The sequence below is a fragment of the Carassius gibelio genome, chromosome A22 (assembly GCF_023724105.1).
Source record: "Carassius gibelio isolate Cgi1373 ecotype wild population from Czech Republic chromosome A22, carGib1.2-hapl.c, whole genome shotgun sequence".
Classification (NCBI taxonomy): Eukaryota; Metazoa; Chordata; class Actinopteri; order Cypriniformes; family Cyprinidae; genus Carassius; species Carassius gibelio.
In genome coordinates, this window is record NC_068392.1 from 6,800,622 (window position 1) to 6,944,243 (window position 143,622).

The 143,622-nt window shown below is 36.0% G+C and overlaps 10 protein-coding genes and 1 long non-coding RNA gene across 22 annotated transcripts in view; 3 read left to right on the top strand and 8 right to left on the bottom strand.

Annotated features, from left to right (window-relative positions):
* The first annotated feature begins 6,218 nt into the window (after positions 1–6,218).
* LOC127943269 (cobalamin trafficking protein CblD-like) lies at positions 6,219–10,757 on the top strand. 2 transcript variants are annotated; one of them, XM_052539600.1, is made up of 8 exons: positions 6,219–6,310; positions 6,931–6,969; positions 7,062–7,206; positions 8,244–8,461; positions 8,539–8,647; positions 8,724–8,845; positions 9,787–9,873; positions 9,987–10,757. In XM_052539600.1, the coding sequence occupies exons 2-8, from the start codon at positions 6,961–6,963 to the stop codon at positions 10,200–10,202; spliced, it is 906 nt and encodes a 301-aa protein (XP_052395560.1). In that variant the 5' UTR covers positions 6,219–6,310; positions 6,931–6,960; the 3' UTR covers positions 10,203–10,757. The 2 variants fall into 2 exon arrangements, with proteins under 2 accessions (XP_052395560.1, XP_052395561.1); XM_052539601.1 differs by having other exon boundaries at positions 6,308–6,577.
* cep70 (centrosomal protein 70) lies at positions 10,265–18,840 on the bottom strand. Of its 2 annotated transcripts, none has more exons than XM_052539597.1 (18): positions 18,698–18,840; positions 18,215–18,237; positions 17,705–17,804; positions 17,207–17,330; positions 15,888–16,068; positions 15,638–15,813; positions 14,837–14,896; positions 14,651–14,762; positions 14,490–14,578; positions 14,331–14,408; positions 14,150–14,252; positions 13,889–13,987; positions 13,492–13,650; positions 12,156–12,305; positions 11,910–12,078; positions 11,712–11,826; positions 10,614–10,693; positions 10,265–10,443 (listed from the first exon to the last, which is right to left on the bottom strand). In XM_052539597.1, the coding sequence occupies exons 2-18, from the start codon at positions 18,224–18,226 to the stop codon at positions 10,391–10,393; spliced, it is 1,860 nt and encodes a 619-aa protein (XP_052395557.1). In that variant the 5' UTR covers positions 18,227–18,237; positions 18,698–18,840; the 3' UTR covers positions 10,265–10,390. The 2 variants fall into 2 exon arrangements, with proteins under 2 accessions (XP_052395557.1, XP_052395558.1); XM_052539598.1 differs by having other exon boundaries at positions 17,705–17,801; positions 18,698–18,828.
* Positions 18,841–21,370: 2,530 nt separating this feature from the next.
* LOC127942587 (double-stranded RNA-specific editase 1-like) lies at positions 21,371–51,681 on the bottom strand. Of its 2 annotated transcripts, XM_052538408.1 has the most exons (12): positions 51,417–51,681; positions 51,197–51,301; positions 31,955–31,981; positions 30,516–30,584; positions 28,610–29,547; positions 27,659–27,773; positions 27,413–27,581; positions 25,689–25,840; positions 25,415–25,583; positions 24,206–24,387; positions 23,943–24,121; positions 21,371–23,829 (listed from the first exon to the last, which is right to left on the bottom strand). In XM_052538408.1, the coding sequence occupies exons 3-12, from the start codon at positions 31,962–31,964 to the stop codon at positions 23,653–23,655; spliced, it is 2,160 nt and encodes a 719-aa protein (XP_052394368.1). In that variant the 5' UTR covers positions 31,965–31,981; positions 51,197–51,301; positions 51,417–51,681; the 3' UTR covers positions 21,371–23,652. The 2 variants fall into 2 exon arrangements, with proteins under 2 accessions (XP_052394368.1, XP_052394369.1); XM_052538409.1 differs by lacking the exons at positions 51,197–51,301; positions 51,417–51,681 and adding an exon at positions 41,260–41,478.
* Positions 51,682–53,776: 2,095 nt separating this feature from the next.
* Positions 53,777–67,569, bottom strand: LOC127942592 (1-phosphatidylinositol 4,5-bisphosphate phosphodiesterase delta-4-like). Of its 3 annotated transcripts, none has more exons than XM_052538415.1 (16): positions 67,269–67,569; positions 65,924–65,977; positions 65,525–65,683; positions 64,005–64,233; positions 63,512–63,641; positions 63,128–63,260; positions 62,674–62,875; positions 62,435–62,579; positions 59,861–60,013; positions 59,097–59,261; positions 57,426–57,582; positions 57,214–57,330; positions 55,829–56,007; positions 55,617–55,749; positions 55,205–55,354; positions 53,777–55,122 (listed from the first exon to the last, which is right to left on the bottom strand). In XM_052538415.1, exons 2-16 carry the CDS (start codon positions 65,961–65,963, stop codon positions 55,031–55,033), a joined length of 2,184 nt encoding a protein of 727 aa, XP_052394375.1. In that variant the 5' UTR covers positions 65,964–65,977; positions 67,269–67,569; the 3' UTR covers positions 53,777–55,030. The 3 variants fall into 3 exon arrangements, with proteins under 3 accessions (XP_052394375.1, XP_052394374.1, XP_052394376.1); XM_052538414.1 differs by having other exon boundaries at positions 63,128–63,359; positions 67,269–67,568; XM_052538416.1 differs by lacking the exons at positions 65,525–65,683; positions 65,924–65,977; positions 67,269–67,569 and adding an exon at positions 64,475–64,735 and having other exon boundaries at positions 63,128–63,359.
* Positions 67,570–69,966: 2,397 nt separating this feature from the next.
* On the bottom strand, positions 69,967–73,343 carry LOC127942725 (CCR4-NOT transcription complex subunit 9). Of its 2 annotated transcripts, none has more exons than XM_052538648.1 (8): positions 73,161–73,343; positions 72,285–72,440; positions 71,377–71,492; positions 71,170–71,279; positions 70,979–71,088; positions 70,789–70,887; positions 70,577–70,668; positions 69,967–70,485 (listed from the first exon to the last, which is right to left on the bottom strand). In XM_052538648.1, exons 1-8 carry the CDS (start codon positions 73,176–73,178, stop codon positions 70,317–70,319), a joined length of 870 nt encoding a protein of 289 aa, XP_052394608.1. In that variant the 5' UTR covers positions 73,179–73,343; the 3' UTR covers positions 69,967–70,316. The 2 variants fall into 2 exon arrangements, with proteins under 2 accessions (XP_052394608.1, XP_052394607.1); XM_052538647.1 differs by having other exon boundaries at positions 72,285–72,467.
* Positions 73,344–77,152: 3,809 nt separating this feature from the next.
* LOC127942723 (growth/differentiation factor 8) lies at positions 77,153–82,388 on the top strand. Its single transcript, XM_052538645.1, has 3 exons — positions 77,153–78,637; positions 80,075–80,445; positions 81,247–82,388. Exons 1-3 carry the CDS (start codon positions 78,268–78,270, stop codon positions 81,613–81,615), a joined length of 1,110 nt encoding a protein of 369 aa, XP_052394605.1. The 5' UTR covers positions 77,153–78,267; the 3' UTR covers positions 81,616–82,388.
* Positions 82,389–82,480: 92 nt separating this feature from the next.
* LOC127942730 (uncharacterized) lies at positions 82,481–83,721 on the bottom strand. Its single transcript, XR_008149382.1, has 3 exons — positions 83,531–83,721; positions 83,029–83,302; positions 82,481–82,932 (listed from the first exon to the last, which is right to left on the bottom strand). It is a non-coding gene; the product is annotated as an uncharacterized LOC127942730 (long non-coding RNA).
* Positions 83,722–83,871: 150 nt separating this feature from the next.
* Positions 83,872–96,685, top strand: LOC127942720 (signal transducer and activator of transcription 1-alpha/beta). Its single transcript, XM_052538637.1, has 25 exons — positions 83,872–84,042; positions 85,145–85,290; positions 86,527–86,677; positions 86,820–86,915; positions 87,183–87,272; positions 87,363–87,441; positions 88,076–88,167; positions 88,262–88,413; positions 89,512–89,670; positions 89,753–89,845; positions 89,938–89,997; positions 90,219–90,242; positions 90,531–90,618; positions 90,711–90,752; positions 91,441–91,524; positions 91,604–91,702; positions 92,471–92,606; positions 92,699–92,754; positions 92,866–92,957; positions 93,904–94,043; positions 94,169–94,357; positions 94,441–94,516; positions 95,217–95,286; positions 95,375–95,401; positions 95,489–96,685. Exons 2-25 carry the CDS (start codon positions 85,163–85,165, stop codon positions 95,510–95,512), a joined length of 2,247 nt encoding a protein of 748 aa, XP_052394597.1. The 5' UTR covers positions 83,872–84,042; positions 85,145–85,162; the 3' UTR covers positions 95,513–96,685.
* A 200-nt stretch (positions 96,686–96,885) lies between these two features.
* LOC127942721 (glutaminase kidney isoform, mitochondrial) lies at positions 96,886–115,275 on the bottom strand. 4 transcript variants are annotated; one of them, XM_052538639.1, is made up of 18 exons: positions 114,991–115,275; positions 109,826–109,916; positions 109,577–109,695; positions 108,857–108,986; positions 108,687–108,766; positions 108,428–108,591; positions 107,502–107,560; positions 106,148–106,180; positions 105,999–106,057; positions 105,666–105,732; positions 105,527–105,577; positions 104,251–104,427; positions 104,012–104,143; positions 103,832–103,924; positions 101,376–101,437; positions 101,164–101,240; positions 100,943–101,006; positions 96,886–99,677 (listed from the first exon to the last, which is right to left on the bottom strand). In XM_052538639.1, exons 1-18 carry the CDS (start codon positions 115,149–115,151, stop codon positions 99,524–99,526), a joined length of 1,773 nt encoding a protein of 590 aa, XP_052394599.1. In that variant the 5' UTR covers positions 115,152–115,275; the 3' UTR covers positions 96,886–99,523. The 4 variants fall into 4 exon arrangements, with proteins under 4 accessions (XP_052394599.1, XP_052394598.1, XP_052394602.1 ...); XM_052538638.1 differs by having other exon boundaries at positions 109,826–109,922; XM_052538640.1 differs by lacking the exons at positions 96,886–99,677; positions 100,943–101,006; positions 101,164–101,240; positions 101,376–101,437 and adding an exon at positions 101,651–103,175 and having other exon boundaries at positions 109,826–109,922.
* A 4,668-nt stretch (positions 115,276–119,943) lies between these two features.
* On the bottom strand, positions 119,944–130,491 carry nab1a (NGFI-A binding protein 1a (EGR1 binding protein 1)). Of its 2 annotated transcripts, none has more exons than XM_052538643.1 (8): positions 130,205–130,491; positions 127,881–128,656; positions 127,414–127,547; positions 126,944–126,995; positions 124,874–124,993; positions 123,767–123,926; positions 123,533–123,676; positions 119,944–120,737 (listed from the first exon to the last, which is right to left on the bottom strand). In XM_052538643.1, exons 1-8 carry the CDS (start codon positions 130,305–130,307, stop codon positions 120,664–120,666), a joined length of 1,563 nt encoding a protein of 520 aa, XP_052394603.1. In that variant the 5' UTR covers positions 130,308–130,491; the 3' UTR covers positions 119,944–120,663. The 2 variants fall into 2 exon arrangements, with proteins under 2 accessions (XP_052394603.1, XP_052394604.1); XM_052538644.1 differs by lacking the exon at positions 130,205–130,491 and adding an exon at positions 130,019–130,190.
* Positions 130,492–139,429: 8,938 nt separating this feature from the next.
* Positions 139,430–143,622, bottom strand: part of mfsd6a (major facilitator superfamily domain containing 6a) — an 8,197-nt gene continuing 4,004 nt past the window's right edge. The window contains exons 4-8 of one of the 2 annotated variants that reach the window (XM_052538634.1): positions 142,361–142,458; positions 141,614–141,775; positions 141,428–141,526; positions 140,503–140,780; positions 139,430–139,808 (exon numbers count right to left, since the gene is read on the bottom strand). In XM_052538634.1, coding sequence (XP_052394594.1) covers positions 139,620–139,808; positions 140,503–140,780; positions 141,428–141,526; positions 141,614–141,775; positions 142,361–142,458 — 826 coding nt within the window. In that variant the 3' untranslated portion in view covers positions 139,430–139,619. Of the gene's footprint in view, positions 139,809–140,502; positions 140,783–141,427; positions 141,527–141,613; positions 141,776–142,360; positions 142,459–143,622 lie in introns of those variants that run through there. The other variant, XM_052538635.1, reaches the window with a different exon arrangement.

A 143,622-nucleotide genomic window follows, 5' to 3' on the forward strand; every position in this document is an offset into this window, starting at 1 on the left:
GTAGTTGTAAAGTTTAGGTATGGGGTACGATTGAGGGATGTAGAAAATGGTCATGCAGAATTAGGCATGAATTTGTGCTTTATAAGTATTAATAAACAGCTAATATGCTAGTAATAGTAATGCTATTAAGTAACTAGTTAATAGCGCTAATGGGTCACTAAACAATAGTGTTACCAAAATAGTTAAAACAGACCATTTTTTTGTTTGTTTGACTTCTAAACACAATTTACAAAATACAAACCAACATTATTGGAACAAATATTTGACATTTTGTTTGCAAATGGACTATTCAAACAAAAAATGTTCAAATGAAACTTTTGTGTATCATAGTGACGTGTCAGTCGAAGTAAAACCTGACCGTGGGTTAATTTGTGCCAAAAATGTGTAGCGTTCCTAGATGTGATGTAGAAGCATTTGTGAGTCCATGATACTTTATTTCTGTTGCTCTTGTTCTGGCTAACCTTGTAAATGTCCATCGGTGGAAAACCATTTATTCTCTGCAGTCTCTCTCTGTGCTGGTGTGACATAAAGTGACAGAAAGCTTTAGTGTGACAATGATTTCAGCTTTACAAAATGTCACAGTTCTGCTCTCTTTCCCTCAACACACCTCTACGTGTGTGTGTGTGTGTGTGTTTGTGGAAAATGAGGGCAGAGATCTGGCTTGTGGCAATCCTGCCACACACACACAAACCTGTTCTGTGATTAGAGCAGAAAGCAGGCAACTGCAGTATAATGCATTGTATAAATTGCATGAGTTGCATAAATTTGAATTTTGGTTTCTATTCCAATTTTATTTTCTCTTTCTAAATGAGTTTTACTTTACACGCTTTCAGAATAAGGGTAGTAAATCAGACATAATTATATGCAAACTATTTCCTTTCAAAGTTCCCTCGCTGTATTCAAATTAAATACATGAGGGCAGAGAAGGGTCTTCTGTGTACCGGCCGAACTGACAACCCCTGGAGCTGCTACGCGGCGCTCTGCACAAATTAAACTGACAGCAAGTTTTTCCACAGAAACTATAAAGTCCTGACAAGCATAGAATTGTGTTATGTGCAGTTAGGCTGTTTCTACTGAGAAATAACACTCTTATATGTTTTCAGTGGTGTTTAATCCTATTAAAATGATGTGACACCGCTTCTATATCTACAACATGAAATGAGAACGTACTGTAGTTTTATTCCTGAATTAACCACTGCTTCTTATTGAATAAAAAAATGGTAGTGTGACCAGTATAGTCCGATTTTGAATGAAAACATCTTTAGAGCTAGTTTTTAAATCAAAAATATACAGTGCGACATGTCTAGTACGGATCCTGAATGAAATGATTCTTATGAGATGACTAGTTTTAGCGAATCAGATCATTCGAATGCAGCCAGTATAGTTAGATTCCCGAACAAATCCCTCTTTATGAACCCGTTCTTTTTAGTGATTTCAAAAGATGCAGCACAGTTAGTCCAATTCTTAAAAAATCCATCTCTTGATCCTGTTTTGTGAATCAGAAATATACAGCACAAAAGCGGTATAGTCTGGATCGCGAATGAACTGACTCTTATGGGTTTGGTGAATCATGAACTGGTTCTTTTTAGTGGTGCTGCAGAGTCTGACTCCCAAACCCATAACTCTTATGATTCAATTCTTTTTAATTAATCAAACACATTTAGCATGACCAGTGTAATTAAATTTTGAACGAAACATTCTTTCGTAAAATCAAAAATAAACAGTATGACCAGTTTAGACCAGATCCCGACCGAATCACTCTTAGGAGTCGTCTTTTTAGTGAATCGCATAGTGCGACCAGTGAATTTTGATTCACTTTTATGAACCAGTTCTTTTTAGGAAATCAAAACAGAAATCTGTTTCTGAATGAATCACTCTTAGTGAATCGAAACAGACTTTCTGTAAAGTTATATTTTTTGGCTTTCAAGGCTTAAATTTGTTCTCACTGGTTGTCCATGGTACATTCTGTAATTAAACATGCACATTATGAATTTTGTCATGTGTTTGTATAAATAAGTACTATTTGAATAAAAAAAGCGAACTACAATAAATCATTAAAAAGTATGTAAATATGTTTATTTAAGAAACATAAGTGTTCCATGCATGCTTTTGGCAGAATAACTCGAGTTAAATCCCAAAATGTTGAATTTTAAGCCAATATGTCATCCGATAATTTATTGATATGAAAGAAGAATGTCAAACTTGAACTCCAAGAACTGAGGGTATTCTAGTGGCACAGCTTGAACAGATGGCTGCATATTTCAGTCCAGAGGTGACCAACGTAAACTTTCATCGGCTGCGAACCTTCAGCCAGCTCTACGCACATCACACAAACACCTGCTAAATCTCCCCGAGAGCGCAAGAGTTTCTTGTCAAGGGTTAAACCAGTCTGGGTGTGGAAAGAGAGTGTGGAATGTGGCTCTTTCTCTTTTCAGCCTTTCATCAGTGAAGCACATGTTGCTGAGGGGAAAGATTACAGTAAAGACTCGTTTCCTGTCAGTCAGCTTTGGTTCAAAGACCCGCTGCGGTTACACTTTTATTTGCATAGGGCGAAGAGGAATTACAATTGCGCCATTTACCTGTAATGACATGGAAAGTTCGTTTTTCAGCTTTGCGAAACCAGCATCAGGCTTGTCCCGGAAGTTCTCCAGCAGCTCTGCGGCGCTTGGGAGTTTTACGGGCGACAGATGCAGTCGGTTCCCTCAGTGAGCGACTGTCGCGCTCCTCCGAGGGCTGCAAAATCAAATCAGGCGAGTTAATGAGGCTTCAACAGCCCCTCGCCATCTTTCCTGAGAGAAGAAGAGAGGGAGGACGAGAACTGAAACGGCCCGGGAAAAGTGCTGATTCTTGGCACTGGGGCGCTCTGAGTTTGATAGGGCAGGAATAAAAGGCCCAGTTTCTGACTCATACGTTTCTGCTACGGACCAGAAAAATGAGAAACTATTAGAGTGACCTCAATACATGCTCCAGTCTGGAAATTGACAAGCCAAATGCCCATTTTATTACTGTAATGTGACTTATTTATTTATTTATTTTTGCATAAAACTGGATAATGGTTGTGGAGAATGTGGGCATTTTAATGTTATCAAACTATAGTTTGGAAATGGACAAACTAAATACCCATTTGACTACTGTCATATGACATTTTTGCATAAAACATGATAATAGTGGTGGAGAATGCAGGAATTTTAATGTTATCCATCAAACATTGATTTGATTTCGATTACATGGCCATTACAAAATGAGAATGGACAAAGAAGGAGGAAATCTACTCTTTTTTTTCTGCACAAATGCACTCAGAAGCAGCTAAATCCATTATTTGTTTTACATACTGTGTGTCCTAAAGCTTAAAATTGTCCTTCGGACTCCAGTTTCCAGAGTGATGAGGAGGAAGATATAATCATATACAGTTTAATATCTGCTGCAGACAAATGCCAAGTGATTAAGATTCTGAACACGATTCAGATTTGAACTAGCGCCGCTCCCATGTCGCATTTTCTGAGACTCGAGCACAGCAGGCGACGGCTCTAAATTAGGATTCTTCCACACGCTCCTGTTTATATCGCTCAGATTTTTTGGCTCTGAAATATCTGGCCTTGGTATATCTTCTGTAATCATTTGTTACTGTTGTTTTTTGTTGAAAAATAATAATTTGCTGATGGATAATAGAAGTTGGCATTCCAGATTCATTTTGGTGAATCAGTTTGCTCCTTTTAATGAATGATTCATTGCATCATTGAGCTCAGAAGTATTCCTTGAAGTCTCTGCTTTGCATTCTAAGTCATCTTGCTTGCAACCACCTAGAAACTCTTAGCAACTACAAAGCAACACACTGAAAGAAACGCTCAGAATGCCTTAAAAACCACAACGCAACATGCCTAAAACCACCCAAAACACCACATAGTAACATAAGATTTTGATAATGTAGTCAACGATACGATATAATAAAGATTCATATGAACCAATGCAATACGATAAAATACGATACAATGAAAAGAAATGATGCCATGCAGTTCAACATGGTACAGATAGTTCGCTTTTATTTCTCTGGTTCATGTAATTATTTGGTGGAAGACGCAGCTCTATAAAATATGAAATATTTATAAAATATTAAATATCGGTCACTTTCTAAATAATAAAAGTATAGTGCATCTACTAATAATTATGTATAAATAATTTTATTTATTTTTTTACCAATGCAAATATGTTAGAAACAATGCATCGGGAAAGAAATGGCAACTCGCATATCCTATGCGCACTTTTTTAAATCGATGCATCGCATCGTTAACCTTTATGCCGATTCACCGATGCAAATCTTACCATCCCTAATACATATATGTCATTTATTTCTAGAAATCTAGATTTCGGATTGTTTATCATTTCTTTACGCCCCAACTAAAGTTCATAACAGCATTCAGTTTGGCTGGATCGATAAAAAGCTCTTCAAAGCATCTTGTTTGCGAATTTTAAATATTACGTTCTCAAGATAAACACTTCTATTAATCTGTGAGCTCGTCCAAAGTTTCTAGCAAATGTAAATTAATTAAGTCTAGAAAGGATACAGCTACGGTCGGATTGCCCTACTGGGCATGCGCAGATCCATATTGCATCATTTTATACTCATGCTGAACAACAATTAGTTACTGTGTTTGCATTATTGTAAGGTTAGGTTTAGGGTTGGGGTAGGTGTAGACTTTAATAAAACCACAGATAGCATTTTTCATTTATTGTTATTTTCCGGCTATCCCTTCTAGCCACATAAGTAAGTAAAACCTAGTTCACGCTACACGACTTTAAACGCTGAGTGATGATAATGCTGCAGGATGCGGCTCCCGTGTGACCCACACATGGCAAAGACCTGCTGACCTGTTCGTCCCTGCGCCCACATGCCAGATGGCGGCTGGCTGCTAGTGATGCAGATGCATGAGTGAATATCTGTGAGTCTTTAGAGAAAGAGAGAGAGAGAGAGAGAGAGCGCCTCTGGCACAAACCTCACTCACTCTATTTCAGGTCTGTTGTGAGGACACGTCAGTCTTCAGGGAGATGCGCTGGGCCTTCAAACACATTCGCCCTGTCTAACCTTCCTGTGCAGCGACATTGACCTCATCTGACAGATTCCTGCTCTTTTAGTACCCTGCCACTACTTTTTCTTTCTCTCTTGATCTGTTGTTGTTTCCTGCTGTTTTTGTCTGCAATTGCTCAGTGCCATTAAAATTTTAAAACATTTATGTTATTGTTTTTAGCACAGTTCACTGAATATTCTCTAAGGACCCTTTTCATGAGACTGTGATGACGCATTTAATGGTCATCAGCATCATAAATCCTCAAAATGGTGCACATTTATAACACTATTCTTGGTGTTATATATCATTTGCATTAAACCACAAAAAAGAAAAAAAAAACTGCTAATGCAAGGGTGTTTCTAATGCAGCGTCTATAGGAAGGATGGTCAATTTGACATGGTTCTCTCTTCTGACTGCCGTTATCTGTCTCTCTCAATTGTGTTTCCTTTTATTGAATGTTATGAAAACACTATAAAGTTTTAATTTTGATATTTGAGCAAATGGGAATGCAAAAAAATATATTTCTGGTTCTCTCCCATTCACTGCTCTTCAAGTTAACCCAACTATGACGATACGACTTCCGCTGCTGAGAAACCCGAAAGATAAGTGGCACAGCTGCAGAGTACCGTGCGTTTGCGTTTGCTGACACCTAGCGGATGCTACCTGTCAACGCGTGCGTGATTGTGACGCAATCGACCAATGCGATTTCAAAACAACCGCCGAAGGCTGACAGAGGAAATTATTAACGGATTATGACATTTTATAATGATGATAATAACAATAGTATGTGTAATAATTATAATATATTTTCAATGTACTGAATATAAAATTATGACAATGGAACTATAAATAAAAATAATTTATTGTACTTTCTGTCATTGGACTACCACTATGTGTATATGTGTGTGTGTGTGTGTGTGATAACATCTATTATTTGTATAATTTTATGTTATTAATTAAATATGCATTTAATGGTAATACATATTACACAACTAACATTTAATATGTTATTATGTAAATATGCATTTAAAGTTTATATATATATTTATGATGTTATAATACCGTTATCATTTAAAATAGGACCCTTTTTTCTTTCTTTTTTCCTAATCCTTTTTATTATTATTATTATTTATTTTTAGTTTTTGTGATGTTTCGCGGCTTTTGTGCTCTACAGGGCTCCGTCATGACGTCATGACGTCCGGCGTGCGGACGTGATTAGAGTCTCGTGCCGAGTGCCGACAAACAGGGTAAGTCGAGAACACGCTGTCCTTTACCTTAAAAACATTTTTAAATAACGACAAACGACGACTAAAGCCGTGTCATGTATGTCTATATGACCAGAAGAGTGTGTCGATCACAGTTTGACGCACAAGTCTCGTTTTAATAGTTCTTAAATCGTGTTTGAAGGGAAAGCGAGTGGATCATGACAGTGAAGTGTTTGTTTTGGTTTGAGGCGCTTACAAGCTGATTTATGTTGTGAAGAAAAACATAGTCAACCTCAACTACAATCTTTCGTACGCGTATAACGTTACATGTCTATACAGATTTTGACATTTATCGTGTCGTTAGTTTTATTTTTTGTCAATTTCAGAAGAGTGTCATTTAAAAAAAACAAATCAAGTTTTATACAGTTTAACATAGAAAAGCTGGCTCAAATAATATGTCTACTATGAGAACCTTAGTTTATTTAACAAATCTACGTTTCTTTTAACGTATATATTTATTTTTATATATATTACAATCTATATTACAATTATTGCACTTGTTGATTAGTATTATTGTGGTCATCATTATGATTGTCCTTTAAATAAAAAGGTTTAGTTCTTAAAACGCATGTTTGATCTGTTTGTTTGTTTGTTTGTTTCAGGTTACAGTGAAGTGGAGCTTTGCACACATTATGGCGAGTGTAAGTGTCTCGCTGACAGCTTCTGGAGTTCTTCGTGTGTGTGTGTGTGTGGGTGTGTTGTAATGCTGTGTGTGTGTGTTTTATTAATGCAGGTGCTGTGCAGGAGGGTCCGACAGGTGAGTCAGTCGTCTGTGGTTCACACACTGGCTCAGAGGATCGTGGCTGTCAGAGGTTTTTCAGCCGCAGGCTCGTCTGGATCAGATGAGCCGTATATAGCTGTACCATCTCAATATTCAGGTGTGTAATGTAGGTAATGTTTATCATGAATGTTTCAGTTACATGATTTTTCATTTTACATGATTTTAAAGGGTCCAATTTTATATATATATATATATATAAGTCATCATTTGAAGTAGATCAAAACCTTTCATCAAAGTTGTCCTAAAACTAAAATGTATTCTTGTCTAAGGACAACTTTGATGAACTTTTTTGATTCACTTCAAATGTTGACGTTATATATGTGTGAATATATATATATATATATATATATATATATTAGGGGTGGCATGGTTCGCTGAAAAAAACAAACGTACCGTTCGGTTCACCACACACAGTATGTGCTGGGACCGCGGTTCAACTTAAATCCAAAGCATCTGTAATGTGGTTTAGCAGTTAATATACGTTTCTGTTGAGGGATGCGCATTCTGGATTCCCAGACATTATAACAATAGCGATGAGAAAAAAAAACCCTGGACAAACCATTCACTCTTGATCAATGTGAATGACTTTTACTGGAATATGAGCTGTCATTTATTCTGTCATCATCCGGGTGCTGAAAGCGCGCAGTGAGAAGATTTGTGCATGCGCTCATCCGAAGCGTGCAAACCCGCGCCTCAGAACGTGCTCAAATATAAGCTCTCTCTGAAGTATTGTGTTTAAATAGACAAATTCAGACAAAAATTATGTCAAAATGCCGTTTTGGTAAGTATCCTACAGCAGACATAGCCGGCTGAACGCAGGCCACTGTATCAGTGCATTCTCTTAAAGTGACAGTCTTTATATTAATAGAAACCGCAACAACAAAGAAATCACTCACTGCTCTTGATTAAAAAGCTTTTATAACTTTAATAAAGAATTATCTTTACTTTATATAGTCCAATATGCAATGCTGTTTTACATTTGATTACTTTAATTTCTGTACCTTAAAACTTATGCTAGACCTGCCAAAAAAAAAAAAAAACAACGACTGAAAATCACTGTTTATTGTTTGTAATTATCAGAATATTTTTCCAACGTTGGGTTGAAATGAAAGTTGATGTAATGGTGTGTAACAGGTCCTAGAACAGTGTGGCCAGATGAAACCATGGGTCCGTTTGGGCCTCAAGATCAGCGGTTCCAGCTGCCAGGCAATGTTGGTTTCGACTGTCACCTGAAGGGTACCGTGTTACAGATGAAAGGGCCGGTCCACAGGACAGTCCCGGACGTTTTAACCTCCCCATCCGGCACAGAGAGACACGAGTTCATCCTCGCTCAGTTTGTTAATGAGTATCAGGTAAAAATCTGTTTGGAAATCATTCGATTCTTCAGTTGTGTTGTTTGTTCCTGCTCTGAGGTGTTCTGTTTGTTCAGGGTAAAGAAGCGTCTCTGACGGCGCAGAGAGTCAGTAAAGCTGAACACTATTTCAGTCAGTCAGATGTGGAGTGTACAATGCATTCCTGCCCAGAGCTGCTGAAGAAAGGTACTGCATCTCACAGAACATGTCAAACATCTTCAAGGTTACAGGTAATGAGCTAATCGTTGTTGTGTGTTTCCAGAGCTAGAGCTGTTTTTCCCAGTGCTCCCTGCGAGTCCCATGACTGTCGTCAACGTAACACAGAAGCAGCGAAAGATGGACACAGAGGATCAGAACAAAGATCAGCAGGAGCTACTAGATAATGTGAGTCTGACTGAAAACTTCAATGACGCAGCATTATTCATTATATATACATTGCACTATTATAAATGATGTACTTTTATATAATTTTCAGTTATGACATTAATGCATTTTGTTAATTGTAAAATCATCATTCATTTCATAGATTTTTATATGCATTATAAATTATAATACTGTAAATATAAAGTATATATATAGTAGATAAATTTGATATTTTTTGCATTTACATTTCATTTTAGATTTTTTTTAAAGCAGACTTCAATTGATCGCAATTGCTATATTACAATCACCAATATAATAAAATATACACTATTATATTAGTAATATTAATGTATATTAATTGCCTTGCTACATTTTATGAAATATTTAATAAAATTTACATTTATAAAGTATATATACATTTTAATATGTATATTGCATTGTTAATCATTTTATTTTATATTTATTTTATATTTTTATGCTGATTTTAATTGACTTACAGTTTAATTTATTTACAGTTAAAATCAATGAAAATAAGACAAATATATGAATGCATTACAGCAATGAGATATTATTTAAATACTTGACTGTCCTGAATATACTGAATAAAAAGAACACGTTGATATGAAATAGTCATTAAGATTTTGCTCTCCAAGGCTGGATTCGTTAACAATACCATAAAACAGTAATATTGTGAAAGATGACCATGATTTGAATATATTTTGAAACATAACATTTCTGTGATCAAAGCTGAATTTTCAGCATCATTCCTCCAGTCTTCAGAAATCCTTCTAGTGTTCAGATCTCCTGCTCAAGAAACATTTCTGATTAATGTTGAAATCAGTTGTGCTGCTTGATATTTTTGGGGTTGAAACTAAGATACATGTTTTGTCTTTCCTGTCACTTTGTCAATTCAATGCACTATTAATTTAATAAATAAGTGTTATTTAAATGTCTGATTGCAGTTTGTCAGTGGTGCTAAAGAAATCTGCTTCATGTTGTGGAGAGGAGGATACTGGGCCGATTTCATCAGTCCACTGTCAGGAAAAGCTGTAAGTACCTTTATCTGTCCAAACAGATGCTCACGGCTCAAAGATTCATGTACATTTGTCTACAAGTGACTTAGAATATTTACAACTTCTGAAAAACCTGTTTTCTGTTGCAGTTTTTTGGTGATCAGACACCGGACTCTATTCTACAGCAAGACGTTGAGCGTCACGCTGGCTTTCACATCGAGGACCGGGCGTCATGTACGATCATACGGCACGTCTTAACAGGGACGTCCACGTGTGTCCTAACGCTGATCACTAACGCACCTTCCAACAGTCTGATCATGGAGAAACTTCAGGGACACGCCAGCACTTCAGAGGACAAAGACTGATGGACGTTATCTGCCAACAAACTGTCTCTTATATAACAGAGCTTTGAATACAAAACTGTTGGTTGGAGTTTTGGAGAAAACACAGTAGAAATGCACATTTATTTATCAAATATGAACACTTAGAATAAAGTAAACTCAGTAAAACATTTAAATTCAGGTGTGAAACCACATGGTGCTTTACAAAAACATCAGCCTTTGAGAGAACGTATTGCTGGTAGAACGTCATCTAGAGTCGGGACGTCTGAAAGAGAGGAAACAACTCAACTAGTGCCACAATACAACAGTACTGTTTTAGGACATTAAGTCATCTGTGCTTCATGATTTTAGTTCATGCATTAGTATTCTAGCGCACTTTTCAGTTCAGTTTGACTGACTCTTGTCTTGTTGAATGTGAATAAAGTTTGTTCTCACCCAGAGTTCGCAGGAGTTCCAGGATGAACGAGTGAAAAACTGGAAAGAATTCCTCATGTTCCTTCAGCTTTACAATGATACTGTGAAATACAAACAGCACTAGTCTGTTCACTTACATTAAATCAGCATCAGTCTCCAGATGAACGACGGAGCCTTTTTGTGTCAGTTGGTTTGAAAGCCCACTTCTTCAAACTGATATTAACACTTATCTCTTAAGAAATTGAGAAAATGTTAATACTTTTTTTTTTTTTTTTTTAACTATACACTTTAAAAGTAGATTCAATTAGGATAAATGTACTTAATGAACAAAACTTGTGAATGTTAATTTATACATTTAAATTGTATAAAAAGTAACTAAGAATAGCAATTGCTTTAAAAAAAAAAAAGCTTTAGGTAGGATTGACTAACAGCAATATTGATACTAGTACTAGATATCAAAAAATAACGAACAAAACTTCTGCATGTCATTTTGTACCTACATTTAACATTTCAAATTATGAAATCATGTATAAATTTATGATGAAAGAATATGATTTAACATCAACATCAGTAAATGCTGTAAAAAAATTGTTCATTGTTAGTTCATGATACCTATGGCATTAACTAATAATAACGTATTTCGTATTATCTTCTGATGGTTGCTATAATTCTTTCATTAGGTTCAATATTTCATGTAATGTATCAGGTGTCAAAATATCAAAAAAACTTAAAATGTCTACATATTTAAACATACTTTAAAATATGAATAATGGTAATACATGAAGAATACATTAATTGCATACAATAAATATAAAATTAAACCAATTCCTAAAGCATTAACAAACTGCAGAGTTTGTAAGTTAAAAAAAAAACTTATCTAACAGAATAAAAAAAAAAAAAAACGTATTAAAAAATTTGCTTTGATATGTTTGCCTACTTGTGATTTGACCTTTAACGAAAATCAAGGAACTGTGGATGTTATTAAATTCTTGAAATATTAACAAACATTTAAAAACAATTACTGCATTAACTGATGTTTACAATTTAAAACTTCTTATAAAATGTTATAGTACCATTTTACAGACATTAGAGCACAAAGACTTCAAGAGATGGACGAACCTGTCAATGTCACTGCTTTCCAGAAGGCTGCAGAGCTCGTGACCTGCGGCGTTTCCTGTCTGCGACACGATTGCGCCGACCTTGTTGACGACCTCGCTAGGTGGCGCTTTATCATCTAGATATAACATCATCAAATCAGAGAGGAAGAGGAAGGCTGCGTGTCATACAGGTGTGCTTCATAATCCTCGATCTCAATACCCAAATCTAGAACGTCTCGGAGATTCCTCATGGCGTTGCTCATCTCGCCCAGCTTAGTGTAGACCTCGTTCATGCGAGGATAGATTCCTGTCAGCGATGGGGCGTCGAAGAGTTTCTGGAAGTGGGCGACCATGGACTCCAGGGTGTGTCTGGTGGGGCTCCGCAGAACCTGAGGAACATCGTGAGCATCTTCAGATGATGGATTACTGAGAACACTAAGGGAAACGGTGCTTTCAGGAGAAGTACCTTGTCATCTGATGCCGTCTCATCGAGTAGCGTGTCGACGATAAGCATCAAGTCTTCCACCCGCACGGGATCCGAAGGAGCGGGGATGCTGACCTCTGGCTGCCATGGCAACAACCTCTTCTCCAGTCGGATGAGGGCACGATGAAGATCCTTGTGAACCAAACAAATCACATTCAAACCCTTTGAGTTACGGTGCAGTCACATTTGGGGAATTTCTGTGTGAGCTTTGCTTCATACATCATCACACTATTGACAGTATACATTGTACCCTTTTGTTTAATTGTTTACATTTTGGCAAAATTTTGTGGTCGAAACTGACAACCGCAATCGCAATTTAAATACAATACAATACAAAACGAGTAGAATTTTTTTTTTAAGTGAACATTCTGGTAGCCTGGACTTCTATTGAAATAACTGAATTTTATTAGCAAAAAAGGTTTGCAGATAGCACAAATATGGCTAAATTGCGAATTTTTTAGGGCAAAAATCAATCATTTTAACAGGATTGGTGCAACAGGGAACTTCGCTTGAAAGTGAAATATTTCACCACAGGTTCAACCATTTACGATCTCACAGATTCCAAATTAGATCACTATATTTTGTCTAGAACAATTCACAGAAATTTTAATTAAACATAAGATGTGTTCACATTTACCACTGTTCTGTGAATTGTTGTTGGTTAAACAACCATTTCAGTGAGGATCTATGCATTTAGGAACTTTGCTTGTCGGTGAAAGATTTCCCAATGCAGATTTTGCAACGGGTTCAACTGTTCCCTATTAAACTGACTGAATTGTAAATGTGACCGCACCTTTAGTTAAATTCATTGCCCAATGATTAACCCAGTGTTACCAACTTACTTCAACTGTTCCAGATTGCATACGTTCTCATTGAAATGACTGAGCTTCACCCATGAAAATTCGTAAAACGTAAAATATGACCACATCTTAAGATGAATTAAAACATCAGCAAAATCTTGTTCATCAATATCACAGAAATATATAAAGTAGGGTTACTTCCAAACCAAACAGATTTCTGCTGGTCGATGCGCCGAATCCACATAACCAATTTGAACCAGTTCTTGAATTTCATATAGATTCCTATTGAAATGACTAGAATTTCACCCATAAACAAATTACCGAAGTTTTAAATGTCCAAACTTCAGCAAAACTTTGATTGCAAAAAAGGTCCATTGTCTATTGTTGATAGTGTAGCGATGTATGAAGCACTTCTCATACAGAAGTCACCTTCAAGCTAATCGGCCTCAACTTAAACCTGTTGAGAAATCTACAAAATCCTATTTCCAAAATTTCCATTGCCCAAAGATTTGACGCACTGCTAGAGAGGTCAGTTGTCGGCTCCAAACCTCCAGGGTGGGAACAATCAGCTCAAACTCCGCCTCCCTGCTGAGCTCTAGGTTGGTTTGCGCACGCTGCCTCAACAAACCCAACGGAGCCCTGGGATTGGTCAGGACAGCGGTGATGTCATGTAGGATCTGCAGAGAAAATCACATTTATTGTGATGATGTCAGAAAGGCACTGGCTACATTCCGAATGGAACGCTCATTACATCAAGTTCAATCTGCACAGTTTATAGTCAGAAGGTCAAACTTTTAATGCAAATTTTACAGTATATGGAATGCTTTGGGAAACGGTTTTATCTTATATTCTATTTCTATAATAGTATGCTAAAAAAAAAAATTGTATGCTATCCTGAACTGTGATAAATCTCACCTTTTCCAGCTTGAAGGCAGATTCGGGTTGTTTACACTGAACTTTCACTGCAGAAATGAGATGACTGACATCGTGCACATTGAGTTCCTGACAAACATCCTGAAAAACATCAGACCACACACCAACCTCTACAATCAGATTTTCTTTTGTTAACTGAGATACTATTATAGCTTTTATTAATATCTTGAATCGAACAAAACCTAACTACAATAACACTGATTTAAAGCAGGTTTGCGGATGCAATCATGCATCTTCACGTACCATAAGGAGTCTCTTGCAGGTAGAAGCATCCAGGTACTGGATGCTGGTGTTATTCGTGTTGAGCATCTCTGCCGAATCCTGCGATTTGAGTGCTTGAGATGGTCTGTTTAAACAAGGGATTCATCATTAGCTTGATCCGAACTGAATTAGAGGAACTGTGTTCACTCATTGCAGATCTTACTTGATGTTGCTCTGCTGGATGATTCGATCCAAGCGTCTCAGCTGCTGTTTGCAGGTCTTCAGTTCTTTAATGGTGGGTCTAAAGTGTGTAACATTAAAAACATAGTCACAAACAAACAAAAAAAACTAATATTAAAGGCTCCAAAAATCCGCTATCAACCTGGACTCCAGATCTTCTTTTAAGCGCTGGATTTCAGTCCTGAGTTCTTCTCGCTGTGCTTTGGTCTCCTTCAGCTGCTCCTGGTATGACTAGAGCCAAACAGAATCACGTTTACATGTCCAGATCGAGAACAGAAATCAAACATCTGTCACTGAAGATACCTTCAGAAGGGCCTTGTAGTTGGAAGACGCGTCGGTGGTGTCTTTTTCCACTGAGGATCTGATCTTCTGGGAGTTTGAGGAGTCCTTCTCTCCTGAGTTGCTTTTATATATTCTACAGAAGAGGTGAGACTGATGTGAGAGGAATTTCCATTAATATATACAAATTTTAATCATTCATACACTTACTTCAGTTCACTCCGTAGCTGTTGCATTTGGGACTCGTACATGTCAATGAGGTCCAAAATCCTTCAGAGAAGCAAAAACAGCATCAGCTTTCACAAGCACAGTGAAAAAAATGATCTCTTCAGTTGTTTCCAATTACTGGATGACATTTTAAAAATAATTATATAAATGTATACATATTTATAAATAATTAATTTTTTAACATGTAGAAAAATTCTACAGTCAAAAAATACAAGGTTCTCATAAATAAAATATTTGCTTATAAAATATTTAAAAGCTATTTAAAATTATGAAAATTCTAATTTAATACATATAAAAATAATTACAGATAATAATAAATATAATAAAAGTGACATTTTGAATTAAATTCTAATAAAAATAATAATAATAATAATAATAATAATAATAATAATAAAAATAGTAATAAAACAAATTAGGGGCTTAGGGAAGTTTTTCTATAAAAGTATAGAAATGTGGTCCTCAAAAAAAGTGATTTTTAATCATTTATAAATGATTTTGTATTAATCGCCCAAGACAAAGTTACCTTTGACTAATGTCTCATAGTTGTAGTTAATTAGTAAAAGAAATTCAGATTTGAATTAAATAATAAATTGAAAAATAAAATGGAAGTGAATCCAAATCCAAAGATATAATAAATTAAAATAATAATATTCAACAGAACATCTCCTGTAACTTTCTATAAATTACTTTTAATCATTTCCATGACTCAACATGCGGTTAAACTAATAAAACAGCATGTGTAGGAAGCAGTGATTATAACTGATGATCCTCTCCGTCACTCACTGCTGGTCGCTGGTGGAGTTGAGTCGGGCTGATCCGCGGTGGATCTGTTGGAAGGCCAGGTTCTGTCGGGCCACACGTCTCTCCTCCTCCCTCACGGCGTACTGGAGCTTCTTCTGCAGCTGAGACACCTGCTCTTTCTCCTGAGACAGCTTCTGCTCCAGAGACTGACAGCGCTTCTGCAAACACACCACCAATATTACAGCTACAGATAACTAAAGCAAATCATGTCGTGCATTTAATTCCTGAATACCTCCGCATCTCTCTTGTCCTGCTGCAGTTGTTGGAAATGGCTGTGCTGTTGGGCCGCTTTACCGATGTACGAGTCCTCGAGGTCTTGAACTCTGACCTTCACCCCATCCAGGACGCCCTCCAGCTCGGCAGCCCTCTGAGACTGACGGGCGGCTCGCGTCTGATGCCGCTGCGCTTCCTCTCTGAAAATGAGACGGGCATCTTTGCTGTATGCGAGTTTGTGCACTTCTTATTTCATGGGATTAGCCGTGCTGCGGAATGAGCCGGGAACATGTCTGTCCTGTCATTATGTTACATTACAGCAGATGGGCTGCACACAAGGGGTTTGCATTATTGAGTGTCCTGACAGAAGCAATATGTCCAGGAGGGAGAAACCCCAAGTGCTAAACTATTTAAATATTAAAGAGTCGTTTGAATATCTACGCTGAAATGGAAATAAAGAGATACACATTCCAGCCCAAAATGCAATGTATTTTGCACAAAGAAAACAAAGTCTACTTTTGAGACCGTTGGGATTTATTTTATTTTGACGTTATTTTCATGACACCCAATCGCATTGTCCTCTGATATTCTCATTACCGCAGAACATAAACACAGTAATATAATAACACAAATATAAAAAATATAAAAACACTTCGTTGGTTCATCATTTTTCAAAGAAACAATCTACATAATTTAAAGTCAGTACCACATATTTAATGATGCATTAAAGCATTACAGTTTTTTTGCTTATTTATTTTTGCATTACGGTAATGAAAATGTACATAAAAAAATAATCTCACAGTGCAAACATTTGCAATGGCTCCAAAATATTCTTTTTATAAATTTAATATTTATTTAATTAGATTTTGGGGTGAAATGTGACCAGAACTTAATAAACAAAAATGAATTTTAGTACAACCACAATGTATAAATCTTGATAAATTGTATAGCATGTATATTTTCATTTAACTTTTTAAAATATTATTCATTATTCATTATTTTAGAGTTATGATCAATAAACCAATTTTTTTGCCTGAATGCACTGTAAGTCACTTTGAATAAAAGTTTTTTTTTTTTTTTTACATATTCAGCCAACAATAATGAAAATTAGACCTTTAATTTGTCATGAACACAATTTCACAATAATAATAATTTATTTTCTTTATGCAATATATCATTTTTTATTTTTAGATTTTTTTGAAAGAGGTATGACCCACTTTTAAACCTTGTGAAACCTGGTTTTGTCATAAACCCAAGATATGAACATAATAAAGACCTCAGCAGCATTAGAGGTGTATTAAAGCATATTAGTTATGAATCGATGAAAGCTAGACTCACTTTAGTTGGCTGTTGGACTGAATGAGCTCTTGAATAAGACCTTGTCTCCTTTCAGAATCGGACAGCATAGTCTTCAACATCAGCCGTACATCAGACGCAGCCTTGCGCTCCAACAGAACCAACTCTACAGACAGCAAACAACATCAGTGTAAATACACCAACACAGGAATACTGGTCAACACTGAACACCAAAAAGCATTATTACTTAACCAGAAAGATGGCTATGATATACATAGATATTTGAAACTGATAATTAAAAGCATAAATAAAAGTTCCCCAAATTAACTAAAATATAATATAATAATTACCATAAATACAAATAAAAAAAACATTAAAAAAGTATAATAAATATGGAAAGTGGTTTACAAATCATTTTAAAAATATTTGGTAGACTATAATATAAAAATAAGGTCGTCAAGAAACATTAAGTCTGACCGATGACTTCCAGTTGCTTGAAATTGCGCTTTCATTTATTTGAAAATATCAGTGATGCATTACCTGCGAGGTTCTTGTTCTCTGTTGGATCTGCAAAGGTGACCGGTTTGAACCCATGATGCTGCAGCAACCTGTTAACAGCGTCCCACTCTCTCTGCTCCTGCTGCAAGAGCATGCAACACGTTACAATCACATGCATTAATACCTGCAATCTCATCTCTAAACCAATGCATGCGGAAACATCAGAAATAACTGTTAAAATATCCATTTTTCAACCTGAAACTGATTGTAGGTCCACAAAAACACGTATGTTTTGTCTCTGGACTGCAGTGCAGCAGTCAAAGCTCTTTTTTGCATCTTTATCTAATCCAATTACACATAAACTATGAGCTAGAACACTAATTTAAGCATTTTATCAGGTCTCTGTCCTTTCCTCTGGCCAGATCAGCTCTGTAAACCCCCTCTATCCATCCACAACAGGTGGAGGGAACAGACATAGATCAGATTACTATCCCTCCTATCTGAAAGAACAATAAGAAACACTTCCACTTGATGGAAACAGAGACGGCTCACCTGCTCCATCATGATCTGAGAGCCTGTAAGAAAACAGATGCATGTAAATACTGTATAATTCCATGTAATCCATTTAACATGCATTTAAAGACATGTATTGATTAAAGTCACATGCAGTTGCCAGGTTAGTCAATTTGTATATCGACTAGATATGATATTTAAAGGTTAATTGAGAATACCATGGTATTAGCATGCTATATGTGAACTAAAACCTATGAGAGTAACGTTACCATGTTTAAATGAACAAAGACTTCCACCATGCTACCATACTACGGTACTCTGGGAAGTTTAATAAGGCACTACTGCTCTAAAAAAGAAAAATGGTAATTAAAATGTTAATTTGTTAAAAAGAAACATGGTATTTTCCATAGTAACGTTACACACAAAATATAAGGAGTAACACTGCGAACAAACAGTGACTACAAACGCGTTTTGAATTGAATTTACTTAAAAGGTTTCAACCAATTGTAAGTTATACCATACCTTAAAGAACCGATGACTAGCGTTAATTAATTACGATCCTATAAAACCGTCAACATTTTATAAAACGACAAACTGGAGTCTGTTTATTGTTTCAAATAACAGCGGAAACTGACACGGATGAAACGCTTCCCGGAATTAGACCAATAGGAAGACAGAGTTACCAAGCCACGCCCATTACGTAGTTGCGCCTTAAGACTGACGTTTCCCTCTTTCTTTTCTCTTTGCTTTTTTTTTTTTTTTTTTTTTTTGTGTGTGGTGCTACTTAGTGGCCACTAGATGGCTACAGAGACTGAGCTTGTGAATATGGACAACTTAGAAATAAAAAAAGGTATTGTATATTATGTAAAAACATTGTTAAAAAAAAAAAAAAAAAAACTCAAAGGTTCCGAAATTTTTTTGTTGTTGTAATTTTCACATATGTAAAGTAAAAAATAATACATTTTATTTTGTTACTTGTTTTCATTTGTAAGGGTTGGCATTAAAGCCGAACATTTTGCATATTACATAAATTAATAAAAATTAAATTAATGCGTCATTAACGATGAAGTCCAGGAATTGCACAGCTAGTCAGCTACTTGTACTGCACGACGACAATGGGCGGGAAACGTGAGTAAAACACTGTTTCTGAATAAAAAGTTTGATTATACGCTTAATAAAAGAGTATCAAATTAAAATATCGCAAAACCAGAGGCAAACATTGGCTTGCCACTGAAAATAACCACACTATCTTCAACAGTGCCAAAGCTATTACAATTATAACTGTAAAGTAAAATAATAATGAATTAATATCAGGTCTCCTTCAAACTGTGAATGTAAAAACTGTTGTTATGTCCTACTTTAACTACTATTTTTGTATTATTACTTTAGAATATTTACATATACATGTCTATGTAAATGATTCTAATTCTTTTTTTGCGAGGAGTATTTCTTGTTGACATCTTGGTGAAACTGTAACGTCCCTCATGTTAGATTCCACATTCTCAGAAGCACGTTTCTTCATTGCAGGTAAGGTCACATTTTCAGCACCAGATCAGGTGAAAGGTTCACTGTTGATGCTCTGTTGTATATATAATTATAATGTTTACTTGAGGTAAAAGGAACAAAAATTATGAGATGTCCATCCAAAATGTAAACTTGTGCTTTCTCAGAGATTTTGGTACTCGAGTCAATTTTCTTTGAGGTAAAATGCTTTCATCCAAAAGCCCCTGACATGTTTTTTTTTTTCCACACTTCAAATCATCTTATCTCGCTTTGGCAATTTGAAGCAACTGAAAAAACCGCCATGTCGTGCTCACACACAATGCCTTGAAATTACACTTAACAAAAACAGCTTAAGTGGAGTGAGACGCACATCTTTGACTCCAATGACAAGGGCAGAAAGAGCGCCGCTTTTTTCTTTTTTCACACTTAACCTCCTGAAAGGCAATTTGGAGATAAAGGTTGAAGCTGGAAGCCTTGAAAGGCATCTAATCCTGCCTCACCTTGAGTCTGATCGAACTCTGAAAATCATCCATAAATCTCAAATCTCTCGTTTCATCCCTAAACCGATAATACATCCACGCGGTTTGCACAACGGAGGGCAGATTTCTTTTCTCACACTGGAAGATCTCTGGAGATAAACATGGTGCTGAGAGTTGGTAAAAGTTTTTTTTTAGTTTTGATGGCAGATAAGGTTACTTTATTTAGTTTTTTCAGGTTTCTGTGAAGCGCAGAGATGAGGCAAATCCATATCCATGCCTGGATTATCTTCCTCTCCCTCACCTTGCACAGGTGTGGAGAGCTGATATGGCCCAAACCCACATGCTCCCGCTGCACCATGGGAAGAAGTGGGACAGATGTGAATGGTAAGCCACAGGTTTGCACTGATTATCAGAAACCATCTGGTCTGACCACTATTGGATGTGGCATATCAGCATCTTGATATGCCACACCTGTGAGGTGGATAGATTATCTCGGCAAAGGAGAAGTGCTCACTAACACAGATTTAGACAGATTTCTGAACGATATTTGAGAGAAATGGCTTTTTGTGTATAAAGAAAAAGTCTTAGATCTTTGATTTCAGCTCATGAAAAATGGGGGCAAAAACAAGGGGGTTGTATTTATAATTTTGTTCAGTGTATATGTCACCCTGGAGCACAAAACCAGTCTTAAGTCGCTGGGGTATATTCTTAGCAATAGCCAAAAAAACATTGTATGTGTCAAAATTATCGATTTTTCTTTTATACCAAAAAGCATTCGGATATTGAGTAAAAATCATGTTCCATGAAGATATTTTGTAAATTTCCTACCCCTAAATATATAAAAATCTTGTAATGTAGAAATTTCAATTTTGAAAAAAAATTCAGGGGCAAATATGGGAAAATATTCCTTTGCAAAACTACCTTTGCAATGAAATGACTTGCATACACTTAGTTAGGATAATTTGACTTTCATGAAATCAAGTTGATTCAGTCATATGAAACAATAATGGAGACACCACCCTACAAATGTCTGCTGGAATATTTAATGCCCCCAAAAGACACCAATAAATATACCTATAATTATAGCTACCTTTCCTATCAAGTTCCTATCACATTCAGAGGTGAACAGAATCTGCAAAACGACACAAACTGGACAAATAATCGAAGTTTAAAAGTTGATCAAACAATTTTATTATGCGATCCTACCATTTTAATGTTCATTACATTTTAGTACTACAGTACTGCTTGAAATGTTTAGGAAATTACCGTTATTGAAACTTCACGAAATTATTTCCAAATAATTCTGCCAAATGCATAAATGTAAATGTAATACAAATATTTGTTCAAATCCAGGGTTCATGACTGAGGCCAGAAACTCCAGAATTTTTTGCTTTTAAAAGTTCTTGCAGTCTTCAGCGAAACAAGGGGCTTCAGCCCTCAAACGGATAAATGGTAATGTAAAAAGAGAAAAAGAGGAGAAACACTCTAGAATGGGAATTAAAGGAGGCACGTATAAAAGCACTTTAGCTGAAAGTGCCATTGTTCAAAGACCAATCCGGCACAACGAGCTCAGATAAACATAATTTCCCTCTAGTCACTGCGATTATCACACTGCTAATCGCTTCATTTAGCATGTCGCTATTGCAGGTAAACAAAAGATCATAATTTAGTGGAATTTGAATTCCAGAAACGAATCCACTCTTTTGTTCTTAAGAACGCACAGAATACTGATCATGTGTTATTAATCCCTCACCAAGTCTATCAAATTGTTTGGGTATTTAAAAAAAACGTTCAAGCTCTCAAAAGTCAGTGCAATTGCACAAAATACAGTTTTTTGGAAATTAAGTATGACTTTCAGGATTATAAGAGAAAATTATGCAATTATTATTATTGGGGAATGTTAGAAAACATGAACCAAAAGTTTGACAGACCAAATTCAAAGAGAACAGTATACACAAAAATGTGATCATTTTATTTTCTTACAGTACAGTTCCCTTTATACTTTTCTTCTTATGTGAATACTCATGCAGCTTTCGAGTCTTTGCTTAGACGCAGCACTTAAAGCAACTTCTTGAACCAGTTCAAAACTAATCCAAGCGGGACTCGGACAACAAAGAGCATCCTGAACGGCAGAACACATTGGGAACATCATGGGAATTTTCCAGGACAAGCTCTAGGTTGAGTTCTAGAGTTTGCCATGATTCTAGAGCTCCTGCTGAGCTACGTCAAACTAAATAATAACGGCCTGGTCCTAAATGTTGCTCTCAGTCACTTTGGTGACATAATGCAGCATAGACTGTTGAGTTGAAACCCACTGTGAAGTTCACATTAGTGCTTCGACATTAGTGCACTACGGCTACAAAGCACCCTTCTAAATTGTAAAGTGAACACACTACGGTCCTGTGTACTTCATGGATGACATGCAAAGAGGAACACAAATGCACATAAAACAGCCATTTGAGGCAAGAACAAAGTAATCAGTGTAAAATCTAAAGCAATTTTCTGGAATCTGTAACATTGTAAATTAGTGTGTACATAATTACAATGACTGAAAAATCACAGATGATCAAACTTTTGAGTTTTTCGTTTTTTACGAAACAAATCTTCCCCAATTGCCACCTGATTAACTTCGATTTCTGATGATACAATGCAGTCTTTATTGTTTTCAATAAAATGGCATCACATTCTTAATATCAAACAAGAACTTGTGGTTTTAGACAAAAACATGTACATAAAAAATACATTTATAACTATTAAAAAACAAGCAAGCAAAAAACACTGGGTTTTCACTTTACCCAAAGCCTGTTGGGTAATTTTGTTGGATTATTTTTAGCTTATTTAATTTAATTTTGTTTTTAGCAATTACTGCTGTTGGCCTGTATTTGTAACTATTGGAGTTAATAGAAATCGGCTTATTATTTAAACAGCTAATTATGTCCCATCAATGGGAGGCTTGTTTATAGCACTTCATTTTCTATATACCATGGTCTGTCTGAATACTCAGGTAGCTGTGCAGTATCCCTCACTTATCACAGCTTGACTGTTATTTAAGCACCTTAAGTTAGCTAAATGTAAAAATAAAATGCATTTGAAGTTATGTAATGTATATTAGGGTGTTTAAAAAGGTGGCTAAAAGCACAGTACCACCACTGGTACTAGAAGTACCTACTATCGGTATCAGATGTTTTTCTTATATAACAGATATGTCTATCAGTACATTTTGGTAAAATGAAGCCAGAACCGTGAAAGTCACCTGGTTTGGTTTAGTGCAAGGTATTGTCCACCTTTTACCTAGCACCAAGTTTTCAGCATTTTTTTTTAACCAAGCCATTTTTGAAGTGAACACAACCGTTTTCAACAGATAAAAGAAACCATGCAATTCTTAGTAATAACGGAGGCAAAAATATAACAACTGTAGAGGTTAGATTAAAACCTTGCATTCCATGCTGATGTACAAAAGATCTCTTGCAGACAATCCTTTTCTCTCTGTTTATCTTAAGAGGTAAGGGAAAACTGGTCTTGTTCGATGGGTTTTTCAACCCATGCTCCAAGTCCCGCTCTGTAGAAAGCTTCGAAGAGAGTCTGTTTGGCATTGTGATATTCCACTGCTGCTTGTTTTGCGTCGTGGTAGGAGCCTTGCCGGGATCCTTGGATCCGTAGAGTTTCACTGAGCTGAGAGAGGTAAAGGGATAAGTTACCATATTTATATAAAAAAAAAAAAAAAAAAACCTGGATAGTTATTATTTTTCCATAAACCATCATCCAGCTTTACAGAAATGCTTCACCTTGGCATGTAGACCGACCCAGCGACTATAAAGGGCGCGTTTACAGAGATGAGACGGTCTTCCGAGATCATCTTTTCCTGTGGTGGCATTAATGATCTCCAAACCCTGATCTCCGACTGTCCAGTTGATGCTGAAGTTTGGTGCTTTCCCAGGTTGCCTTGCTTCTGTGTTACTAATACCTGCAGAGGAGGGATGTAACAGACATGGCTGGGCAAAGAGCTGAGAAAACTCATCCAATCAGTAATTCATTTGAGTTGTTTTACCACTAAGAAGAGGTCTGTTGAGGGCAAATGGTTTGGGCAAATCATCCATGTCTGCAATGCGCTGGTACACGGCTCTGGAAAGATGGTCTGCGTGGTACAGACTTCCCAAAATTAAACTGGAGAAATAGATGGGTTCTGTAAAGTGACTCAGAAGAGACCCCTGCACTCCGATCATGTTCCATCTACAGGGGGAATAAGAAAACCACAGATGTTTGAGAAGTACAGGTGTGCACAGAAGGAAACAAAGTCATTGGTTGCATGAGGAAAAAGGAGTCGGAGTTTTTTTTCCAAAGATGATGCATGAGATCTGAGCTCACAAAAAGCCTCAGCTCACAGTTGGATGATAATGATTGCATTTAACTGGAGTGGGTTTCTTGGCATCCATGTGGGTGTGCTTGTTGCAGCAGGCTTCCCTCAGCGGGAAGGCTGTTTTTTAGAGACCATAATCAGAGCCCTAATCAGGGACCCAATGCCCCTGCTCTAGGGAGCCCTCTGCTCTGGAGAGAGCTGAAGTGATTGGGGTTTCAGAGCCAGGGAGGCAGCCAATCAGCTTCTTTCTGCTTGCTGATGGATGCAGGCGGCGGAATGCTAATGGGAGGGACTCGTTGAAGGTAGTGGGGGTGGGTGGAAGTTGAGCATTAGCAAAAAAGTAAGATGGTCATCTAATTAAAAATATAATAATAATAATCAAAAATTAAATTATACTGTCAAAGTTCAGAAAAGTATTAAAAGACATCATCAGAATAGTCAATCCTTCATCAGTTGTTCAACCATAATACTATGAAGTAACAAGAATACTTTTTGTAAGCGAATAAAACAAAAATTACGACTTTATTCAACGATTTGTCTCCTCTGTGTCTTCCCACATCACCGTAGTGCCATTTTGGAGAATCTGAGCTGTATGCATGCAACTTACGCTCTTCTGTGTCAGCCGCGCCACAAGGATACGTTTTCTGCATGTATTTACGCTTTGATTTGAAAGAAAACAGCGCACCCTTGTGGCACGGCTGACACAGCTCATATTCTCCAAAATAGTGCTACAGTGAGGTGGAAAGAGCCTTCCAGTTTTAATCCAAAATATCTTAAACTGTGTTACGAAGACTAACATAGCTTTTATGGGTTTGGAACGACATGGGGTAAGTGATTAATGACAACATTTTTATTTTGGGGTGGAGTAACCCTTTAAGTCCTCCACTGACAGCATCATACCTGGCAATCTTGTCACTACACGACATGGTTAGCAGTCGTTCTCCCTGCAACACTCCATCCCAGGTCTGAATGGTGTTACTCGTACGAACTGGTATTGTCCCTTCTCCAGACTCAATCTTGGTTCGCAGTTGTCCGCGGGCTTTGCGGTTCGGATGTCGGTCACCCTGGTCTAAAAAGAGTGTGCTAGAATTTAGGTAAATACTTTGTAAAAAAAGATCCTTATTTTATTGTGGCATACAACAACAAAATGAGCGAATCCATCCATCCATCATACCCTCGACTCCAGCCTCGTGAGGGGAAAAGATCCGGGCATCTCCGCAGGGCGATGTGCTGATGTACAGATGGAACTGAATATCGTCTTTTAGCTGGTAGCCATGTTCACTACACCATCTGAATATGGATTTCTCATGTTCCTCAGTGCTGTCGCTAAAGAGAAAACACACACACTTGTGAGATCTGTGATGTCAACTGAGAAAATTAGGAGGGCTTTGAAATGTCTATAATGTAAAACAGGCCCTTGGCCTGACACCCTTCTCATCAAATCTGTCATTTATTATTTCACAGTGAAGAAAGGTCATTACTAATTGATTACACAGGCATATCCATGTCCAAATCAATTCACATCAAATTGGCATCTGAGAAATTGAATATAATATGAATAGTTTGTCAATGATTATAAAATAAAGGACGATTAGACAGTATTGCTACCACCCAAACAATAATACATATTTTTATAATTACTATTATTTATTAATATATAATTATTATTAAATAACATTAAAGGTGCTATAGAATGCATTGATACAATATTTAAAATTGTCCCTAGATTGTGTATGATACATTTGATTTCAAAATAAGCCACAGATAATATTTTATAGTTTCTTGAAATTGGCACTTTTAGGGTAATAGCCAAAACTCTCCGTTTATGTGTATGTCCCCTTTAAATGAAAATAAGCTGGTTTTCCAGCCTCCCTTTTTTTTTTTTTGGCTACTTTAACACTATTTCCGCAGGTTGCTTTTCATGTCCATGGGTTGAATCAACCCCAGTCATGTGAAATTTACCAGGGAACCATCCTCAAAACGCGATAGGACTAGTCTTGAGTAGCAATTGGGAGGTTTTTTTTGCGAAAACCTGGCAACCCTGCTCCCTTCTTAGACGAGTGCGGAGCTACAAGAGCTCATGCTCGCGGGCATACCACCGGTATTACGGTTTAACTGCTGGTGACCGTTTTACTGATCTCACACATTGCTTACAAATGCAAATTTTTAACTACCACATTCCTATATACGATCATTTTGATAGCACATTTAGGCAGCATCAGTAAAAACAGGCAGAGACAATGGTAGCTTTTGCAACATTAGCCTTACAGAGAGCAAAGAAGCGCTTTTAGAAAACAAAATGTTTGATGCTTACTTTTGAGTCTGGACGTCTGTGCACGAGCATCAGTATCGATCCCTTTCAGAAGCAATCTTTGCACAACTTCATCGCTGAACTGACTCTTGTTTGCACAAAGTATAGGACTTTTCTGTTTTTTTTTTGTTTTTTTTCTGCGACAGTTCCTTTGAAAATGAAATTTAACCACTGTGTCCTCTGTGGTGGAGACACCTATGTTCGTTGGTGCATCCCGACACACGACACTTTTAATGTCTTTTGCGATGGCGCTGACATCTCTCCAGCAGCTACAGCAAGAGAACAGTAATGGCGGACTGCTGCTTCTCACTCAGGGCTGTTTATATGCTAACAGGGCAGAGAGTGTCACAAAAGGGCGGGATTTTCACAGACTATGTCGTCACAGTCTGGAACTGCTCATGTGGAGAGACTGTTTATGATTTTTTTGGGGATTAAAAAACAACGAGTGAGTGGATTTTTACCATTATAGGCTGGTTGTTTTCACACACGTCGGCCACACAACTTTGTTCAAACACCTTATAAAAGTGATTTTAGCATTCTATGACACCTTTAAACTGACAGTCGTAACATGATACAATGTGTTTCACCTGAGGAAGTATTCCAGCTGACTGTACAGGTATCTGATGAGGCAGCGACGTGCGATGATCTCAGCGTGGCAGTCGTTAAGGGCCAGTCCTCGATCACTCATGTACTCCCCATTTATACACTTGGTTCCCGTGCTGACGCATATTACCTGAGCATCCTTCACATCCGTACCTGATAAAACGGTCAGCGTGATTTAGCCAAATAGCACCTAATTCAGTGTCCCAGTCAAAAGGATGCATTGTGCTCACCAGTTGTCATGACAACACCCGCAAGGACTTTCCGCCGTGCATGTGGAGACGTGAAGTTATCCGTCAGCTCACTGAACTTTTCCACAACTAAACGGGAAACAGCATCCGCGAGGACCTGAGGAACCCACAACCATAACTGTACAAACAACTGTACACTGCTAGCAATGGTGCTAGCATGTCACTTAGTTAATCAGCAACGATGGAACTGTTACAACAGAATAAATTCCAAGGATGCATTAAATTTATGCTTTTAAAGACAGAACATGCATCTATTTGAAAATAGCTGACAGAATGGCAAATGCAAGACATTAACTGACACAGACCTTTTAGTGAAAGATCTGTTTAGACAGAATGGTAAGAGCGATGTGATTTCCTGTTTGAGAAGTGCTTCTGTTTCTGATTTTAATTAAGATTCTCTTTATTATCTTTGGTTGTTATGAAGAGGGAATGGGAGGGATTATTAACAGGATCAACTAATGTGTAAATAATGCCATGTACACTGGCGCACCAATTAAAGGTTTAATGCTCGAGTTCATTTGAAATCCAACTGAAACGTTTGTGTAATTAAAATTGTTCAATGAAGACTGGCAGGAGCTTAATAAAAGACAAACGATAGCGAAGCAGAGCTACTGAAGCATAGCATTTAATCGCATTTAAATTGCTTTTTCAATATCAAGCTTGATCAAATGCGAGACAGAGTTCCTATGTATGTGGCCATATAGAAACTGAATTCATTGATGACAGTTATGTTCATCGTAGCCTAAACTTAGTCCACTATATGATGCCATTTTGACCAAACAATGACCACTTAGACAGTTAACACCTAGTGTTAGCATGGGGGGAATACTATGAATGTAGGAAAAACACAACAAGATATTTTTATATATACAAATGTGATTATTTCATAAGAGAGACAGGCAAGTGCAGTATGTCAATGGCCACAGTTCTCACCTGAGGCAGGTGTAGCTGAAGTCCCTCTCTGGGGATTGGCTGTCGGGACGGTGTCTGGTCCAGTTGCATGTTAAAAAGCCCTGACAGAGCCGCTTGGGCCGCCCTCGCTTTCGCCAGCTTTTTATTCCGTCCGGAGCCTTGGAACATCTGACTATCTACGGTAACTGCCATTGTAAAGTTCTTGGCATGGCTTTCACCGCTCTCAGCCACAAACTCATACTTCAGACCTGGCCGAAGCTCATTCAGGATCATGACAGCGTTTTTGCCACTGCCTGTAGGGGGCGTTGTGAGTGCAGGGGGTAGTTGGAGGGGAGGATATGACCCGTTGTTGTTTTTCAGCACCACGGGCAAATCAAATCCGTTTAGGGAGCAAAGAGACCCATTGCTGCCAAGACTCAGGTAGAAGGGGTCTTCAGGTGGAGCGGGTGTCTCAAATCCATTAAATAGCATGTCTGGGAAATCTGCTTGATCTGAGGTGAAGTCTGTGTTAACAGTCAGCGTGCGGCCCATCGCGAGGTGAGCTTCGGATGCATTTGGAAACTGAACGAAAGAGCGTAGTGCTTTTTCGGCTGCATCCAATTTGGCTTTTTTCTTCGTTGGGCCTGAGCCCTCAAATAACTGTCCATTAACCTCGATGGTCATAATGAACACAGGTGCGTGTACCGGCCCCGTCTGAGACAGAAGTTTGTACTGCAGTCCCGGTTTGATTTCGTTCAGTTGCATGAGAGCATTTTTCGGCAAGACTGGCCCTTGCGGTTTCCTGCGCTTCTTGGGCCGGAATCTGGAATGTCCGTGACCTTTGTTGCCCTCCTCCAATGGGCGCTTCCTGCTCAATCCCCGAGCATTCCCATTGGCTAAGTGAGGCCCCACCCCCAGCACTTCTTTGGAGGAGAGGTTGTCCAGGTTGCGGTTTTCTTTAACGTCCATGCTACACGAACCTGGGATGTCCAGAGAGAGTAACTTACAATGCCTTCCATGCAGGACCTTGTAAATGTAAAATTTAGGGATTCTTTCATCTCACTTTGTAGCTGGATTGAAATGATAGCATCCTAAAAGCAGGTTTAGTCGGAAACATTTTACATTATGATACTGTAATATTAATATGGTTTAAAAATATTAATATTGCTTTCATAATATTTTTTTTAGCTATGACACTTAGATTGACAGCAAATTGCCTTGTTAACATAAAAGAACAAATTGAATACCAAACTTTCAGTTTTTACATTATTTAGATTTAAAAAAATTAATTGTAAATACCTACATTTTCCTGGGAATCCAGATTCTTTCCCCCAAATATATATTTTTTGACTGTATTATTAAATAAAGAATGTGTGATTTTGACCCTTACTAAAGAACAACTGCAAACTACCAACGCAAAGAACATCATATCAACCAGTTGCCAAAGTTGATGGAAATGATTGTAAATTCTCATTTATAACATCCTGCAGTAAAAGCTTGACAAGTTACTCCATTTGGTGCTCAGGAAATATAAGTTGAAAGAGAGAGAGCAGACATACAGAAACAACTGATGAAGAAAATCAAACTCAGATGTCGGTTTGGGACAATCTTGTCAATAGGGTCTACAGACATAATAGAGTGATATTATAAAATCTTGTTCAGTTGCACAACAGCATTGTAGCCAAAACTGGCTCTTGTGTTTTCCTGTGATTCTTGGGCATCATTGAAGGCCTTGGTTGACTTCCACTAGAGACCTGTCCTATTCCTTTTGGGTCGCCAAGGGCTTCCTTCATAGTTCTGTCTAGGTTGTGGTTTTCATCTATGTCAAATTAAGCTCTTTTTTTTGGTCACTTTTCAGTAATGCATAAATTAGAACATATATTTTGTTATCCACATGTGCATTTCCAAAGAGATGGAGGTAGATATGGAAAAACGACAGAACACTCACTCATGCGTTTCTCTTCATCCACGTCCAGATTGCAGAGCTTCTGCTGCCCCCTGGGCCGCCCACCGGCTCCTAATGTAGAGAAACCAAGACCATTTAAAATTCATCTCCAATCATCATTTCTGCTTACTGAAGTCATCTGTTTCCACTTACACCCTCCGTCTGCTTCCTTAATGAGGCTAATTATCCAGCTTTAATGATGGGAGACATCTAATGTGCAGGTGCAATTATTGCCCAATTAAATGCTAATATTCCCCAATGAATCAGTGAAAGAGACAGGCAGAGCACACTATGAGAAAACAGTCACTTTTAGCACTCGAGCCTAAGCTTGAGTGTGAACAGAAAACAGTTTAGAGGAATTAAACATCTGTTGGTGAGGAACAGTTCTGTTTATTGGATCTAATACTTGAACATACTTAAAAACTGAGGTCATACCAATTAGAAACAGCATCAAAAAGGAAAGCTGATTAGCAGATGGGATTTAACAATCACTTTTTGCTCAAAAATCAAGAGAACATTCATTCTCAGGCTTTACCACACCTCTGTAGCAACATTCACAAAATATTTTGAAACCAATATTGGCAGAAACAAAATAACTGAATCCAACGGCCGGGAAATATGGAAGCGTCTATACAGATATAAGCTTGAATGAGGATATGACCGTCAAGATTTTGATAAGAGAGTCTGTGATAAAAAAGCCTGAGAAGCTTGATAAATCACGAAAGCTGAATGGTGGGTGATGTTGGCTAATTTATCAATCAAAAGTCAAATTGGATTCGGACTGTATAAAATAATCATTAAACTTGCCTGTGACTCTATAACTGAACTTTTGGCTTAAATTTCTTAAAGAAAAACAAAACATTAACAGAGTGTTTAAGATATCAGCTGTCAGCTCAAGGCATTTTCTAGTTGAAATGGCATCACAGATACTGTAAGCACGTTGGGAACTGCATTTGGTGCTTTAAAACAGCACGGGACGGTGCATTAAATGCCACTGTTGTTCAGCACCATGGAGAGCTGTGAGCTAAAAAAGATGAATTCAGGACCATGGAGAGCAGACGGCTTCGAATGCACAGCAGTAGAGGTACGATCATGAGACGAAGCCTGAACGTGAGCAAACATTGGTCTGTTTTAAGATCCTGATCTGTTCAACATGGGCTCAACCAATGGTGTGAGTTTGGGGCATGGCATCTGTCTGACTGAATAATATAACAGGCAATGACAGTGTTCAGAAAAGTGACACAGAAGTTTCTACTCAAAGAAATCATTTCCACCTGAAATCAACACTGCAAGACTTAAAAGAGCACTTTTATGCTTCTTTAAACAATAAAATGCATACAAATTAACTTTGAAAGCACATCAAAAGGATTTACGTTTGCAAAGATCTTTTTAAAACACATGAAAATTCAACTAACTATATTTTTAACAGAAATTTTGCCTACCTTCATTCATTGTGGTGCTGATGATCCCTGTGGAGGAAAAACCAAAACATGTAGTTACTAAATAATTTACTAGACTTAAAAAAAAAAAAAAAAAAAGGTCTTTCCTGAAATATTGGTTAGGCACCAAACAATAAATAGTTCTGCTTTTAAATGTGAGCTTAGCTTTGCAAATGTGTCATGGTCTCTATGAACTCTTAGCACACAATGCTGACAGCCGGTCACAGGCTTTAGCATCAGAGCTGAAAATAAAGCTCAAAATAAAGCAAATAAAGCTGTAACATTTTTATGACAGCATTTGTTTAGTGTTGACTCCATAGGGACTCTGCGGGCAGCAGCAAGGCTGTGTGTCAATACGTAAAGCCAATCAAGTGATTTCACTATTTAACACATGAGCTGAGACACACACACCAACAGTGATAGAGAGAGCTAGAAAAATGGAGTCAGACATACTAAGACAGAAGAAAGTTGCATTTTTTCCCATCCAGTTTATATTGAGTCAAAAATTCAGCTGAAAAAAAAAAAAAAAAGAACAGAAATTTGTTACTCATTTACAAAAATTTTTTTTTTTTTTTTTTTGTCAAAGGGATCCAATGTTATGTTGTTTTGGACGCCACTGATTTCCATTATATTGACCAAAACAGTTAAACATTGTTTAAAATATCTTCTCTTGTGTTCTGCAGAAGTCAGTCAGTCATGCAGGTTTGGAACGACTCGAGGGTGAGTAAACAACATGACTTTTAATGTTTGTTTGAACTAGAAGTAAACTTCTAAAAATGTGAAAAGCCCCCATTATTCCTAACAGATGAATCAGCAAGCACAGGCGAGATCAGGATAGATAACACACTTTATCAGCAAAGCTCCAGGCCAGACCACATGCCACAGAGAAAGAGTGAGAGCGAGTGAAAGTGAGAGGAGGACACGGCTGGTCAAACCTGAACCGCTTGAGCTAAAGCTGAATTTATTTCCCCCTCCAGTAGATTAAACTCACAGTCCACCCCCAGGACTTCACTCCATTACACTTGGTCTGGAGGAAATTGGTTTTTTATCTCCATGTTTGAGCATGAGAGACGATGGCACAGGGTGTAGAAACGTTTAAGTAACCAGGTTTATCTAATTTGCTGTGCCCCATTTCTGTTCAAAATTCAATAGGCATCCATAAGAAAATAAGTCGGCATTTGTGTGTGTATGTGTGTGTGTGTGTGTGTGTGTGTGTGTGTGTGTGTGTGTGTTTTCACCCAGCTGATGCAAGAAAGTTTGTAATCCTTGCTTGAGGATTATTTCCCACTGCAGTCTTATTCCTAGACAGCAGTAAACTGAGAAAATAATAATAATAATAATAATAATAAAATTGATCTGCGTAAAAAGAAGAAGAAGAAGAATGTACTTCTTATTTTAAACAATTTTAAATAATTAAATTAATAATAACAACCTTTATCATATTTTTTATTTATCATTATTATATAAATATATACTAGATGCAATTTACAAATATATTAATAAATATACATGGGTCAATTTCTTTAAATAAATACCATTAAATTGATTCATTCAATTCGCCTTTAGAATTTGAAAATATCAAGAACAACAACAAAAATGATTACTGAAATATGAAATTCCCATAATCTTTCATAAATAGGCTCTGTTTTCTAAACATTTCTCCATTCTTTCTCCCTCACAATAATAAAGAGATAAATAATAAATATGAATGAAGTATTATTATTATTATTATTAACCAATAAAATATTAATAAATTCTCTCTCTCTCTCTCTCTCTATATATATATAGTTTTTATAATCACATTTATTATTATTATTTTTATTTACACTTCTTACAACTCTCTTCACTGCTTTAAAAAAAAATGTATCAACTGGAAAGCTGCTAAAGCTACTAAAACAACTGCTTATCAAGACCTCCATCCAGCAATTTAAGAGACTGTTGGCTCCAAATGAACAGCGTCCATCAGAGCATCATGATTCTGCAGAAGGGAATTAAAAGGTTATCTGTTCACTAAAGAAATGAATGATACAATCTTTTATCTGATCAATAACACAGGTGCTCATCTGTGACTGGCGGCGGCGCTGGACTGGATTAGTGAGAGATCAGCCGCGTCAGCTTCACACATGAGGAGCTGTCTGACCTGAACCTGCTCTCTGCTGCCTTCAGCACCGACACCACAATCTCAGAGAGAGAGAGAAACAGCACGAGCTTTTAAAAATAACGCTTGAGAGCTACAGCACAGCAGGCAGAAATAAGGCAACGACTAGTATGTAGGAGGACAGCAACAACAGCTATCTGAACTACAAACACCTTTCATCCAATAGATTTCCCATTTTCCGTTCCATTAGATAACTTTAAAATAGCTTTTTCATTAACTGTTTATATATAGGAAAAGTGACTTTTCAATGACTAAGGCTGAATTGAATTAATTTAATAAATTTAAATGCAATGATTTCATGCCAGTTGGAGCCAAGTTTGACTTTTATTTGCACTGATGGCGAAAAAGTGTCAGAAATAATGCTAGCAAACACGTACAGACAGAAATCGAGCATGCTCAACTCTAAATATTATGTCTGCTGTGCAATAACTTTATTAACAAAAGAAAAACTAAATGTAAGATTATAAAATGTATATAAAATTACTGTTCCAGCCTTTCAAATTTACAAAACATTTCCACGTTTTCCAAGATCGTAAACATTGTTTAACTATATCTTGGCATTAAAAAGCAATGCAAATGATATTAATACTAACACTAATTTGTGCAAACATGAAATCTACTCAAAATACAACAATCTGTCAATATTTTTGTAGATTCCAGTTTTATGTAGTCCAAACAATCAAACAAACATAGGAAAAGCAAGTGTCAAACAAAAGGCAAACGTTTACATAAACATTTGCAAATAACACGTTTATGATGAAAGGCTTTACCTTTGCGCTCGGATCGTTTTTTGCGTCTTCTCTTGTACCTCCTGTGAACGAGGCAGTAATACGCTCCCATGCTTTGAGAGCAGCTCTGACTCTGTGCCATGCCACCGTACACTAACCACAAACACGATCTCTCTCTGAAGTCAACTTCAACAGGAGGGAGGGAACGAGAGGGAACGAGACTAGTCACGCCCTCGTGTTCCTGTCATTTCAGACGTCTGTCCATTTACCTTTCAGTTATCAACACACAACTGAAGACTAATAACTGTTGTTTGCCAGTTCTTATTGTTAATAGTCACCCCTTTTTTAAATTATTCTATTAAGATAAAAAAAACATAAAAATAAATATGAAAACAAACTAAACAATTACATTAAAGTTATATATATATATATATATATATATATATATATATATATACACATACATATATATACATATATATATATATATATATATACATATATATATATATATATATATATATATATATATATATATATATATATATATATACACATATATATATATATATATATATATATATATATATATACATATATATATATACATATATATATACATATATATATATATATATATATATATATATATATATATATATATAATTTAGAACAGCATTTAACTTAGTATAAACATGCAACTGATGCAATGTTTATGTCACCTTTTTATTAATTTAATCAAATTTAATTTGCATTATAAATCTTGTTAAAATAAGATTAAAATGACAATTTTATTAAATTATTTTAAATTCAATAAATTTTTTAGAACAACATTTACCTTACAGCATCAACATTCAACTGGAGACTATTTTTATTTTTAATTTATTAAATTTAAAGAAAATGTAATTTAATTATATATATATTTATATATATAAAATTGCATTATTAATTAAAAAATATAATTAAATAAAAATGCATACTCTTTTATTCATTCTAAAATTATAAATTTAATAAAAAAAATTACAACAGAATTTAGTATATTTTTGTGAAAACAAAATGTAAATAATGAAGATGTTTTATTCCTTGCATATTAATTTCATTAACAAAATTTGATTCTAAAACCAATACAGATTTATTCAATACTTTTTCATTACATAAAATGCATTTAAATTAAATACATTTTTGTTAAATTAAAATGCATGTAAATATTTTGTGAATTGATTTAAAATAATTATAATTAAACACTTCTTTTTTGTTGCATTTATTAATTTTATTGTTAAAATTTCAAGTTTTAAAGTAAACACTTCAAAAACTCCATCCACAGGTAGATTCTGAAGGTGAGGTGAAAGAACCTAAAGGCTGTGTTTAGTAAAGCTCTGCCTCTCTCTGGTGGACATCCAGTATAGTGACACCAAATAATATCACTCATACAACTCCAACAAATGGAGAGTTAGCAGAGCAGCAGATCACTACATATTCACAAACGAAGCTTGCTATATACATCAAACCCGCCTGTGTGTTTAGCTTCCTTTTCTTAACAAGCCTCACAGTGTGCTTTGAGACCTGTAACAAAAGAACAGCGATATCAGCGATTTCATATTTCAACAATCACATCAATCCGCTGTTAAATATCAAGACATCTTCACTGTAAATGACAGATCTTATGAAGGACCAAACCTGCAATTAATCCATAAATGCCACGGTTGCAACCAGTCATCTTTAAGATATTCCCTCTGACTCTAAAACAACTCCTGCTGTGATAGGAGCCCACATGTGTGCACACAAATCCAAGTCCAGACACGAGTCAAGTACTCATACTCTACAGGAAACCCTGTCTGCTGAACTGAGCTGAATTTCCTTCTTATGTTCAAACACTGGTAAAAGCTAAAGGATTGAGTGAGTTTTAGCAGTTAATAAGCAGCTTACTGGTCTCTGATCCAACAGACAAAATTAAATTATAGCTAAATAATAATAATAATAATAATAATAATAATAATACCAAATTAAATAAATGAATTTAAATTAAAATATAAAAACAGTACAAGAATTCAAATTAAAACAAATAAATTAAAAAGTATTAGAAACATGGTAATATAAATTTAAAATAAAATGTAAAAAAATACACAAAAATAGATTTAAATGAAACCATGTGAATAAAAGCTAAACGTTTAATAAACAACAACCAGTGTCTTATTAAACAATTAAATAAAATTCAATGTAATTAAAAAATAAACTAAAACATTTATAAAGTGAACAGTGATGGAAATAATAATAATAATAATAATAATAATACAAATTAAAAATAAAAATGTTTAAAATAAATAAACTATTTTTTTTATATTTACGTTAAACTGAACAAAATAAACAGCTGCACTCATATGAAGAAAAAAAAACAAATACTAGCTCATATGAAAGAGATTTGACTAATTAGAGTTTCCGTTTGATTTTTGAACTCATGGACCCCCATTTCATGTTTTTTCAGACTTTGCAATTTAATATAGTGACTGAATATTACATATATTGATATTAAACCACCATTTAAACAGAATGAAACTGTAACTCTCTCACACACACACACACACACACAAACTGTTGTATTGCAGGCATGGCCCTGTTGAAATATTTAAAAGCATTACAACAGACCCTTTACATTTTCTCAATACGCCAGCATCCCTTTGTTAATTCATTAAACATCTGCGCTCATAAGACTAGACCTTCATTCACATATGAACCATTGACTCAATTTGCAGACATTTCGCCTTTTTAGTGCTTGTGTCCGACCCCTGCGAAGACTCAAATACATAGACATTGCCTATGATTCAATATGTTTTCAAAGAATATGAGGTTATTAACTATTCCCATACATTCACGACAACAAAACAAAACACTGAAATGACTCCCGGTGCAAAGCCCACAAGAGGAAACGTTCCCAGCATCCTGTCATTTACAACTCAAATCTTCTTTTACAAAGCTTTTAGGAATCTGCTCGGGTTGTGTTCTGTGTAACATGCACAAATAAAGCAGTTCGACTCGATTTAACTGCGCAAAAAAAACACAATTAAAACACACACATCTAATTATACAAAAGTTGTTTTTGTTTCCAAATTAAAATTTAACATCAAAACGCACGTCAAATCACAGGGTTGAAGGGAAAAAATATTATTAGAAAATGTTATATTAGTAGTTGAATCTAAGCACACTGTGACTTTTTTTTTTATATATACACGTTTATTGCTTTAGTTTTTAAGAAAAATACAAATTCAAAAAAAGATTTAAATGAAAAGTATTAAAAACAGATGAAAAAACTCCTATCTCTTTGAATGGGGAAACATCAAATTCTCTAAAACTGTTCACTAAGTTTGCGATTTAAATTTCATATTTGAAATCACCAAAGAACTCTGACAACAACTGTGTCATAAATGCTCTTACTCTTGTTCAAATAGCGTTATTAAAAGCGTATTTCTCAAGCTAGATCAGTCGGTGAGCATGCACAGTCCTAAGAGCAACCGGACGCTTCTTCAGTGACACGATGACTTTACCCATTAGCCATTGGCTCTTTTATTCAGAAGGCGGGGCTTCCTGCGATTGAGCGCCCATATTTAGAGTTGCATTTTTCCCCATTCAAAACTAGAGGATTGACACGTCATAAATAAACAGACGCTCACAGAACCAGACCTTGAAAGATGCATTTGCAGTTTTCCTTCAGTCTTAAAGTCCCAGATCGTAGATCAAACTAGACAGTCAACTCTTCTGTAATCCGTCTTTCCTCAACTCTCAGCTCTCAAACCCTCACTCATCTGCTGTACAGATGGTGTCGCCTGACAGAAGATCATCAAAGCCACAGATTAAATCTTTTCCCGCTCTTGTAAAGCGCTCAATAAAGGTCAATGCTTCAGTGGAAACAGTTTGTCATGCGTGAACAATAAAACCACAGCTACTAGAAATCAACCCACAGATTAGAGAAAACTTGTCGGATTACTTGTACAGCTACTATAACGCCGCGGCATTAGCATTTGCATTGAAATCTACCACATTATGTTGGAACACCTCCAGACTAACACTTTTAGTGTTTTTGAGTGAAAATATAAACTACAGCAGTATAACATTCAAACTCCTTACAGAGACTGCCTCTCACACAACCCATGATTCATGACCTGATGATTCAGCTGTGTTTGCTAACAGCTCAAGAAACTAAACAAATCAAAGCCAAAAAACAGAGAGAAAACATAAATTCACATCATCATGTAGAGAAAAGCCACTTCAGCACGAAAGGTCCACCTGCTGGAACGCTGTGTTTTAGATTGATATTCTTCTGGTTGATTAATTAGCTTCAGTTTATAATGGTTTGGCTGGTTAACATGCTCTGTTTAATTAGAAGCTGGAACTACACCATGGTGTGCACCTTTTTCCTACAAAATACTGACAGCATTCACTAAATAGTACAGTATACTTCCAGAGTGCACTGCGTGGTGCAGTGCATCCCACAATGCAATGCGTTTAAACAATTTTCAACGCGATAAACAACCACAAGCACCAGCCAATGATTTTTAAAGGAACAGTTGACCTAAAAATAAAAAAACAACTCTCCGACCATTCAAGTTTGTGTTCAGTGTCTTCGTGGGAACAAATCTGGAGAAATTTACTGGAGAAGTGTGTCACTCATTCAAGAATGGATCCTCTGAAGTGAATGGGTGCCGTCAGAATGAGAGTCCAAACGGCTGATAAAAGCGTCACAATAATCCACAACAGTCCAGTCCATCATCTAATGTCTTGTGAAGTGAAAAGCTGTGTTTATAAGAAACAAATCCATCCTTCAGATGTTTTTTAATCATCCAACCGCTGCTTCTGTCTCGAACAGCAATATTATGGATCGAGTCTATATCCATTATAGTGCATTATATTGTCTCGTCTGAATCAGGAGCGGAATATGCACAGATCCAACATTGTTTACAAGTGAAAATAGTCCAAAACTGTTTAAAACAAATGGTATGGATACCATCGCGCTCCTAATCTCTACTGAACCTGTGGTTGTTTTACGCAAGGTGATATTACAGTGACTTAAGTGCAATATGTGATATGAAAATAATGAATTCTAGTATATTCCCATCCTATTCCCGATATAGTAAGATCATCTAACCTAAGACTCTGAAATGCAATTTCTGTTAAAGAGCTCTTCTAAAAGATCATGGTTTGGCAAACTGCCAGATCTCTATGTGCTAAGAAGACTTCAAAACCAACAAGGAACTGATGGAGATCTTGTTATAAGCACTAAACTTTGAAAGGAACCCAGTCTAAAATATTCATAAAACTTTCAACTGTTCTGATCTGTGTATTCTGTTCGACTTTTCACTGTGCATGATGTTTCTTCTTTCAGTTGAATCAAACCAGGCTCAATTCCACATCTTTGCACACTTCATTTCATTGCAGAATTCATACTCGCCCGGGCAAGTGGCTTCGATTGTTCTTCCTTAAACAAACTATGATTGGAATCCAAACAAAAAGGAACAAAGCATCAGCATAGAACAGTGACAGAGACTTGGTTCAAAGAATATTTGTATTGATCAAAACATGCGTCCTTCAATTAATGTGGATTAATGTGTCCCTATATTATATACAAGTATATATTCTGTTACACATAATATTATAATAAGTCTTTTATTTATTTGAAATGTAGGTAATTTTATATTTGTAAATAAATAAATATATGTAATTTAAAAATACTTTTAAAAATAACACAGCATATAAATTTTTCTTTATAATTTAATACTCATAATAAATAACACAATAAATTATATATATATATATATATATATATATATATATATATATATATATATATATATATATATATATATGTATATATATATATATAATAAAATGACAAATAAAAATTTATAAAATCAAAAAACTTACCAAACAACATAGACAACAAAAAATTTGGGGGGATGTAAATTAATAGCATTATGTAATATGTTTATTATTATTGTTAATATTATTATGTTCTATTTAAAATAGCCTACACTACACCATCATTTAAAACATCGATATGTATGATCAGATAAATATATGTATAATAATAATAATAATAATTGTCCATAATCAAACAAAAGCAGTTGGGACAGAGGCTCCTTTACTTGACAGTCCAAAAACTCATCTGTGCATTTGGTTGCAACTTAGGTCAGTTTGCCTGGTTAGTAGTTTGAGTAACACACAACATAATCCACTTCATCTGCATATGAGCATAAATCATATCTGAAGCTCGTGGACCACTGGATGCTGAACTGTAGATAACGGACCACTGATGGACACTCATCCTTTGATTTGATACAGGGATCTTAGAGTATTGGTAAAACACACGATAATATTAATTAAAAGCATTGCATATATGAATTTGTCCGTGATTAAATCTGAATATTACTCACTGTGTGATGCTGGGTTGATATCCAGGGGTGAGATGAATCCTGATGAACAAAAAGCGTCCAAAATGAACAACACGAAATCAAAGGGTGAATGCCAAAGGAAAGATAAATGCTGAACAGAATCTGTTTATTAGGAGTGTGTGTGCAGCTTTTCTCGAAACCCGTTGAATTAACGCACGAGGAGCATCACTACGTTTCACACCGTGAGTCTTTTAATTATACGCATTTGCATCTGCGAGTGCAGTGATGTGACGCAGTACTAAGCGATGCGGATACCCGATTGGCCAGAGGGTGGGCGGGCGCTTTATTCTCTGTCGTTTGATTGGCGCATAAGAGCGTGACGGGCCGAGTTCTAGCGCTGATTGGTCAGAGAGACGGAGATACGGTTTCAATTATACAGAGGTATAAACTACTACCTGAACATCAGAAAAAAAATACTGTTTACATTACAAATTTGTAAGATTATATATGTATAAAGTGCGATATATTTTACTTTCACAACACATCATAATTATATTTAAACCATTATGGATATTTTAGAGTCTATCATAGTCAAAACAGACAAATAGCATCTGTCTCTCTTCCTGTAATGACTATTCATGATTCCGTTCTGTTACAGTATGCACTCAAAAATGTTACAGTTTTCACATTTCCATCGTGACACATATATTTTAATGCAAAACTGGAATGTAAAAAAGAAAAAAAATAGTATTGCATACTTAAAAATACTATTGGATACTTAAAAATGGTGTCTGACAAAATTATCGTCTAAAAGAGATGCTCAACCATCGTTAGATTATTTTTCACTTCAATGAATTAATGCACGAAAAAAAATCTATGTTTATAGATAAATATTTTTATTTATATATCAATAATTCCTAAAGTTGAGATTCACTAATACAATGCATTCATCAAAATGCATGTACCTTTATATATTATTTAACAGAAATATTATTAATTAGATGCGGAATTAATTCAATTGCAAACAATTCAGACACACTGTACTGAAGTCAAAATATAGATTCCAGGAATATTATTTCACTTTTGACACTGATTGCAAATGTGTCTACAGTTATTGCCGAGCAGATATTAAGATGGAAATGTTGGTTTTCTTTTAACTTCTTGTTAAAAGAAAACATTTCACCTTCTACTGTAGTATCTTTCCCCATAAAAAATGGATTTAGGATGAAGCAACAAACACACGCCAAGAGGAATCTATTGTAGGTGAGGAACATCTAATATCTACACCCACATTCCTCACGCACAAACGTGACATGTTACATATGCTTCTGCTATCCCATAATGCGGAGTTTATATGCAACTGAGCATTTGATGGGCTTGAGAAGAGGATCCAGTTTAGCCGAAATGCGAATCAACAGAAAGTCCTCTTCAAAATCAGGCAGCCAAGAGCCCAGTCAGGTTAATGACAGGGTTCAGGCTCCCATTTCCCTTTTATCTCTGAAATATATCTCTGCCCTTTCCTTCATTATGCAACGAGTTTCCATGGAAATACAGAGGCACATGCTAAATGTCTGATATATCAGATCTCGCTTTAATTAGAGGCTTGTGAATATCTGTGATATTCAGTGAACGAATGCAGCAGGCAGAGTCAATCTATAGTGAGAAAAGCATCATTTGGATCTTGGTTTTTGACCATTTTATCATTATAACGCAAGCTTTTCTTAGTATGTGCTGGTAATAGAGACATATGCATTGTCATTTTTCACTGGATTTATTTTTATCTTACCAAGAGCAAACACACACATTAAATATCTGGTATCGTGATCATTAAAGCAATTCGATTTGCATGAACTCATTTACTAAATTACACAGAGAAACTGTGTTTCCTTTATAGTGCTAATGTGGTGTCAGATATAACAAGTTATGCACAGCTCAGGATTCCTCTTCGTTTTCATATTTTATTATGAAGTATAAAAGTGGTTTGACTGTATTTGCTTCTTTTGATGTACCAGCATATAATAAAATACAGTTCTTCAGTCTACCAACAGGGCGGCGCTGCAGAGTGGCGATTAACTCTGTTCCTCTTCCTGTTTGAGTCGTTTTCGCCATAGACATATAAATACTATTAATAGGCATTTATATGTCTATGGTTTTCGCAGGTGTTTACCACTCGCAGCTTAAAGGTCGGTGTTGAAGGCGGGATTTTTCATGGCTTCGCTGAAGGGAGATGCTTCAGTCTCGCTGGAACCAGACAAAAATAATGATTCGTTTGACATTGGACTTTCTTAAAATATCAATGCACAGCAGAAATGTTATGTCACAAAACCAAAAGAGCGGGAATAAGCAGACCTGCTAAACTGACCATTGAAAGTAAATATTTAAAAGTTATTATATTTTATATTTATTATATATTTAATTAGTACAAAGAAAATTAGGGATATTTGTAAGACATTGAAGATTTTTGCTATGAAAATTCGGGAAAATCACATACATGGGAATTATATGATGGTTATTTAAATTATTTCATTTAAATTGTGTAAAATAAAAATCGTTATTTTTAACGTTATTCGTTAGTAGTTTTAATTTTAGTTCCCATTAACAAAGAAATGCACTGGACATTCTAGTTATTCTTTTGAAGAGGGCTTTAGTTTTGGTTTAAATGCAGGTGTTTTGGTTCATTTGGGTTTTGTTTTGTCTGCGGAGCATGAACTTCATGCACCTGTCAAAATAATGCAGCGGCAGCCAATCAGTTAAGGACATGGCTGTGAACACAAATGTTGCAGGTTCAGTTCCCAAAAGAAATGAGTCAGGAACTGCACTGCTGAGATCACCAATTTATTTATATATTTTAATTTAATTAAAAAAACACATAGGCCCTTTAAAAATGACATGAAACGGCATTAGCAATATGTTTAAATTATGTGAAAGAATATAGAACAGGAAACAAAACAAAAGCAATGTTCTGACATAAAAAGACACTATTTTTAATCTAAAGTGAATATTGCTGCATGTGTCATGTACAGCTCTCATGTGAGTAGATTACAGTAGGATGTCTGTTTTACTACATGCAACTTCCTGTTCCCGGATAGTGACGTCTTATCAGCGTGAGCATATTGTGTGTATTTAATGATTGTACTGACCTCTGGGGATCAGATCAAGTGTGACGAGGAATCTATACAGTATGTGCCTATATGTGCATGTATCAGCATAATTTCCATCTGACAGATGTCATTTACAGACCACTGAGGTCAAACCACGAATAAGCCTCTTTTATATGTGACGCACAAGATTTATGCGTTTAATTTTCATAAAAAGGAAAACTTAAAATTGTTATATTAAAAAAATATTTTATAAAATGCACTTTCTGAGCACTTCATAATAATCATTAAATATTATAATATTCCAATTGTAAGTAAAATTGATCATTTATAATAACACCATTAAAAAATGTAAATTAATGTGCATTGAAAAAAAAAACTGTCAAGATGTATGTGCCTCTCTTTCAGAAAATGCACATTGGATGCTTCATAAAAAAAAGACTACATTTTTATTAATCATTTAATATCGTTATAACAGTGTAACTCTTAATATAATTAATAATGATAACAAAAACAATAATTGTTTAAAATAATTAAATTATTGGGCATTGAAATAATAAATATATCACAAGACGTACATGATTCACTTTCAGAAAGCGCACATTGGAAGCATTTTAATAATTATTATTAACGATTTCATTTTATGATAACATTCTAATTGTTAGTATAAATGAATAATAATTACCATTAATATAAATATTTCAAATACAGGAGCACTGAAAAAATAGACAATGTCAAGATTTATGTGCTCTGGTTAGTGTAATTCATAGTAATTACTATTAATTAATAATAATAATAATAATAATTGAATTACTGTGCAAATCACCACAAAAACAACATAAACTTCCTAAACTCAATTTCGCTTGGCACTCTGAAATAATCTGCGTTGTGCAACATAGGCCTACGCTAAAAACCGTTTTATCCCAAAAAAATAAAAATGTAGTCTTTAGAGGACACTGTTGTATCTCACACGTCAATTTCACAATTCCTTCAAAAAGAACACAAAAAAGTAGAAATTATATTTTGCACGAAGAAAATAAAGCACATTTTAAACCAGTTATTATTTTAAATAAACCATTACTATTTTTTGCAACGTTACATTGTTTTGGATTTAATGTTATTTTCCATTGTTCCAAATGGTGTTGATTTTATAGTAAATTACACAGTGGAGATCAAAATTAGAAAACAGTTAGTAAGACAATTGAATGAGAATACAAAAAAAAACAGACTTCAGAAGACTACAGAGAACGGTTCGGACTGCTGAAAGGATTATTGCCGCTTCCCTGTCTACCCTCCAAAAACTGTATACATCCAGAGTGAGGAAAAGGGCTCAGAAAATAACTCTGGATCCCTTACATCCAAGCCATCTCCTTTTTTAACTTTTGCCATCTGGTCTGCGTTACAGAGCACTGAAAACCAGGACAGTCAGGCACAAGAACAGTTTCTTTCCCCAGACAATCCTGACCACTTTATACTTATTTATCACCTTAAAGGTGCTGTAGGGAACTTTTGTAAAAAAATATTTTTTATATATTTATTAAACCTGTCATTATGTCCTGACAGTAGAATATGAGACAGATAATCTGTGAAAAAAATCAAGCTCCTCTGGCTCCTCCCAGTGGTCCTATTGCCATTTGCAGAAAGTCATCCGCTCCCGGTAAGAAACAACCAATCAGAGCTGCGGTCCGTAACTTTGTTTGTGTTCAAAATGTAGAAAAATATATATAATAAGTGAGTACACCATGAATCCATTTTCCAAACCGTGTTTTTAGCTTGTCCTGAATCATTAGGGTGCACCTATAATAAGTGTTTATATTCTGACTATTTTAGATTGCTTTGGGGATACCGCGGCGGAGTAACCCAGTACCGTTGTGATTCTTCATAGACATAAACAGAGAGAAGTAGTTCCGGCTACGATGTTCTTCCGCAAGACGCAAGCAGCTCTGTTTATTATCCGCTAGAGCGTCAAAAGATTGCTCTTGTTGTTGTCTCTGTGTACTAAAACAAATTCCTTGTATGTGCAAAAATATATGGCAACAAAGCTCTTTCTGACTTCTGACTAATGCCAAAGATTGTTTCCCAGGTGTGAAAAATGAACCAATGCAATCCAATTGTAAAAAAAAAAAAAAAAAACTGGCCTGTGTGTGTGTGTGTGTGTGTGTAAGAGAAACAGCATCTCAAATTACCATCATCTTCCTGTGATGGAAAGCTGAACCTGGATGCAGGAGTCTCAGGAGAATAACAAGAGAGTTAGGAATTAGTCCTGAACGATTGCGTGTCATGAACACATCAAAACAAGTTTTAACAGCGTTATAAACACACAGACGTCTATGTGTTTTCGATCTGTATATGGTTATGACTCGGCTGTGGACAAACTACTTGTGTAACAGGGTTGAATGGACTGATCTTTACCTCCTGCTACGCCACAGAAACATCTCAGGTGTCTTGGGCATCACAGCTTTGCTTCAAATATGATGAATTAGAATCTTACACTTGAATTACAATAAAAAACAAATTCAAAGACGATCACAATCTGCAACCGGAAAGCAAAGCTTACAAATGGAGAAAAAAATCCAAACTTTAGTTTATATTATTTCCATTCATCATCGGTTTGCCAATTTCCAGACCCTTCCTGATCCACAACCAGTTTTCCACACACTTAAAGGAACACTCCACCGTTTTTTGAAATAGGGCTTATTCACATTATTTCCTACATTTAGATAGGTGGGCAAATGCATTTTTGTGTCAGTGCATGCATTGTTTTAGTTTGACTGGGTCGGCGTTAGCTTAGCTTAGCACAATGAATGGAATCCTTTGTTGCCAGCTAGCATGGCCTGAGTAAAAGTGATCAAAAAAATAAAAAAACCCACCTAATTACTTCTTGTGGACTGCGTATTCACAACGAGTACAAATAGCGATCCAGATTAACACTAGGCGATTTCCTAGGCAGATATTGACTTGGGACTATATTATGGGGAAGCACAGGCGAAGCACTGCTACTTCGGCGCAGAGATATCACGCAACACATGAAATCCCACGATTTCCGTCAACATACCGGCGTGAATAGTAGCGGCCTGCCTGGCTATTTTCCTTACAGTACACGAATGACGATGAACATGGCTGGTTTTGAGAGAGACGAAGAGGGTGACTTCTCAGACAGTCAAGAACCAGAACCATACCTATTTGAACCAGAGTTTACAGAAGACGAGCTGCGTGCTTTGGAAATAGAACGACAGTAGGAGACTGCGGTCAAGCCAGCCGCACTTCAGAAAAACACCGTCAAGCCAGCCGCGAGTGAAATTTATATGCGCGTGTATTAGTTGCGATCGCTCAACAGCCTGAGGACGTGAGGATGAGAGCCAACATGAACTGGTGGTGTGAATGTGGGGGAATATGCCAATCTATGCCGACGGAAATAGAGTGTCTTTGCTGTAGAGAGTGGGACATGTTTTTGCCATTGATGACCAGGCTCAACACGTCAGATCAAGATTAGCGTGCCCGAAGTTGTGTCACATCTACAGAGGATTTCACGGCGCTGATCCATTCTGCAGTAACGTTACTCGATTTTTTTTTTCCGGTGTGACAAAGTGAACTGGAAAAAACGCCCCACGCCGAATGGACCAAATGGACAGCTGTCCACAGAGTAAGTGTTTAATCATGACGCATGTATAGATCGACCCATATTATACCTGTATTCACATAGAGTTGATGTTTTCATGTGTTGCGTGATATCTCTGCGCCGAAGTAGCAGTGCTTTCTTCTGTGCTTCCCCATAATATAGTACCAAGTCAATATCTGCCTAGGAAATCGCCTAGTGTTAATCTGGATCGCTATTTGTACTCGTTGTGAATACGCAGGCCACAAGAAGTAATTAGGTGGGTTTTTTTTTTTTTTTTGATCACTTTTACTCAGGCCATGCTAGCTGGCAACAAAGGATTCCATTCATTGTGCTAAGCTAAGCTAACGCCGACCCAGTCAAACTAAAACAATGCATGCACTGACACAAAAATGCATTTGCCCACCTATCTAAATGTAGGAAATAATGTGAATAAGCCCTATTTCAAAAAACGGTGGAGTGTTCCTTTAACCATCCAAAGCCATCACCAAACTGCTCTCAGATCAGAAACAACTCCATCAGCGAGTCGATCCAACCATCAGCCACCACAGAAATAACAACAGTGGGGTTTTCCTGCTGTATCTCCTTGATAGAGATCCAGCACTCATGACACTGGAAACACAAAAAAATCCATCATTCCCAGCACATCCATCATGTTCAGAGAGCTGGCTGAAACAGACACCGCCGATTAGGATTGGACAGCCCTGCCCTTTCCTGCCCCTTCTCACTTCCCCATCCCTCCAGCGTGTGAAGAGAGGTTGCCAAGCATCTGGGGAGCTGAGCTGGAGGTGAACCTCCGAGGTCACACAGAGACACGGATACCACCAATTAAAGAGGCGAAAGATCCCGCTCTGTCAAAGCAGTGCCACAGGAACATCGATTCTCAACCACAACCTCGCAACTGAGGCACATTTAACTAGATTCTTGAACTGTATCAATGACGCATAATCTAATATATCAAATTAATATTCAAATGAATTTTTTATATAAAAAAACATTTCATTTTAATTGTCTGTACTATGTGTATGTAATGTACAAAAACAAAAAAACAAATGTCTAATAAATATAGACCAGCATTTAATTTTTGACATTTTTAAACATTAGTAAACTATTTGTTTATTCGTTAAATGTACAAAAGCCATAAATAAAACAATTAAAAAAACAAATATCATGCTGACTGAAGCTTGTTCAGGCAAATCAAGGATATTAAATAATTTAATTTAATAAAAATAAAATGTATAATAAAAAATACATTTTTTAACTGTTATTTTAATGTATATATGTGTGTGTGAATGTGATTAATTTATAAATTAATATTAATTGAAACAAAAATGTAATGTATATTTTTATAAATTTTTTCATATTACAACAATTTTATATTTTTTCAAATTAAAAATACAATTTAATTTATTAAATTACTATATATGTGTGTGTGTGTGTGTGTGTAAAATGTTATATATTAGATTATCTTCTGATTGATTGTATATGAATCATTTTCAAACAAGTAATGGATATTATTAAAATAAAATATAGATTAATTGATAAACTAAGGAAATCCCAAAATAAGAACTGAATTTGTATATTATGATCTTAATAAAGAGTAAAATAAGCTATTTCAATATTACATTAAAAATATTTATATAAAATATTTTAAAAATATAAAAATATGACTCATACACTTAGGATACATAAAATGCTAGCTATGAATGTGTAGAAAATGTAAATGACTTTCTAAAGAAAAAAAGTAAAAAAATTGCTTCTACTTTACCTAAAAAAATAAAATAAAAAAAAATCTGCAGAACCAAAATCATCAGAACTCAAGAAAAACCCATGCAACAAAACGTTTGCATACTAAGTACAGTAAGTGTACACTGTATGTTTACTCTGCAGAAATATCAAGACTAGAATAGTAGCCAGGCATAACTTCCAGCTTTCCTAGTTGTCCTCTATCCTGCAGTTCTCCTCAAGAGGAACACAGATTGGTCGCTCAGCGGTCACATCAGTCAGTGCATTGATGCAGCAGCGCTGTGATGTTCACGCATGAGTTATTAATACTGCAGACAGCCAGGAATAGAACAGCCCTCCTTACACAACCTCAACACTCACACACAGCTGACATCTACAGAGAGAGGGTCTGTTAACGTCAAAAACACTCACTTTCATCTCGTCACATTATATGTTCATTAATCTGCAATTCTGCCACTTGCTTAGTTCCAGGGTTCAATACATGTTACAGATGTTTCATAAACATAACTTCCGACATAGACATTCGATTTTATAAGACTTCAAAAACATGCTACAGACTGCCACCTTGTGGTCACAAACCTTGCTCATTTTTGGCAACAAGATTATGCGTTTAAATATGAATAATATTTTTTATAATAACACATATATTATAACAGTTAAATTAACATTAAATGATAGCAGCCTATAAATAGAGTATGTATTAACATTAAATACTTGTAAGATTGAGTTGAAATACATATTTAAAAACAAACTGGTGCAAAAATGAAAAATAAAAAATAAATCACCACAATGAAAACATTATAATAGAAAGTAAAATGAATACTACCTGATTATGACCAATAAAAAAAAAAAAACATTCTTTTTCCTTTTGCATTTTAACTTCTTTGTTTTACATTTTTGAGTATGTATTAAGATGAAACACTTGCATAATTAAAAGCAAATCTGTGCAAAATATAAACTTCAATAGCATTATCAAAGTAAAAGAAGCTTTACATTCATCAACAGATTTTCATTAAAATGTAAATATGAATGTTTTAATTGTACTTTTATGATTATACAATATATTACAACAATAATCTACTTTTTATTAATAATACTTTATTACAAGCAAACCTGTGCAAAAATATGAAAGTATAGTAAAATTAAAACAAATACTATATGATTATGACCTATAAATAAAATAATAAACATTCTTCTTCACTTTGCACAACTTTTTTCAAGATGATAAAAATATGATGAATAAATATTGCGCAATTACAAGGCTTTATAATAGTAAAAATATTATTAAATCATAATTTACATTAAAAAAAACTAACGTTTTAAATAAACATTAGTATAATTTTCTGATTTAAATGTAAACAAATTAACATTTTTTGAATTATAATACAATTTAATAATTTTTAACTTGTTTTTGCATGTGTAACAACATGCAATACTTTTAATATCCAGTTGAAATATCTAGATATTTAAAAGAAAATCTTTGAGGAATGAAAAAGGAGAGAGAAAAAAACCCCATCACCTTTCTGTTCTGCATACTGGATGGTTCATCAACCTTCAGCGTTTGAACTAAAGTCTCAGGAGAGATTTTAGTTCCAGCAAAAACTCCAGTGGGAAAACTGAACGCCTGCAGGGAAAACACATGAAGCTGAATGAAGAATGATCTCATTTAGAGCAAGTAATCCGAGGAGAAATGACACTGGTAATGCCACATGAATAACAATCCAAACAAACGTCTATACCTTTGAATTATTGTTTATACTGCTGTCAGAGGTGTTGAGTTTGGTCTCTTTTGAATCTGTTTTAATGAGCTGATTGAGCTTGATCTGTATCTTCTCCAGATTTCCCAGCATGGGTTTGTTTGGGGCTCATTTTCTAGCTTTACAGCGCCGTGGTGGAGCTTCTGTCGGGCCCGTTTAATTTATATTGATAAGATCTTTGTATTTACCGCGCGTGCATTCAGAATAAGTCCCGCACGTGTTAAAATTGACCATTTGTTTGGTGTTGCAGCTAATATTGTCCGAGTGGAAATGAAACGCAAGATGAGTTAACGTTAGGAAAAAAAAAAACTCGTTTACATAAATAAAAAATGTTACATTTTACAGTCAACTGTATACCTTAAATAAACTAAAAAATTGTTACATGAAAACAAAACAGATAAAAAAAAAAACGTGACTTTTATTCGAACGTGATAACTTTCCAATAAATGTACGTTTTCCTGCTGTTAAAGTACACGCATTGACTTTTAAATGTACATTATAGACTTCAGCTTGTTAGCAGTTGGGGTCAACCAACCTGACTAGCAAAGAAGCAACTCAAAACCCTCCTAAACCAGCAAAACAGACCAACCTGTCAATCTTTAGGCCTTTTTACAACACTGAGGTAAAGGTTTTGGAATAAAAAGGCTAGTGTTATATATTTTGTCCAGCTGATTACTAACAATATCTCTAATGTTTTCAACTACTTGTAAATCATGAGAAAAATCCCATTCTTAAGAGTGACACGGGGCACTGCCAATAACGTTAGTTACACTGTTACCACCTTTACTGACGTAGAAACCACATGACAACAGTAGCTTCGTGACAAACTTCAACTAGAAAGAGATGCCAATCTCGCTTGTGTTTTACTCGACAGGTGAGTTGTTTTGATTCGTATCTTTACAGAAAACGTATGCTATTATAACGATCAACAAGATTAGTATTATGGGGCATACATGCCAAACGTGGGGCATCGCGTCTCTAGACCCATGCGAGGATGGGTCTGATCCATCGTCTGATCGTGTCCTTGCATTGACTTTGTATGTAATCTACTCGCGCACATCGCTGAACTCACGTTAAATCCATGATTTATCTTTCCATCTGATTGTTGGCCGTCAGCGGTTGGGTAGAAGACAACAAATCCCATCATTCCACGCTCCTTCTTAAGCCCCTTTCCCACTGCCATTCCGGCAAATACACAGGTAAAGTGTTCCTACAATTGTTCCCGGGTCGCTAGATTTTGCACTTTCACACTGCCAGTGATGACCCGGTATATGTGCGTGCTTTCACGTACAACCCTTGAAGATCCCGTAACGACACGTGACATCAGCGCGTGACGTGTAATGTATGAGTCCAAAACGATAGGCACATTATATTTCACCGAAGCAAGCAAATGATCTCCGTGTCAGCGCGGAAAGTGAGGAACTAACGGATCTCTGCTTCATTACAGTTTGCACATATGTTTTCGTCGCAAACTTTGATCTTCCTTCAAACCAGCCGGTAAAAGAGTCGCACTATAACACGCGTCATCACTTCGACACGGAATTAGATCTGGCTTTTGTTCACACAGCACTCGTCCCGGGTTGAACCCGGCAATGTTACTAGGTCCCCGACCCGGGTTCAATTCGGTAATCGATCCCGGGACGTGGTTGCTTTCACACAGAAGGCGGGTCCGACGTGCAGTGTGAAAGGGGCTTTAGTGTCACCAAACTACGCGATTGTTATTGTTTTGATTGTGCGCCCTCTAGTGGCAGGTCCTACAACCTGTACCTTTAAGGCTGCTCTGTCCCTGCTCAGAATTTTGTGTAAGAACATAATGCTGCATAAAAACCAAACCAAACTAAATTAACACCCACCTCAGCTCCTAAAAGTAAACATAGTTGTTTTTAATGTGTAAACCTCTGTGCAGCTTTGAAAAGTCTGTATAAAGACCGTAAATGCCACTTCAGAAGCGCCTCTTTGCCACCTTTTGCAGAGTAAATTTCATTATACATTAAATTTTCACTGCAAAGGTGGCACAGAAGCACTTCTGAAGTGGCATTTAGAGTCTTTACAAAGTTTAATGGTGCTCAAAGGAAGCATAAATTCATTAATAATTCATTTACACAAAAATTACAGCTGTATAATTTGATAACAGGACATTGGTCAGAGCATAATTTAGTCTCTTTAACATGTGGTATTGTGTCTTTGTATTGAATCTTGAGCTTAACTCAGGCCTTTATTTTAAAGATGTTATTAATCATTTTTAGTCACCTCATTCTAAACAAGTTGTTTTTGTCATTTATAAATTGGTATAAACTGGAACCTGTGTTGACAACAGAAACGGAAAGTCCTTTCAAAATTATCTTTATTCTTTGATGAATATGGCAAATAAATAAATATATACATACGTATATACACGAGCAAAATCGACAGATAGTTACTGAACAATATTACAAAAACAGTATACAGATCCAAAGCTTAGAAATACAAAAATATAACACTATTGGTCCAGCAGCATACATTTGATTTAATAAATTACTTGACGTGATTCAGAATAGTCAAGGTTAAGTTCTCATCTACATTCAAGAGTATAAGGTATGTATTTGGAAATGTATACGATGGTTTACTGTATCCAGGTAGGTGGAGGTTGGAACAGAGGTGGTTATTTTCATTGCCCTCCTTCTGCATCTCTCTGTAACTGAGTCTGGCCCCTGAGGTACTTCGGGGCCAAAGTAAGATTGTAATTGAGCCCTTGAGCTCATTATATCTGTACTTCATTCCAAAGTAGCAGTTAACACGTACACCACTGTAAGTACTACTGAAATGGAGTGGTACGATTAAGAAAGTAAAACTAGTTCTATTGAAATATTTATAAAATACATAAAGCAAGATGTAAAGATTTGCCATGCATGGTAAAAATAACATTGGGTGAATCTCATGAAATATCCAGGTCACACTGCAAAAAAGATTTTTGGCTTATTTTTCAGCACAGATATCAAAACATTCTTAAATCGAGATGCATTAAATCTGTAAGTCACCCCCCCCCCTTGTTTTAAGCAAAATCTCACCCAATTTTGGTATTTTTTTTATTTATTTTTTTGAAAACTTTTGAAATATTTTAAGTTATTTTTCTTCACAATGAATATTCTTCATAATTTAAGAATATTTAGATGTTTGTCCAGAAGAAAACAAAACTTATTTTTTGTGCAGTGCATATTTCCGCCTGAAATCTGTATTTTAGTCCTAAAAAACAAAATAGCACTCATTCCTTATGCAAATCTAATTTTCTATTTTTTCATTTGAGTTTAAGGTTAAAATACAACCCTCGGACATGTATATCACTGAAGTTATATTTAGATATAGATCCCTACAATCACACAAATCTTAATAACAGTAAATAAAGTAAATTATTTGGCGTACAAATTTACTAAATCTATAGCAACTCAACGTTACCTTAAAAATGTGAAATGTTACTTTATAATACATTTTTACTGTATTTATTAAAATGTCGGCTTTCTGCTAACAAATGTTGACTGGGAAGACTTTGAAGAAATTGTTGCAGCTTTTAGTTTGTTTTGTGCACATGTCAGTGTAAGACAACTTTTAATTCCGTCACTTTACGTTAGTTTAGTTATCCGGACGTGAACAAAAAGCGAGGAAGGAGGTATGCTGGTGCCGTCCTTAGACAGGAGATGAATGTGACGATATCCTATGAGGAAGAACAAAACGTGCTTCGTTTTAACATCAGCTCCCCAGAGGATAAATGTTTGATTGGTGGAATGGAGACGTACCTGGTTGCATACAGAGGAAAGGGAGAGTGAACTGTCCCACAAAGTCGTTCTTTGATGTTTTATCATAGTCCTCCACGACAAACCGCACCAGCGCCAACTCAGGGACATGAATTGTGAACTGAAGCATATCGTGCCATACTGGGTTAAAACCTGCAGAGACAAATAGGTAGCTGATATTAATTGCACTTGGAATATAATGGAATATTTGTACTTTTACACATGTATTCGTTTCAGGATTATTTAAGTTGATTGCTCAATAGCTATTCATTCACCGTGAACCTTAGAGAATGTCCAAAACGATTAGTTTAAAAACAAGTTTGTTTAGTCTTTTGAACGCAACTAGATCTCTAGATGAACCGCGTCTAGGCTTTCTCAGTCTAGACACATCTCCGTCCTATACGTTTAAACTGACCGTTGTTGTCGATGTATCTGGTTTCCTGCTTGGCCTGGTCCAGTGGTACGCCGTGAATTTCCACCCGAACGAGGGGATCGATAATTGAGCCCTCCTTGATGTTTACCTTGGGAAGCTGTTGGCCACTGATTATCTGAAAAGAACACAGTATATGTAGGTTCAGCATATACATGTTATAACACCAGCACTCACAAAGAAATTCAGGATTGTACCTGTACGGACAGGCTAAGTGGATTGTAACCGTCTCGGTTTTGAGGGTTCTCTGGGTCAAACCGCTCGTCAGTGTTGCGCATGAATGTTGGTTTCAGTATGTAGCCACAATGTCCGTTTTGACTAAATAAGCCATCGTTTAGATCCATCTCAACCCCTGCGGTCTGAAAGTTCAGAGCAACTGAGAAGAGAAGAGAATCTCTATTGGAAAAATTTCCCTTTTTTTTAAATGGATAAAGAATGATAATTTAGGCTTTTACATTAGTGATGTTTTGGCCAGTTAACTAGTAATGTTCATCAACTTTGAATAGTTTATATTAAACCATCTTATGATTGGTTGGTTGGTTTTAGATGGTCTCCCAGCTTGGTCACGCTGGTGGTGTTCAGCTGTTGTAGTTCGACCAGCTTGAAAGTGCCCAAAATTGCTCTAAAAACCAACAAATCCAACTATCCAAACCAGACAGATGGCTAACTAAAACATGGACACCACTTGATTAACCCTTAACTGTCACTCACATTTTTGAACATAGACTTTATAGTGCACGACCCAAACTTAAATTTTTAAAATTCATGAATGAAAACATTTTGTAACATGATATTGATGTACCATTTTTTATGGTAATGCAATGTCTGATTTTAAAATGGGTTTTAAAGGAAGAATTTTGAGATTTTAAGTTTTCAGTCGATATATAATTTCTGATGATTTCTAAAATGTAGAGTTTTGAGGGTGCACTCTTGTCATAAATTAATCTATTACTTTTCCTACATCATTTTTAACAAAAACATTGGTAAAATATATATTCGGGAGTCTTAGACCTTTCCAACGATATATAGTTTGTCAAGATTAGATTAGATTTAATTGTAATATAGTGAGGTAAATGTAGGTGTCCCGTATACGGGACAGGGTGACAGTTAAAGGTAGGTTGGTTAAAGTTGTTTTTTTTAACAAGCTAGTAATACTAATTTCTACTACAATAACAAGTTGGGCAATAAATCATATCTGTCTTAATCCCAACTATCTATCGCTAGTTATGCAATGTTCATCAACAGAATATTTTCAAAATTCCATTACAGTCCTTATTTATCTAAAGGGGTAAGTCCACCCAAAAATAAAATTAGGCTGTGTTTTATTCACTCCCGGAGCATTCTAGGTGTATATGACTTTCTTTTTCCAAACGAATCCAAGTCGGAGTTATATCAAAAATTGTCTTTGATCTTTCAAGCTCTATCATTGTAGTCAGCAGGTGCTACATTCCTTCAGTACAAAAAGGAAGTGATATAAAAAGCACCCTTTTACTAGCCTAATTTTAATTTTTGGGTGTACGAACCCTTTAACTAAACCAGAATCAGAGGTTTTCACAATTTTTTTATTCTCAGGTAGGCTCACCAATTTGGCACCCTGCATTCCACATGTCCTGTGGGTTGAAGTTGGATGAGTCCGTTCTCAAACCACTGGGGTAAACCCGGCTCAGCTGGCGAGTGTTATGGAGAACAAACTCTGATCCTGTAGTACCGAGACAAAGACTGTAAGATAATACAATTCTCTAAAAATAATAATTTATGAGCTGTTATAAGCAGTCAGACTCATGTTTCCTTTACCTGCCTCCCTAATGTGTTTCCGGGCCTTAGACTCGGTGAAGGAGGAGATCTCGTAAAACTTTGAGTGAATTTGTGAATGTTTAAAGCTGCTAAAGTGGACACTCTTGCAGTAAACCACACAGTCCGACAGCTCTTTAGATAGACGCTGCTTGGATTTCTAGACAGTACAAAAACAGTCATTGACAGGTTAGAAAAACAAGAAACCTTCCTAAGGTGGATTGCTGGTTTTTCACAAGCCAGGGTGGTCTCTTTTGATTATTTTAGAGGGGTTGTGGGCATTTGTCAGCTGGTCAGGTCTAGATTGTATGATGTGTTTTTGCTGTAAGCATTTAGTTATGCTACCTAAACCATTGAACCCAGGACTACTTAGACAATGTCATGACAGACGACCCTTGGATAATGAGGCCACGTATCCACCTGGCTTCATCTTACACTACCATCTGTTGGGTTCATCCTTGCCAACCTGCTGTGCCAACTTAACATGATATTCAAACTTAGATCTGGACTGGAACTGAAAGTTGGTTCAAAGCCAGCAAGGGTTAGTCCTTTAACACTGTCCCATTGACGGACTAGACCTGTATTACTGGCACTGTAAATCAATTGAGAAAAATATGTCAACTAAATGACTATTTAGTAATTGGCCTAAAAAAAGTCATCCAACAAAAAAAGAGTCCAAAGAACAGTGCTTGTGTGCAAATTAAAAGCTAAACATCCCATGCCAAATTTTTTCCAGTTGAGGAGTCAACAAGATGACTGTATCTCCGATTGGAGAAACCAAGAGAGGTGATCCCTGACTGCAGCTAACCAGAGTTCAAAGAATCAAGTGTCACATGGTAACAACAGTGCCAGCAAATGCACATGGCCACCTATCAGATGGCAGAAGACCACAAAAGACATGCAGTTTCTGTCTTATCTCTTTCTGACTTTCTCTCTTGCTTTTTCTTGTTTGCTTGTCTACTTCTTTCCAAGATTGCTCTAGTGTCATCTCTTCCAATTTATATTAGTGCTTTGTGCAATCCGCCCATTTTCAGAGCAACTGAGCATATCTCTTCTGGCAGAATATTTTGCTAACTTGAAGATGAGACAAGCTGGTCTACATTAGTTCTTATGGTCCAGAACAGACATTTTGGCACAAAGTAGCACTCCTGTTCACAAGTGGAAGTTTCCAGGGACGATCAAACTGAAGGAGGGTGTTCAACATATTAAGTAATGAGATTTGAATCTTGTGGTTGAAATCATGGTAGACTGTAACTCTTACTTGAGGACACAGCACCGTAGAGCTCTGATGAAGACCTGATAGACTCCCAATGAGATAAGACTGCCATTGAAGTAGCCAAAGAAATTGTATCCTAGATATGCTCCGTTACCATTAACATTATTTCATTGTTAACAACTAATTAGCCATTTAGCGGACACTTTTACCAAGAGTGCTTTACAACGTAATAGTAACGGGAATGGGGGAGGGGCTTCAAAGTAAGCTGTGTGAATGGCTCTTCTTCAAGGGTACAACAGTAGTAGTTTGTAGATGTACATTTGCTGGGTTTCAAACTCTTTACTGACTTGGCTACGCCACTGCATGGTTTAAGTGCAAGGTTGTGGAATTCATCTTAATCCTCGTTTTATAAATTACTGTCTCCATAATTAGAAAATCTATCGAATGAATCATTGTACCTTGAGTCTATGCCGTACGCTGTCATTGCGATGATGGTCATCGTCAATTTCAGCAGTCTCCTCTTCGTCGCTCACCTCTCCCATCGAAGGGTCCACTACCCCATTCATGCTATTCTCTAATCCACCCATCTTCTTTCCTTTCAACAGAATCTTCCCTTTCAGATCCTGCACACACGCACACAAACAGAGTAGATACAGTTTCATCAGCAACCATCAAAAATTTCATATAGTAACAGACTTTAACAGTGAAAACATGGATACACAATTAGGTGTGCATACCAGAAAACACCTTTACTGGTGTTTGGCCAATTAGGAATGTATAGAGAATATTCTTTAGAAGAAATCAATTAATTTGCATCTAAATCAGCAAGATTTCCTTAGTCAATTAGCTTCACTTGGAAGACCATGATGTTCAGTTAAGTTTTGCTATTTGCTAACGGCTACGATGGTCTGTGGGGTTGGGGGGACAATATTATTGTTTGCTTTAATAATTCAGCATGGCTGGATCAGATGGACATAGATCATATGGCTGCCACCCCAGGTGAACAGCCGGAGAAAGCGAATGTATCCTGGACAGGTCACCACACTCTGAACTCTGATACAAACGTTTGCTCATAGGGTGGAGACTTCAAGATCTTTGCTGTGAACTCTTCAAGATGTTGAGGACATTTAAGTGCTAGACGCTTACTGCTCATTAAGCAGCAATTAGGTGGGTTTGTTAAGTGAAAGTACTTGTTTAACTGACCGCATACATCCGTGCTTACCTCAGGAGATGGGAGGACGTTGGGAATCTTTCCATCTAAAGGGCTTTTCAGCAGCTTGTCTCCCAGGATCTGGGTGAGGTGTTGGGCCATGACTTTCTGCTGTTCTACACTGCAGTGGTTTTCAATGGACAAGATGACAGGGTACTGCGATGCCTGCGGAGGGGAGAGTGTGTGTGTGTGTGTGTGTGTGTGTGTAAATAAGTGATGGAGTGAAATGGAACACTCAACACAGAACAGCGGCTAACACACTGGCAGGCAGGGGTCGACTGGTCCAGATCACGTTACACACAAACAAGGGCATGGTGCCCTGGCTCAGAGTGAACCTGGCCCCAGTCTGCCACACACACACAAAAAAATGCAAGCGAGTACAGTACTCCAAACCAGTTTATAAAGATCAAAGATGAACAAAGAAAACAAGAGGGTAATAAAAATCTGTATGGGTATAGTATATCAAACATGGTATTTCTAACAACTGTATAGTAATAGAATCAGATCATAATTCTATATATATTTTGAAACATACAGTATTGTTCAAAATAATAGCAGTACAATGTGACTAACCAGAATAATCAAGGTTTTTCGTATATTTTTTTATTGCTACGTGGCAAACAAGTTACCAGTAGGTTCAGTAGATTCTCAGAAAACAAATGAGACCCAGCATTCATGATATGCACGCTCTTAAGGCTGTGCAATTGGGCAATTAGTTGAATTAGTTGAAAGGGGTGTGTTCAAAAAAATAGCAGTGTGGCATTCAATCACTGAGGTCATCAATTTTGTGAAGAAACAGGTGTGAATCAGGTGGCCCCTATTTAAGGATGAAGCCAACACTTGTTGAACATGCATTTGAAAGCTGAGGAAAATGGGTCGTTCAAGACATTGTTCAGAAGAACAGCGTACTTTGATTAAAAAGTTGATTAGAGAGGGGAAAACCTATAAAGAGGTGCAAAAAATGATAGGCTGTTCAGCTAAAATGATCTCCAATGCCTTAAAATGGAGAGCAAAACCAGAGAGACGTGGAAGAAAACGGAAGACAACCATCAAAATGGATAGAAGAATAACCAGAATGGCAAAGGCTCAGCCAATGATCACCTCCAGGATGATCAAAGACAGTCTGGAGTTACCTGTAAGTACTGTGACAGTTAGAAGACGTCTGTGTGAAGCTAATCTATTTTCAAGAATCCCCCGCAAAGTCCCTCTGTTAAAAAAAAGGCATGTGCAGAAGAGGTTACAATTTGCCAAAGAACACATCAACTGGCCTAAAGAGAAATGGAGGAACATTTTGTGGACTGATGAGAGTAAAATTGTTCTTTTTGGGTCAAAGGGCCACAGGCAGTTTGTGAGACGACCCCCAAACTCTGAATTCAAGCCACAGTACACAGTGAAGACAGTGAAGCATGGAGGTGCAAGCATCATGATATGGGCATGTTTCTCCTACTATGGTGTTGGGCCTATTTATCGCATACCAGGGATCATGGATCAGTTTGCATATGTTAAAATACTTGAAGAGGTCATGTTCCCCTATGCTGAAGAGGACATGCCCTTGAAATGGTTGTTTCAACAAGACAATGACCCAAAACACACTAGTAAACGGGCAAAGTCTTGGTTCCAAACCAACAAAACTAATGTTATGGAGTGGCCAGCCCAATCTCCAGACCTTAATCCAATTGAGAACTTGTGGGGTGATATCAAAAATGCTGTTTCTGAAGCAAAACCAAGAAATGTGAATGAATTGTGGAATGTTGTTAAAGAATCATGGAGTGGAATAACAGCTGAGAGGTGCCACAAGTTGGTTGACTCCATGCCACACAGATGTCAAGCAGTTTTAAAAAACTGTGGTCATACAACTAAATATTAGTTTAGTGATTCACAGGATTGCTAAATCCCAGAAAAAAAAAAATGTTTGTACAAAATAGTTTTGAGTTTGTACAGTCAAAGGTAGACACTGCTATTTTTTTGAACACACCCCTTTCAACTAATTGCCCAATTGCACAGCCTTAAGAGCGTGCATATCATGAATGCTGGGTCTTGTTTGTTTTCTGAGAATCTACTGAACCTACTGGTAACTTGTTTGCCACGTAGCAATAAAAAATATACTAAAAACCTTGATTATTCTGGTTAGTCACATTGTACTGCTATTATTTTGAACAATACTGTACCATGCATGTACCATGGTATTTACATGGTTTTTACAAAAAAAATGAATAAAAATCATAGTAACAGTCCAAAAACTATGGTATTACTATGGCGTTCTATGAAGTACCTGATTATCATCGGGTGCCTTCACTATACCGTTGTACAGTATTTTTGATTTAGTGTTTCAAAATGGTACCATGCTAATAAATTATGTTGAACACTAACATGATGCTAATGCCATGAGATTCCTTGACTTACCTTAAAGAACCACATAAACACCATAGTATTTGAATACGGACTCATTCATTACAATGCCATATTAAGTACTGTAGTATTATCCTCTGATAACACCAATATACAATGGCACCGTTACAGAATATTCTTGTAATAAACATGCAGTTGTACGAGTGAATGAAAACAAAGACATAGTTTGTGACATACTTTAAATGCATAGTTGCCCAGCACATTGACAACATCCTTGAAGAAGATCTTGGAGGTAAACGTGTGTCCATGGTAGACGATTGGTTCTCCATTTGGTCCATCCCAGCAGTCCACTTCGACACATCGACAGCCACGTTTCAGTGCTCTAAAACGCACATACAAGTTCATATTTATTAATGTAAAGAAGAACTGAATCTTTAAGAATTGAACATGTGGAATAGGTTTTTGAAAACGTGTACCGTATATAGCCTTCCACACTGCTGTGTCCTCTGATTTGGTCCTCCAGAAGGTACGTGTTATGAGAAGATGATATGAAGTAATGACAGAGAGGCTGAGTCATGTCCTGGTAGAGATCCACCATGGTAGGGTTGAAAATGGAGCCCTCTGATGAGCTCAGGTACATCAGGAAACCATCAAACGTCATTGCTTGCAACATTTTTGCTATAGGAACATACGAGGAACAAATTAAAGCATTTGAAGATGTGCAAAGATGTCAAGACCACAAAATGCAGCATTAGGACACCTGGAACTAGAAGGTAATGAGTTTGAGAAGTTTGAAAGCCAAATGACCAAGGATTATCTAAACAGATCAATGGCAAGTGGAAAGTAAAATACAAATAACTTGAGCTTCAAAGAAACCCAAGTAAGAAAAGTACAACTCTGTTAGCTATGCTTCATCACAAAATTAGTTACCTGTGTCTGAAGGTTCATAGTGTTCAATGAGCTTTAGTGCATACTGCTGAACGCCGTCCTTGTGTAGCTGCTCCTCTTGTAGGAAATCTTTCAGATCTTGGAGCGTTAGCTTCTGCCCATCAGCCGAATATTCCTGAAACACTCGCAGGACATCCTCACGCTGAGTCAACATCTTATAGAACAGCACAAACTCATCATCCTCAAGAGTTCCTGATTGAGACTTGTCTGCCATCTGAAGAAAATGCACCAATGCAAGAACTAGCTGTAAATGGATCACCAAATAATAAAGTGTCTAGTGTCAAAACTGTCATTGAACTGAAGCTACATCAAGCTACAAAGTGGTATAGCAATGTAACTGTAGGTTGGCCGTGAATGCGTGGTTACCGTAAAGAGACGAAGAGCATGATGCTCATTCATGTCCACATTCATCATCTTTAACAGATTGCGGACCTCCTTAAAGTTCATCTGCCCATCTCTGTTTTTGTCTGCCTTTTTAAACCAATCACAGATCCATCTGGAAACCGCATTTAAGGGAAAACAGAAGTGCTTGACATGATTTACCAAAGTAGGGTTACTGGGGGTTATGTTTAAGACCTGGAAGTTAAGTGCTCAAACTTGGGGCTTGGATATCAATCCAAGTATAGTTAGAGATAGGGTTAAAACTTTGAAAAACAAGAAAGTCCCAGGAACATGTCCATCTTCCATAACTCATGTTGCACTACATTGAGTGAAACCAGGTCAATGGATCAGATGTGCTGCATCCCAGTGTATTTAAGTGTCCTTTAATGCCTTTTAGCCTGCATGAAACCTTGTGCGTGTAAGATTGGCAGAAAGTGGAATGATAGACGGGCAGATAAAGAGTGATAGTAAAGGATACTGGTCTAGTTTCTCTCTCTGCCCCATGTTCTCCAGGTTATCGATGAGTTTGCGTATCCCTTTAATCCACGATTGTGCTTCCCCTGCTGATTCGGCCACTAGGTCCAAGTTGCCTCTTCGACCACGGAACACAAGGGTGAAGCAGCGGTCAGGCGGGAACTCATCAGCAATGCTGAGCAGAACCTCAGATTGGTGCCCTTCCCGCACAGCTTCCACATCACCCACAGAAACTATATACAAAGATAGACAAACATTTAACTAGCTATCCCCTAAACCCTAAGTGTTGTAGACACCAATATTGTAGACCAATATTTGGACTATCAATGCCCAGACCCCTACAAATGCAAAGTTTTTGGAGTCTCAAGAGATCTCGAAGATTCCTGCTTCGACTTTGACCCCAACCTAAACCTTACATCCAATCTACAGAAGGGGTGCCCAATCCTGCCCCTGGTCGACCATAATTTAACACACCTAAACTTGCTAATCAAGGCCTTCAGGAATACTAGAAAGTCACTGGCAGGTGACCTTGATCAAGGTTGGAGCTAAACTGAGGGAAAATGGACCTTGAATGCCAGAGTTGAGAACCCCTGCCCTAAACCCTAAGAGCTTGAAACAAGACCAATATTTGGCCCATCAAGGCCCAGACCCATACAAAATGCAACATTGTTTGTGGTCTCAAGAGATTTCAGTACCAAAATAAAACGAGATTAAGGCTACAACTTTGACCCCAACCTAAACCCTTCATCCAGTTTAGAGCAGGGGTGCCCAATCCTGCTCCTGTTGGACCATAATTTAACAGACCAAAAACAGACTAATCAAGGTCTTCAGGAATACTGGTAAATTACTGGCAGGTGAGTTTGATCATGGATGGTCGGAGCTAAACTCTGCAGGAAAGTTGACCTCGAGGGCTAGGGTTGAGAATCCCTGCACTAAACCCTAAGAGTTGGAGTCAAGACCAGACCTCTACAAATGCAACCTTTATGTGGTCTCAAGAGATCTCAATACCAAAATAAAACAAGACTGTAAATTGCAATCGCTACGCACTTCCAGGCAGGTGTGTTGGAGCAGTAGCTAAACTCTGGAGGATGTTGGCCTGACCTAGAGGTTCTGAAAATACTTTATATGAAGCTGCTATATAACTGCCAAGGGTAATGGTGCAGTTGTTCCTGGCCGGTTATAGGTTCAATCACAGGAAGAGTTAATCCATGAACTATCACTATTGTTAACTTAAATAAGACACTTATAAAACTCAGGTTTCTCTTATTACAACAGAGTCTAATCCTTCTCCTGGAGGGTTATCTTCTAGCAGAGTTTTGCCCCATTTAAACACCTGAACCAGCTAATGAAGGTCTTCAGGATCACTACAAAAAATAATAGGTAGTGTTGCAGCTAAACTCTTCAAGCCCTCCAGGAGAAGGACTGGAGACCCCCTGGTGAATGGAATTGTTCTTGCAGTACAGCATGTAGCTTTGGATGAATGGCTAATAATTACAGATTGTTGCTCTTGTTAGTGCTACTTACAGGTGGAGTGTGCGTTTCCTGCTTTCTTGCTCTTGTACCAGATAGTCATGCAGTCTTCTTGTAGTCGGAAATAACGCTGTTTTTTCCACGTGCGAGACTTGATTTTTCTCATCACTGTGCCAACAAACATAGACTTCAGGTCGTCGTCAGCCTGGATACCTGAGGAGCAAGACAGTACAGGAGACAAAGAGGGCGAAGAGGGCTCAGACAACAGGGAGTGCACCTGACCCAGATTCTCAGCACATCATCTAAACACAAAATATTAAAAACACCCCCTGCCTCTTATAACCAGATAATGAATGTATAGATATATATGAGATAAGTTTTGGCATACATTTTATGAATACTTGTAAATTGGTGTTGCTAGCACTCCTTTTTTCCCCATAAATGTAAACTTACGTAGGCTCCTTTCAGTAGAAGCCATCTGTCGTTCTGTCATTTTTTAGGTGTCTCCTGTTTAAGGATAAACAGAGAGAATAAATGAATGAGTCACACTGACAAGAGTGAACAAACGAATATTAAAAGACATAATACATTAAATAGCATATGTTTAAGATTTACCATACAATAACAGTAACGTCTGCAACTGTTAAAGACATGCATTAAAAATTGTATATCTGAGGCATCCCCTAATATAAAAAGCTAGATTTTATATGTAACAGCATAATTGTATTAATGCAACAAGCCATCAACCATAATTTAAAACGATAAACGCCACACAAACAATGTAAAATATTCAGATAAATGTATTTTTAAGAAACTGAACAGTGTTAGTAATAATATTAAAAAAATAAAAATTAAGTCTTGATTTCAGTCTGTTCCTACATTAATGCAACTGACAACAAAATATATATGCACACCCTCAAATAAGTTTTTCAGATGGTATAAATGGCTGTGGTCAAAAGCCAAAAGCCCCTGGATGTCCGGCTTTAATACAGGGATCAGCACTAGAGCTGTGGACTCAGACTCTTCAATGAGTTATTTGTAAAAGCATCTCACACTCACCATCAAATACTGCACAGCTATGCAAAATCAAACAAAAAGTCACACAAAGTTGCCATGAGGATTCAGGTTTCACATAAGGCCAGTTTGCTTTAAACATGGAGTTACACAACGAGTTATTAACAAAAACTGCCTGAACTCCTAATACTCCAGATTCCTTCAACTGATATGTTGTTAGCTGCTGTTACAACTAATGACTAAAACTCTTATAATACCAATGATGATACGAATGAGCTACACCAAATGACAACAGTGTCAACAATAGCAGTATGTTCACTATATTATATAAAAAAATTCAATTGCAAAATAATTTAGTTTTAAATGTGATTTTTTTTTTCATTTTAATATTTTTATTAAATTTAAATTAAAAAATTACAATTATGCATTTAGCAGACTTACAGGGCATTCAGGCTATCAATTTTTACCTATCATGTGTTCCCGGGGAATCGAACCCACAACCTTGCACTAGCTTGTTTGCTAACGCAACGCTCTACCAGTTGAGCTACAGTCAGGAACACTAAATTAGATAAATAATTTATTAAATTAGATTAATAATAAAAATATCAATAATTAAACTATAAAAGATAAATAAATATGTATCAATTATGTAAGTATTAAAAACAACAATTTAACCAACTGCATAAAGATAAAACAAGCAACAGGTGTGAACAGGTGTAATGTGTCTGTAAATAAACTTTCATAGTCAGAGAACAATAATATTTAATATTGAAGGAGGACTTACCCTCTGTAGGCTCATTGCTGGATATGTATTTGAGCTTCGAAGAGTTGCTAGCGTAACTCAGGAGAAGCCGGTGTAATGTGGCCCCCACTGCAAAAGAGCCGGACCGACTGTCCACATCTCGCCACAACACACCTCCCTCTGACGCACAACCACACACTCACAGATCCACAGCAACACACGGGACACGATGTTCACGAGCGCCCCTTGTCCTCAAGATACGCTTTCTATATCCCCTCTCTGTCTTTGGGAGTCAAAACATCTCTTTCCCTCAGGCTGCTTTGTCTTGCATCTCTGTCCCTCTGTACAGATAAAACGAGGGTATGTCAGTTTTGAAGTGGAAACACGATCCGGCGCATTGCGTAACTGGAGTGTTGCATTCCTGCGTGACAACTAAAGCTTTAATTGTTACCGAATAAACATTCACATTCAGATAAATGCAGTTCCTGTTTACTGATTGGCTGTGTTATCAAAGCTTTTTGCATATTGCATTATGCCAAACAGAGTGTTTTTTGCTATTTTCTAAAATCATAATGTGTTTGCTAAGGAGTCAAAAAGCCACTCTGTTGTCATTCTGAGTGGTGTTGCATGTTTCTGTGTTTGCCAGCTGTCAAAAGAGTGTGAAGAGGAGCCTAACTCAGGAGAAGCGTGTTCTGGGTGGATATCAAAACAGCCACAATGCTAGGATGTTGCTATGCAGCTCCTAAAGTGTTCAGTGTGTCGCTAGGTGAATATTTACCTGGCCAAGATAAAAGTAAACGTTCTGGGTAGATATGGACCTGAATCAAAACAGCCACAGTGCTAGCCTCTTGCTATGGCTAATAAGGCATTATAAATTGTTTTTAGCATGTTGCTATTTGGTTGCTAATATAAAAAGTATAAATCCCTAAGCATGAGCAACAGAAATGGCATGCTAGCATTAGCAAACACCAGCAAAAATTAATTCAAATGACTGATTAGCCATGTCAGTCAACACTGTTAGCATTTTACATTGCACTCTTACAGTACAAAAGAGTTCCTTTAAAAATGATGAAGGAGCATAATTTCACCTTTATAGGCTATACATGATCAAAGGAACTGAATGTTCATAAAATATAACGTCTTCATGGCATTTTTTTCATTGACAGACATATATTGAACACTGTCGTCCGCCTCCAGTCTGGCCCTGAAACACGTGTCAGGGAGTTTAATGGATGTTTGTGGAGCACAGCTCAAGAGCCTATTGTCTACGCTTGGCCTGCTTCACTGGGGCCCTTTAGCGGAGACCCCAGATGATTGGATCAGGTTACTGAAGTAGGCATTCATCATTTAGAAACCCTGTTAAACTGCGTTCAGGCGGATACAGGGAATAAGAGGAAGTGGAATTTTTTGGTCAAATTTTGAACATCTTGTATTTGAAAAATCAACCCGTCCGAAGCGTGCTTGTGCCTGTCAAGTGGTCCTGGGGGTCGATTTTGATTGTACCTGGCTTCATCTCTTATTAGGAATTCTTCTTCTCTGTCCCTTCCTCGTGTTTCGGTTCATGAATAAAACACAGCCAAGCTCGATGTCTGAGCTCAGCTTACACACGCAGCGCTGGCGTCTTTAGAAGGGGGTCCCTGCCTACCCGCTATATCATCGAGACAACCCCTGGAGTGCTTCCAGACTCCTATAAGCACACACACACACACACACACACACACAGAGAGAGAAACACTTTCCATGGCAGACTTCACCTCAATGAAACTCTCACCGTGTTTAACAACGTATCAGATCGTTCATTACACAAAAGTGATTAGCAACTAAACTCAACTGACCATTCGGTTGATATGATGCTTGTAATCGGGACTAGAACAACTATTCTGGATCTCAGACTAGATTTCCCCATTTAAGGAAAATGGGACATGAAAGTTTTGCCACGTAGATATGCAAAAACTGTACACCTAACAGTCATTTTATAATACAAATTCTAGAAGTACTGTTAGCCACCGAGTCACCAGATTTCTCTGCATTCAAAATAAATAATTTCTAATTTGAAAACATGTGGAAAACAATTGTTTTATTTTATTATTTCCTCTGCTCCAGAGCTGTTTTTTTGCAGTACTACTACTGGTCAGCAGGTGGCAAGTATCAAGGATCAAGCTATGCATAAACTTTACTTAAAATAAAGGGAAGAAACAATGTTTTAAAACTCTAAATATTTTAAAATGCTTTTTCGTCCAATATATTTAATTCATCGAGTGCCATATAGCTGGCTCCGAAATAACAATATTTTTATATATAATAAAATTAAGATTTAAAAACAATACATTTTTAAATATATATATATATATATATATATATATATATATGCACAGCTAAAAATCAGTGTGTAATATTAATTACATAATATTAAAATAATGGTTATATTTCACACTATGAATGTAGTTTAATAACTGGATATTATATTTTGACACTTTATTTATCATTGTATTATATATACTGTAATATATTATACAATGATATAATCATTTTATAAAATTGCATACTTTTTTTTTTACACTAAATGTTATTTTTGTTTTGGTATATGCAAGTACAATATACTGAACAAAATGTTATTTATATATATATATATAAAATATGTCTATTATGGTCTTAAACTGTAATTTTAAATTAGCCTGAAATTAATTTCGGAGTCAAATAACCTACTTCCTGACCAGAAAAGCAGCACAGAAGACGGCAATTTCACGTGACATTAACAAATGGCATGACACTGTTTATTTAACAGCATTCAAAATTACACATTTTTGTGATGAAATACACAGACAAAACAGTCTTTCGATTCCTCTCGATTCCATCAAAAAGGCTTGGAGGAAAAAGAAAAAGAAGCCTAATAATGGATGAGACGGACTCTTCCTCAGTCCAGCAGAGTCTAAAGTCAACTGTTATTATCTCGAAACAAACCGTGAATGCTGAGCACCGTTCTGAGCTTCTTGGCAAAAAAATATTAAGTGCCCTTGTATGAGAAACAGTCTGATGCGTTTAAGGTGTGGTGCTGGTGGTCCTGGAGGGTTTGGGATGAGTGGGAGTGTGTTACTGAGGAGGTAAGGGGATGCCGCGGGGGTCTGTGACCTGCCCTTCCTGTAGGTTTTTGACCAGCTGAGCGAGCCAGCGTTTGGTGGTGGAGTCATCCTTTAGCACTTGAGCAAACGTGGTGTCCTTTAACTGGTCGGGCAGGCACTGACGCAGAGCTTCTCTCGCCCTGAGAGACACAAAATATGATTTAGATTTCCTTTTTTTTGATGCACCCCCTACAGGCCAACAGGGAACTCTAAAAGCAGGGGAAAAAATACCTGGAGTTGTCAGAGAGTCGTAAATAACAGCGCACAACATGCTTCAGCAGGCGAGCCGAAGGCTCCTTAGACAACTGAAGAACCATCTTCCCCTGCAAGACAAAAAAAATAAAGATGTGTGTGTAAAAATCTGTAGGTAAATTGGTTACAAATCACCTTGCAAAACTGATTAATATTGGCATTTATTAAAAAATAAATAAAAAATGAATCACCAGAATCATGGCGACATGTGAAAAGCGTTCGTAGGTCTGGCAGATATACGCGAGACCCGTGTCATCCAGGAGGATCTTCTGCAGTATAAATGTGGCCACCTGGGAGAAACACACACCTGCTAAATACATCCATCCTTCTGAATCCACTCATTAAGTATATATGTTAGAGGGAAGATTTTAGAAAGCGGACCGTTTTGGAGAGCTCGCTGCCGGACTCCATGATGCGCAGACAGAGAGGAATGATTTCGGTGGTCAACAGGAAGTTGATCACCTCCTGCTCATCTGTTTTCACTAGTGCACCTGTAAGAGAAACACATTTCAGTCCACTCTTTCATACGAAGAGGCTTCTTGATTGTTTTCTGGATCAGCTGGCTTTCTTACCGATAACACCCAGACTTGTGAGCCGCAGGTATTCAAAGGGACGAGTTTTACTGACCGTGTGCAGAAAGGGGTACAGAAACAGAGGGATGTGAGCTGCCAGGAAAGCAGAGCTGAGGATGAAGAACAAAAGGGGCAGCGGGGGGGAGTCAGTGTAGCACAGAATTAATAAGAGTTTATAATTTGATGTGTGTACAGGAAGTGAGTTACCGTGTCTCGACGTGGGAGGCCACACACTGCAGCAGTGCTAAAGCGTTACACACTCGATTAGACTGATGTGCTGTCAGTGTCGGGGGGTTTATAGATGGGTAGATATTCACAATCTCCTGTAAAATTTTTTTAAATGTTTAAGAAAATGTGTGTGTATATATATATATATATATATATATATATATATATATATATATATATATATATATATATATATATATATATATATGACACCATAACATTTAAAGTTTACAAATAAATACTAAAGAGCTTTATTCATTTTAATATTATTGTAAATATTATTAATGTATTTTTTCTATATAAATTTTTATAATATCTGAATTAATGCGGATACAAAATATTACAAATAATTTTTTACTGTAAAATGTTATTCATTTTCATCAATTCTTTTGGGAGGATTTATGAATTCAAAAACTTCTCTTAAATATTTTTTTTTGTATCAATTATATATATATTATTTTTATAAGTTGCTCCTTTTTCACTTAAAAGCACATTTCACCCAAAAATGAAAATTGTCAATTTATTCAAGTTTTTCCAAATTCAGTTCTTGATTCAACTTTCTCAAGCTTAATTGATTTGGTCTAAAGAGAGAAGAGTTCATTATTATTTTATTTTAAAGACGACATATAAAAATAGCTACCACAATAAAATTTGGTAACTACAGTTTGGCTAAAACTATTGACTAAAATGCAATGACTTTTCGTCGACTAAAACTATGAAAGACTCAAATGACTAAAATGTGACTAAGACTATTAATCATTTTCGTCTCAAGATAAAGACTAAGACTAAATCAAAAATGCCTGCCAAAATTAACAGTGGTACAAACATAACATTGCCTGCTAGCCAGGTCTCATCTTATTGCGTGTTAAACTGATTTTTCGGCGCACCTGTAGGAGAGCTGCTATAGTACCGCAGGAGTGCCAGAGCATCGGGGCCAGATCTGCCACAGACTCCCTCTTCTTGCTGAGCTCCAGCAGGGCGTTCTCACGCGTTTCAGGGCTGGAGAGCTCGTTGATCCATTGATAGATCTTGTCACGATCCACCTGCGTCAGACCCACCGTGGTTACAGTCTACAAGACAGCGATTACACAGCTCGACTTACAAAATCAAAATGAGAAAATAAACGAACACTAGAACCAATATTTATTAGAAAAATCAAGCTTGATTTCTATTCACATTGTGGTGTTTTTTATTGTTATTACTAAAAATGCATCTTTTTTTGTGCATTTCCTTTAATAGCAAGGTTTCTTTTATTTACACTATTTTGTTTTTATAATTTAATCATTCTACCAAAACGTTTGAATTATTTAATAATGTTTGTTTTCATGTCCCGTATTTTCTATCCATGCACTTTGTTATAATCTTACATGAAATGTTCTAAATAACCATTATTTGACGAATTATTTTTTTTTTTTTTATTAATGGATAAGGCAATGTGTTCAGAAACCGCAACAACAACAACAACAAAAAAGACTAACTACTGATATTCTGCATAAACCAATTAAATTATTATGATTAATAAAATTATCACTCACATTACTAATGGCACTTGAAAAACTCAGACTCGTAATTTCCTAAGACTCTTTTTTTCAGACTTCAGATATTCTAATAAACATATAAACTCACATAATCGTATCCTAATGTAAAGCTTATAAAGTTTTATTACATCACCATAGTAATTGACTGCATTAGCTTTAGCCGTTAGCTCTATCAGGCCCCAGAATAAACAAGCATAATTTGCCCCAAAACGTGCAAAATCTCACCGTTCCTGTAGCCAACATCCTCCCTACCACTTTACTGAGATCTCCAGAGTACGGGTGAGCTGTAGTGGGTAAAACAAAGAGGAAAAAAATCGGGTTTACATTAGCAAATATGCTAAAAGAAAACAACCGCCATCGGCCGCTTCTGCTGCTGTCTCTTCTTCTTCTTCGGTTCTTCTTCTTCTTCTCTTATTTAATGGTGGGCTGCAACCAACGTTAAGGTGCATACCGCCACCTACTGTACTGGAGTATGTATAATCATGTCATTTTACAAATTTAGATTCGAATCCACAACCCTGAGTTCTTCTACGGTATGTGGTGTAGGATGCAAAATTGTTATCTTATTGTTTTACAGATTCAAATGTCTCTGTGTTCCCCTTTTATATCATCTAATGTTTTTTTTTTTTTTAAAAAGGAGTTCTTCTACCACGGTCCTTTTCCGGTAGACTTTTCTTCTTTGGCGTAAGTTTTATGGAGAGTAATAAGGGATCTAGCGTTCACTGCTGCCCTCAAGCTGACTCTGTTCATTAAAAATGTACTCTTATAATAATAATAAGAATAAGAATAATACTACTATTACTACTAATAATAATTGTATTATTATTAAAATAACAAAATAGAACCACTGTAATATTACATAAAAATTATAGAACGATAGATAGATAGATGATATATAGAAAGATAGAACATAAGAATATATAATATGAAATTATTCAAATAACTATTATTATATTATTACAATAAAAAAACAATATTATTATTATACTGAATTGGCATATAAAAATGACTAATATTAGAGGGAAATTATGTGTCAGATCATGTTATTTCTGCCGTGTATGTATTCTATATAAACTGAATCCTTTTTGCCAGTGGAGATTCTCTGTGATTGGAATGAGGTCTAAGCTTTCACAGCAGTACTTTTAGACTTTTAGACTTCACACATGTGTTCTGAATTCTGAGGAACAGTACTGTTTTACATGCCATGTATGTGTAAGCACATGCTCCAAGACCTGTGTCGCTGGCATCGCTGTTCACCAAGGGTAGCTGGAAGTTTGGATGGCCCATAATTGGAGTAGTTATTGTTTATGCAAGTCGAGCACTGGATAAGGCTAAAATCAGTTACACCGCTACAGAAAACCTTCGTCCCTTCGCGGGGCACCACAGTCACCAGTGCCAGAAAGTTTCTCATCGCCTACAACGTTAACCTTCTGATCACAAAGGAACAGGTTTACAGAAAGTTTAGCTATGTCTGTGTGTGACACACATAATAATGTGGTTAAAATAAGCATGGTCAAATATTCAAACCAGCAGGAAATTAAAGGTCTTATTTCATTCATCTTTCATTATTCTGTCAGGTTATCAGCAAATAAGAACTCGACTCCTTGGGGCCGTTCGTTCCAAAGGAGAGAACCATAGAGTAAATATAGATAAAATAATATACATGATATTTCTGATGTCTAACAGAAGGACTGTATCTGATTGGTTGATGCTGAGTTTAGGTATACTGTATGGTCCAGGACAATCAGGACGATGGCCGGCTTGCGTCTCTGTCCCTACAGAAGTTCATCCACAGTGTCGGGGCCAGAACAGCGGCTCCTGGTGGAGGGTCCATTTATATTTTAACTTACAAAACATATACTTCGTTTTGGAAATATCAAAGATTTTTGTTAGAAAACAAAATTGATCTATTTAAATGTATGTTATTTTATTTATATCTGTAAAATGATCAGAATATAAAATAATTGTTTTAAATATTATGCATATCCTTAAAATGCATAAAAAAATATATATAAATATTTATTTTAACATTTTGGAATATATTAAGACACACACACAATTTAATAATTTTATATTAATCATAATATTTTTATTTTATATGTATTTTATTCATTTGAATTTATACACTCTATAGTCAACATAGGAAAAATACTATATTTAACATATATTATTATATACATTATTATTATTATAGATTGTTTGCCAGAATAAATAAATAAATAAATAAATGAATAAATAAATAAATAAAATATATATATATATATATGGTTATATATATATATATGCAGCTCTGGGCTGCATGGTCAGTCAGATGACGTACGGAAAGAGACTCATCCCTCCATTTCATGAATCCATGAGCGACTTCTTATTAAAAGTGTACGCTGCATCAATGACCTTTAACAGCTACATGGTACAAAACCAAACACAAACAAAATACTGTGGCTTTAAAAGGATTTGTATTTTGAATAAATTTTGCCATTAAATATGCAACTTGTGTAATCAAACCTCTGTAGAATAAGTTGTCATGCATGCACAAAATATTTGATAACTGTTTTCTTGCACGATTTCCTTCATTAGGCTGCTCTGAAACTGCCCAAAGGCACACCTGATGAAAACATCTGGTACAGTTCATTACTTCTGTGAAATTTCAACAAACAAACCCATCCTTTCAATCCATCAAACTATAGAGACAATATATGTCACCAGGAAAAACTAGGAACATTCTGTCTCGTGTTAAACCTGTTTGAGCATTTGATTGATGTAAAAAACATGTCAGTCATGCATCACAAAAGAAACATGAAAGACTAGGAACATATTTGCAGAGAGGAGCCTGACTGGTATATAACTAACCTTCACAACCATTCAACTTGCATTTAACAGTAAATTGTCTTTGTGGAAATGTGGTTATAGAAGGCAAATTACAACCACACTGGCAAAAACACACATAAACATGGCACAGTAGCTATGACAACCTTTGTATTATTTATATATATATATTCACACACACACACACACATATATATTTACAATGTATTTATTATCCTCTATATTTCTTTAAAATATGTAATATGTTATATATATAAATGCTTGTGATGACACAATATGAAAATACATCTTTTCAATCCAAGCACTTTCCACTAAGAGTAAACTGCTGATTTTGCATTTGGGAAAATGACAAATAACATGACTCTGAAGGTCAAAATAAGCTGATATCAGCTTTAATTTCAATGCATCATTCTTGTCAGGTAGCGGCTAAAGCTTTGGAAACAGTATTTGGAGCATTTTACGACGTTATTATGAATCTGAAGGACATCACGGATGCTTCATTCAGGGAAAACATTTAACATTCACTATTTTATATCTAGGTCAGGGCTCCCATAGTGCATTTTAATAACCCACATGTTTTTCTCTGCATCTAAGAACCACACTTTAAGTGATACGAAACTTGTTTTAAGGAACGCATAAATGGCAAAGAGCCAATTGCAATTGTTCCTGGTAATCAGACTGAAGCGAGAGTGTCTGTGCTGTTAAAGAACGCCAAAGAGAATGATAACAGAGGACATAATGCAGACTGTAACTCACACCAGATCAAATAAAGACACTCTCTGGTGTACAACTTTATTGTAAGTGCATTAACTAAAATACATTTTGCATTTATTTATACCCATTATGCAAGCATGGATAACTGAATTAACTAAAATACAAGAAAGTATTGTGTAGCTTGTTAAAGAGATTTTGGAAAAATGGAGGGGTGGTCCCTTATTGAAGGTGGTAGCAGATTAACATAGGCTTGAGGACGTGCTATTTCGACATGAGCAAACAGCCAGAAGGCTATTGCTACGACTTTTCAGTGCACTGGCAACCAGCCAAAAAAAAAAACCCATAATAATAAGAGTAAGGTTTGCACAGACAAGCATCACTCATATTTTTATTAGGCAATGTAGAAATACCCTTCTTGCCACTTCCAAGTAACTCATCTAAAGTGAGTGGCAGTGTAGTCATGAAATAACTGCAATTGCACTTTCTAGGTATGCAAAAGAGCCGGACATTTTTCATTAACTACACTTCAGAATTGTAGTTTGCTGGGGTCATATTTTGAATAATCAGACTCTCTTTGCAAATATGTCATTACGCTTTATTCTCATACAGCATTATTCTTCATTAAACCTGCTTTAGCTCTCGGTTGAGTGTGATCTTTGTGTTTGTTCTGAAATAACTTGATGAACCACCAGGTGGTGGTGCTGAGACTGAGCCACCAAAGGCCGACCCCAATATCTCACTTCCTGTGTCCTTGCCTAGCTAGCAGTCATCTGTTGTTGTTTATGCATTTCTTAAAACCGCACTGCTGGAAAAGAGAGAGAGCGAAAGAGCAGTGACATCTGTATCTGGAGATGTTACCGAACAGCTGTTGCAATACTGTCCTCAGTCATTATATCTGCACCATGCATAAAATGGATTTATAAAGAAATCAACGCATACCAATGTTGCAAGCTATAACTGCGGTCTAAAAGTGAAGAAAGCCCTTTCACCAATGTAATCAAGGTGATGTTTCCTTATGCATCCATTTTCAGGTGTTTATACAGAACATATTTTGTATAAAACACTATCGACTGCTTGGATAGACACTAAAAACTTCTCAGAACAACCCAGCAACTACCTACAGTAAGTTATTATATGACAACATGCTAAAATAAGAGCACTCAGAACACCCACTCAATTGATCCTTTACAGTGAGTTTGATTGACAGGCGATCTGACAAGTCCTAAAGATGAATCTAGCATTTTTTTTCCAACGAACAAGCCAGACCGGGGAGTTAGATAAATGCCGGTGGACTTGAACTTAAAAAACTTTGTTTAAAAGACTTTGTGTCATACCTGAAATAACCTGCTCTGACTCCCCTACAACATAGCAATACACTATCAACCATATACTAACACTTTAAAAACCTTTCAGAACAACCTAGCAACCCATCTCTAAGACTACATAACCCTAACACCCTTGGGTGCATCATAATTGGTGGGTCATCAGTCAGCATAATGAAATTCATATGATATTTTAAGGTATTTGTGTTAGACATTTAAGGTATGTCGAACAAAACAGACAAGTCGCTGAAAATCCTCAAATCAAGACTTGCAGCAATTCTCTGTGTGTTGTCTCATCTGGACTTGTGCTTCTCAATCCCACCAATCGTACGATATCTAACTGCAGGGAATCCGAAGTATAAAACTTCCCCGAGGGGCTGAACTTCTGTCCAGTGCTGTTTGGATGAGAGTGTGTGAAGGTGCAGTCCATTCCCAAATGTGTAAATGTCTACAACGACACATCAGGAAACATGTTTATCCTTCTTTATCTGAGCTTTTGGAGTGTGTTGGTGTCACACAGTCAGAGTCTGAGTGAAAGAGCAACAGCTACAACAATAACATCACAAGCATCTGTGACGCTTGGAGACGACAACGGCCAGTGCTCGACCTGTCAGTTTCGACAACAGAGTAAACTTTTGCGCCTGCACTCCATTAAGTCTCAGATTTTGAGCATCCTGCGTCTGGAACAGGCTCCAAACATCAGCAGAGACACGGTTAAGCTGCTCTTACCTAAAGCACCTCCACTGCAGGAGCTCCTGGACCAATATGACCAAAATGGAGGCATTAGTGAGGATGAGGAACAAGGCAGCAGCGAGACCATCATAACCATGGCCACAGAGCGTGAGTACAAGTGTTCAGTATTATATAGTCACCACAAAAGTATTCAGACACTTTAGGCACACTTAAAATCTATGTCAAGTTACTTTTGAGGAACTTCTAGCATAATTTGCAGATGCTAATGAGTTCATTATTTTGTTATTGAATGCAATAAAATTAATACTTTTTTTAAGTTTGGTTTTAATGCCAAAATACACTTGGGGGGGCATTGTATAACCTGAAAGGGTTGATTATGAACCAACTATGGTTCATTCATTCTATGGTTGTTGGAAGCCGGCCAAAGGCAACAGACCTTGTTTTATGCAAAGCTGTGCACCGAGAGACAACATACACAGCACATTTGGCCTATGAAAACATGGGCTCTTTTCAAAGATTTTCAGTGGAAACCATAGATTCTACCAAAAATACAGTAGTTGCTCTATTAAGCCCCTTTCACACTGCGATTCCGGTAAATACATGGGTAAAGTGTTCCGGCAATTGTTCTAGATTTTGCAGTTTTACACTGCCAGTGATTACCCGGGATATGTGCGTGTTTTCACACACAAGCCGTAAATGTCCCGTAACGACACGTGACATCAGGGCGTGACGTGTAATGCACGAGTCGAAAACGTTAGGCACGTTATACTTTCACTGAAGCAAGCAAACGATCTCGGCGTCAGCGCGGAGAGTAGGAACTAACTGATCTCTGCTTCATTACAGTTTGCACATGTGTTTTCGTCGCGAATGCTGATCTTCCTTCAAAACAGCCAGAAAAAGAGTTGCGCGATAACATGCGTCATCGTTACGACACGGCATTAGATCTGGCTTTTGTTCACAAAGTGCTCGTCCTGGGACTGAACCTGGCAATGTCACTAGGTCCCCGACCCGGAATCAATACCGGGACGTGTTTGCTTTCACACAGAAGGCGACCCGGAAATGTTCGGGCAATTTGCCGGGTCCAACGTTCAGTGTGAAAGGGGCTTTTGTGTTATTTCAGTAGAACAGTGGTGATTGCCATTGTCTGACAGTGTTGAAGAAAGTTTTGTATGTTGTTGCACTCTTTGGCATAAACCTTTGCAAGGTTGGGCAACTCCAGCACTGGAAGACACTGTTCAGCAGATTTTTGTTCCGAACATATTAACAAAACATACCTGCCTGGAATTTTCAATGTACATCTAAAATCTGCGGGACAGTGGTCCCAGGAGCAGAGATGCCCACAGTTTGTCAGTGTTGCTGTTGTACTCTTAAAGGGTCAACTTTGTACTTTATCTACCCCTGGAAGGTGCATTTTAGTACCTTAGAGCAGTAATATCTACCCTTACAACTATGTTAACCCATAAGCTGATAAGTTGTCCCTTTAAGGGTACTAGTATGGTAACAAGCTATTGTAGCCATAAAGGTATCATTTTTGCACATTGGTGAAAAGGTTTAAATGGTCTTAGTAAACTTAATACCTTGCAGCTCAAGCAATCACCCAAACTGAGGGAATGCCGAAGTGTTGCATGTTCTCACTGAGCCCAAAGATTATGCCTAACAGCATCCTCAAGGCCCTGCTCTGGATCTACCTCCGACCAGCAGAGGAGCCAACCACAGTCTTCATCCAGCTGTCTCACCTGAAGTCTCTGTCTGAAGGGAACAACCACTCAAGAATGCGTGCACAAAAAATTGATGTGAATGCCCGGACAAACTCCTGGCAGCACATCGACATGAAGCAGCTACTGCAGTTGTGGCTCAAACAGCCTGAGAGTAACTTTGGGATAGAAATCAAGGCCTTTGATGCAAATGGAAATGATCTGGCTGTGACCTCTGCAGAGTCTGGAGAAGAGGGATTGGTAAGTTGGTGCATTCAGTGGTACTTAATTACATGCCTCTTTGTCAAATACTGGACGAACTTTAATTGACGGATCTGATAAAGGTTAATGAAAGTGTACATCAGGGGTGTCCAGTCCAGACCTTCCAGCAAAGTTCAGCTCCAACCCCAACTAATTAAGATCTTCAGGAGCACTCGATAATTACAGACAGGTGGTGTTTAATCAGGGTTGGAACTGAACTCTGCAGTTAGGTAGATAACCAGGAACAGGTGTATGTAGTCTTACCTTACAGAGTAGTCTAGTGCAGTGCTTTCCAACCCTGTATCTGGAGGCCCACCAGCACTGCACATGTTGCATCTCTCTTTGGAGTCTCTACAAATGAGTTGATGACCTGAATAATGTTTGCTTGATTAAGGAGACCTCTAAAATGTGCATTGCTGAGTGGCCACTGGTCTAGTGGATAAAGGAATACTTCACCTAAAGTTGGAAATTGTGTCATCAAATTCTGATCCCCGCCACTTAACAGTAGCTTTTAAAATGTATGTGCACCTTGTGGAGTTTAAATGTACCTTTAGAAACCTGTAGATTTAGGTAGATCCTGCAAAGTCTTACTGAGTTTTCAGAGTAATGGTGGAAAGCAAGGTACCTTCAAACTCCACAGTGGGCCATAATAAACTTGATTTTATTGGTCAGGTTGGTCAGGAAGGTGGGGGCTGTTACTGTAAAAAGTGTATTGCAATTAATGTCAAGTATGTGCTTAATTGCACCTTTGAACCTAATTGACCATGCCTGAGCTAATTGTTCTTATGTACGCCCTTCCAGCAACCCTTCCTGGAGGTTAAAATTTTGGACACTGGCAAACGGTCCAGACGGGACACCGGCCTCGATTGCGATGAGCATTCCACTGAGTCACGTTGCTGCCGGTATCCACTCACCGTTGACTTTGAGGAATTTGGTTGGGACTGGATAATTGCCCCCAAGCGCTACAAGGCCAATTACTGCTCAGGTGAATGTGTGCAGAAGTACCCCCACAGTCACATCGTCAACAAGGCCAACCCTCGGGGCAGCGCAGGCCCCTGCTGCACACCCACCAAGATGTCGCCAATAAACATGCTGTATTTCAATGACCATGAGCAGATAATCTACGGAAAAATTCCTTCAATGGTCGTAGACCTTTGTGGCTGCTCTTGAGCCTGAGAGCTTCTTGAGTTGTTATGACAGAAAGCCCTAACTGCTCTGGAACAGAGGGAAGTGAAAATAAACTTTACCTTGTCCCTGACAAAATAGTTCCTGCTAAAACAACCGACCACACCAGGATCCCAACAAACCAACTTATCCAATTCTTTTAGTTTGTTCTCATCGACTGTTGCACACAAGGACAATTGTACCAAGGTGACAAGTGTTTCTTTGTTTATGAAGGTATAAGTCTTCCTCTGTGGATGCATTTGAGCATAGAGATGACCTGATGGGCTTTACCAGCTTGATGTCAGAATGTAAAAATTGCAAAAAGTACTTTTCAGTTTTAAATTGATGTCAAAGGGGGTTGTATAGTTGATTATTTATATAAAGTCACTTATCCACCAGTGACCCAAAAACAGGAACACTGACCCAGATTCGCACTCAACATGACGTCCAAAAGATTTATTCTGCAGTTGTTTCATATGGGTAGTTGACAGATTGTAGGAATAGTAAAAACTTTTTTCATTGCTGTAACTGGTCACAAATTAAAATGTATAAATAATCTTTAAATGCTTTTAGACATTGCTGGAACATGTCAACTAAGGGTATGCATAAGCATGCAGCTTATGTTCTTGTCAAAAAACACTTAAATTGCCAGTTCACTGGGTAGCCTGCATAATGTGATGACATGGAGATTGTTTTTTGTAAGTGTATAGATTCTATGGTTCCAAATCATGTTATAGTTTTGATCTGTCACTGTATGAAGTAAAATGCCTGTTACTGAAGTCTCTGAGGAGTTGTTTTCGCGTGTCCTTAAGGGACCTCTTCAATGTTTTCTCTTTGTAACCCTAACAATGACACCATTGACATCATTGACATCATTCCAAGCATGTGGAGCACATTATGGCACTCAAAAGCAACAAACCCATTTTCAATGGAAGCTAAAGCCTCTCCTGTTTTATTTTGTTCTCTGGAGGGTTCCCCAGTGTGATTGAGGCCCCATGAGGCAACGACACTAGAAGTCTGTCCCCAGGGCAATGAAAGCACTTAGAAATGTCTTAATTATTTTGAAAAAGATTTTGAACACTTTGCTGCGTGATTCAATAATAACAGTTGCCATGAAACTATAGTTTTAGGACATGGAAGAATGGAAGACAAATAAAACACCTTGCCTCTAAAACCGACAGGTTGAAAAGAGGGGAAACAAGACTTCATAAAAATACAGTGAAACTAACCATATTATATACAGTACAGACCAAAAGTTTGGACACACCTTCTCAATCACAGAGTCTTCTTTATTTTCATGACTATGAAAATTGTAGATTCACACTGAGGCCATCAAAACTATGAATTAACACATGTGGAATTATTTATGGAAATATATACATAACAAAAAAGTGTGAAACACCTGAAAATATGTCATACCTTTTGCTTTGATTACTGCTTTGCACACTCTTGGCTTCTCTTGATGAGCTTCAAGAGGTAGTCACCTGAAATGGTCTTCCAACAGTCTTGAAGGAGTTCCCCCGAGAGATGCTTAGCACTTGTTGGCCCTTTAGCCTTCTGTCTGCGGTCCAGCTCACCCCTAAACCATCTGGATTGGGTTCAGGTCCGGTGACTGTGGAGGCCAGGTCATCTGGCGCAGCACCCCATCACTCTCCTTCTTGGTCAAATAGCCCTTGATGCCTTCAGTGTGACTCTACAATTTTCATAGTCATGAAAATAAAGAAAACTCTTTGTATGAGAAGGTGTGTCCAAACTTTTGGTCTGTACTGTATATGTATATATATATCTGTTTGTGTGTGTGTGTGTGTGTATTTAAAAGGGAGGACAAAATACTCCAGTTCAAGCGTTCCCTATATTATAAGATGCACACTGAACTGCAATCAGTAAGTCAGATTTTATTTGAAAATTAATGCAACTTCACCTTGATTGTCCCCACATCCACATGTATTCCTTTAGTCCTGTCACTAATGCAATTATTTTCCTCTTAAAACAAATTAATTTCTTATGAAAAAATCTAATAACGTGCATTTCTCCCACAGCTTTTAACGCGGTGATGAAATAAACACCTGTCTCTAGTGCACTTACTACAGTTTCAGTTTCTTATAAATCACGTGGGCTGCGCTACAACCTGGTTCAAAATTCCACCCTGCGTCATAAACGACGCCCGAATGCGCTGATTGGCTAGCGCATACGTAAAAAACAAATTTCGCTCGCTGATTGGTTCACCAAGCTGTCACTCAAACACACGCAAACGCGCTCCTCGCGCAGACGGAGTCGGACATCTACTGGAAAGACTACTTGAGATAGTTCAATAACAAATCGAGAGGAACAGGGAACTGCCCTGATCTTCCGTGTTATTCCGCTGCTGTAGAAGACAAATCAAACAAAACAGCGGATTCTTGCTTTAACCGTGCTTGGATAACGTTTAGGGGGGTGAGTAACAAAATAATAACTTTAAATTCCGAATTCATTTTTTTTTTCTGCGTAATATTGTACAGGAAGTTTTAATCTCACGTTTGGTTAATGCGTGATATGAGTAATACATACTGTATAACCATAAGATTTCACGTTATTAGAGGATTTTTAATAGTTACGCAATGAAAAAACACATAAAAGGCCTTTATATAACCAACGTTAGGAAATATGTAAACCCTTCTGCAGTTTACGAGCGGCATGAATTCTATCTAATAATTATATTCATAACATCGTTCAATAGATATATTAGTATTATTATTGATTGATACATAATAATAACATTATTCAATATAGCTATATTATTGTTATTATTATTGATCGACTGATTTATTCCAACTGAGAACAATTTTAAAGCTTTAAAAACCCCACCCACATGTTTACCCAACTTAGCTGTCTGAATGAGAAAATATTGTAATTCATATAAAGCCTTAAAATATATTTATGCAAAAACAATACCCCCAAACCCTACCCTTCGCACACACGCATTGTTTTTAAGCATTAATAATAATATAAATATTATGCACGTTTTTGTCCATACTAATGTTCAGTTATACTGACAGCAATAGTTTGTTTCTGCTATTATACTATACATAAAATAATTGTATCATGTTAAAGCATTCTGTTTAAATGTACATTAGTATAACGGTGCATATTATAACAAAATTATGTTACTCTTATTGTCTTTTAATTTTAAATGAAAAATCAAATATTTTTAATATCTAATTGTCTTAAAGCAAACAAAACACCCACTTGGCCATACAAGAACACATTTAGCATTAAAAAAAAATAGTAGTAGTAATAATGATAGCTATAATAATAATATAAAATGTACTTAACAGTTTTACACAAAATAAGCTTTTCATGCAAATGAGACTTTTTTGCTAGTAGCTGCTAGGTTAGAAACACACACCACACAAAAGAACTACATGGCCATAAATTGAGATATAAATTTCATTATTTCATCTGTTGAGGTCTGCTGTTTCTGCTTTTATTGTGATTTCTGCAAGTTTTCACTGTGGCCTGTCTGTTATCCATATCCATATATTGTCATGTGTTTTAGAGTCACAGAGTCGCAGAAATGAGTCAGTGGTTGGAACTTCAACAACTGGATTCAACGTTTTTGGAACAGGTCGACCAACTGTACGATGACAGCTTTCCAATGGCCATCCGGCAGTACCTCAGCAGCTGGATAGAAAGCCATGACTGGTGCGTACGACTGATTGTGTGCCTTTACAACCATGTCAAACACACAACCACAACCTCTTGCAAGTATGATAATGCTAAACTAGGCAACCTGCTGATTCTTAACATCATTTATTATAAAGTTCAACCTTTAATATTAATTGAAATATAATTTTTTAAAATGTGCATTAATATTTTAACTGTAATCAGAATATTCATATTAACATATCATTTAGAATTGTAATATTTAAAATTTAAAAAACAAATTAATACTTTTTAAGGTACATATTTAAAAAAAAAGGTAGATAATGTTATTAATGTTTTAAATAATAATAATAAATGTAATATTATATGAATCAAAAACTATAATTAAAATTAGAATATTAATATTGTTGATGTGCATATTTATTTTTAAATGCAATTAGAATATTAATATTAACGTGTTAATATGATTTAAAACTTAAAATAATAATGAATACTTTTGAAGGTGAATAAATATTTTTAAAGGCTAAAAAAATGTATTTAGTTAATTAATATTATTTAATTAACTTATTAATTAAAATGTAACTAATGTTAATATAAGTAAAAGAAATTGTTATTTAAATAAGAAAAGATTAATATTTTAAATGTGCAAAAATATTATTAAAGTTAATCAAAATATTAAAATTAAAACATGAACATATGAATAAATACTTTTTTTATATGCATACATATTTTTAAAGGTAATCAAAATATGAATATGAATTATTATTTTAATTAATATTTTTCTTTTTACTTTTACAGGTTAAGGCATTTGTGCTTTACTAAAAAAAGCAAAAGTACAGTTTATTGTACATAAGGCCTTCATGTTGAGATCACATAATGTTAATAAACAAAAACTTCAGATGAACTTACTTTAAGTGTGAAATCTTCCAGAAAAAAAAGGCTAATTGTTATATTCTGAATGCGATAAACCGGTAACATCATATAAACAACACCATTGGTCATCCAGACCTAGTGAGGGCAACAGAGAGACAAATTCTGCAATATTAGTTTTTTTTATAAGAGAAACAAGAATCAGTGCAACATAAACAATTAGTTAGTGCACTTTTATTGCTAAAGAAATAAATATACGCCACTTTAAATATTCACTTTCTAATTAAATGTATCTTTCTGATAAAATAAGGTTTATATAGGCAGAAATATATAAATTATGTTAAAACAGAATTCAGGTTTCATCTTTATTTGGTGTGAATCATCTGTTCTTCCTTCCCTTAAAAGGGACCATGTCGCTAATGTGGAGAATGAGTCTCTTGCCACCGTGAGGTTTCATGATCTTTTGACCCAGTTGGATCATCAACACAGCCGCTTCGCGATGGAGAAAGACTTCCTGAACCAGCACAACATCCGCAAAATCAAAAGGAACTTGCAGGTGCCTGTCTGCGACTGGCTACACGATCATTTCCTTTTAGCATTTGGGTCACAGCCTCTAAATCATTAGGCATTATATAGATCAGGAAGTTGCAACATGCAAACAATGGAGTTTGTGAGTTAACACAGCCCTTGTGTTTCAGAGCCTCTTCCAAGACAATCCTGTTTCCATGGCCATGATCATCAGTAGGAACCTTAGTGAAGAAAGGAAGATTCTGGCCGCTGCGCAAGTGTCAGAGGTCAGGAATTAATAAAAGACCACCACTGATTTCCAACAACAAACTGTGAATTTAAATATGCCATTTAAATCTGTATTAAAAACCATTTTTTAAGTTATTTCCATGACAAGGAATAGGTCAAGTAAAAACAATTCATCGACATGTTGTTCCAAATTTACATTACCTTCTTTAATCTGTAAAACACAAAAAGAGATATTTCGCAAAATTGTCCATGCTGCTCTTTTCCACATAATGACATTAGATTAGTAATTAGTATTTCGTTTGCAGAATCGAACCGAGAACACCCAAAACGACATGATCGTGGAGAAACATCGAGAAATGGACGGAAGGGTGAAAGATATAAAAAATAAAGTACAGGTGATGTACACAAAACTATCGCAACTATGAGATATGTCTAATGCTGTTGTGTAAAGTTGTGTAAAACATAGTTTTCAAATTTCCTATCAGGACATAGAGCAGATTATCAAAAATCTAGAAGACCTGCAAGACGAATACGACTTCAAGAGCAAAACTCATCAAAGCAGAGGTAACCGGTTTAAAAAAAAATTGCTTTGTAGTCGAAAAAACAGTTTTATTAAATGTGTGGTCACATTACTGAAATCTCTGCACTAGTTTTTTATTGCTTATTTTGCTTATGAAAATTCATTGAACAACAAGTATGACCGTATCTATGGTCAGAACTAGCTAATTATTCGAAAAGTATAGAAACTTTGTATTGTTTATTTTGCTTTTTAACAATGTGTCAAACATCGGTAAATGTGACGCACTTGATATCAGAACGAACAATTTTTTCGTCAAGTTCGGAAAATCAGTATTGCTTATTTCTTTCATGAAAATTTCTTGAACAACATTAAGTGTAACTGCATATTAGGTCACAACTAGCTAATATTTCGTAAATTATTGAAAACCCAATATTTTTTATTTTGCGAAAAGTCAAAAGTAGCTATATTTTAAGTACTGAAATTCGATATTGCTTATTTCGCTCGTGAAAATTCACCAAACAACAGTAAATATGACCCAACCTTTAGTCAGAACTAGCTATTATTTTCAACAAGTACAGAAACTCAATATTGCTTATTTTCGCTTGTGAAAGATTGTTGAACGATGTTAAATAAATAGACCAATACCGAAACATAGTCTTGCTTTCTTCTGTTCAACAGAGGAACTGAACGGGACCATTTCAAAGGAAGACTTGAACCGGGAGAGACTGATTATACGTGCCATGTTTATGAAACTCAACGAAACAAGAACAGTGGGAACATTGGCTTTTGCCTTTTCTGTAATGCTAACTGGTTAGCGAAGAGAAGCAGTTACATTGGACCTTGTCTGTGTTTGTGTCCATCTAGAACGTGATCAGTCAGATGTCAGAAGTGTTGAACATTATGGATCCGGTGATCTATGAGCTAATCTCAACAGAACTGGCTGAATGGAGGCGTCGTCAACAGATGGCTTGCATCGGTAGAGTAACCAATGTCTGCTTGGACCAGCTGCAGAACTGGTAACAAATCCACTTATTAATTAACGATTTCCTTCTAACCATACGTTTTTGGAGTACTAGTAATAAACTACTTTTTTGTTGTTGTTGTTGTAAAATAGTCCAACAACGGTCATATTTACAAGATCTCGTGACAGTTTAAATAGTTTGAAGACGTTCAATAGTGTTCCTGTAGCTCAAGTGGTAGAGCATTGCGTTAACAAGCGCAAGGTTGGGGGTTTCGAATCCGGGGGAACACGTTAGGAGAAAATTGTTAGCCTGAATGCAATGTTAGTTGGTTTGGATAAAAGCGTCTGCTAAATGCATAACTTTAAGATCTTTAAATAAATGTAAAAAACAATTGGTATTGATCAGAATAACGTTTTAATTGTGAATTTTGACTTTGCAAAATGTATTTACATTTTTTTTTTGGTTATGGATGATTGTGAATACCAATAATGGTTTGCATATTTTTTTGCAAGCAAAATCTAGTCATGTGGATTCGTGTTGACCAACAAAACGCTGTTTTACTTTATTTTTATAGACCTTTTTTGCTTGCGAAATTTTTTGAAATATTGGGAATATGTAAATAGTTATAATTTTGATACACTGTTAACAATGGTTCTTTTTGTTCGCAAGTTTTTATAAACCTTTTCTACCTGCAAAATTTTACAGAAATATTGACAGTATAGAAATATTTTGACAGTATTTAAATATTGATAATTTTGCTAGACTATTGACAGTAGACAATGGATTGCTTTGCTTTTTGTGAACAAAATTTTACTGACCTTTTCTGGACATGAAATTTCACAGAAATATTCACCACATTACATTTATTGACAGTATATAAATATAGATAATTTCGCTATAAAATTTTATGGAACTTTTCTGCATGCATAATTTTGAGAAAATATTGTCAAATTTTAGCTACACATAAAATTTCACATACAGAATACAATTACTCCTAATTTTGCAACACTATTGACAGTGGACCTTTTCTGCTTGCAAAACTACATAAATTTGACGGTATAAATATTTCAATTTTTACTGAATCATGCTTTTAGGCTTTACAGGATCATGTTAAAATAATATGTTATTAAGTTTTGTTTGTTTTCACCTCAGGTTTACTTCTCTAGCAGAATCTCTGCTTCAGCTCAGGCAGCAGCTCAATAAACTTCAGGAGCTGGAGCAGAAATTCACTTACAACAACGATCCCATCACGCTCAGCAGAAGCACTCTGGAGGACCGGATCATGTTAAACCTCAAAAATCTCATCACAAAGTAAGAATCCTACTTTGCTTGATACACCACTGCTGAAAGGAGTCGCTGACAGTGAATCATTTTTGTTTGTGTGTGTTTTCAGCTCTTTGGTAGTCGAGCGACAGCCATGCATGCCGACCCAACTGCAAAGACCTCTTGTGCTCAAGACAGGCGTTCTGTTCACCCTAAAATTACGGTAACAAAGCCAATGATTCGCATTTCTCTGTAACGAAACGCCGGATGATGTTCAGTTGATGAATGTTGAATCGTATTATTCCTCTCCCCTAGGCTGCTCATAAAACTTCAGGAATTTAACCACACTGTTCGGGTGAAGGTGCAATTCGACAAGTAGGTGTTTTACATACTCTGACTCAACCGTAATTCATAGAGGTATTTCTATTTGTTTGTAAATTACTTTGTAATTCAACTTGCATTTTTAATAAAACGCAGTTTATGCTAACATTGCTAACGATTCACTCGTGTGGTTAGCATTTTTAGCTTAGCATACATTCAGATAAAACACTGAAGATGCATTTCATTGTGTTAACATACCTCTTTTCACCTTCCAGGGACATCGTTGAGAAACGGAAAGGGTGTGTCCTACATAATTTCCTTATTTGCATACCATTTTAAAGGGACAGTTACGCTAAAAATGAAAATCTGTTAGCATTTACTCAGCCTTTTACTTTATTTGTTTGGTCTTTTTGTAGAATTTTAAAAGTGAATAACAATAACATTTGTAAACAAACAAAAATTGTCAATGTTTTGAGTGCGAGTAAATAATGACAAGTTTTTATTTTTGCTGAACTGTCCTCAAACTCCATTTGAATTCCATTTTGATTAGATAGAATTCCACTTACTTGGTAATGCTCCTGTTTTAGGTTTCGCATGTTCAACATCTTGGGAACGGCCATGAAGGTGATGAACATGGAGGAATCCAATGGGATGGCAGCAGAATTCCGTCATCTGGTAACGTGAAAAGAAAAACTAGCAAATTACAGTGTAGCTCCAGCTTAAAAGCATAATTTAGTAAAGTAAATAATAACCTTTTTACTTCGCAGCAACTGAAAGAGAAGAAGATTACCGGAAACAGAACAAGTGAGGTGAGTTCATGTTTTCGAAGGTCTCTTATGCTCATCAAGGCTGCATTTATTTGATCAAAAATACAGTAAAAACAGAAATATTATTACGATTTCAAATAACTCTTTTCTATTCTACTATATTTTGAAATGTAATTTATTTCTGTGATGCAACACTTTTTTTTAGCATCATTACTCCAGTACTCAGTGTCACATGATGCTTCAAAAATCAATTTTTTTAAGCATTTATATGAATTTGAAATCTTTTGGAACATTATAAATGTCTTTATTGTCACTTTTGGTCAATTTAATGCATGCTGAATAAAACATTTCTTCAAAAAGACAAACAAACAAACAAAAAAAAACCTTTACCTAATGGATGTGTACTTTTTGACCATGTGTACTTAGTTTAAGTTAAAAACTGAATTGTTAAAAAAGGTATAATCTCATTATTTACCCACCCTCATATCGCCTCCAAACCTGCATAACTATCTTTCTGATGTGGAACACATAAAAAGCTCCAAAAACCACATAAATGTTTCAAGAAAGTAACGAAATAAAACATTTCTGTGTAAGAAACGAGCAGAAATTCAGTTTCCTCTGCTGTAGCTCTATTTCTCATTTGAACGTCTGCATCTTCAAGCTTCAGACTTGGCACAACATCACCTCAAACTGCCATTTTGGGCTAAATCCTTTCTTAAACGTTCTGCAGGGCCCTCTGATCGTCACAGAGGAGCTTCACTCCATCACCTTTGAGGCTGAGCTCTGCTGGTCTGGAATAGTCCTGAAATTTGAGGTCAGAAAAACCGAGTTGAAAACATAAACAGCACCTAATCATGATCTTCATCAACTTTCTTCTCTCTTTCCATCTTCAGACCACGTCTCTGCCCATAGTCGTGATCTCCAACGTCAGTCAGTTACCCAGTGGATGGGCCTCCATCATGTGGTACAACATGCTGACCTCTGAGCCAAAGGTAAGTCCTCTTCAACACTCATGTTACTCACCTAATAAAATGAATTGAACTAAAAATACATTCTAGATAAAAAAACATCTAAAACATTCGAAATGTTGCCTTGGCAAATCATTTAATTGACAAAGGTTTAAGTTGAAGCACTACATTTATTAACTAGAAATAGAGTAAAACTGAACAAAAATTTTAGCTGAATGAATGAATAAATAATTTAATAGAACAGTTTTAAAAACAACATGATTTTAAAGTAAAGCACTAAATTAATAACTGGGGGAAACAACCTGAACTAAAACAAAAATAAATGAAAGCTAAATAGTAATATTTAAAAAGAACTTAATGAATAAAAATTACTAAAGCCAATCAAATTATTAAATATTTTACTGGAATGAAGAATGAAAATATAAATAAAACTAGAAGTGTTGCCTCGGCAAATAACCAAAATAAGTTTAAGTTGAAAATGACTAACTGTAAACAAATAAATACCTAAAACTGAAATAAAAATAAATGGAATCTAAACTAGAACTATTTTACACAGAACAAAGCCTAATAAAGATAATAAAAGCACCACACAAAATGACTAGGAAATGTAACTACGACTAAAAAGAAAAGAACCTAAAAATATAAAACTGAAAATCTAAAGGAAAAAGTGAAAGTCGTCTTTAACTCTAACGTTTCGGTAATAGATATGAGCTCTACATGCATCAAAAAATAGATTCCCGGAGGTTCTGACTTGCCTTGAATGTCTCTTTTCTTTGACTGTCTCTTCTCCAGAACCTTTCTTTCTTCGTGACTCCTCCTTCAGCCACGTGGGGGAATCTAGCGGAGGTGCTGAGCTGGCAGTTCTCCTCCATCACCAAAAGAGGGCTTAATCAAGAACAGTTAAGCATGCTGGGTACTAAACTCCTGGGTGAGTGCCATACACTGACTTGACATTGAGTGCAAGTGATTCTCTTGGAACAGATGAACTAAACGCACAGGCGTGTGAACTTTGGCCCACAGGTCCTAAAGTGCCGATGGATCCTGAAGCTCAGATTCCTTGGAACAGATTCTGCAAGGTTGGTTTTTTTGTACTGCTCAGTTTATGAATTTTTTCCATTGTGCACCACTGTTCTGTTCACACTGTTTGTTTGGAGGTGATTTGATTTGAGTGATTTGATTTGATGTAGTCTGGCAGTGAGAAGAACTTCACCTTCTGGCTGTGGATCGAAGGAATTCTGGACCTTATAAAGAGACACTTGCTGAGTCTGTGGGACGATGGGTAAGAAACCAGATGTTTGACTGATGGAAATCCAGCTAGAATCAACATCTAACACAGTCCTAGCTGGACTAGATGCTTGCTCACTTGGACCATCTTTGTTTGTTTTACCATTTTGGACATCAGTTCTAAAATGAATAAAGCTAAAACTGAAATTAAAAAAGCTTAAACATGACCAGAAATATAAAAAAAACAACTAATAAAATTGACAGATGCACACAAAATGAAACGTACAACTCAACATTACATGGAAAACTTGAAGCACTAAAATTATAAACTTTAAATAAAAATAAAATTGAAATAAAAATAAAAATAAATGAAATCTAGTAGTAAAAGTAGTTATATTTAAAATGAACAAAAACTAATATAACTGACAGAAACATGTAACAAAATGACTAAAAGAAAAAAAAAAGTGAATTCAAAATATTATTAAAAAATAAAATAGTATATAAATAAAAATTAATTAAGTATCTCACAAAATTTTTTGATTTATGCATAAAAAACAAAACAAAAATAAAATTCAATCAAAATAAATGAAAAAATATCCCACTCAGGAATGCTCTGGGTTAAATAAATGAATGAAAACAAAAAAACTAAAAAGCGTGCACATCCCAAAACCCTGAAAGCTCAGGTGCAGGACAAAAAAATAAGATCGATACAAATAAAACACAAAATTTTCTGCAAGCTGATAAGACTGCTTCCAAGGAGTTTCTTATTTCCAATGAAATAAAAACACAAAATCAATCGATCGATTAAATAAAAGTAAACAAATAATAAACCACCAATTGACAGAATCTGTGGTAGGTTTTTAATTACCATAGATTTACTTTTAAAACAAAAACTTGTCTCCTCTTTTCTGATTGTGTCTAAAGTTTCAACAGTTTTCAACATTGTCTGCTTGTCTATTGGTCAAGCAGAAATATTCTTTAACCCTTTCTGTCTCTCGCAGCTGCATAATGGGGTTTGTGACCAAGGACCAGACTAAAGCTCTCCTCTATGACAAACATTCCGGGACGTTTCTGTTGCGCTTCAGCGAGAGCAATCGCGATGGAGCCATTACGTTCAGCTGGGTTGAACACGACGCAAACAGTGAGACTTTCCTCTGACACACTGTTGAACAATAGACAAATCTATTTGGTCTTGAAATCAAAACGTCCAAAAACTTGGATGCAAATGTAATGCTCATTATTTGGTTTGGTGTTGTGTTTGTTTAGATGAGCCACAGATTCGCTCCGTGGAGCCCTACACAAAGAAGGAACTCTCTGCCGTCTCACTTCCTGACATCATTCGAAACTATCGCGTGATGGCCACTGACAACGTCCCGGAAAACCCCCTGCGCTTCCTGTTTCCCAATGTACCCAAAGATGATGCCTTCAAAAAATACTACTCCAAACCTACCGACAGTAAGAAACACATAGTCGCAAACTATATAAACTATGAATACGTGTAAAACAATGTACATAAAGATATCCATTTGTTTATCCAGAGGAAGAACCAATGGATGTGGATAAGAAGTCAGACGAGGGATACATCAGAACCACTCTCATCTCCATCTCTGAAATGTAAGTCAGAGTTAACCCTTTGATGCTTGCTGCATGGTAATAAAAAAATGCTAAATTTTTGTTTTTATTTCAGTGAATGTACTGTTTTAGTACAATAATGTTTTTTTATTTAAAATGTTGTATTTTTAGGGGATTTTATGGTACTTAATTATATTTATGTAATAGTTATGATTTATTTATTACACGTTAAGTACTTATTGAGAATAGACCTGGAAAAAAGTTAAAGTGACACTAAAAAAAGTCCATTGTGAAAAATTCACAAAAGTATTCGGTTTAAATTTTATACGAAATGTATATTTTCCGAAACATATTTCACTCTAAAATGTATGAAAATCAATGCCATAAATCTAAACAAGTTGTGTTCCAAATTTGAGTTTAGTATTACAAAAAAAATTAGCTGGCAGTACCATTTTGTTTGGCTGGAGTACCAAATGTTTCCACTGTAATGATATTCGCTTCCCAAATATTTCCGATGTAGTCATTTTTGACTGCAAACAGTGCAAATATGACTTTTTTCAGGACCTTTAAACAGTTTAGAATCATGTCCAAAACATTCACCAAGTTTCATACTATTTCAATGAAGTAACAAACAAAATCTACACAACAAAACAGCTTCAAAGTGTTAAAGCAGTAACTGCCGCCAAACAGGATTGCAAAAATAACTGCTTAATTTTATGCTTAATTAAATGCTTAATTTTAGGCAGCCGCAAGAGTTTAACACCACACTCATGCCGATGTCTCCTGAGGTTTATGGCGAGCTGGAGCGCATGGTATGAAAAATGATAATTATATATTTACAATAACGACTGAAACATTACTGTTAACATCAGTTAATCTCTCCTTCCTTCTTTATTTTAGACCCGATTCGATACATTAGGTTTTGAGGTAGAGTACTTTTATTTTTATATATGTATATATGTGTATATAAATTCAATTTAAATAGATGCTGATACTGTTTTTTCCCCCCCCCAGCCCTCAGACTTAAGTCTCACTTAAGTGACCTGAAAGCACAGATGATGCAGTAGAAATGTTTCCTGTGGATTTTTCTTGTAATAACGTAAACAAAAGAGAAATATCTTGTCGAGGTACAGCCACTGGTTTTGGTATTCCTCTCTTTCTCATTCTAACGTTACTAGAAAGACACTGCAATAGCATAAAGACAACCAAACAAATCGAATTAACCCCTTAGTAACGCTACTGTTACCTCAGCACTTATTCTATAAACCGTTTTAGACAGTGAAGTTGTGTATGAAAGTACTTCGTTGAGTATAGCACTTCATTTTCTTAAATGCCAAGTAACTGGTGGTTGAGGAGATTCCCCCTTCTTATGTAAAGCGTTTTATAAATGTAAGGAATTATTTTTACTAATTAATTGTTAACAGAAAAGGGTGAAGAAAGTGAATGAAAAAGCTGAATAGATGATTTTCACACAAACTTATTTTCTGTAAATAAAATGAAACCTGATTTTAGGACGGTTTCATTTATTTCACATTTTCTTTACTGTAATGCAAACAAATATTTCATTTCAATTAATGTGAATAAAACTATTTTAATGTGAAAATATTTACACAACTGCATTTTATGTCGTACCACCTTTAATTTTTTTATTATTCAAATCTGAATAAATTATGGTATTAAAGGAATTTGACTGTAATAATAATAAAAATTATTACAGTTATAAAATATGAAAATAATGGGAATGAACATGTACACGTTATTGTAAATGGGATAAGAAATGTGCTGAACTGTCATAAAAAAAAAAGTAAAAATCAAAAATGTAAACAAAAATGGGCCTAAAATAGGCCCTTTTCTCTTTAAGCAAGTTTAAGATCCTTAGTTTAAGTTTCCTTTCTTTGGTTTTGCGGTAAAATACCCCAAAGATTCATCCAGAAAGAACCATGAAATACAGGAGTTCAGTTCTGATGAAACCTTTTAAGCTGTTAGGTTTTTACTTTCCGAACACCGTTTCTAAATATGTGAAAAAGAAAAAAAACTATATGACCTGTTTCCTTAACCTGCTGGTGCTCTATTTAGTATTACGTCCACTTCATGTACTTTGTTGTTTATTTCACTGGATTGTACTGCTATGTTTATTCACAGAGCAATATTTGTTTATGTCTTATTTGTTTTGGACATGATAGAAAGTAATTAAAATGGGAATCCACCTTGTTTGGAATGCCTTAAATATTTGCACCTTAAAAACTTTCAGCACATATCAGCAATATTAAAAGACTGCATACACTGATGAAAGAAAAATATTGCATATGAACGTGTGAAAGCCATTATTAAAAAAAATAAAATTGGGTAAACATTGCAAAAATGTGCATATGTGTCTCTTTAAAGATAAGAAAAATGAATATGAAACGATATGCATGTTCAAAGTCTTTATTGTTTTGATCTAGCATTTGTGTGGAATATATTGATAAGTATTGACATTAAATTCGAACATCTACAGCATGTTATAGTTAAATAATAAAAGCAAATGAAAGGAAAATTCACAACAATGCAATACATTCATAGCAGTAATAAATAAAAAATGCAGGTCATAGCCTTTGCCGCAAAAACAAGAAATTCTAAAATGCAAATAAAATTGGCTAAAGTGCAACACTAATGAAGTTGGATACAATTTGTAACCTACTTTCGTTTGTGTTGCTTCAACTTTTTGCAATTGTCCACAGTTGAGCATGTATATCAACACACACACACACACACACTACAAAACACACATTTACAACATCTTAACAACAGTGTCCCACTAGAAAAAAATTAACGTAATTGAGATTGCCTTAGCTTTGGAGGTTTTTCAAGTTTGTGCGTTTCTCTTTGTCATCCGTACTGTACATTAGAACAATCACTGTGCTTTTCTGCATACAACATGTGGTTATAGACAACTGACGGGACTGTTTAGCCTGCATTTTGTCCATAGCAATCAATGCAAGTGCTTTTTTTATTCTTTTTAACTTCCAATCTTAATTGTCATTTCACCATGTACTAAGAATAAAACAACATTTGAAATTTTTTACTTGGTTATTTTTCCAAATGATCGCTAAACTAAAAATCACACAACAAATCCACATCCGGGATTTAAATGTCTTGCAGACGAAGCAAAGGTGACACTGCAACCCAGTTTGGATGTTACTTTTGTTGGTTTTCCACATAATTATTCATAAGTCAACTACTGTAAGATTTCCAGTATGCTTAAGTATTGAAAAATGTTCCTTTTCAAAAATACAGGAACTTCCTGTAGCACAATAAACAAAAAGATATGAAAATCATCCTTTTGGTGGTTAAATTAATTTCAGTGACACTTAACTAATGTTAATAAATTGAAACTTACTGTAAGTTGTATCGGTTTGACATACCATACATTTTTGTAACAATGAACGAGCAGGTGAAAAATGGTCTTTCAAGTACTTTGAAGTAATCTCGGTAACAATTTACAGTAAGTTACAATGTGTTAAAATTAAGCAGATAAGTATCACATACAGGGAATTCCTGTGATACAAATAAAGTCCAGGAACAAAAATGGTCCTTCTAGTGCTTTAAAGTAATTTTGGTGACACTTCACTAATGTTAACAACTGTAAATTAAAAAGGTACCAAAATACAGGAATTCCTGTAGTACAATTAACCGGCAGATAAGAAAATGGTCCTTCTAGTGCTTAAAAGTAATTACAGTGACAGTTTACAGTAAGTTTCATTTAACATTAGTTAAGTATACATGTATTAAATACAAGGAATTCCTGTAGTACAATAAATGGGTGCTTTACACTTTACAATAAGTTTCAATTTGTTAACATTAGTAAGTTCGATGGCTATCAAATACAGGAAATTCCTGTAGTACACTGAACAGGCAGGTATAAAAATTGTCCTTCTAGTGCTTTAAAGGAATTTCAGACACACTTTACAATAAGTTTCATTCGTTGACATTAATCACATAGATAACCAATGCAGGGAAAATTAAAAAAGGTCCTTCTAGTGCTTAAAAGTAATTTACTCTTAAACACTTTTTTATCCAAAGCAACTTACAAATGAGGACAATGGAAGCAATTTCAATAACTAAATAAATAAAGAATTTCAGTAACACTTTGCAATAAGTTTCAGTTGGTTAACATTAGGTAGATGTGTATCATGAATTAACAATGAATAATACTTTTACAACATTTATTAATCTTAGTTATTTTTTGTAATTTTTACAGATACTACATTTTAGTTCGATTTTAAATTAATAGCACATATCACATGTTGAATCAATATGAATGAACAATGAACAAGAGTATATTTTTAATTGGCTAGATTAATCAATTCTGTTACTTATTAGAATGATACCTAAATTAACTAATGTTAACTGTAACAGTAAAAAAAAATAAAAAAAACTTCATGTAAAGTGTTACTTTAATTTAATTAAGAAAAATATTGAAGAACAAATAAACAATACAAAAAAAAATTGTGCAAAAAAATGTAAAAGTGCTATTTTTTTTTTTTTTTGACAAAGAACAATGTCATATTTGGAACATATTCACAAGCTACACAATTAAAAGGCATAAATAACTACTATTGGTCTACATGTTGATAACTAAGTTAAGACTTAAGTAGAACATAAAGTGTTTAAAAAAAAATATCAGAATGACACACATCCCTCCCAATGCTACCCTCTCCAATCAAGCTGCCTTTTCCTAGATATATTTTCTTAAATATCTGACATTATTATGCATCTATGAAGGTTCTCAAACTATACATGAATGTACATGAACCATATAGAAGTATTGAGTATATTCTATTCAAAATGTGTTTATGTGGAGATACAGCTAAATAAGACTTTATGAGGCTACACTCCCCCAAGGGTAAGATAAAACAAAATGACCATGTTAACAGAGGTTACACATCATACACATAAACATCACAACACTGTAAAGGTGTGTTTTACATGGATTCTTCTCAAATGCGTACCTCAGACACACAGACTCGCTGGGAAAAATCTGGAGTGTTTTAACGCAACAGATCATCTCTACAGCATCCCGTCCAGATTCTTCTCGGCCGTCTCCTTTTCGCTGTCAGCAGTGGTCTCCTTAGGGCTGTAAGCATTGTGATAATCCTGCAGGATCGTTACGACGTCATGATGGCCGAAATGAATGGCCTCGTCCATGGGAGTGTTACCCCACCTGTACAGGGATCAAACGACAAGTTTAAAAGGCAAGTTTACTGTTTATTAGTAATTTCTTTGTGTGAAAAAAAATAAATAAATCAAATGGAAGTCAATGGGGTGAACTTATACCACAAACATTAAAAATATATGATTCATAACATTAAACATCATCGATCAACTGAAAACACTCAATTTATGAAGCTTAAGATACGAGCTTTTAAACCCTCCAGTGCATTTGTACCAGAGCATTCATAATGGATAAATAATGGCTGGCGGGATGCTTGGTGCTCTTTTTTTTGTTATCTTTTTTTCCTTCTAATATCTTTTAGTAATCATCGTAAATCATATACAATTTGAAATCTTAAAATTAGTTGAAAAGCTCAAAATTAATCTGGTAAAAACCATTTTGAAATCGGACATGGAGATGGTACTTTAAATTCTTCTCCTTAGTGGGTGGTGTCAAGTGTCATATTACAAAATATACTACGGTATTTTACAATCTTAACTTTTTATAATCTTGACAAAATACATTTCGTTGGAAAGGTCTGAGTCTCAAGATTCCATATTTGGTGGTTCTTTTGTGATAAGTTGAGAGAGAAATGTATACATTTGTAACAGAAATTTACATTTGAAAAAGATTTTTTTTAATATCAACTTCAAATTTGGAACATAACTTATTTAGATATATGGCTTTAATTTTATAGCAATTTTGGATGATTTTTTTATAATTATTTACTTTATATAAAATTAAAAAATTATAATAGAATTATAAATTTAATTGATAAAACTACAACTTCAGCGTTAAAAAAAAAAAAAAAAAAGAATTTAATAAAAAATTATTAACTGCAACCACTATGATAGTGTTAAAAATATTGTAATGCAATAAAAAAAAATAACATTCACAATATTATACTATCCACAACTATAGGTTTTTCTAAAGTGGAGAAAGGGTTCTATTTGAGATTAATCCTATTTTGATAGTGATTTATCTATTTGATAACTTAATGGATAGTTAAGCACAATGAAGTGACACAAATGCATTCAGCTATATGTAAATATGTATGAAAATATAATCAAGATGGCTGACAATAAACAAATCAAGAAAAAAAGAAGAAAATTTCTTGAAAACAACTTTGAGAACATACTATAGTCTATAATATTGCAGTTTTGCAACAGTCTTGCCTTATTTTGTGACCTGCTTTTCACATATAGGCGTTTTTAACAGTTGTAAACAGATGTAAAAAAAAATAGGATCTGTGTTGTAGTATGTCACATTCATACCTGTCTTTGGGCACTGGGTTCACCTTACAAGCCTCTAGGAGGAAACGCACAACCTCAGTGTGACCTGAAACACACAAAAGTGCAGATTAGCAAGATTTCCACTCAGCACAGACAGAAAATGAGGTCAGGCAGAGGAAACAAACAGCAAGTCAGAGGTCTGGGGGTTGAAGCACATGATAATATGAACAGTTGCAGAGTTTGAGAAGTTCCTGTCACTCCACCTTCAGCAGCAGCGACATGAAGGGCCGTCCGAGAGTCGTAATCTCTCTGCTCCATATCCATCGACGATAGCGCAAACCTATGCAAAGTGCAAACATGCATGAAGTAGACGGTAGAGGTAGAAACTCAAGGTTTAAAATGCAAATTGTGTTCAGAAATGCAAAAAAAAAAAAAAAAAAAAAAAAAAAAAAAAAGTGACTTAGTGGTGTGGTACCTTCTCAGAGCTGACACGTCTCCGGTGTAGGCCGCAAACAGCAGATTAATAACCGACTTCACCTGAAAGAAAACAGAAAAGTTGTTTGTGGTACATTAACAACATCAGGACGAAATCATAACTTAGCACAAATCAGGTCACATTTGGGGAGTGCAAAAAACGACATCAAAAGGCAACACGTGAAACAAAAGGACAGTTAAACAAAATTAACAACAGTTGCAATCTTTTCAAAACAGGGATAAAGAAACAAAATACACAACGAGATAAATAAAATGTGTGTTTATCAATCATTTATTAAACCACATGACAAAATAAATAAAATAAAGTCAACCTAGTTCAAAGAAGATAATCTTATTGGCACAAACAAATGGTTTCTAAAAAGTTGCACATATTTCACATTGAGTCGCATTTTCAATAAAGTCAATGGCAAAACTGAAATCCAGTCACTTGAAAGCAAGAACTTTTTAAAAATAAAATAAAAGCTCAGCAGTCAGTTTAAATGATACCAAGTTTAAAACATTTCTCAGTGGGAAGTCGCTTTTAGTTCAGTACTTTGTTTCAAAAATGATAAGCGATTCCTTAAACTGACAGTATATTGAAATACCTACAGTAAGTGTTTAATTCAAGTGAAAACTGGGTTATAGATGTAGATGATTTGAGCACAGGATGAAATGTGCATTGTGAAACCACTAGTCACACATCTTTTCTAGCTGATCACAGTCGACCCATTCCGCTCTGGTTAGCGTTAATCACTTGTGTGGTTTGTACTTATACAAGATCTAAACTCCTTCCTTTTATCATTTACACAAAATAAAACATTGTGACTGCTGGACTGAATCCAGAGGACTGCAGAATTTATAAAGACACTTTACACAGGCACAGATTTTGACTGTTTACATTAAACAGTTCTTTAAAATCCATTCACATACTTTTCTTCACTTGAACCCCAATACTGCTTGAAATAAGTTAACAGAACCTGCACCAAAACATACATTCAACAAACACTTTTAAACAAACCTTTAGACACATAAAGGGGGTCAATGGAAGAGCATAATATAATCATGCACAAATAAAAAAATTAAATGACCTGTAAATGTAAATGTAAAGAATAGTTCTTAAGGTATTTGTTGTAGTACAGGAGAAAGTATGTTTATGAACGGTGGGGGAAAACAAACAATTTTTACAGTTTTTAATCAAAACATTTTGAATCACAATATAACAGTATCATTACCCAGATATTGATATCATATTGAATTGTTTGGGCTTTACCGATTCCCTTAATTTTAACATTAAAATGTCGCATATAAGGTTTTAAGGTCTTTGGCTTGCTTTATAGCATGCCTTTCAGGCAAACAAACTACAAAACCTCCATAAACAAATAAACAAACAAATAAAAAAACAATAACAAAAAAAACCTAAAACAAAAACAACTAAAACAAAACAAAATCCAATTTAAAAAAAAAGAAAAAGCAAAACAAAAAAAAACACAAAACCAACTAAAACGAAACAAAAAACAAACAAAAACAAAACACAGTTCAAAAGGACAGAACCTTTCTAACCCCAAAGACTGATGAACAGAATAAAAAGATTAGATGAAGGTCTGACAAAACATGGCAGGAAGGGTGGGCGCTGTCGTCTCTTCTAGTTTCTTTCCGCCACGCTTTCCATCCTATAGACTACAGAGGTAGAATTGTCCTCGTCCGTTTCGGAAGGACAGACCTTTTTCCACACTTTGTCAGTGAGCGCTAGTTCCTTCTGAAGACTCTTATAGTCCAGCGGTTCAAGACTCTGCTGCTGCTGCTGCGGTTCAACCAATACGGACACGGATAGATCATCAAATTAGATTATTTCATCGTGGAATTTGCAGCTTGGATTAGTATGGATGGCAGAGAGTGAAGAAAACAGGGAAACAGTGGAAATTTAAGCAAGCCTGGTGTTATTTTTAAGTAAAGAGGCATAATGTCCATAATTATTTGACACTTATTATTTTATGTAAGCAAAGCAGTAAAATATTTAGCATCATAAACGGAGTTGCATGGATGGTAGTGGAGTTAAAAAGCAGAGAGCATGCTACTCCTCCAGCAGAGGGCAGACAAAGAAGAAAAAAGAAATACATTTGCTAAAAGAAGTGAAATGTTCAACAGGTTAACATTGCAGGACATTTAGCATTTTTTAGCTTGCCAGAACACACGCATCAAAACAAACACACACACACACACACACACACTCTCAATGTCAAAGTAACAGGATTCTTTGCATAAATTGCATGTAGAGGTGGGATATACAGGGGCCCCAAAAGGTTAAATGATGCTTAATGCACAAATTTAATGCATTAGATAATAAACTGCATCATTATTATTATTTTTTTTTTTTTTGTAAAACAACATTCAAATATGTACAATGCACATTCCTAGTTGCACACTATCTGTGGGTTGAAGGTCAAATCTCTCACTCACCCGCTGGTCTCCACCCTCTCGGCGTGGATCCAATTTCTTGGCAAAATGCCGTAAATTATCATAGTTGTGGAAATTACAGAGCTGGACCAGATCCTGAAAGAAAACGAAGACTTCAGTTGATGTGAGCGAGAAAGCCACCGTTGTAACAATATATTAGTTGAGATGATATAGATTTATTACCGTGCAAAACTGGATCCCTCGCACACTATTGCCCAGTTTGTCAAGAGGAGGAGACCAACACATGATGCCCATCACATTGGGGACCACCAGTAGGATGCCTCCAGAAACACCCGATTTAGCCGGGAGACCAACCTACGGTACAACACACAACCCGAGTTTGTCGCAGACTGTGAAAGTGTTTTTTTTTTTTTTTTTTACACTGAACATAAAATCCATCAGACATTTCGTGAGGAACTCACATGGAAAGCGAACTGTCCGGAGAAGTCGTACATGCCGCAGGAGTGCATGAGACTCAGAGTGTCCCGTACAGCCTCGGGGTTCAGCACGCGCTCGCCCGTGATTGGACAGAAGCCGCCGTTCGCCAGGGTAGCTGCCATCACGCTGGCGCTCTCGCACGTTACCTCAATGGAGCACAGCTTGACAAACAAAACAAAAACATGTATTTTCTGATATTTGAATAGTAACATTTGCATGCTGCAAACATTTAATTTAAATGAATATTATAGCACAGAACTCTTAAAGGAATAGTTCACTCAAAAATGAAATATGCTGAGAAATTACCCTCTGGCCACTCGAGATGTTGATCTTTTGATCACTTGCTCATCAATGATTCCTCTGCAGTGAATGGGTGCCGTCAGAATGAGAGTCCAAACAGCTGATAAAAACATCACAATAATCCACACCACTCAAGTCCAATCCATCAGTTTGCAAAAAGCTGCATGTTTGTTAAAAAAAAAAAAAATCACTAAGAGGTTTTTATACTTCAAACCATTGCTTCCAGCTAAACTACCAGTGCAAAAAAAAAAACGGTGTTTCCTGCAGTGAAAATTTCCATTCCCTGTTGTCTTGGACTGTTTTCACTTGTAAACGGTGCCTAATCTGTGCAGATTTCTTTCCTGATTCAGACAAGACGACTAATTCACTGGAAGAAGCAAGAGGACTTGTATTTTAGCTGGAACTGGTGGTTTGAAGTTAAAAATGTCTTAATGAAGGATTAGTTTATTACAAATCCTTAATTTTTTACTTTACAAGATGCTAATTGATGGATTGGATTACTTGTGATGTTTTTATCAGCTGTTTGGACTCTCATTCTGACGGCACCCATTCACTGCAGAGGAGCCATTGGTGAGCAAGTGATGCAATGCTACATTTCTCAAAACCTGTTCAGATGAAAAAAAACTAACAAACAAAAACTCATCTACATCTTGGATGGCCTGAGGGTGAAAACCTTTTCAGCTAATTAAAGCTTCTGGGAGAACCATTTCATTCGTTCTTTGTTGTAACTATTGAAAAAAATGCTTGAAAAAGCTTGACTATTCTGTAATATTTCAAAACAGTTAGCATACTTTAACAAGCATATGCTTTCGGTACTTGTTACTATAATTTTTTAGTTTTTTTTTTTAAACAAACATTTTTAATGTTGGAAGCTTACGTCTACAGGCAGCTATGCACATATTCAACATTCATTTCCAAATTGAAAACTTGTGCAAAAAAGGCTGTTTAACTTATACTAACCTGGAAGTAAAGGTCCAGGATGGAGATCATATCTGTACCCTCTGGGAAACACTGGAAGAAAGGGGGAAAAATTTAAAAACTCATGTTTTTAGTACATTTTTAATGGTCCCTAATTGCAAAAAAATGTTTAAACGTATACCTTCTTTTCCTTCAAGTAGTAACCAATGGCAAAGTTTCGGTCACCTGACAGTCGCTCTGACTGAAACCTACCAACAACAAGAAACAAGAAAGTACTTACAGAAAGAACTCGTTTTAGTAAGTTACAATGTTTTGGTTTATTTAACATTTGTTTAGTTTTGTATTTTAAATTTTTAAATGTTCAGTCGAATACTTAATACCAGTTACATATTTGTACTCGTTTTTAGCTTGTTTATTATTGACTGTTCACTTAAACATTTACTTAATTGACAAATATCTGATATTGAGAATAATGATATTTCACTGCTAATAGCATTAATAAAAAATCACTTACGTAGCGTTGCTGAAACCAACATATTCATTTCCTGCCAACTTATTCATAAAGTTCATCACCTGAAACAAAACGCTTCATGAAACACAGCAGCTCTCGACATGATAAACAGTACAAATATAAAAAGAGTCATACTGTACTATTATACTTACATAGTCAAACTTCTCTGCGTTGCTCACACCTTGCTGAAAGGCAAAAAGAAACTGCATGAACATTTTATATCATAGAAAATATCATACACACAAACTTAATGCATAGCCATTCCGGTTAAAGGAAACTTTATTAAACTAACACAGTTAAATTAGATTGACAGCTGAAGTAAAATCATTCGTCTACAGCTTTAGAAGCTTTTAAAAGGAAGAATGGAAAAAATAAAGGATTCTAGCTCACTAGATTTGAGTAACATCTTTGAAAGAAATAAAGGCAAACAGTGTTTGTGTCCAAGTAAGTACTATTATTGTTGAGGAATCACAAGTGTAAGTTGTTAAAGGGGTGTGGAAAAATCAGACAAAACTAAAAGATAAAAAAAAACACTAAATTGTCAAGTAATTTGAACTATGTGCTGTCTATAAGTTTGTTTTAGTAGAGTTCTGAAGCAACTCATGTAATGCATTGATTTAAGGCTCTAAAATCATGTTTTCCACATTGAAGAAATGAAATGAAAAACAGTAGTGTATCTGACTAAATACGTCTACAAATTCTAACAAAAATAAAGCTTGATTCTGGAGTAATTAAACTAAATTACATTTGATTTTCTGTCAAGGCAATGAGTTTGTCAGACTCGCGCTAATGTAGCGTAGCATTAGCTCGGTTTGAAATTCGCTCAATGAGGAAAAACAGATAAATGAAAGGGAAATTACCAAACGTCATTGACCTGTTGGAGGGTCAAAATTTCCCACAGTTCCTAATGCTGTAAAATACGCAACAACAATAAAACCACAGAAAGCCTTCACACAGACATCACACATTACCACCTCCACAGGCCTGAGAAATTCACCTTTAACCCCACTAACTGTCATCACAAATTCAGCACCTGCTAAGACAGTTATAAACATATACGTGTACATGTTTGCAGTATTGTTTATAATAGTGTTAACAGGTAAACAAAGCCCTGCATTTCTGATGTAACTACAGATTGGGGCTGTTTTCAAAGTGACTGCTCTCAGAAGAATAAAAACATTTGATATTAATACAGCATATTGTGGATGTCTTCCTCCCAAATCTTGTTTCTAAAGTGTTCAATTCCAGATCCCTGACTATTATTCGTTCACTGGCATTCGTTTGCTCTTTTTCCCTTATCTCTCCCCATCCCACTTCTGTTTCTCTCTTCAATATAATCCTTTCAGCGTGATTATTCATAACCTTAATCTGATGAGGGAGGGAGAGTAATCAAATTAAATCCATTCGTCCCTCGGATCCGTTCTCATGTCAAACATCCACAAAAATAAAGCAGTTTTGGGCCCCCGTTTTATCAAAAAAGGACGTAAGGATGAGAAAGTGATTTACCTTGAGGAGAGAAGTGCATACTATGGCACCAGCGTTTACCATTGGATTATGAGGTTTATCTGGAAAAATAGATGAATGAATCAATAAACAAAGATGACTCGGAGTGTATGAGGCTTGTTTTCGGGAACATTAAAGGAACAGTTCACCTAAAAACGAATATTTCCTAGTAATGTACTAATGGTGTAGTAGATGAGTTTGTTTTTTCATTGGAACAGGTTTGGATGAATTTAGCATTAGAGCACTTGCTCATCAATGATTCCTCTGCAGTGAATGGGTGCCGTCAGAATGAGAGTCTAAACAGCTGATCAATACATCACAATAATCCACACTACTCCAGTCCATCAGTTAATGTCTTCTGAAGTGAAAAGCTGCATGTTTATAAAAAAAACAAACAAATCCATCATTAAGAGTTTTGTTCGTTTTCCGTTGCTTTTTTATTAATATTGCTTTTTTGAGTGAAAAAGCCGTCTAATCTGAATCAGGAGAGAAATCTGCACGGATCAAGCACGGTTTACAAATGAAAAAAAGTGTTCTAAACAAATACGTTGGTGGATTTTGATGTGAGAGGAAAACAAGAGATGGACTTTTTCATGGGAGGAAGTGTTATTATTTTTGCTCCTACACCAGTAAAATAATAATTAAAAAAAACTTTAATCATACATTTGTTTATTTCAAACATGCAGATTTTCAATTCACTAGACGTTAACTAATGGACTGGACTGGTGGGGATTACTTGTGAAGTTTTTTTCAGCTGTTTGGACTCTAATTTTGGCGGCACCCATTCACAGCAGAACTGTGAAATCTGTTCAGTTGAAGAAAACAAACTCATCTACGTCTTGGGTGACCTAAGAGTGAGTAGTACATTTTAACAAATTATCATTTTTGGGTGAACTATTCCTTTAAGATTTTTTGTATTCTGAAATTACCTTCTTCGTTAAGAAACAGTTTGTTGAAACGAAGACCGCTGGGTTCCTTCCCAATAAATCGGTGCACGTATTCAGTGCCGTGATCGTGAACAGCAATTGCGTATTTTAATGGCTTCACACACGATTGAAGACAAAATGGAACTTTGGTGTCACCCGCAGTGTACCTGTAACACACATTTTCAACAGAGCTCAGCATAAATGTTTGATAGATCAAATCATGTTTACCAGAAAATATAAACAAAATAACCAATAATCTCACCGTTGGCCATCTACGGTGCACAAGGCAACACCCCAGAGATTAGGGCTAAATTTTGCTAGCTGAGGAATGTAATCTGCCACCTAATACAATACAAATGTGACAAACCAGAATGCAAACAAATATCATCAGAGATTCAGACAGTGTTGGATTTTCTTATCTGTTAAGTGTACCTGGCCACCCGACATTGATTTAGCGCTCTCATAAATTTGATCGATGTGAGAGGTGAATGACTGGAAGTCAGGAATGACAAACTTCTTCCGGAAGGCCTGAGTTAGCAACACAATGTTGCTTTGCACACACCTGTAGGAAAAGAAAAGTGAAGATTATGATTTAGCTTTATTAGCATCAGCACGTTCCTCCAAATCCAAACAAAAATGAACACTTACATTTAAAAAAAAATCAGTTGTACTACTTTTGTTGTTTGTAAATTTTCTTACATTTTAAATAATTAGTTTCTTTATTTTTAAATATTTTTGTTTTTAAAATTAAACTAAATATTTTTTCCCTGTAAAGAATTTTTTTTTTTTAATATTATATATATATATATATATATATATATATATATATATATATATATATATATATATATATATATATATATATATATATATATATGCATTTCTTTTTCTTTTTTTTTTTGATAGTTTTAATTTTAGAAACGATAATAATAAACCTGATATGATACCATTTTGGGGCCTTAAGCCATTTCTATGTATTTTCTTAGTGAAACTGCATTATTTATATACTTTATATTATATACTAAATATGTTAAATAAATGGATGCTCAAAAATCATCCAGGAACTAAAAAACTAAACAAGACTAAAAAAATATATATTCTTATATAAAAAAAAAAAAACAGTAAAAATGTTTAATACAGCCCATTATTTACTTTTTGAAGAGATGTCGATCCAGAGCGCCATCTGATGTGGTCTTCATGGTGACTTTTAACATCTCCATACACTCCTTAAGACGAGGGTCTCCAGTAAGCAGACCTGTGGATTTCAGTGCCTGAAAAACAACAACAATTAGCCTAAACTTACAACAAACTGAAAACTGAAACAACTACCTGGTCTATAAACCAAGACATGTGTTATAAGAGATATACGGTAGCAATGGCCTTGCTGGTGTTTGGTTTTACCGTAGTAAATTTGTGAGCTGGAATTTTCTCCTGGCCCTCTGCAATGGTGTAAAACAGCAGATCTTCCAGGCTGGGCAAAATGCCTGCTTTCCTTCTCCTGTGATGTGAACGGATACACAGAGAATCCAGTAAGCAGACAGAAAACAAAAATAGACCGTATACTCAACAAAAAGGGTTTATCAGCTGCAGCAGATGTCGTACTCAAATTTCATGCCATTTTAGTCTCAGAATTATTACTCTCAAAATGCCAGTCAGTAGGTTTCATATTGGCAACAAAGGTGTTTTTGAATTAAACCAATTTCAATTGTCAAAAACCCCAAATATACTCGATGCAAGTAAAAGTTGCATTCTCATATTCTACCATTAGGGGTGCTATTAGCGTCATCCTTAGTCAGTTTAAAAAAAATGTTAAACTGTCAAGGAAGATTTTAGAATTGAGTTAAAGTGATTAATTGTTAGTTAGCTAGATCACATCAACATAAGCATATTTGCGCAAAAGTGAAAGGAAAATGCGTTTTACCCCTGACTGACACTGTGAGATCATCTGAAACTTCTTTTTTTCTCGGAAAAAAAGGTTAGTCTGTTAGAAAAGGGGGTTATTTAACATCATTCCGGTTTGTGAAAGATAAATGTTAAGCAGGAGCTAAGTAAAGCATTTGGGAACAAAACTTCCAAGGACTTCCTACACTTGATTCAAAAGTTTAAACCAACAATGGATGGCATTCTGGGATAGCTACACAATACAGGCATTGAAGAACTCTTTGGGTAAAAGCGTCAAATGTTGTGTTAACAGGTCACAAACCATCCAGAAATTAACTTAAATGTCTGGAGATTATTTAAGTTGGTGGAAAAATACTGTTCTAAATCCATTGTCGGTTTAAACAATGGCCACCAAAGGCCTTTGTGATGCCATTTTGAGATGATACATTTGGTTCTAGATCACGGAATGGGAATGTTCTTCAGTGGGGAAAACCAAGCTTAGCGTTTAGTAAGGAATAACTGGATGAAAAAAAAAAATACAACAAATAAAATGAACCAGATACTTACACAACAAACGCAAAGTATGCAGACAACCAAGAGAAAGAGAGAGAGAGAAAGAAAAAACAGAAATGAATGAGACATCCAGACATATAAAACACTGGAAAAATAAATAAACACATAGAAATGCATATGTATTATTTATGCAGGCTCTAAAAACAAACTGACCTTTGATTTAATTAAAATAGAGATAATAGTTTAATAACACAAAATCAAATTATAAAACAAAAATGTTAATGATACTACTAATTATACCATTTTTTATAGCTTTGGGAAATGACACAGAGGGAGAATTAATCTCAAAACATTCAAATTTTGGTTGATAAATCAGTTTTGGAGACTTCAGCCTACAGTCCAGACCAGTGCTGGGGAAAGTTACTTTTCATTGCTTTATAAAGCACAAATAAACACAACACAAGATAAGATTGTCACTTAAATATAAAATCACATTCGGAAGACACAGGTTCACAGATGAGGGAAGACTGTTCCATAGCCTAAGATAGGATCGGCCACCGCAAACTCACATAAAAAAAAAAAAAAAATTAAGTAATGCATTACAATATGGCTTTTTTTTTTGGTAAAATATATATTTGGGAGTCTTAGACCTTTCCAACAATATATAGTTTGTCTAGATTAGATAAGATTTGATTGTAATATGGTATAGTCAACGTAGGCGTCCCGTATTCGGGACGGGGTGACAGTTATCAGCCTCAAATGTGAAATATACATTGGATTGGTTTATGAATATGAATGGTATTATAACGTTATACTTAAACTCAAATTAAAATAATGGAAAAACCCTTAAGGTAACATGTAGAAAGTAATCGTGACATCCATAACTGTAAACGCGATTTGACATCCGATTAATTGTGGAGCCCTAATGGTCAGTAATGAATTTTGTTACTTTTGCATTACTTTTTCATGACCTGGGCCGGGCTTGCTTGTTTATATTTAATAACAAAATACCAAAAGGTCATATATTTGGCAACTGGCCCTTTCACACCAAAAGTGAAATGAATAAGCCTCAGCTCACTCCCCATTTCTCTCAACACAGGGACAGACATGTCAGTGGATATTGTTGTATATCATGTAAAAGTAATACATTACTTTACTAGTTACTTGAAAAAAAAGTAATCTGATTACGTAACTAGTAATGCTTTACCACAACACTGGTCCAGACTATTGATAAAAAGCTAGACACACACTATTGTGTACAAACACAGCCAGCGCTGATGACCTGGTCAGGCATTAAACTAGGACACCTAACCTGACGAGAACAGCCACCCCTCCCGTCCCAAAGGAGCGATAATCCTTCATTTCCTAGCAAGGTCTCAAGTTCTGATCCTCGCTAATGCACCACGCCAAATGTACGCTCCGATGCCGATATTTTTACACACAGACACACTGGAAATAATCCACTTGATGTCACCGCTAAATAAACACAATGATGGGATGAGTTATGTGGCATCCCCACCGGGTTGCTTCTAAAATGTATAAACAATTAGTGCAATGTTATTTCCTGTGAATATTTAAGGAATAGTGTGTCTGTGTGGCAGCAAAGGTAAACAATTAGAGAAACAGACATAGGCTACGTGTGTAATATGTGTATTTGGGAGAGAAGGTTGTATGTTTATGTGGTGAAATGTCTGAAAATGCCTCCAGAAGAATTGCAAAGCATGTCAAAACATCCTTGCGGGGACAGCTGTGTGTGTGCGTGTGTGAACATGTGTAAGTGAAACAATTCTGTAACAATATCTCCATTACCTTCTTCCACTTCAACAGGAATTGGTCAAACAACCAGCAAAACAGCTGACGCTCACACAGAATCGCATGCTAATAGAGCCAGTGCAACATATTTTGGCCTGCAGCGAATAAAGCACCAGAAAATGAACCAGCTAACACAAACTGAAAAATACTGTGGTATGCAAATATCCCACTATACAAAAAAAATGACTATTTAAAATCAATCTTCGCAAGATTCATTTGGCTTAAGATGGTGAGCACAAACTGGCACAATGTCAATGCAGCAATGCATGCAGAGATGCCAGCGTGACACACACACACACACACACACACACACACACAGACAGACGCAAATGTCAGCTGGTGCCGTCACGTCAGATAAACCTCGGATATCAGCGAGTCTTTGGTGATTCATTTTACACTCCCTTTAGTATTCACAGGGTTTGCGTTGAGACCAACCAAAACCACTTAACTAAGTTAAATTTGCATTTATTAATTATTAGTATATAAATCATTGTTTATTATGAAAATGAAATACGCACAATATATTGTTCAAATGACTGATATCTAAAAAGCATATTTTTTAATGATCAACTGGAAACCGATATAACGATTATAACCGATATAAATATAATGATATTGATTATATTAGCACCCACATTAAACAACGATAATGTTTTTTTATTTGATTTATTATAGTCTCTCTCTGCAGATTTTAATGTGCGAGTTCGGTGGATTCTGATTGGATGTCAACGTTTTTGTTCATCGGCAAGAAAGAATCATTCAAACGATATTGTTTCTCTGCCCCATTATTGTTATAATTGATGTTGACTTTCGTTTTCCAATAAAATGACAGCGATCATTAAAACTTTATAGTTTTAGTTATCAGTACAGTTTATCATTGGTGTGAAATGGCCTTCAGAAGGGGATTTTATTGAATCTTTTTGTAAGCTAAGCTGTAAGTGCAGCAAAATTAGTGAAATTTTGGCTAACATTTTCAGCCGTTTTTGCCGTGCAACAATAAATGTTATAATATTTCTATGCTTGAGTTTATTTGAAATTTGGATTTCTAAACTGATAGATAATCAACATTTTAAAAAATAACAATAATTCACCCATATATTGCTAGGCTGCTCTGATTGGTTGCCTGTGTGGTGCCATGTGGTTGCTGGAGTGTTCTGGAGATTAAATGTAAAAATGGGATTATTTTATTTTATTCAATTTTTTTCATTCAATTGTGAATCGTATGTCCTGTGTGCTACTTGTATGACAGATATTTGTTATACAGTGTTCCAAATTCAGTCGTAGAAGGTGTTGTAGGTAGCAGACAGGGCAGTTTACTACAGTCTGGAACATGCACACTGGCAGACCGATGGAGAGAAAGGTCAACCTCTCTCCAAGGACAAACACTCATGCATACCGAATGAACGAGAGCAATGCAAAAAAAAATGACAGCACAGGCTGACACGTTCACTGCACACTCAAAGTACTTTTCCGAACAAAGCCCAGTTTCGACACTTCCGAGCTTTGAATACAGTCATTACAGGAAGAGGAAGTGGCTGATCTGGCTGTACGGGAACTAACATGCTTCAAAACTCAATAACCCCATCTGAACCTGAACGATTTAAAGAGCCTGATTCAGATTGAGTGATTTCAAATTGATCAGTAATTTTACAGTATTAACTGTGACTACTGATTTTACATTACATGTATGTGTGTGTGTAATAATATATATATATTATTACACACACACATACACACATACAAATGTAAATATTTTTAATAAAACATTATATATTATATTTAACATTATAATTTTAATTTTATTATAATTTTTTGTTTTAAAAATAGAATAGTCAATACAGGTCGATCAAAAAAATGTGTCTTCTCAAATATTATTATTTATTTTTTTTAAGCTGAAAGATTCTAGAACATTCCAAATTTCCATTATCCTGATTCATACCAAGAGAAGCAATTTTAAATTTAAAAAATGCTTCAAATGTATCAAACCCACCCTTAAAAGCCCAACGTTTCCGATTTCCGAATTTTTTATTATATAATTTTTATTTATTTAAATAATCCCATTATTAATTTGGCCCCCCATCCATTGCAGAAGCTCTTTCTCTTTGTGCACTCTCTTTGTCCTAAAGATCTTGACCACCTTATAGTTTATCTAAAATATCTAAAGCTATAAATATACCAGACAGATCCCCACATCCATCCTCGTGAATTACAGTAGGCCTTGGAATCGTGTGTAGGGAATGCGGGGCCCCCATATGATTGAATGAAATCCACCCAGGTTTAAAGTGAAAGGAAACCTGCTATCATTAATGGAGCTGTTTTATCAACCCCCCTCTGTCAGGCATGTTTTCGGCTCTACTCACTTCTCGTTGGACCCATCTGTCTGCGTGCACAGGGATCGTCTGAATGGAGGCGTGCATCCTCCTCCGGCGGCTGCTGTATTATCTGAACTATTTCTCCATAGGCGCCTTAGACTGGGTTTGTAAAACTCCTTTAACGACCTCGAGAACCTAAGCTGTAACATTTCAAATTTGACAGCCCAAACAGAATGATTTCCGATAATAACGCTAGTAATATAACACCGTGGGTTATGAGAATGTCGCTTGTTTTAGAGAGCCTTGCCGGTTAACGTTACTTCCCTCGTTTCTCGGTGCGAATTCACAGGACAGAATCGAATCCGCCCACTGAAGCGGTGCTCGCAGTCCATTGGTCGGAGTGACGTCAGAGCAAACGGTGATTGGGTTAGACGGACTTCAATCATCATTATGACGCCAATGACCTTCCTGCGCGTAATGACGCATTTCAATGCGTCGCAAATCCTCCAGTTTTTTTTTGTATCCTTTTTTTTTTATTTTATTAATCCTTAAAACAATACGCAAGCAATAACAGATAACAACAGAATATATATTAAAAAAAAGTTTTTTTTTGTCTCCGTTTTTTTGTAATAGTTTGAGCCAGCTCTGATTATAATCGTTGGTGCGAGAGCAGTTTGCACATTATATTATAATAATGACTCATAAAAAAAGTACATTTATAATACTATACTTTGTATTATATCACTTTGCATCAATTTTTTTTTTTTTTTAAATAGTTCAAGTTAATGTGAGGGTGTGTCTATAGGAGTGACAGGTTTGACATCGTTCTCTTTGGCTGCCTGCCATCAGTATTTCTCCAGAATAAATAAATAAATAAATATTTTATTTATTTTTTAATTTTTAATTTTTTTTGAAAGTCGCAGGGCCCGGCCGAAAAAGTCTGGGAACCACTGGCCTAGGCTATATATATATATAAGCATGAAAATATATTAATAATAATTTCATTTACTAATAATTTGTTACTAATTACTAATACATGTCACCATTTCATTGACATTATTAATTTTTATATTTTTTGATCCATTTGTTTTGGATTGCAAATGCAAATAATGTTTCAGCATATTAATATAAAAATAATAATACCGGTTATTAATATTTATTATAGGAATAGTAGGTAGTAGTATTTTAAAGTCCGCATGAAATCATGAAATTTACTATTTACGTAACTAGCGCACAAAATCTATCTTTTATCAAAATCTGAACATTTACTTCCGCTCTGGAATGGCATTCTTTTCTGATGACGTCAGTGTGACGGCATGGGCAGAATAAATTAAAATTAAATAAAAAAATTAAATTAATATCCTTAGATATGAAATATTTCCTTTAACACACCCCTCCAACAGATTGCTATGAGTGAGAGACAGAGAGGAGGAGCGCAAACATAAAACAACGCCCTCATTTCAACATTCCGTTTCAGATAGAAATACGTCACTACAATGAAAAAAAAAATCGACAGCGGGTTCATTTATCACTGGAAAAAAAATGTCAAGCTGAGCACATTGCATTGTGGGATGCAGTATTCACACACTGTGCACAGTATGACAGACATGCAGAAACAGAAAGAGTATGCCAGTAACATTATGCTATTTTTAATATATTCATGTAATGCTCCAGTTATGGCATTTCTTAAATGAGTTCAGAAATAATTAATAGTATGCTCAAAGATGCCCTGACCTTCAAATGCAGGAAGTTTGAGCTATTAAATGATTATAACCGTTGGTCTGAAAGCAGTTTGAACATTTGTGATACAATATACAATATAATAATGACAGTCATGCTGCCAGTTCATTGCATGATATTGACTGTGAAGGGCACCTATGGATGCAGACTGCTACTCACCGGATGACCGCCCTGCTGTTATGAGCATTATAAAAGCTAATGTAAACACTGGATGTCACGTGATGTAAAACTGTAGGGTTAGACTGAAGAATGTGGATATGAAACCCTTGTGAAAGCCTGCTCTGTCTGGTTTGCTGTCCTTGTGGGGACTCTAGGTGTAATGGTTTTTATTCTGTACAAACTATTCTATATTTCATCGCCCTACACCTAAACCTACCGCTCACACAAAACTTTCTGCATTTTTAGTTGGTGTGCATTCATAAGTCCCCACAGGGATAGAAAATCAAGACCACACACATATACAAACATATTTACCTAGCTAAATGGGACATTCCATAGGCGTAACGGTTTTTATACTGTATAAATCACCCCTAAATTTAGAGAAAACGTTCTGCATTTTTACAATTGAATATATATATATATATATATATATATATATATATACAAACCGAGGTTTTTAGAGATTTTGTCAGGTTTAGCTCACTTTTTGGGTACAAATTTGTCCCCAAAATATGGTTTAGTAGGTACTCACACACACACACACACACACACACACACACACACACACACACACACACACACACACACATTATAATATATATTATTAGCATATGAACACAACAAATATGTAATGTAATTAGATGCTATTACTTATCTTAAATATATGCACTGAACAATTACAATATTTCTCTTTTAGGAAAGCGTGCTAATATCTTGGGCTGTCTTGCCACCTTGTGGGCAATTTAGAAAGTGACAGAATTTGACCTTTTTTTTCTAACTAGAAAAGAAATGTTTCTGTAGACAAAATGAAAACAACACGGGTTCTAACTGGGCTATACAAAATAATTATTTATAGATGATTACGTTTCCATTTCTAACATTAAAAGGGTTTTAAGCATATTCAAAAATAAATAAATAAATAATAAATTTAAATAATTACATAATAAATAAAATATAACTAATCTATAAGCTAAATATTTAGCATTTTACTATACATTTAATACACTATTACATTGCAAGTAAAAATATTTTTTATAATATATATATATATATATATATATATATATATATATACATACACACACACACAGTATTTACAATTATATATATATATATATATATATATGTATATATATATAAATGTTATATTTGACACACACACACACACACACACACACACACACGGTATTTACAATTATATATATATATATATATATATATATATATATATATATATATATATATATATATTAATGTTATATTTGAAAAATAATGTAAATATTGTTTGTTTTATTATTTAGTATATTTTGTATAATATTATAATGATTATTTTTTGTTTTTGATCATTTCTTTATATTATTTATATGAATAATATTATAATGATAATAAAAGTAATCATTTTTAATGCACGAGATAATTCAAGTGGATTTTAAAAGTAGTATATCTTAAATAAGGCATCTCTAACTCACTGACCCACTCTCACAAACCCTGTGTTTCCTCCACCATCCCACAGATACCAGATATACAGTGTCAGATATCAGGAAACACATGCTCACGGTTAACCCCAGCCCTCGAGGGAAAGCCTGCACTACTGTCAAACCAAAATAAAGTTCAAGAAACCTTCATTAACCTTTTTTCCCCCTCCTACCTCTTAATGGAGAGCTTATATATGTCACGTACATATTATTACTGTATTTTCTAAAGCACGAATCTTTAACCAAAAGAAGCCAAGCTCTGCATAAGTGCGTCTTATCCCACTTCCATCAAGACGAAGCTTGTAGCCGAGTGCTGGCTGTTCGCAATGTTTCCGCCCACATTCAAGCACCGCCCACACATCTGGGTCACACAGTGATCTATCCGCTCACACACACGCGCACACACGGGGCTTCTGTAGGTGCTAGTGACGTTTCTCCTGAGGAACACCCGTGTAGGGCTTCTGTAGATCTAAGAGACTGATGAACGCGCATAACGTGTGTGTGTGTGAAGCGTGGGCGCATTTTTTTTAGCATTAACGTATGAGTGTGACATAAACAGAACAGCTGCTCGGATCAGCTTGATTTTATGGGCTGCTTCCAGATTAAGAACTGTTTTTCAGGCCACCTCTATAAATAAAGTTTTAAGTTGTTAGTTTTTATTTGATTATTATTTTATCTATCTATCTATCTATCTATCTTACACACAAACATGAATGGAATTATCGTCAATAATAATTATTATTAAAAATAAATATTTATATTTATTAAATGAATATATTTATTTTATGTATAAATATAATAAATATTTATATTTATAAGAAAATAAATGTTTATATTTATTTTGTGTTTATATTTTTATTAGATCAAATATATTTGCAGTAAAATATCTGAATGTTGTAAAATATTAGATATTGAATCATTAGTAATACAATATTCTTATATTGTATAATTTATTGTAAATATTATTACAATTATTTGCTGCTTTTGTTTATTGCTGTATTATATGTGAGATATTAAATACAGAATTATAATTTATAAAAAAGTAAATATTTTTATATTTAGTAATATTTTATACACCATTATTATTAGTAAAATAAACATTCATATTTATTTTGTATTTATATTTTATTAGATCAAATATATATTTGCAGTAAAATATGCTGTAAAATATTAGATATTGAATAATTAGTAATACAATAATGTCTTATATTTTATTATTTATTGTAAATACATTACAATTATTTGCTGCTTTTGTTTATTGATGTATTATATGTAAAATATTTAATACAGAATTATAATTAATAATAAAGTATATATCAAATATATATTTTCATATTTAGCATTTAAACATTTTATTATTTATTGGATTAAATATATTATAATTATTATTTGCTGTTTTTGTTTACTTTTGCAAAACTACTGCATCTGGCTTTGCTTTGTTCTCAAAAGCACTTAAATATAGTTTCCTCCCATCACTAAAGTAGTTCGAATGAATGCAAAGTTTCTCAGGGAAACACAAAAGCACTGAAATATAATTTTTTCTCTCATGTCATATATATATATGTCATATATACATGTCATATATAGGCTAAGAAAATAACTAAGAAAACAAACATATAATGAACAATCACAGAGAAGTTTGGTTTTATTTGTAGTACAATTCCACAAAGACAAGATAAAGAATGAAAAACACAACAAATGTACATAGAAAAGACCAGAATGACAGATAAGCACAGATAACTAACGAATAATTTTTTTCTTCAGAAGAATCACAATGTAACAGTTAACGCTTAACGACAGCGAGATACACAACACGCAAAGAATAAGGCTAGAGATGCTGATAACAAATACACAATAAACTTTTCTTCTTAATACTAACATCGAAACTGACGCAATCACAAAAACACGCAAAGCTAATTCTACATATTCGGTATTCTTTAACGTCTAGTTCATCCTCAACGACAAACCGATACGAACAGATGAATGTCATCATTTAACCTAATCAACCAATCTAAGGACAACACAACCGTTTTGTACAAAACTCCAGTATTTCCGTTGAATAACGAATAGCTTAAATAAAAATAGTTACGAATAAGACGTGCAATCAAATAAACAAACACAGATCATGTGCAAAAATGCACAAATACACTCCTAGACAATTTCTGTGTACACCGACTGAAAGACATTCATGTTTTTTGCTCTAAAATAAGAAATTAAAATAATTCTTAAGAATTACAAATCAAAATAAATGGATCTCTAGGCATTTACAGTTAGTTAAGGCCACACAGTTTCAGTACTAAATCCACTGAGCAAACAAAACGCCGGTTTGACTTTGAGGCTCAAGATGTTATCTGGAGTCCTCTGGTTCTGATTTGATGGTCTTCTTTTCCAGAAGCCTTGGCTCCTTCTGAGACCCATTTTCTGAAATGTACAAGTGTCAAATTCAATTCAATTTTCAAATGTATTGGTTAGCTTGCACACAAATTAAATGGGAAAAAAGAAACGCGGAACCAAGTTTCAAGAAACATGTTCGATCATGTGGAAACTTTTCAAATCTTTTCTTCAAACTTGAGTTATAGAATGAGGCGATATGCAAATCAAGCAAAATGTAGCATTACATCACTTGTTTACCAATGGATCCTTTGCAGTGAATGGGTGCCGTCAGAACGATAGTCCAAACAGATGATAAAAACATCACAATAATCCACAAGTGACCCAAACAACTCCAGTCCATCAGTTAATGACTTGTGAAGCGAAAAGCTGCATATTTGTAAAAAAACGAATCCATCATTACGTCGTTTTAACTTAAAATAAAAAAAATCGAAAAGCTCCATAATCCATAATAACGCTTCCTCCAGTGAAAAAGTCCATCCCCCGTAGTCCTCTCTCATCAAAATCCCTGACCTGTTTGTTTAAAGCTGTTTTTTTTGCTGTTTTCTTTTGTAAATGAACTGTGCATATTTCTCTCCTGATTCAGAAAATTTGCTTTTTCACTGGATAAAACAATATTACTGGATCGAGGAACTGAATGTTTAGCGGGTTTAAAATTTAAAAACGTCCTAATGATGGGTTTCTTTCTTACAAACATGCAGCTTTTTGCTTCAGAAGACACTGATGGACTGGAGTGGTTTGGATTATTGTGTTGTTTTTAATCAGCTGTTTGGACTCCCATCCGACGGCACCCATTCACTGCAGAGGATCCATTGGTGAGCAAGTGATGCAATACTAAATTTCTCCAAATCTGTTCTGATGAAGAAACACATTTTCAGCAGATGTTCATTTTTGTGTGAACTATTCCTACGATTCCTACAACTATTAACTACAACAACAACAACAAAACATAACAGAGAATGCTTTACAAGTAAATACTTTTCTTTCTACTTCAAAATCTCATGTTTAACTCAGTGTGTTAATTGGCATTTATTTGTAATTATTTGTGATATTTACTAGCAATTTTTGAATATAATAATCATTTCTACATGCACTTTTCTGGTGCATTGTGTGGTTTTAGTAACTATTTAACAAGAGTGAAAGTGCAATCAATTATCAAATCAGTTCTCATATCATAACAGTTTCAGCATGCTGGAATTTTCTACACATTTCAGCCATTGCCAGTAAACAAACACATAGCGCAAGCGCTTACGCCAAAATAAAGTATGGTACTTTTTAGTGTTTCAAATCTATGTCACCAAATTGACAGGGGAGGGTATTAAACGTATTTTTCAGATATTCAAATCAGTTCAAAAGACCAGTGTGATCAGTAAATGACACTGATTGACATCAGGCTCTGCCCACAATGGGGCGGAAGAAAAAACCCAAAACGTCAAAAAGACGAGTAAATCCACACCCCCTTCCTCTCCTACTCGCAGTGTACTAACGCAGCTTGCACAGGCAGGTAGGAGTTTCAGAGAGAAAGTGCTACCTTCATCGAGGACATTTGCATGCAAGAGATTGCATATATTACCAAAAGTTCTCTGAAGCCCTGCTGATATGTGCGTTACGTTGACACATCAGAGTTTAACGGAGTGGTGTAGGTGTCAATGTGCCAACATGATACTGAGATAAACCTGTGGCAATCCAGGCTAAAACATACATGCACAAACAAGGACCAACAAGAGCAATATTAATCTGTACAACATTTCTCCGCTGGTTCTTTAAAGATTAACGCTCTACCCAGGCAGCATTTGAAGGCTGTTCCAAAAGGTAGGCGGCAAAATTACGCTGCCTTTAGAGATACCACCTTTTGGACAAATTTGAAGGCAGAACCACATGCACTGTATCCTTTGCAGATAGTGTGACAATCCCAGAATGCATTTTGACTAGAGTAAAACTAGACTAAAGTAGAATATGTGCTTTATCTTTATATATTTAGATGACTTGTGAATGACATATGAATGCAGAAATAATTGAATACAAAATATTTTCACAGGTTTGGGGTTGGTAAGATTGTTTTATGTTTTTAAAAAAGTCTCTTTTGCTCACTATAGGCACATTTATTTGATCAAACATGCAGTAAAGAAATTTAAAAACTGTGAAATATTATTACAATTTAAAATAATGGTTTTCTATTTGAAAATATTTTACAGCATAATTTATTCTTGTGATACAAAGCTGAATTTTCCTCATTATTACTCCAGTCTTCAGAGTCACGTTGTCTTTCAGAAATCATTTTAATATGCTCATTTCTTATGATTTTTAAAAATGCTGAAAACAGTTGTGATGCTTAATATTTTTGCGGGAACCATAATAAAAAATTTTAATTCCCTGATGAATAGAAAGTTTAAAACAACAACATTTGAAACAGAAATCTTTGGACACAATGTAAAAATCTTTACTGTCAATTCTGATCAACTGAATTTTTGATACGTTTATTTCAAACTAGATTTCGGGAACAAAACTTAAAGTTCTTGATGTTACATTAAATGTTATTCGCATTCTAGGTTTTTCGAAGAAACTGTAAATAGAATGTTTTCAAAAGAACTAGAGACTTCAAAAGGTTCTCCTATGACATCAGACAGAACACTTTTTAGATTGTTTATTTTTTTCAAAGTGTGCACTATTATTATTTGCATTTATTATGTGGCATTTTCGTTTTATAGCTTCATGTTTATTATTTGCATTAATTATGTGGCATTTTCGTTTTATAGCTTCATGTAAGAGTGTTTGTCAACTCAAAGTTGTGAAGTGTCTGTTAGAGTCTGGTTGTGAGAACTAACCTATGGATTCCGTCATTCTATCTTCAGAGGTTTGTTGATTATGATGTCGTTCCTCTGCGTTCTGTTTGTGATGTCGTTTGAGCTCATTGGCTAATTGCCTGCCCAGCGGCACATCGCTCAGACGCAAGTTTAGGGGTCTCTCACCTGTAATTAAGGATAGAAAGTTGCATAAACTCAACTACTGATATAAACAATTCCAAAAAATGCTAATTTACGGTAAGAGGAGAAATGTACCAGAGAGATGTGAAAGGCCGCTGTTGCAGTGTTGAGCAGTGGGAGCGAGGTATTTCAGTGCCACAGTTGGAATCCGCCAGTCCAACGATTTCAGTCTCTCTTGGACAGCAGCGTCACGCAAGAGCTCCACCTGTTTGGCCAACAGAGAGTCCAGCTGTACCTGAATGTGGAAAAAAAGTGTTTACAAAAAGTTTTCAAACAACTTAGAAACAGACGTTCAAACTAACAATTCAAACAAAAAAAGTTCAAACAACTTTGAAAGTAACTTTAAACCAGAATATTTATAAATATACTGTTGTTCAAGCTAATTTTTAAACAAGATTTAAACAAGATTGTTTAAAAGTAAATTTGAACTAGTTTGAAACAAACTTAAAAGCTCTTTCAAACAAAGTTCAAAGTAAATTCTGATGAAAAAAGCTTTTTTAAACAACAATAGTTTTATCAAATAGTTTTGAAAGTAACTTTCAAACAAAACTTAAAACATTAAAATCACAGGCTTAGCAACTTTGAAACTAAATTTTATCTAAGTTTAAACAAGTATGAAATAAACGTTCAAAGTTCTCTGAAACAACATTTGAACAAAATTATTTTGGAAAAAAGCAACAAATATTTTCAAAAAACTTTAAAACAAAGTTCAAATAACTGAAACCAACTTTCAAACTAAACTTGAAATGCTAACAGACATTGTTTCCAAACATAGTTTAAAGAAAATTAATTGTAGTTCAAATGAATTTGAAATAGGTTCAAAGTGAAACTACATATGAAATAATAATAATAATAATAAAAAAAACATTTTCAAATGTTAAAACAGTTCGATGAAAAAAACGTTTAGAAACTAACTTAACAAGTTTGAAACGTTCAAATAAAACTTTAAACATTCAAACATACATTGTTTTCAAATATAGTTCAAGCAACAAAAAAAACACATTTTAAAAATTGTTTAAAAAACATTCAAATGAAGTCCAAACAAATTTGAAATAAAGTTTTAAAACATTTTTAAACCACATTAAAACAATATTCTTCTGAAAAAATAAAAAAGTTCAAACTTTGTTGAAACTAACCTTCAGACAAACAAATATTCATTTTGTGGTACAGCACTCAAAATACCTGTAGACTATGTCTGATGGTCTCCTCTCCTTTAGATTTGGCGATAGCGAGCTGCTCTCTCACCGTCTCCTGACGCGTATGAAGAACGTGAAGAGCCTCCTGTAGATCGTAGACACCATCCTACGAGAAAGTGAGAAAAAGTGAAAGGGAGGGATGAGCTCATGGACAACTTTCAAAAACATTCACCAAGACAGAAGTGAGAGAGTTTTATGTCTCCATGGTGGATTCATTTAATTGCATCTCTAGTGCAACCATGACATTTGCACAAATGGAGAAAGCTGTTAGCACAAACTGAGTCATCACATCTGTAGTCCACAGTCCCCGAGGAGGCAAATCATGCTGCTTGTGAGATGAACCATCCAAATAATCATATTTTACACTTTTGTAGCATTTACTCTTTCTCCCTAAAACTCTACATATAATCTCAATCAAGGTTTTTCGCACTAAAAATATTCATTATTTAGTTCATGACCATTTTCTGTCCTCTCTCTGAACCCAAAAATGTGCAATTACTCAAGCAAAGAGGTTCTTGATCTTCCTAATCAGTATATTAAATGTGTTGTATGAATACATACAGCACAAATATAAGAGTTATAATAAAGCTGAAGTATTTACATTTTTTTTTTTAAATTTATTTTTAAACTTCTCCTCCTGACAAACAATTTTTGTGGAAACTGATCACAAAACCATTTAAAACCAAAGGTCACGGACATCAAATATAAAGAAAATAGTAAAGCTAAGTAAATATAGTACTTTATTTAAAAAATAAAATTAATTATTAAAAAAAATTCACTTTTTTTTGTTTTGGATGCATAAAATCCTAAAGAACAATTTTTGTGAGTAAACTGTTCATAAACCCATTTTTAAAACCACAACGCTTATTGACCTCAAATATAAAAGATTCAGTAATTCAGTAAATAAATATTGTATTTTATTTTTGAATTTAAATTTAGTATTTAACAAATACGCAAAAAAATCCTGAATAACAATTATTCAATTGTTCATAAAACCATTTTAAAACTATAAAACACCCTGACCTCAAATATAAGTACACAATAGTAAAGCTTTTATATATATATATTAAAATACATATATATATATATATATATATTAGAATACTTTTAGCTATTTAATTTACATTTTTTTAGTTCTTAAATGCACAAATATTATGTGGTAATTTTTAACGTGGTAAAAAAACATACTTAAAAACTTAAAAGGACTTAAAAGGACTTAAAAACACTTTTATCATCAACAATCGTTCTCTGTCATGGCAATGTTCCTGTTTGTTTCTAACCATTATTTATGTTATTTTAACAGATCGGCCGTTGGCACCTTTGAAAGAATCTACACTTTGTGTCACCCCTTGAAAACCTCCGCATTTTCCTTTGAGGTCATCACATATATGTGTGTGTGTGTGTGTGTGTGTGTGTGTGTGTGTGCGTGTCCACGTATGACGTTAGACATAGGCAGAGACAGCCACAGCCATGCGTGGGTAATTCACTATGTACCCACAGGATGATGTCAATTATGTGTTTCAGTCCACTGTGTACTTCTCCGCCTGTGCGGATGAATGATTGCACGTTTGTGTACTAAGCTTTTTCTTTATCCAGAGAACCCCACAAAAACAACTTCCGTTAAAAACAAGCTTTTAATAGCGAGTTAAAATTGATCAGTTTTAATTTAACGTCTTCAGAGCTTTGTTTGCAACGGTGCTGTTGACTTAGAGGCCCCACGGAGCTACGAAAACAATGATATAATTTACTTTTAGATGTTCGCTCATGGGAAAAGCTGTGTGAACGCGACATTTCGGAGTGAATCATGACAGTAATTACTCTCCTGAGATTATTAACAGAGAGAGTGCACGCACAAACACAGCGCTAATTCAGACACAATGGGAAGGCAGCTGGCAATAAATATCATTACAAGAATGCAAAACTAATAAAGAAGTCCCGAGAAAGCACCTGGAGCTCGAAATGATTGCGAAGCTGAGGCGTCTCATGCAAATAGAGCAATCTGTCACAGTGAGGTTTATGAATATGAACTGAATCTACAGAACTTGTTTAAACTTACTTCAGATTTGATCCTCTTGGGAGATGGTTCTTCTTCATCACCGCAGTGGGACCTGAAATGAAGATGTATTTTGAGTTTTATACTTATTTTGAAATCCCATAAACAGTCATTGCGGTAAAACTAGTGTAAGTACTAAAAAGATGGCAATTACTGTACAAACAGATGCTCCTTATATGAATAAATAGAGACCATGAATCAATTCTTGGTAACAATTTCATGAATTAGTGTCTGGTAATATGATGTTTGCGATTGCTAATGTACTCTATACAGCTCATTTAAAAAAGTTCTCATAGGATATTGAACAAAAAATGAATCATCTTGTTTACAAGGTCGTCCAAAAATCGCTCTTTAGAACATGAAGTTCCCTCGCCCAATATTCCTTGCCATTATTTATACAAAAGCAAGCTATTCCTCAATATGTCAACATAAGAAAGTGTTAATAAACGATTTTAAGAAGAATTTAGTCTTACCTGCTGCTCCTGCGCGAGTATTTGTATGTAACTTCGCGTGAAATCTGCCTGGCCAGTGAGAAAAGTTCATCTCTTCGGGTCAGCAGCGATAGATCTTTCATGCACAGCTGAGCGGATGCTTCATTGACCGTTAGCTACACAATAAAATGAAACGACAAAGAAAACATCAATTGTTTAGTAACATTCAATATTTAAAATATAGGTTCCACAAGTGGTTTTCACAGCAAAGCCATAGCAGAACCATTTTTCTTTCCCCAAAGAACCGTCCATCGAAACGTTCTTAAAGAACTATTTTTTTACTGACACGGTTTGTGGAATGCAAAGGTTTCTTAAAGTTCTTAATGGAACCAGAGATATTAATAAAACCTTTATTTTTAAGAATGTCACGAACAACAATTTTTGTTGACCCCCACAGTTAACAATATTGATATCTTATCATTCGATCTAACCAGAAGATTCAAACCAACCTCATGCATCGTAAGCTGCCGCCCGTCCCGCCTCTTAGAATCGAACCGCCCATAGATGGCGCTGTATTTCCGAATCTCCGCCTCCTTCTGCGGATCGCCTTCGCTCATCTCGCAGATGTGGCCGATCATCTTGCCGAGCTTCTTATTGGCGCGGATCTGTTCTTTGACTTCTGCGAGGTCGCTCTTGGGCAACGTTTGGGCTAGTCGCTCTACGCACTCCGTCACGCACTGGACGGCGGCAGAATCGAGTGCATCGAGAGTGTCGTGAGGTGAACACGGAGAACAGGCTCCAGATGGAGATAGGCTGTGCTCGCTCTCGCTTCCCCAGAAACGAGTCTCGCTAGCCCCTTGCAGCGGGGAGCACCCTGGCGTGCCGTCCCTGCTTAGATCCAGTCTTCCAGGACTGGGGCTTGTGGGTAATAACGCCCTGGGAACTGCAAGGTGGTTCTGTTGCCCGTTGCTGTTGGAACTTTCGGGTAGCTTGTACACTGGTATACTGCAAACAGGAAGAGACGTCAACGGTTGGTTGAAGACGGAAGGGTTGGTGACCCAATCCCGCAGAGCCTTCTGGAGTCTCCGAACGTGAAGGGGTTTGGTCGCCATTCCGACAAGGGCCATGATCTCGAGGAACTCTTCCTCACCGGCCTCACAGAGCTGTTGCACATCGTCGCCGCCCTGCTGGATGAAGGCTTCATAGTAGCAAAGCAAGTTTGCCTTCTGCAGGATCCGATACAGTTGCAGCTCACCCAAGGAACGTGGCAGCAGCACTGACATGACTACACATGCAAACACAGAGCAAAACATAGCATCGTCATTCCTAGTAAATGTTTCAAGCGTGAAACAATGCTCGCCAATGTTATTTATTTCCCAGGACACTCACACTATGAATATCACACCACATTTAGTCTCCAGTTGCAATGTTCTTTTCTATACACTCTTCCAAGAGTTCACACTTACATATAATAAATAGAGTAAAGGTTAAGTGTATCTGGTGCGCTGTCCCAGGGGAGTGCTCCGAGTTTGGAATTTGGCCCGAACCCAGAGTACATTTTAGCAATCTAAAGATCCTCTTCCCACTACAAAGAACCTTTACAAGAATGCAAAAGTTTAATGGATGTTAAAGGTTCTTCATGGAACCATCGATGCCAATAAAGAATCATACGTTTTTGTGTAAAAATCATTTGTAAAGCAGATGTATTTTTTGTTTGCAAAAGAGAGTGACAACATCACTCTTAAAAATAAAGGTTCTTTAGTGGGATCAGTGGTTTGATGAAGAACCTTTTACAATCCACGGAACATTTCCATTGTACAATAGGTTCTCTATAGTGGAAAAAGTTCCTCAAATTATTACAATGTTCTTTACATTAGGTTTTTTTTTTTAAGGAACTGTTTACCGAAAGGTTCTTTGGAGAAACCTAAAATGGTTCTTCTATGGCATTGCTGCAAAAACCCCTTTATTTTTAAGAGTGAAGAGCATTTATCCATCCATAATTATTAAGATACTCATTTTGGAAAAAAGGTCTGCCGAAACTTTTCGGAGGGAATATATTATACGGACTGCACAACGCTACAGTGTATAACAACAAAATAATAAAATGTAAAAAGATAAAGTAAGAAAAAAAAGATTGATAAGTCTGATCAATATATATATATATATATATATATATATATATATATATATATATATATATATATATATATATACACACACACACACACACACACACACACACAAACACACACATAATATCCATTCGGACAGTCACATAATGTTTATTCACAAAAAATGCAAACTTTCAGTGCATTCAAAGCTCAAATTCGATAACAAAACCCTGTATCCGCATAAAAATAAATGTTAAAAATATTATATAATTTTTTTACATTGAAACCCTATACACTTTCCTTTTAAGTGCTTATTTAGCAGATGTTTTTATTCCAAGTGACTTGAGTTAAATTTGTTACAGGTACAATCCACTTGGCACAACCAGGGTTTGAGTGCCTTGCTCAAATGCAACTTTTTGACTGGATCTTTCAACATTACACCACATTTAAATGCAATTGAGAATAGGCTGTCACATACAAGTTCACACTTGCAAACACAGCTCCACAAAATCATGGACAGGTTACAGCAAACTCACCTGAGAAGATCTTAAAACTATTGCTTCACAAGCACCTGGGAATCTCTACGAAATCAGTGTATGCAAATAACTCGGATATTAAATCTATATACACAACTCGCTCAAATCAACACGCTTTGACCGTCTAACTTCCCCATCTGAATAGCTATGTATGACATGTTTATATTAGTCCTCGGGTTCACGTACCTCTCTTTCGCATCTGGTGCGCGCGACTGCTCCCGGTGCTCGCCGCGGTCTCGAGGCAACGCTCCGCCTCTCGCGACGGAGAGAAAGTGCGTTGAAGGCTCATCGGTGCTGTCTCTCTCTCTCTCGCTGAGTGTATCTGTCTCTTGTGCGGGGATATTCCGATGTAAGCTGCATTGCTATCTCACCCCCACGCGCCGGCTTGACGCAAATCCTCGCGTGGGCGACGCTGCGCGCGTGGGACGGAATACCGAGAGAGAAGACCAAACGGTCGCACACTGCAAACACACATTTGCGATGACATATTGAGGAATATTAATCGGTAATACAGTGTTTTTTTTATTCAACACAAACCCACACAGCGTTTAGTATACAGCATATGCGTGTATTTTTTGTGGTGGCCATGTTCATACGCAAATAAGGGAAACCCGGGAAAATTCTCACACTTTTTAAGTACAGTAAATGTTTACCTTTTTAAAAGTACATTTTAGTTCAGGTCTTAATAAATACTTCAAAATGTAAAATATAAAACGGGTTTTAGTGAAATAGTTCAGCCAAAAAAGAAATTTTGCTGAAATTTGACTCATCCTCATGTTGTTCATCAGAACAAATTTGGAGAAATGTAGCATTAAATCACTTGCTTACAATGGATCCTCTGCAGTGAATGGGTGCCGTCAGAATGAGAGTCCAAACAGCTGATAAAAACATCACAATAATCTACAAGTTATCCACATGACTCCAGTCTATCAGTTAAAAAAAAGATGCACATTTGTAAGTAATAAATCCAGCATTATGGCGTTTTAACTTTAAAAGTCACATCTAGACAGAGGAGTTAATAATCCATATGACGCTTCCTCTGGTGAAAAAGTATATAAACTGTTTTAACTGTTTAAAATGGTGCTTGATCTGTGCATATTTCTCTCCTGATTCAACTGATACTTTTTCATTCTGACGGCACCCATTCACTGCAAAGGATGCATTGGTGAGCAAGTGATTTAATGCTACATTCCTCTGAATTTGTTCCCATGAAGAAACAAACTCTTCTACATCTTTGTACGCCTGGAGGCGAGTACATTTTCAGCAAATTTTCATTTTTAGGTAAACCATTTTGGTAACACTTTACAATTGGGTTAACATTAGTTAACTACTTTAGTTTACATAAACTAAGCATGGACACCACTTCTACAGCATTTGTAAATCTTAGTTCATTAATTTCAGCATTTACTACTGCATTATTAAAATCAAAAGTTGTGCTTGTAAGTTGTAAACATTAGTTCATGTGCTGTGAATTAACATGAACTGACAATGAACAACTGTATTTGTATTAACTAGCATTAACAAAGATTAATAAATAGTGTAATAAATGTATTGTTCATTGATTGTTCATGTTAATTAATACATGAACTAATTGAAACTTATTGTAAAGTGTTACCAATATATTTCTTTACATTAAATATTTACATTTTAATCACTGTATGTTATAAATGCTACCAGGCTACTATGTCACGTAATGTGTGACTCTTTCATTTTTGTTTTCGGAAATGCATGCTGTAATGTCAACATATTGCAAGACTTTTCGCAACTCACAATGCAGACGGCGTTCATGCATTGTGTGACAGTTCTTCTCGTCCCCGGACAGTAAACCCCACAGGAAACTCACTCATGCTCTCTTGAGTGCAAAATCCCCCCTGAAACCCACTTTAGTATACTGCTATACATTCCCCTTCATGCATCTCAGTACATTTACAGCATTGAATAAACACCTAAACCAACACCACAGCAGAATCTACCTATAAAACTTAAATAATGCTTTGTTTTCCCCCCCTTACACTAGTGTGAAAAATGTGCAAGCTGCATATTACAATGAAACATAATCATGAATCTAAAAGACTGGATCTTTAGATAGCGGGCCGCAACAGCAGCCTCCCATTCGCCTGAGCTATTTTGGGAAGGAGGCTGGGCACAGCGAACAGCCCCTGGGAGGAAGTGCGTGGTGCATGCTGTCATCCCCTACTTTCGTGTTGGTCTGTTCCTCTAATCTAAAGCTTTTCCAAGACATTTCCCATCTTATGTGACAAAAATGACAAGCGACAGCACCTTGCCTGCAATCACGGATCCTTTTACTGGGGTTTTGCAAAGCGTATCAGCTCTCAAGGGAATGTGATGATTTTCTGTGTTTTGCTATAACAGTTTCAGTCTTGAGGTCTGTCTTGCTCTAGTAAACAATGCATATAAAGTATCTCCATTCATATAGATAACACTTGTGGAATGCTTAGCTTGAAACATTTACATGTTTTTGCAAAGGATCCAGTAACAAATCACACATTATTATATTCACATAGTCTTGTAATAAACATTGCGTGCTTGTATATATGTTGGCAGAGCAAAATAACGATACATATATACACACACACACACCATACTTTTCTGGAAATAGGTGACCTCTAGCATAAACCTGCAAAACATGAGGAAAAAGAGACGGAGCGAGAAAGAAAAGGGAGGGTGGCAATGAAAAACAAAACAAAAATAAAACTAATATTCCTTTAATTTGCTCTGCCGATGCGAGTCAAGCATGTCTTCCTACTCAAACACACCCACACACACTTGGCCTCCCACGTATATATGCACATATACATAGGCACTCTGTGACGTGCAAACACATCCTGGTTTGAGTGTGTGTGTGTGTGTGTGTGTGTGTGCATAGGGGCCCCCTGCTCAGAGTGGGTGTTGTCATTGCAGGGAAGGGCTGCTGACAGGGCACGCGTGGGTTTGCGGTTTTTAATGGTTAAGCTGACAGTTACTCAGAAAATCCTCTTTCTTCCTTCTTTGGCTTGCAACTTCACGCTCGCATTCAGATTTCATTAATTGACTAGTTTTAATATGCAGAAGACAGTTCTGTCGATGATGCTTTGGTGAACTTTCATGGCTGGATTTAACAAATAAAGGTCATTCGCTATGAGTTTGAAGCTGCAATACGCAACATATATACACACACATACATATTGCATATTGTAATAAAAATGTAATTTTTTTATACTTTTTTTTATGTGCATTCCTTTGTTTATTTTTAAAGCTATCTGGCCAAACTGTAAACAACTCTATATTTATTAAGATATTGTCCCTTGAAATAGCTTTACACTTCTCAATTCATAATACAATGCAAGTAAATGATGCACATTTAGTGTTGCCATATCTACTGGACATCTACTGTCATGTCGGAGCAAGTTAAAGTCAACACGTACAGGTCGCATATTCAACGAATAACTTTAGCATCCAGGACCAGAACTATGCAGCTGTGCCTCGATCTATTTTGTACAGTTTTGACCTGTATGGGCCTTCATAAGAACGGAGATACTGTCCGTACTGAACAAAACAAAACATATAAGCAGTGACGTGTGTCAGATTACCATGGTGATGTCGATGTTTCCACAGTGCGTGGATCCTGTATAGCGTGGCTTTTTTTGGCAGGATTAGGTGGCGTGCCGTTGGCGTGTTTTAAGATTGTGGATGTCACAAAATAACCCAAAGTGTGAAATGGATTACTGGCTGGAGCTTTAACCACAGATTATGTGACAGCGATTTACATGCAGACACACTTATGTCAATGCACACACACACACACACACACTCATGCAGATGCACAAATATTTGCCCGGTTATTAGCCCCCTTATGTCTGGTACAATGCAAGAACACCTTCATTGACCTTCAGTGCCCAATCACAAGCAGCTGGGGGCGAGTGTGTGGGCAAGAGTGACAGACAGAGAAAGATCATGACATCCCTGCTGAACTGTCAATGGCACAATAATGCCCACCTATTTTCATATTTTTTCCCATCGCTCACAGTTTGTGTTTAAATCACTAATGCAGAGTATTAAACAAACTCTTCCCTCAGTGAGATGATTTTCACTTGGCAGACGAGTAAAAACCTCATAGATTTCATTGAAGGAGTGACCCAAGCCATGTCTAAGAACCAGAATATCGAAAAGACTTGGGCCAGTCATTAACCACCTAACAAAACCCTATAGCTGCTGAATATGTGCTAAAAACCACTCAGAAAACCGTAGCCATCAAGTGTGCCACACACGGCTTGAAAAGTGAAGCTAAAACATGTTGATCGCCATCTGGTAGCTGGTCGCAGTATAGGCCAGGAACTCTGCCCACTTCATGTAAACGAATGGAAAGGGAGCCAAAAAGAGGTGTAGGTAGTTCTTATCATACTGATATATGCTGAAGGGTTCATTTTTCTAATAACTTAAGTTTGCTTTCAGTTAGTTATTTGATGCTATAAAATTGGCCATGGTGTCCAGGTTTCGACGGGTCTGTGGGAGTTTGATAGCATGGCTCCACTTCACGATCACTACTGCGCAGACTCAGGCTCCAAATGAATCACTGTCAGACTCAGGCTCAAAAACGAATCACTGCTGCGCAGACTCAGGCTCCAAATGAATCACTACTGTGGCTCCAAATGAATCACTGCTGCGCAGACTCAGGCTCCAAATGAATCACTACTGTGGCTCCAAATGAATCACTGCTGCGCAGACTCAAGCTTCAAATGAATCACTGCTGGGCAGACTCAGGCTCAAATGAGTCACTGCTGGGCAGACTCAGGCTCAAATGAGTCACTGCTGGGCAGACTCAGGTTCCAAATGAATCACTGCTGCGCAGACTCAGGCTCCAAATGAATCACTGCTGCGCAGACTCAGGCTCCAAATGAATCACTGCTGCGCAGACTCAGGCTCCAAATGAATCACTGCTGCGCAGACTCAGGCTCCAAATGAATCACTGCTGCGCAGACTCAGGCTCCAAATGAATCACTGCTGCGCAGACTCAGGCTCCAAATGAATCACTGCTGCGCAGACTCAGGCTCCAAATGAATCACTGCTGCGCAGACTCAGGCTCCAAATGAATCACTGCTGCGCAGACTCAGGCTCCAAATGAATCACTGCTGCGCAGACTCAGGCTCCAAATGAATCACTGCTGCGCAGACTCAGGCTCCAAATGAATCACTGCTGCGCAGACTCCGGCTCCAAATGAATCACTGCTGCGCAGACTCCGGCTCCAAATGAATCTCTGCTGCGCAGACTCAGGCTCCAAATGAATCACTTGTTCATTTTTCTATAGTGGAAGGAATTGGAGACATGACATCCATAGTTTTTTTTTCAGTCTATGGTAAAAGCATGGTAACATGCTAAAAAAAAAAAAAAAAAAACATTTTGCCAAGTTTTACATAATTTGATTACCAGAAAATGATCAGTACCATACTGCAACTTTGAACCGTAAATTTCTTTTTTCTTCACACAAACAATTATAGTCAAAATAAAATGTTTTGGAAATAATGTGCAAATAACTCCCAGGTATACTTTCTTTAAAGGGTTAGTTCACCCAAATATTAAAATTATGTAATTAATAACTCACCCTCATGTCGTTCCAAACCCGTAAGACCTTCATTTATCTTCGGAACACAGTTAAAGATATTTTAGATTTAGTCCGAGAGCTCTCAGTCCCTCCATTGAAAATGTGTGTATACTGTCCATGTCCATAAATATAAATAAAACATCAAAGTAGTCAATGTGACATCAGACGGTCAGTTAGAATTAGTTGAAGCATCGAAAATACATAAATAAATAACAGCATAAATTTCAATGAAACTTTTCACGAAGTTTCAGGATGTGTTAATAAATGTCAGGTTTTTTCAACATTCTGAAAAAAAGCACATTTATTTAGTTAATAACATCTGCCATATTTTTTCAGGAAATGTAGATTGATATTTTTGTCACCTCTAAAGCCCCCTTAAGACTAATGAAGTGAATTAATCACTTGAAATACATCAGGAACCTTTACCTGCAACAGTTTTGACATTTCAAAGGCTTTATCTCCACATGAAAGCTGCCGCATGCGACGTGAATAATCTGACATTTCTTCACAAACAAAGAACCGAGAAAGGAACAATGGAAATTCTGAGATCTGACAAACAAAAGACTCATTAGACAAGAGCAACATAATTAAAGATAATAAACTCAATCGCCCCTTTGAAATGCAGTAAACACATCAGGCGTGGTGATTATCATTTGGAGGCTTTGATGTTTGGCCCTTCAGCTTTGAGAAATGAGGCCCGTGAGGAAATGGCTCCGCCCACAACCCCGCCCACCACGCTGGAGGAAATCCTGACTCAATTAATCAGGCCGAGAAAATGAGACCTAATTTTAACGCGATTCAACACAGATTAACTCGAAACGAACTGAAACTCTGGCAAGCATCTCTGCAGAAACCTTTCCCTGAATTTAGCGTTATCTGAACATTCAGTGCATAGGTTTACACAGCCTTTAGTTGTCTTACTTGCATATCACTTCTTTGAAGACGTCAGTGGTCAGGATGGCCATTCAGCGAGACCTTATGAAGACACGTTTGCCTAGTTTTTAATCCCGTCCAAATAGTTCCTCCAATAATCCCTTTCCTCCGGCTGGATCTTCGCTTTGGGAATTTGAGAATAGGCGTTGCCTGCCCACACTCAGCTGCCGTGTGGGAACAGTGTGTAAGGGCCGCTGAAATCTTCACACAGCATGCCACACTATTCTCTGGATCAGCACAATCTCAGCTGGGGTTAGAATTAGAAACTGGCAGACATTTCCCAGTCTGAACAATGCACGTCATTTTCTATCATACTTTTTCAGTGAAGCTAATTGAAAGTTAATCTTTAGCATGTTTAAATGTTTTCTGATCTACAAACCTGCATAAGAAATATTGTCACCGCATGTACTTCATTTTAGTGAAATGCTTGTAAACATTTTATCACAAACTTACCGCAAAAGGGGTTATACCGTGGTCCAAACTACCTTAAATCAATACCGGCAATACTACATAAAAAAATAAAATAAATAAATATTATATATATATATATATATATATATATATATATATATATGTAAAAGAACATGGTGATACCATAGTATTGCTTGTGACTGAGGAAATACATCAAAATGGTTAACTTTTATTATTCAGAAAAAGAAACCAGCTAGAGAACCTAAAGGCTAAATACTTAAGGCTCTTGTATAATGTTTTTTCCCCATGATTTAACGACCAAAAAAAATAAAAAAATAAAAAATTCCCACCATGAAACAAAACAAAACCGAACTGACCATAACTTCCTGAGATCTTCTGTCTTCCGTAGAGGACATTATATGTTAGTGAATTTCTCTTGAGAACTTACATGTCACATTTTCAACTCTGGACGTCCTGTACAGAGCACATTCAGGGCTTTTCAGAGATACCAAATGTTTGGAAGTTTCTCCATGAACACTCCCTCTCCTTTGTCTTTTAAAACGCCTGACATTCATTCAGTGATCAAATGTAACACTCTTCTGGAAATATAATAATATTTTGCAACTGTCATTTAAAGCAGACTCATTTTTAAACTATTTGTCATAAATCAACACTATCAGGAAAATGTACTGGGGTTTCAAATCAAAAGATGACTTTCTGTTCAGGACATTGATTTCATACATATCCGCTGTAGAGGACATCAGGACTAACAGCATGTTTAAAACCCATTTTGGGAGACAACAAAAGAATAGGGAAATAAATTATTTTTCAATATTCCTATGAAATATTCGATATTATTTTGAAAATCTTTTGAAATATTACACTTCTTTTTTTCCATTACATCGCCACAAGAACACATTAATATGCAAGTTAGATATAGTAGATACATTGTATATGATGGGAAAACCCTCTTACGACCACTTTACACACATACTGCATAAAGAAAAATGGTTTATCAAATCACCCTGTAATATCATTCATAACATTGTTTGGCGCATAAGAAAAACATTCTGAACTATGTAATGACATGAAAAAATTCTAAATTCCAAAAACCTTTTTTCTGAGTCTCAGGAGTTTTTTTTAAATAATAATAGAAAAAACGAAAAAAAAAAAAAAAAAAACGAAAAAAATATATCTGAACTAAACAAAAAAGGATAAAACAAAAGTCTTTATGAACAAAACCGACACAAAAGACAAAACAAAAAGGCAACATGATAAAACAAACCAAAACCAACCCCCAAATAAAACAAAACCAAATAAATAAAACCAACCCACACTCACAACGCCCCCCCCCCCCCAAAAAAAAAAACATACTAAAATGAAACATGCACTCAATGTTTCATCACATCAATCACTCCTGTCAGAGACCAGCTGTAATCACCTGAAATCCATCCACACCACTCTCCCAGCTCGTGACTCGGCCCTTCCGATCCAAACATTTGTCAGATTTACTCCATAAACAAAAAACATGAGAAAAACGGGATTGAAAAAAAAGACAAAAACAAAAACTGAACCAAACAGAAAATAAACTAAATTTACATCAAATAAAACTACAAAGCCAAAATAAAAGCACCAAGCAATAACACCCCCCCCCCCCCCAAAAAAAAAAAATAATAATAATAAACAAACAAATTGAAACCAAACAAAGCAAACAAACCTATCACTGCTTCAGTACTTCAGTTTAGAAAACAAATATATTGTCACATATTTCTAGGTTTTTGTCTCATCCAAACACTGTGATATCATAAATTGCATTGAAGTGAGTTCTGACACTTGGCAAAGCATTGTAGCAGGGTATATTGTGTTAGAGACAGCTAATCCCAGCAGAGATGAAGTGTGTGCTGCAAATAAGGAGTTTGCTCCCACAGAAAGAGAGGATTTCGGAGAATTAAAAGAAACGTATTCTTGTGCCTGCTAAAATGTTTGCTCAACATGTAAATCAAGCATGTCTGATTATCACCAAGAACACAGCAAGAAATAATTATGGTCTGGTTTCTATGGGAACAGGAGACGACTGCCCTCCAGTGTTAGCTAATCATCGACTAGGTCAAGCGGACCAGATGAGGATCTATTGCTGGTGTCTTTAAATGATGAGAAAGGTGCTCAGTGACACATGCAAAGATAAAAATACAAGAAAATCCCCTTGCAAAAATCTCTCTTACACCTACATCTCAAGTCAGAGGTGAAAGTGTGATAAAGAATGTCCCTGTTATTCCCAACAACGCAATGACGTCAACGTTAGTTAGAGGAATTAATACGCTTTTTCCTTTTTAAAATTCACTCTTAGTGTTTCCGAAGGAATATATTCTCAATTATAGGACTCATAAAGTGCAATTGTTAATTGGCAAAACGTCCAGGCACCGCTGCCCTCTACAGGTCGAAGAAAGTAAAAAAAAAAAAAAGACAAGTTCCAGTTTAAAATCTTCCAGGCTTTATTTATAGAATGTGCAAAACACCTGGAAATAAGTTAAAAATCATACAAAGGCCACATATACAGTAAAGTTCTCTTCCTTGTATTTTCTCACATAGTTCATAAAAACCCTTCACAAAAGAAAACAAAATCACTGTGTGAAGAGAAAATACACACGGTTTGTGCCATCAGCTGTTCAGATGTAATACAGGCTGTGGGTCCTGTGTTGGGAATTCCAGCTGTGCGGTGGGGCTTGGGGCCCCGGGGTCCTCCTGGGACTGGAGCCCGCTGGGAGGGCTCTTTTGCCGTGCAGCATCGCCAAAGATGGGAGGTGATTGGTCGCCTTCTCGAGAGTCTGAGGGGACCTCATCTGTGCCCTAGTTAGAAAAATAGTCCGTTTAATTGAGCTGTTTCATATATTTCACCAAAATTCATTTGGTGAACTTATTTGACACAAAAGGCATGCCGAATATTTTATAAACAAAAATGCATCTTTTTTTCTTAAGTTAGTTAAATTGGAGCATGTTTACTAGCATTCAAAAGTATGAGGTTAGGAAGATTTTTGTTTTGTTTTTGAAAGTCTCTTACGCTCACCAAGACTGCATTTATTTGATACACTAAAAACACACACACACACACTATATAGTCTTTGGAAAAAAATAAAAAATAAATAATGGCTCAGTGCACAAGTAAACTACACTGAAGAATTTTCCCACCAGCTATTTACACAAACTGACAAAACCTTTGTGATCAGACGAAACGTTTAGTTACCTGAATTAATCAGCATCTGAACAATGACAAATCAACCCAACTCTCTAGATAAAATATTCACATTAGAATATTTTGTGCCAAATGTTGTTAAATGAGGGCGGAAATTGTTGAAAAACTCTGTAGATTTGTGGCGGTTTCAAGATATTTCAGAACTAAATCAACGTGTTCTCACCTTTCTGCCACAGAATGCATGAAAAAGAGAGAGAAAACACACACAACAACATAACACTATTTTGAAGACCTTTAGATACACATTCATATTATTGATCACCATCGTCCTCTTGGTTTCTTCTGCGTTACCTGAAGGCGCTGGATCTCAACATGGGTCTTTGCTATGATGACCATCTCTCTGATTTGGTAGAAGAGGAGAGCGACTGTAACCCACGGAGAGCCGGAGGGAACCCAAGCTGGCTTGTTCAGATCCTCCTGCTCTTCCTGGTGCCGTGTTTTCCGAGCCGGAAGTTTGGGTTCGTGTCGAGCGGGTGCAGGCGCGTCTGTTGTGTTCTGAACCAGGTCAATAGTAGCTATGGGAACAGGACTGGATGCGATAGGAATGTTCTCTGCTAGCATCTTGTCCTCTGCGGGGTAAAAAAACATTATATTGAAGGAGACTTGTTCTACGTTCTGTTCATGTGTGAATGAAAATACTTCTCATAGTTTAAATAAACTATCCATTATTGGCGCTTTTAAACTGGCAACTTAAAACAAGAACAAATCAGAAAATCATTTGAAAGAAAACAACTTCTGCATTAAAATTAATTGGACTTATCGGAGACAACATTTTAGTTTGTTTGCGCACATTTCACGATACACAGGTCATGTAAAAAACCTGTCATTATTTGGAAAACACGGCAGATTCTGCTACTATTTTGAAAACAATTAAATACACTACTGAAAATGTGATTATATTTTATTATACTTACACTATTATATACTTGTATTGAATACACAAAGTGCAAAAAAGGCAAAAAACATCATGAACGCAACAAACCATGAAACAAACCTGCACAAAAAGAGCAAAAACTAACAGATAACAAAACAATAAAAAAAGTCAACTGAATTGAAAAACCCAAAATACAACAAAATCAACCAGAAGTGAACTGAGCAGAATAGACAAAAAAAGCTAAATGAACCCCAATCAAACCCGAAAAGAGAAACAAAACCCGCAAGCTAATCAAAATCTTATTTTAAAAGAATAATCAATGTACAAGATCTTGTAGCTCACCTTTTTTCTCATTCTGGCCAGTGATGCACATAATTAAAGAAAAGATGAGCAAAATAACAAGTGAGGTCATTCCTATTCCCCTGAATGTTTCGGCAGCACCTGAAAAATAAGACAACCTCTTGTTTATACACACACTGGGATTCATTTTCGCATATCATTACAAAAACAATGGGTTATTGTTCATACCAAAATAGTTGACAAATACCCCGCCGGCCATCGCCCCACAGCCCCTGCCCAGCCCGAGGTGGAGACCCTGCAGGATGCCCTGAGCGGATGTCCGTAGCGGCGGAGGTACAGCCGCGCTCAAATATGAGATACACGCCGCCCACACGGACGCATGCGTTATGCCTGCGCAGATACACAACTTTATTATTCAGCATAACAAGGCTTTGAGGAATAGTTCACCCAAAAATACAATTTGCTGAAAACTTGACACACCCTCGGGCCTTCCAAAATGTAGATAAGTTTGCTTCATCAGAACAGAATTGAAACGGTTTAGATTTACATCACTTGGTTGCTCACCAACTGATTCTCTGCAGTGAATGGGTGCCGTCAGAATGAGAGTCTCATGACATGATAATGTATGTGTCTAAGCTTGGACTTCCAAGTATATATAGAGAGAAGGCAGCTAACGAGTCTATAACAGTATATGGACACGTGTCTTTGAACAGATGAGAACGTCTGTAATGAATGTAAACCGACTCGCTCCAGGTCTTCATTCCAGTGAGTGGATGGTATTCTCTCTTTAAATGAATCTACATGCTTGTTCTCTTCTTGATTGTTTTGAAAGGGCGGGGGAACTGACAACGTCAAACTGACTTTACTTCCTGGCCTTTCTTTGTTCTGCACACATCACTGTACTTTTATGACTCAATCTGATGGTTTCTAGTATTGTGCACACACAGACCACGATGCTTTAACCCAGGATCATACCTTGCAGCACTTCCATGGGCAGCACAGTCCAGGCATTCTTCAGATACGAGATATAGAGGTAGCGTGCTGTGTTGCAGGCCAGGCCGATGTACAAAACTCTGACAGAAAAAGCACAAGACGCAGTTATAAAAAAAAAAAAAATACATGCATGAATCTCACGAAACATCTCAAGAACACGTCAGACTCATGTTTCACCCCTTTAAATATAAAAGGAGAAAAAAATGATTTTGACATTTGAAAGAAAATTGATATTAAAGAATGATTTTTAATTCATTGTTAATTTGAAACAAACCTAAATAATATAATACATTTATTAATATAAAATATTTTTTTCTAGCTACAATACATAAAAGCATTAATGACCCTAATGTAATGGTTAATGGTCCCCCAACTCATTTCAATTTTTATGCAAATGCAAAATAAAAGTTTTCTCTGAACTGCTCTGTGCATTTCATGATGACTAAATAAATTAACTTCCTCTGTGCTGTAAAACAAGCAACCAAGTTGCATAGTCATATCGCAAAGACCATTCCAGCTTCTGCAGGTCATCTTTTAAAAATAAGTGTCAAACAGGAAGTTCTTAAGCTTCTTTTTACAAGAAGCTGTAAACCAGTCAAGGAACTTAGGAAGGATGACTTATGAATTAATTCTGCTGTCAGTCATTTAGTCAAAATAGTTCTCTGTAAATTAAAACAAATAACTCAACTTGAAAACCAAAGAGCATTAATGTTATGATCTTTGTAAAAGGAGCCACACAGTGGACACTGTAGCTGCTGTGCAATGCTATCTGGACTTCTGCCACTGCTGACAGAAAAAGGCTTTGTACTCTTGAACCAGGCTTTTCAACCAAACAATGCCTCGCTGATCCCAGTGCAGACATACAGAGTCGCATGACAGCGCCACGCACAAAGACTCCCTGATTCAAGGTCAGGATCAAATGTGCTGGAGTCACATGGTGCAGTGAGACAGTGTGGGTTACCTGGACAAGTCTAGCCTGTGACTGGAATAAACTACTATGATGGCTCGTTTCTAAACCCCTGGGCGGCATACGTAACCAGCGACTTTCCAAAAAGTAGCATCCTAACTGAAATAAACCTTGTGTGACTTGAAACACTGACAGTTGATGTTAGCATGTGGCTAAGCTAATAGCCTGACACACCAAGAACAACGGCAACAAAACGTAGCATCTACTTCAGGGTGGGCTTTTTTGATTTAGGGCAGTGAGTAAATAACTATTAACCATACCGAATACACAGGCAATG

What these genes read in the sequence shown, in the direction of transcription:
- LOC127942725 (XM_052538647.1), bottom strand. An exon ending in GCCTCCCACGTCGAGACACG is followed by an intron (nt 71,280 to 71,376) that starts GTAACTCACTTC and finishes CTTCATCCTCAG; the next exon opens with CTCTGCTTTCCTGGCAGCTC. An exon ending in CACAAGTCTGGGTGTTATCG is followed by an intron (nt 71,089 to 71,169) that starts GTAAGAAAGCCA and finishes TTTCTCTTACAG; the next exon opens with GTGCACTAGTGAAAACAGAT.
- LOC127942587 (XM_052538408.1), bottom strand. An exon ending in GGATGAAGAGAAACGCATGA is followed by an intron (nt 29,548 to 30,515) that starts GTGAGTGTTCTG and finishes TGGACATCCCAG; the next exon opens with GTTCGTGTAGCATGGACGTT. An exon ending in TGTAGTGACAAGATTGCCAG is followed by an intron (nt 24,388 to 25,414) that starts GTATGATGCTGT and finishes TTCCCCCTGTAG; the next exon opens with ATGGAACATGATCGGAGTGC.
- cep70 (XM_052539597.1), bottom strand. An exon ending in CAGTCCAACAGCCAACTAAA is followed by an intron (nt 16,069 to 17,206) that starts GTGAGTCTAGCT and finishes TCTCATTTTCAG; the next exon opens with AGAGGAAGCGCAGCGGCATC. An exon ending in ATCCAGCAGAGCAACATCAA is followed by an intron (nt 14,253 to 14,330) that starts GTAAGATCTGCA and finishes TTGTTTAAACAG; the next exon opens with ACCATCTCAAGCACTCAAAT.
- LOC127942592 (XM_052538414.1), bottom strand. Translation starts at nt 65,963, where the DNA reads ATGACAGAACGACAGATGGCTTCTACTGAAAGGAGCCTAC. An exon ending in AGGAAACGCACACTCCACCT is followed by an intron (nt 64,234 to 65,524) that starts GTAAGTAGCACT and finishes CTTTGTATATAG; the next exon opens with TTTCTGTGGGTGATGTGGAA. An exon ending in CTATGAACCTTCAGACACAG is followed by an intron (nt 62,876 to 63,127) that starts GTAACTAATTTT and finishes ATGTTCCTATAG; the next exon opens with CAAAAATGTTGCAAGCAATG.
- LOC127943269 (XM_052539600.1), top strand. An exon ending in AGCAGGAGCTACTAGATAAT is followed by an intron (nt 8,846 to 9,786) that starts GTGAGTCTGACT and finishes GTCTGATTGCAG; the next exon opens with TTTGTCAGTGGTGCTAAAGA. An exon ending in GTCCACTGTCAGGAAAAGCT is followed by an intron (nt 9,874 to 9,986) that starts GTAAGTACCTTT and finishes TTTCTGTTGCAG; the next exon opens with TTTTTTGGTGATCAGACACC.
- LOC127942720 (XM_052538637.1), top strand. Translation starts at nt 85,163, where the DNA reads ATGAGTCAGTGGTTGGAACTTCAACAACTGGATTCAACGTTTTTGGAA. An exon ending in AAATCAAAAGGAACTTGCAG is followed by an intron (nt 86,678 to 86,819) that starts GTGCCTGTCTGC and finishes CTTGTGTTTCAG; the next exon opens with AGCCTCTTCCAAGACAATCC. An exon ending in CTGTTCACCCTAAAATTACG is followed by an intron (nt 89,846 to 89,937) that starts GTAACAAAGCCA and finishes CCTCTCCCCTAG; the next exon opens with GCTGCTCATAAAACTTCAGG.
- LOC127942723 (XM_052538645.1), top strand. Translation starts at nt 78,268, where the DNA reads ATGTTTATCCTTCTTTATCTGAGCTTTTGGAGTGTGTTGGTGTCACAC. An exon ending in CATAACCATGGCCACAGAGC is followed by an intron (nt 78,638 to 80,074) that starts GTGAGTACAAGT and finishes AATACCTTGCAG; the next exon opens with CTCAAGCAATCACCCAAACT. An exon ending in AGTCTGGAGAAGAGGGATTG is followed by an intron (nt 80,446 to 81,246) that starts GTAAGTTGGTGC and finishes ACGCCCTTCCAG; the next exon opens with CAACCCTTCCTGGAGGTTAA.
- nab1a (XM_052538643.1), bottom strand. Translation starts at nt 130,307, where the DNA reads ATGAGCCTTCAACGCACTTTCTCTCCGTCGCGAGAGGCGGAGCGTTGC. An exon ending in GGCAGCTTACGATGCATGAG is followed by an intron (nt 127,548 to 127,880) that starts GTTGGTTTGAAT and finishes TTTATTGTGTAG; the next exon opens with CTAACGGTCAATGAAGCATC. An exon ending in TACTCGCGCAGGAGCAGCAG is followed by an intron (nt 126,996 to 127,413) that starts GTAAGACTAAAT and finishes TCTTCATTTCAG; the next exon opens with GTCCCACTGCGGTGATGAAG.
- LOC127942721 (XM_052538638.1), bottom strand. Translation starts at nt 115,151, where the DNA reads ATGTTACAGCTTAGGTTCTCGAGGTCGTTAAAGGAGTTTTACAAACCC. An exon ending in GATCGACATCTCTTCAAAAA is followed by an intron (nt 108,987 to 109,576) that starts GTAAATAATGGG and finishes CTTTTCCTACAG; the next exon opens with GTGTGTGCAAAGCAACATTG. An exon ending in GAGAGGGTGGAGACCAGCGG is followed by an intron (nt 101,438 to 103,831) that starts GTGAGTGAGAGA and finishes GTTTTCTTTCAG; the next exon opens with GTGAAGTCGGTTATTAATCT.